The following is a 118,708-nucleotide window of genomic DNA, read 5'->3' on the forward strand; positions in this document are numbered from 1 at the left end:
ATTAATTTTTTGGTTGCCATGACCAAGTACCACAGACGGGGGTGCTTAAACCAGAGAAACGCATTGTCTCACAGTTCGGGACCAAGGTGTCAGCAGTGTTGCCTTCTTCTGAGGCCCCTCTGCTTGCCTTGTGGATGGCTGTCTTCCTCCTGTTTTCACATGTTCTTCCTTCCCTCCTCCTTCCTTCTCTTTTTACACGGACACCAGCCCCAGCTGATTAGGGCCCACCCACATGACCTCATCTTACCGTATCTTTTTAAAGGCGCTGTCTCTGGATACAGTCGCATCGTGAGGTACAGGGGGTTAGGACTTCAACATGTGACTCTGGGCAGGGAAGACACAGTTCAGCCTGCGACATGCAGGCAGCACAGACTGCCTACCACGCTGTGTTACAGGGCCGGGGACTAGGCATGTGCCAGGTACCTACGACACTAAGCGGGGGGAAGGGGAGAGACGAACGTGGCCTTGCAGGACAGGGGGCGCGCTCCATAGAGCCGAAACCAACTTGTCTTTCCTCCTGTTGCCAGGAGGAGAGGGAGGAGGAGTAGCATTTCAGGAAGGGGAGAGGCCTGTGTCAGAGCCTCCGGTGAAGGACTTGGTTTCCTAGGTACCACATTTACCTTGCGCTTTCATAGGGGAGTTTGGGTCCATGGGCTGCAGATGGAACTTTTGAGCATATTTTAAACATAGTTCATTGTCAGTCATGCGGGAGAGACCTCCAATAGCTGCACCAGAGCAGCTAGTATTCTTAGGAAACATTTACGAAGCAGGCTGTGCATGGCAGGCAGGTTCCTAAGCTTTTCACGTGTGCTAACGCATTCACTACTCACAAACACCACTATGAGGGATGTTACTGTTCTCGTCCGTTTTTAGATGAGGAAACTGGGGCGCAGACAGGTTAAGGAACTTAGTCAAGGTCACACAGTTAGCAACTTAGTTGACTGTCTTATTAAACAAGTATCTCCTGAGTCCCCACCCTGTGTCAGGCCTTAGAGGTAGTGAGACAAGTAACACACATTTGATCTGAGCCTTGAAGAAGGAATACACACTTGATTCCCAGGTTGGGGAAGGGAACTGTAGGGAAAAGGGAACAGCACGAGGAAGATTTATGGGCTTCAGGATCTGCATGTAGCTCAGTGTGACTAGAGCATAAGGAGCATGATGGAGAGAGGTGGCGGTGGGGCTGGGAGCAACAGGCTGGTGTCGGAGGGCACCCATGGGTCAGGCCAGGGCCTCTGGACTTGATCTGGGGACTCCAGGGAGCCAGGCAAGGATTTCAAGCTGGGAAGTGACTGGATGGCATTTTTTCACAATTGGGTCTGCTGGGAGGAAGAAGGAGCATGTTCAAATCTCTTGGACCAAAATATGATCCTTGGTAAGACAATGTTCCAACAACCTGTGTCCTAACCCAGGAGGGAGGGCTGCTCCAGCCCAGGGTCCTACCACCACGGATTCCGGTCTCCGGGGCTCGATGAGAATCCCTCATACCTTCAGTGAAAGCTCATGGTCACTATCTCAGGCTAATACTGAGACTACCTGGTTAATATCAGTATGTACCACATGATAATTGCAACACTGACAGAAAACAGGTCTGGTTGTTCCGATTTCAGCATTTCTGAGCCTCACTTTGTCCTATGCTGCTACAGGCAGATGCTAAGTCTAGGGGGAAGTTCTACTGGGGAGAGGGATGGCCATTTAACAGGCACTTCAAGAAGAATGGCAGTCATTCAGGAGTACAACCATTACAGAAGTAGGATTGGGCCTCTTAGGGCTACTGGAGTCCTTTGGAAGAAGGCATTAGCTGTGTGGATGGCCTTCTACTGACTGGGGAGATGGGTGGGCTCTGCTGACATGAGGGAGGAGGGCAGAGACAAGAGCTGCCCCAAACATTCCTGCCAGGGCCATGAGAAAGCCTTCTTGGATATTTGCCTTTTGAATTGTTTTGCTTTTTTTTTTGGATGGTGGTTTCTGGATATTGGGATGAGAGTGGGGAGAGATGTTTGGCAATGAAAATTTAGCATGGGTCTGTGTGCCCCAGGAGTGACCAGCCCTCTTGGTTTTCTGCACCTCCACACTCCCTGCCAGACATCCATGACGCTGCAGTGGCACTTGTACGAGATGGCACGCAGCCTGAAAGTGCAGGAGATGCTACGGGAGGAGGTCCTGGCTGCCCGGCGCCAGGCCCAGGGAGACATAAACACGATGCTGCAGTTGGTCCCGCTCCTCAAAGCTAGCATCAAGGAGACACTGAGGCAAGCCCACCCTCACTATGCCTGCCCCTCCCACCTCAAATCCCTGGGCAGGGCCAGGGTGGTGCCTGGACTCAGGGTTACAAGAATGGGCTGGAAGAGGAGATTGGTAGTAGGAAGTGAGAAGTCTGGAGGGGACAGCTGGGAATGGGGAGAAGGGTCCTGCCCCCCAAGGTCTTTCCAGGGTGCTGCAGCTGGGACTGAGGTGCCGTGCTGGGTGCAGAGGCTTTGTCCAGGCATTGGGGCATCAACTTCTGAATGCCTTCCACCGGCAGACTGCACCCCATCTCCGTGACCCTGCAGAGATACCTTGCAAATGACTTGGTTCTTCGAGGTTACATGATTCCTGCCAAGGTAGGTGCAGCAGGAGGGCTGCAGGCTCTGTCAGGCAGACAGACGAGGCCAAGGGTAGACTGTAGTTGTGTACAGATGGTGGGAGTGGGGCTTCTGTCCTGCCTTTCTTCCTGGAGCTGGTGGGGCCCTTGGCAGCAGTGGTCCAAGTGTGAACAAAGGGCAGAGGTGGTGGACACAGTGGGCAATGTCTTTGGAACGTTGCTGGACCCAAGGGTTAGGAGGGAGATCTCACAGGCTGTCTGGATCTCTGGGGGCCCTCTGGGGCTGAGGGAAGGGGCAGGACAATTCTTGGGCCACCCCTGGCTTAGTGTCTTCAGTCATGCCCATTTGATGGATGAGGCTCAGGGAAGGGTTGGGGCCTTGTTCAAGATCACACAGTGGGCAGTGTCCTGTGCTGCGCAGCTGGGTAGCCAGGCTGGGGCCCAGGAGTGGGGATGCTGGGTAATTGTCTGGTCTGTGAGGAGGTGAAGCCTACTTAGACCTTTGCTACTTTGTCCCCAGACATTGGTGCAAGTGGCCATCTACGCCATGGGCCGAGATCCCAACTACTTCTCAAAACCAAGCAAGTTTGACCCAACCCGGTGGCTGGGTAAAGACAGGGACCTCATCCACTTCCGGAACCTGGGCTTTGGCTGGGGTCTGCGGCAGTGCGTGGGCCGGCGGATCGCTGAGCTCGAGATGACCGTCTTCCTTATCCACGTGAGTCTAGCCTGGGGATGTCTGTCTGTCATTACTTGGCCTTCCCTCCCGGACCGTTCCCTGCTGCCTCCTCTTCTGGGCCCTCATCATCTTTAGTGGATACTCATCACCCACTGGTGCTGAGTATCTGTTCCCCTACAGTGGTGATGGGATAGGGGTGGGGTCAGATAAGGTTTTGTAGAACCAAACCGAAAGCCTGAGCCAAGGGTCTGTGCAGGGTTTGATAGCAGCTGGTGATAGGCCCCTTGGAGTGTCTCAAATCCCACTCAGCAGGCACTGCTTACAGGTGAACGAGCCTGGCCTAGGGGAGACAGACCCCCCACCTCTCCTGAGCCCACCATCTCTCTTTCACAGATTCTGGAGAACTTCAAGATTGAAATGCAGTATCTCAATGATGTGGACAGCATCTTCAGCCTCATCCTGATCCCCGACAAGCCCATCTTCCTCATCTTCCGGCCCTTCAACCAGAACTCACCCAAGGCGTGATCTGAGAGGGTGGCCACCGCTCTTCCTGTCATCCAGGCTGGCAGGCATGTGGGAGGGCGGCCCGAGGAGGTGGGGCCCATGGGAGTGTCTGCACCTCCAGTGCTCCATCCCCACCCCTGCTCCCTTCTGGCCAGCTCTGACCAGATGGAGTTGGCACCCAGTGGTCAGCTGCTCCAGCTCAGCTGAGGCACCCCTCTCTCCCCCCACCTCTTCCCCCTCATTGTCCACCCCATGAAGGCAATAAATGGCTGAACTATGTGAAGTGTTTTCATTTCCATCTGACCCCTGAGGTATCCATCACTCCTGTGGAGATGCTCCCTGACACTGGTCAGCAGACAGATCTGAGCATGAATGGGGGACTAAGGCAGCTGCAATCAAAGCCATTTCTGCTGGGACCCACCCACCCACCTACAGCAGCTCATGAGCCAGCAGGATCAACTTCCCTGCTGTCAGGGCTGGGGGCGAGGCAGAGCAGACAGAGGGCTATTGCCCCTGCGCCAGAAGCTACTGGAGCAGCAGGCAGAGGGACGAAGAACTTGGAGGAGTTCTGCTGAGAGAACAGGGTAGCCTGAGCAGTGTGGGCCAATCTTGGCTTCTGGGGCAGGCCTACCTGTTAGGGGTGAGGCTTGTATAGGGCTCTGCTTGGCTGAGCCGGGGGTGGGAATTCCCTGAAGGGTCATGAGGACTTCCAGCCATAGTCCAGAGTCTTGGGCATGGCCAGGGACAGTGTAGTGGAGGGGCTGTGGGTGAGGGGCTGGTGTGAGGTGGCTGACCCTGGAAATGTGAGGCCAGCATGCTTCCTCCACTCCACTGGACTCTTTTCTGGGCTTTCCTAGGCCTTAATTTCTTCTTCCAGTGGACATGCCCACTTGTCCAAGCTCTGGGTATAGGTCAGGGACACTGGGGCAGAGCCTTTGGTGCATTATTTGGATTGCCTGATAGTCGTCCCAGTTTCAGCCTCCTTAACCCCCTCCCAACTTGAACAGGTGCCTGATCCTTCCTGGTTCTCGGTTATCTGAGGCTAAGTCCTGCAGGCAGACAGGGTAGTCCCACTCAGGACAGAGCCCAGCCATCTTGGCCTCTTCTACCAGGACCTGCGGGTTCTGAATCCACTCTTGGAGCCTTTCTGCTTTTCCTATCACAATCTTCTTCCTTGTTGTCTTTCTCTCTCCTTCCTCCTTCCCTTCCCTCCTCTGGGCCTAAGTCATCTTTGATTGAGAAATATTAGAGCTGGAAGGGGCCTTACTGTCAAAGAGGTTAAGCTCTTTGGGGATAGATGGGGAAACTGAAGCCCAGAGAGGTTGCTTGAGTCACCCAAGGTCACACAGTATGCTTGTAACTAGAAGGCAGGCCTCCTAACTCTCAGTAGAGGGCTCCTTCCTCTGGCTCCATCTGCTTTTCTGTCCCTGGCTACATTTGGACACAACACTGACAGCTCAGCCTAGCCCTGGTGAATGGGGTATTTCATACTAACATGTAACTGGTTGTCACAAGTAGGCTTCATTTCAAGTCTTTCCCTTCCCAAGAAACAGATAAACCAAACTTGAAAGAAGGGATTTCAGATATGTAAGATGTTTGGGGGCAGGTAGAAAGTCCCAACGTCCCTCACACCTCCCGACAAAGCTGGCCTCTGGCAGTCTCAGTCCTTCTGGGGACCTTGACAGGGCTGTCTCCCTGGTTCCTGCTTTGGGAGGCCTCTTCTACCCGCCCCACCCTGCCTTTCCTGGATCCACTGTGGCCTTTGGCTCTCCGAAGGCGGTAGCTTCTGAGACAGGCAGGATGCTATTGGGCTACAGCAGAGGGCCCAGGCCCTGTGAGTGGGGTCTGGAAGGAGGAAGCTTGAGCCCCCCAGGTTGTTCTGCTCCAGGAAAGAGGTGAATGCTCACTGACCTACAGCATTTAATAAAGTCATTTTTAGGGGATGGGGTGAGACTCCGCAGCACACAGAGAGGGAGGCCTGCTCCAGGCCTCAGGTCTCCTGGGGCTCAGTCTGCTGGGACTTTGAGAGCCTGTTGAGCTTAGTCTCTGAGCTGGGCATCAAGGGGTCCAGCTTGGAGGGTCGCCTTTGGTCCTTAGAGAGGGTAGAGGGGTTCTGTGGTGGGCAAAGCAAGGTGAAGTGAGTATGCCCCTGTCCCTGGGGGATGACCCATTAAAATGCATCTTGCTTGGCAAACCATGACTCAGAGGATCAAAAACGCAGTAGTTCATGACTTCTCAAGGATTTCCAAACCCATTTAACCACAGCAGGTCATACCCAAATTCCCCCAGAGTCTCCGGGGCTCAGTGGGTGAGTTTGCGAAGGTAGCCCTGTGCTCCTCTCAGTCCCCTGTCCTTTTCAGGCCTTTCCAGGAGCTTGGAAATGAGAAGAGCACTGATCATTCAAGGGCAGGAGCAATCAGGGCTTTCGCTTTGGGGCCTGGGTGGCCCAGTTCTGCGGGGCAGCTGTAAACTGGCCTATTTGTTCTTGGGAAGCCAGCAGTGTTTCTCTCTGGCAGCGTGCTCCCACCCCTGGCAGGGCTGCAGCACTGCAGTTGCCCAAGAAGGGTATGTTCCTGCGAGAATCTCAGGCACTGTGGAGTGGGGCGGGGGCTACAGCTACGCTGCCCATGAGCAGATCCAGCCCTAAAGGACACAGTGCCAGAGCATGGGGCGCCCTGCCGACCACAGCGGTCTCGTCTTTGACTCTCACCACCACCTGAAGGGGAGGTGGTGGTCTTGGCAGGGCTCTCTATTCACCTGAGACAGGTGAGGGGTTGAGACGGGGCAAGGGCTCTGGCTGGTAGCCAAGCAGAAGTGGAGCCCAGGTCTTCTGACTACTAGCCAGGGAGCAGGACCCCCTGGGTACTTTCTCACAAGGCCCAGTGACTCTGGGAGTGGGGTGGCTGCCAGTCCCACCACCCAAACACCAAGGAGCTCCTCCAGAGGGATCGCTCACGGGCAGGTCTGCGGTGATGGTGTTTGAGGGGTGCCTCAAGCCGTACTCTTGCTCCTGCAGCCGTGTGGCCAAGTCCTGCTTCTCTCGTCCCCAGCGCCGAGCTGATTCCTCTAACTACAGACATGGAGAGAGAGAGGTGGAGAACCGCTGGCAGCAGGGCGCATCCCAGAGAGTTGGGACAGCCAGAGCCTGAGCCTGCTCTCCAGGCAAAAACCAAAACCCTGGGCAATATGGGCTTGTTGTCTTTCCAAGAGACTATGGGGGTGGCAGGGGTGGGTGGAGACGGACCAGGTGACAGTTCAACCAAGACTGATGGAACATCTCTGAGTTCCACCAACATCCCAAGCCCCAACACTAGTCAAAAGAGCCCAGAACCTCCTCACACGCTGAGCCCCATCCCTCCTCACATTGAGTCCAACTCTCCTCCAGAAGAGAGCCCCGACTTCCTGACACAGAGAGCCCAGACCCTGGACACAGACTGAGCCCTGACCCGCCTGAAACACAGAGCCCCAACCGTCTTCACATGCTGAGCCTCGGCACTGGTCATACATGGAGCCCTGACTCCCCTCTCACAGGGAGCCCTGATTTTCTGACACAAAAGCCCTGACCCTCCTCACAAACGGAATTGCAGAACTGGTCACACAATGAGCCCAGTCTCTGGTCGTACCAGGAGCCCCAACCTTGGTCACACATGGAGCCCTGACTCCTCACACAGTGAGCCCCAACTTGCTGACACAGGAGCCCTGACCCTGTAAAAATGGAGCCCTGACTTCCTGGCACTAGAGTCCCAACCTTGGTCACACACTGAGCCCTGACCCTGGACACCTATGGCCCCAAAGCTCCTCACACATGGAGCTCCGACCCTCCTCACGTGGGGAGCCCCCAACCTGGTCACAAACAGGTCCCTGACCTTCCTCACAAATGGATCCCCAAGACTGGCTACACACTCAGCCCCGACTGTGGTCACATGTGGAACCCAGACCATGGTCACAGAAGTAGCCTGACCCTCCTCACACACAGATACCCAGCCAGGGTCACATGTGGAGCCCCAACCTTCCTCACACAGGGAGTCCCCACCCTCGTCACACAAGGAGCCCTGACCCTCCTCGGACACTGAGCTCAGATCCTCCTCACAGACGGAGCCCCAAGTCTCGTCACACACTGAGCCCAGACCATTCTCACACTTGGAGCCCCGACCCAGTCACGCGCCAATCCCTGGCGTCCCTCACCCACTGAGCCCCGACGCTCCTCACACGAGCAGCCCCACCCTGGCCAAAAACGGGTTCCTGACTCTCCTCATAATCGTGACGCCAAGACTAGTCACACACGGAGCCCCGACTCTTGTCACACATGAAGCCCAGACTGTGGTCAAAATCAGAGCCCCGGCCCTGGTCATACCGGGAGCCCCAGTCTCCTCACACACTGAGTCCTGATGCTCCTCACACGGGCAGCCCCACCCTGGTCAGAACAGATCCCTGACGCTCCTCACAACTGCAACGCCGAGACTAGTCACACACTGAGCCCCAACTCTTGTTACACATGGAGCCCAGACTGTGGTAAAAATAGGAGCCCCGACCTTGTCACACACACAGCTGTGACCTTCCTCTCACAGGAAGCCACAACCCTGGTTACACGTGGATCCCTGACCCTCCTCACAAACAGATCCCCAATCCTGGTCACACATGGAGCCCAGACCCTCCTTAGACACTGAGCTCAGACTCTCCTCACAGATGGAGCCCCAAATCTCGTCACACACTGAGCCCACGCTCTTCTCACACTTGGAGCCCCGACCCAGTCACACATGAAGCCCTGACGTTCCTCACACACTGAGCCCCTATCCTGGACACACACTGAACCATGACCCTCTTCACCCACTGAGCCCGGCCCCTTCTCACACAGAACGCAACCATGGACTCACCCAGAGCCCAGACATCGGTCACACATGGAACCCGACCCTTGCCACACACACAGTCTTCGCCCTCCTCACACAGGAAGTTCTGGCCCTGGTCACGCAGAAAGCCTCGACCCTAGGCAAACATGGAGTCCCAACCCCGGTCTCAGGCTGAGTGGTGAGGCTATCTGAATCGTGTGACCCCTGTACCTCACCTACCTGGCTTTCCAGGGAAATAATCCGGCTCTGAGCGCGTTCCAGCTTGGCCAGGAGGTTAAACTTGTCTGAATTATTGGCAAGGAGATCCTGTGGACAAAGGAGAAAGTCACACGTGGTCCCAGCTGGGGGCTGACTGTGAGCTCAGGAGGCCAGGTGACAGAGGGAGAAATTACCCAGGTCTGAGTTCCAAATTCAGCTCCTCAGTGCAGAGCCTCAGACCCAGAGCCAAATCCCCTTCCCAGAGTTTCAGGCCTGGTACAGCATGTGCCTTTTTCACAGCTGTTCTCCCCACAGATTCTTAGTGTATGATTTTTTTTTTTTTGCACAATTTTTAAATGCAAAATGCACTAGGGAGCGCTAGGTTAGTGCACAGAAAGGAATCGCGAGCTGAGGGTCTTTTTGTAAAGTGAAGGCTCTGTCTGTAAAGCAGGGCTTCCCCGACCTCCACACTTTCCTGGATGTCCATGCATCAGGTGTGCTTTCAAAAAGAACTCACCTCCTGCAAGTCCTGGGATGAAGAGAAAAGCTCTCCTGTGCCCAGCTCACCCCTCTTTTGTGATTCCTAATGTCCTGTCTTTGGGTTTGCATAAAGCAGGGGGACCTGTAACAGCCTTGGAAGTAGAGGGGGGCCAGGGACACCCACCTGTGCGGGCAGGCTGCCCTTGGAGTGGCCTGGGCCATCTGTCTCTTGCAGCCTCTCTGCCAGGTCTCCTCTTGGTCCCAACTCCCCAGGGTCCACCTGGGATGGGGGAAAAGGGCTCTCCAAGGCTGTATGAATCCCAGGAAATGCTCCAGAACAGAGTTCTGAGAGGCCTGTGTGGAGCCCAGCTGCAGGCCAGCCAGGCGGCACATGGGGCCAGGGGTCAAGGGTCAGCTAGGGGCTTGCTCTCCCTCCCGGGGTACCAGGCGAGGGGAAGGATGACAGTTTCGGACTTGTGTGTGCTCCCCAGGGAAACAGAGTCAAGGCCCGAGAGCTGGAGGCTCTCCAGGAGACTCCAGGCATATTGGAGACCCTGGGAAATCAAGCTCCTGGTCTTGGGCTTCAGCGGATTGTGCCATAGGTGATCTCTGGGCACCTGGCAGGTAACCTGTGCAGACAGGCCCATGCCAAGCTTGTGCTGGTGGCTCTTACCGGCAGGGCCTGCTGCTGCAGAATGATGGGTGCTGACTGGTGGCGGTTCTTGTCCAGCTCTGCCCGCAGCCTCGAGTTTTCCGCCAGCAGCATTGAATAAAGGTCAACAGGCAGATTCTCTCCCGTAGGAGCCGGGGGAAGGCCAGGGGCTGAGAGCATGGGGAAGGCTGTGAATGTGGCCACACGTGTTCATGAGGTGGGCTTTCCTGCCTCCATGTCCCTGGCCCCATCTGCCTCAGCATTTTACTTCATTCTGCCGCCTCTACTCCCAAGCCTTCAATGGCTCCCTACTGCTGATGGAATCAGGCCCACATTCCTTGGGCCATTGTTCTAGGCTCTTCAGGATCTGACCCCAGTGTTCTCCCTAATCACTCTCCCACCATTTGTCCTGGGTCTGCTTCAGCTCTTCACCTCTGTCTTTCCTCCGTTCTCTGCTCCTGGCATCATCAGTCCCTGGGCCAGCGCCTGGCTGTTTCCCCTCCCTAGGTTACCTTCTCATCTCTCACCTCAACCTCAGGGTTCCTGAAAGGCAGGCCCAGCTTTCATGGCTTCCTAAAGGCCTTCAAACTGCCCCCACCCCTGCAATGACACCCTCATGCAATGAAGGCTGACACGGGGCTGGCCTCACAGCAGTCCCCAGTGAGGTGGCACAGATGGGCTGCAGGAAATCCTCTGCTTAGGCTGGCCTGCTGTGCTGTGCCTGCTCACCAGAGCCACCTCTGACTGGCAGTTCTAGGTGGCTTTGTTTAACATCAGTGGAGAAAACAAATCATTGATTTAACCAAAATATTTTTTGTTTGTTTTGTAGAAGCAGACGCTTTGAAGATACAGGGAGGTGAGCAAATAATCTGAAGGGTCCTGAAGTTAAGAAGTTGGGAACTACTGCCCCAGACAGCCCTCCTTTGTGGGGCAGCCCATCTTTGCCTGCTCTAGTCCCAGGGACTCTCCTGGAAGTTCTGAGGCTTTTTCTAGCCTGGTTCATTCACTGCGTCCCCATGTGCCCTGAGGGGCTCCCTGGCAGGAGAAGGGAGCTTAGGAGACCTCTGGAAGCACTCAGTGCCTGAATGAGCATGAGCAGGAAACCAGCACTTTGGGCTACAATTTGAAGGTGCTCCTGAAACGGAGTGGCTCCAGGAAGGTGGGGCCTCCAGGAAAGGGGCAAAAGCCGGGGAGCCGACTCACCCATGTTGGGCTTTCCCTGCAGCCTGTTCTGCAGGGGCTCATTCCTATCCCGCAGCTTGTCCTCCAGCACCCGCTCCATCTTCTCGATCACCTGGAGGGCAGAGCACAGAGGCTGGGCTGGCCAGGGGGCTCCACACCTTCCTGTCTGGGGCTGGGCCCAGACAGCCTGGCCCTTCTGGCACCTGCCTTCTCCTGGTGCCGTACGGTCTCCTCCAGCGCCTTCATCTTCTGCAGCTTGTCCTGGTACCTCTTCAGAAGCGCCGCCTGTGGCTGTTGAGCCTGGTGCAGGAGGAGCAGCTCCTTTTCTCGATCATTCTTCTGATGGTGGGGGAGGAAGGAGGAAGAAGGGAAAGCAGGGGTGCCCTTGGCCCCAAGGGTCAACCCCAGGACCCTCTGTCTAGTCCTCTGCTGCGCTTGCCCCCATCCTCCTATGTCCCTCTTCCTTCTGCCGCCAGACCCTTCTTCAGACTCTCCCTCCAGAGCCCCCTTCCCCTCTGCCCCCCACGCCCCAGCTCACGCGAATCAGCTCATTCTGCAGATGCTGCACCTTGTCCCTCAGCTTCTTCATTTCCAGCTCACTCAGGAGCAGTTTCTGCTTCATGGACGCTGGTGGTGGTGGAGGAGCTGGTTCAGGGAGGAGGCAGCTCCTAACTCAAATTGGCACAGTTAGGGGGTGGTGGGCAGGTGTCTCTCAGCCCTGGGACTTGAGGCAGAACTGAATTTTCCATTTCCCATCCCAGAAGGACAGCCAGGCTCCTACCAGCCTGAGTCCAGCAGCATGCATGTCTGGGAAAGGCTCCCACCACCCTGTCCTGCAATCCAGAGCCTGGGCTCTGGTGGGCACCCAGATGCCCTCAGTGGCCTGTAAGCCCTCACCCAGGTTCCGGGCCCTCTCCGTGTTGTTCGGCTCCTCTTCCACCTCCTCCTGGGTCAACTGACTCCTCAGCATGTGGTTCTCTGCCTCCAGGATGCTGGCCTGTTTCCGCAGCGACAGGATGTCCTCTGCCATCTTCTGCATGGCCCGCCGGTAGTTGTTCATCTCCTGTGGACCCCAGAGCTCAGAGCTGAGCCCCCAGCCCCACTGTAGCCCCCATCTGACACCTGTACCCACATTTGGAAGTCAGTGGGTCACTCCCAAGTCCAAAGGACAGAGTGAACCCCAAGCAGTGCCCTCAGGTCTTAGCAACTTCTTGGTGGGGTGGTCTTATGTCAGGGTCTTCCCCCTCCCTGACCTCATGAGAGCAGCCATGCTAGTGGGCTTTTCCAGGGGACACATCTCTTCCTGGGATGCCAACTAGGGGGGACCCTGCACACAGACACCAGGTGAGGAAGTCCATGAGCCACAGAGATTTGAAATGCTCTGGGCCCAGGTTTCCAGGGCCTGGCTAAATCGGAGCCATTTCTCTGCCTGCTCCTTTCTCCTTTCCTCCTTCTCTAACCCCTCTTCTTCCTCATATCACTGAGAAACCAGGGAAGAATCTCTCAGAAGTCCCACTGAAGGCCACTTGGGAGCTGACCCCTGGCACCAGTCCCTAAGCCAGCCCAGGGGTCTTGAAGAGACACAGGGTAGGCCTGGGAGACTCAGATAAGGACTCAGAGTCAGAGCTGGGATCCAGGTACAGGACCTAGGATGTGAGGTGAGGCCAGGATATGGGGCCATGTCATTAGGATAGGAGTAACAATAATCCTAGTATCTGGTGTTCAGTGAGCGTTTACTGTGGTCCAGGTGAGGCCCGCCTCCCTCGTTCAGCCTACGAGGGTGGGTACTATTAGCCTCACTTGACCGACACGGAAGACAAGGCCCAGAGAGGTGAGTAACTTGCTCTGTCACAAAACTAACCAGCGGCAGAGCCAAGGGCTGAAATCCCGTCCTGCCGGCACTTGAGTCTGTGTTCTTAAGGGCTGTGCGGTCCTGCCACAAAGACCACACGTGGGAACTTCACAAATACGTTGGGACGTAATGAAAGCAGGTTATTGAAAAGAATGAGCAGTGTGATCTCAGTTTGGGGGAAAAAATCATGTCTGCCCTTCTCTGTGCGTAGAATTAATAGGCTATACTTACATGCATTTGTTTTATAAACAGATGTTCCTTTCTGTTATTTTTAAAAGGTTTTGTAAAGGGAGTTTCTTAAATCTAAACAGTGCAAAATATAAAAGAGGGACCCAAAACGCAAAGCCAGAAAAGTCTGTAGGAGGGGAGGAGATGGCAGCTAGGTGGGGTGTGGTAGCAGAGAGGGAGGAGGGAAGCAAGACCAGCAGGAGTTTGGTAAGCCCTGGGGGCTTGTGGCCTTCCTTAGGCTGTGGGGGCCTTGCATGTGGGGTATGGGGACTCCTAGGCCCAGCCAGGAATGGTCTCCCAAATCCTCAGGAAGCAGAGCTCTGTCCCCAGCTCCCACCTGGGCCCCATGCTGACTGGGGATGTGACCTGGCTCCTAGCCACTGCCTCCAACCTGCTGCACGGTGGGCCACTGGCTTCCTGGGGAGGGGTTTCCAGACAGCAGGGGCTCATCAGACACCATTTGTCACCTGCTGCTGTCTACTCTTCTGGCTGAACTCCTTCTAAATGGTGCCAGTGCTGGGCCCGTCTCCCCAGCACCTTCCCCAGTGAAGTTTCAGGTCTTGGCTCCTCCAGATCTGCCCATCTGGTGTCCTCAGACAGCATCGTGTGTGCCCAGAGACTGCACGCACACAGGGCTTTGTGGTCAGGCCCCAGGAAAGGGGCAAAAACCAGGGAGCTGACTCACCCACGGTGGGTGAGAAACCCAGCTGGGCCACTGACTCAGTGAGTGGGCTTGGACAGGCCCCTTCACCTTTCTGAGCCTCAGATTCGTCTTACAGGAGAAGTACGGAACTGCTGAAAGCTCAGTCAGTGTGTGTGCAGCGGCTGGTGCAGGGCCCTGCCCAGGGCAGGCAGGGCTTGGGGGCAGCAGATCTCATGCCACACCGTTTCTGTTCTAGTGGCTGCTTTAATCAACAGGTCCGAGCCCCTCTTCCTCCTTTCTGTCCTCACCCTGGGCTCCCTTGTTTCCACCTCTGCTGTGCTCTTAATCTTTGAATTATAGCAGCCCCACGACAGACAGTGGTCTGCGAGGCCCGGCAGACTGTCAAGAGGAAGTACGTGATATTTTGGAAAAGGAAATTCACCTCTCCTTTCCCTCCCCAGCCTAGTTCTGCCTCTAATCCTGTCTTCTCTGAACAATTACGGCAGTGTCCCAGTGGGTTTCTTTGCTTTAGGGTTCGCTTTTAGAGGAAAACACACTCATCCAAGAAGACATGTGCAGGGATGCTCCCTGTAGTGCAGTCTGCAGTCTCATTCTACAGCACGCTCGGCCTCTGGGTACAAGCAGTGTTTACAAAGAACGGCCTAGATTCAATTGTTCTGACACAGGGATGCCCGCATTCTATTGTCAAGTGAAAAAAAGGTGGCAAATTAATATGAACCCGTCCATAACTGGCATTTGTGCATGCACACGTGCCTGCATACAGATGTATAGTAACTGTGGCTACCGCTCAGTTTGGGAAGAGAAAGGAACACTTGCTTCATCTCTAGTTTTTGCATTTTTACTAAGAATGTATCCATATATTATTCATCCACTTAAAAATAATTTAAACCTAAGTACATTGAGGGCCATACCATGTTCATGAATTGAGAGACACATAATTTAAAGAGTTAGTTGTTCCCTAAATTGATTTATAGATTCAGTGCATTTCCAATTAAAATCATAGTGCTCTGTGTATATGTGCAGACATAGATGGGCTGATTCTATGACAAATAAAAGGAGCAAGTGTAGCCAAAAGATTTTTGACGAGGAACAGGTGGGAAGGCTTGCTCCATCAGCTATCGAGACTTGAGGCCACAGTAATTAGGACAGGGTAAAGACTGATCAGCAGCCCCAAAGAAAACAAGAGGGAGCCCTGAAGCAGAGCCACACACATATGGACCCTTAATTTATGGCAAAGATGGTGTTACAGGGTGGCAGGGAAAGGACTGTCATTTCAACACCTGGTGTTGCATCATTTTGGTATCTATAGGGACAAAAAGGAAATGACTCCTATTACATACCACAATTAAAAATAAATTCCAGATGGATTAAAGATCTAAAAGTAGAAGGTAAGGCAACAGAGCTTCTGGAAGACAAGGATAAGAATATCTTCGTGAACTTGAGGTATGGAAAGGTTTTTCAAAACAAGACACACATATACTAACAAAGTAGAATTGAAAGGATTGATAAGTTAGGTACATTTAAATTAAGAAATTTTATTCATGACAAGACATCATTAAGGGGGTGAAATGGGCAGGAAAAGTGGAGAGGATATTTGCAACAAACACCACAGACGATGGACTTGTGTTCAGATATAAAAGTAACTCCTACAAATCGATAAGAAAAAGATAGTCAATGAATTTTCAACAAAGGAGGCAAGAACATACAATGGAGGAAGACAGCTTCTTCAGCAAGTGGTTGGGAAAGCTGGACAGCTGCGTGTAAATCAGTGAAGTTAGACTACTCACTCACACCATAAACAAAAATAAACTCAAAATGGCTTAAAAGCTTAAACATAAGACAGGACACTATTGACCTCCTAGAAGAAAACTTAGGCAAAACATTCTCTGAGATCAATCTTAGCAATGTTCTCCTAGGGCAGTCTACCCAGGCAGCAGAAATAAAAGCAAAAATAAACACATGGAACCTAAACAAACTTACAGGCTTTTGCACAGCAAAGGAAACTATAAACAAAACAAAAAGACAACCTATCAGATTGGAGAAAATATTTCAAATGATATGACAGACAAGGTCTTAATTTCCAGAATATACAAACAGCTCATACAACTCAATAACAAAACTAAACAAACATTTCTCCAGTGAAGGCATACAAATGGCCAACTAGCATATGAAAACTGATCAATATTGCTAATTATCAGAGAAATGCAAGTCAAAACTACAATGAAGTATCATCTCACACCAGTCAGAATGGCCATCATGAAAAAGTTCACAAGTGATAAATGCTGGAGACAGTGTGGAGAAAAGGAGCCCTCCTACAGTGCTGGTGGGAATGTAATTTGGTGCAGCTATTATGGAAAACAGTATGGAGATTCCTTAAAAAACTAAAAATAGACTTACCATATGATCCAGTAATCCCATTCCTATTCCTGGGCATACATCTTGAAGAAATTCTAATTCCAAAAGACACCTGCACCCCAAAGTTCATAGCAGCACTATAACAGTCAAGACATGGAAGCAACCTAAATGTCCATCGACAGATGATTAGATAAAGAAGTTGTGGTATGCATATATACAATGGACTACTACTCAGCCATAAAAAGAATAAAATAATGCCATTTGCAGCAACATGGATGGACCTGGAGATTGTCATATTAAGTGAAGTAAGCCAGAAAGAGAAAGAAAAATACCCTATGATATCATTTATATGTGGAATCTAAAAAAATGACACAAACGAACTTATTTACAAAACAGAAATAGACTCACAGACATAGAAAACAAACTTATGGTTACCAGGGAGAAAGGAGGAGACAGAGGAATAAATTGAGAGTTTGAGATTTGCAGATACACACTACTATATATAAAATAGGTAAACAACAAGGTCCTATTTTCTAGGACAGGGAACTATATTCAATATCTTGTAATAGCCTATAGCGAAAAAGAATATGAAAAGGAATATATATATATATATACACACATAAAACTGAACCACTGTGCTGTATACCAGAAATTAAAACAACATTATAAACGATACTTCAATTAAAAAAAAAGGAAAAGATTATGCAATAGAATAATGGACAAGATATTTGAACAGGCCTTCAACAAAATAAGCCAATAAGGATCTGAATCGGTGGCCACCCTCATTAGTCATTTAAAACCACAAGCAAATACTACCATGCAGCCACCACAATGACCAAACAAAAACAAAACAAACCTGACCATATCAAACGTTGGTGATGACGCAGAGCAAGGGGGACATTTAATCGCTGCGGGGGGAGCGTGAAGTTTCACCATCCTTTCGGAGAACTGCTTGGACAACTGGGTGCTAAGCCTATGATCTAGCAATTAGACACCTGAGTATATTACCCAGCAAAGAACGCATGTGTGAATGCCTCAAGAAGCTGGTGTAAGAACATTCATAGCAGCATTATTTGCAACAATCCCAAACTGGAAATAACACAGGTGCCCATCACAGTAGGATGGTGTGACAATCATGTGATGAGATGGATACTCACAGCAACACAAATAGATGAATGACAGCCACGTGAAACCACATGGAGCAATCTCTCAAAGTAACTGTGAACAAAATAAACCAGACACACAATACCTACTCTACAATTCCACACAGATTTTCTTCAAAAATAGGCAAACTTAAGAGAGTTAGAAATCGGGGTATTAGATCCCCTGGTGGGGGGTGGAATGAGGGAGCTTCTGGGGTGCTGGCAATGCCGCCCCCCTGGACCTGTGGGCCTTGTGGGGGTTATGTGTGTGTTCACCTTGTGACGATTCATCACTGTGGATGCATTTATGTTTGAGCATTTGTCTGAATGGGTGCTATACTTCACATAAAAAGTTAAAAACATTTATGGAATTAAAAAATAAATGAAATCCTGGCTCAAGTTTGGTTAAGTACAGGAAGCCTCCGCAGTGCCTCTCCTTCGGGGACCCTCCTAGCTCTCAGCAGTAGTAGGTTCCTTCCCAGCCCTGAGCTTTGGAGGCTCCCCGCAGGCCCTGCTCCTGGGCCCTGACCGTAGCCTCTTCATTCACCTTTGAGGTCTCATCCAGTCCTGTCCTGGAGGGCTGGGCAGATCTGCTCCGCCTCCCGGGCAGGGCCCTCTGAAAATGCGCAAACACACACTGATTCTTGTTGAAGGCCTCCATGATGCCTCAGCACACCCTGTGAGACTCAGAGTAGTTCAGGTCACATCACCTGCAAACGTGAAGCTAGCCTTTGAACCCAGACTCCACGCTAAAACCTGTGCTCTTTGCTCCCGCTGGATTGAGGAAGGCTGGGGCTTCGCCCAGAGGAAAGGAGAACAAGATCCTGGCTTGACTTTGACCTGAATCTGTTTACAGAAATTGAGGGGCACTGATGGGGGAGGGGGCCTGCCCTTCCTCCTCAGCTCCACCCACATCCACAGCTGAGCAGTGATTCTAGACTGAAGCCCTGACCTCTCCCCACAGCCTGGGCTGGGCTCCCCGCTCAGGGCCATGCTCTGCGTCACAGCCCAGCCTTGAGAACACGCAGGACACCGTGGCCCAGATCCCTGTTGTGGTGCTGCCCCTCCCCCTGCTCGCCCCTCCCCCTAGCTCCCAGCCTGTTCTGGTGTGGAGTGTGGGTGGGACATCAGCCCCTTCCCTGTCTCCTCTCTGGGCGAGCACATCCTCTAGGGACACTGATTCACCTGTGCCTGACCCTGAGTGCCCACTGCACCCCTCACCCACTGACACCCCCCCCCCAGGACCCCAGTTCTCAGAGCCGGCTGAGGTGAGAAGCATCAGGTGGCCCTGGTTTGCATCACTCCCCTGCTACTGGGCACTGGTGGCCTTTGCTGCACCGACACCTCCTCTCTGGCTCTGGAAGGGTGGTAACTGTGCTTCGAGCCCCAGTGTCCCCATCTGTGGAGTGGGAAAGTAACCCCGCCTCAAGGGGTGGCTGCGGAGTCAGGGAGTATGAGGAGCGCCAGCCCAGCCCTGGCATATAGGGTGCCTGGAGATGCCGCCCCCATCTCCGCATCGGCTTTGGAGTGCTTTACAAAAAATTATTTGTACAATAGCCCTGAGTACCAAGCCCAGAAGGTATGATTATCTGGCTGCTCCCATTGTACAGAAGCTGAGGCCCAGCACCCTCCTCGCCCCTCTGACCTTTAATTAAGGAAGAGGGGTGGTGGTTACTTTTCACAAAAGCCTGAAGAGGGCAATGCTTCCCCCCCCCCCCACAAATAAGAAGTTCTCATAGTGGAATTGGAGGCACCTCATCCAAGTGGGGATGTTCAAATAGACCTGTGGCCCCTACCAACTATGTTGACCAGAAAGGTCTTTATACCTTTGTTGTTCAGATGGGGAAACTGAGGTTAGAAGGCAGCAGTGTGCCCAAGCTCACAGAAACTCAGTTCTAAAGCCTTGACTGGAAGCAGCTCAGCAGATACCCAGTCAACTAACACTAGCTGGGTGCCACATCTGTGCTGGTGGAGGCCACGGAGCCCAGAGAACTTACTGCCCCTGCCTGCGGCGGGCTTCCCTCTACACTGAGGAGGTGGCAGGAAGTACCTGTGACAGAAGGAAACTCAGAGGAGGCTCTTAACCCAGGCAGGGGATGGGAAGGCTTCCTAGAGGAAGTGATCATCTGAGCAGACCCTTGGAAGTGAGTAGGTGTGACCTGGGGTGGGGACAGGGCAGAGGAGATGCTGTGGCAAAGACGAAGGGAGGTGAGAGAGTGATGAGAAACAAAGCAGGCGAGAGCAGGTGCGGGGAGGAGAGGCAGGGGTGTGGATGGAGAGATGGCAGAGCAGACAGAAGACATCCTTGAAGGGTAGTGTCAGGAGCCTGTACTCCATTCTGAAGGCCACTGAAGGGCCTAAGCTGTGGGGCAGGGGGTGCCTGTGACAACATCTCTGGCTGCTGAGCATGGATGATGAATCGGGAGAACGAAGACCCAGAACAGTGAGCCAGGTGAACTCAATGGGACCTGCACCAGGTGGATGCAATGGGCTGGAGATGAGGAGGGAGGAGCCGTGGGAGGGAGGACCTGCAGAGGAGGCCTCTGGGTTTGGCCTCAAGGAGACGGCCCTGGTGACTTTGGCCAGTACTCTGAATGCCAAGAGGAAGACGTGCAGGAAGGGAAGGGTGGAGGGGGACAGCGCGGTTGAGAAGGGACAGAGGTAGCTGAGGACATGGGGAGGAGGAAAGGTGGGGGTTGGAGGGATGGTTTTCTTCAGGAGCCAGTCAGGGAGAGGTATATGGGGGGCGGGGGCTGGAGCAGGGGGCGGGCTGAGGAGCTGGGCAGGAGCCTTGTGCTCTGAGGGGAAGAAAGAATCCTGGGGTGGAGGAAAGGTGGGGGAGTGTCTGGATCAGAGGGACTGCTGGGCGGCAGGGTTCTGCAGTGGGTGGAGTGGGTGAAGAGGGTGGGTGGAGAGGCCCAGCCTGGGTGGCGGGTTTGCTGGGCCAGGAACGCACCCTTCCCTTCCCCACTTTGCCACTCCCTGGTCAGCCACCCAAACTCTGGGTCCCCACACCCCAAGGATCCCTGGCTGGCAGGTCAAAGTTACCTGCCATGTGGTTTGCCTTTGCGGCCAACAGAGGGCACCCGCCTCCCACAGATGCTCTGGCTTCAGGGGCATGAGGCCTGAGCAGGCCCCACAGCTCTTGGGGGCATGCTTAGGGTGCTGTCTTACTGTCCAGCCCTGGGCACACATGTCCCTCCTCCAGGCCAGCCTGCCTTCCAACACCTCCTGCCTCGGAACTCTTATCTTGTAGATACTGCTGGGTGCCCTCTGCTGAGAACCACTCATGGAGGCCAGAGAGGTACAGTGACTCCTTTGGGCCTGGCTAGACCTGCTTCCTAGTGATCCTGGGCCCCTACACAAAGACGGGCCATTTCTACTCCCTCATGACCTCCCTCTGCCCCTGAGAAGCCAGCTAATAATGCAGTGTATCCACCCTCCCCCAGGGCTTTCCTCTGCCCAGAAGGGCACAAGGGTGGGGCAGCCCCTCCCACTGTTCCAGACTGTCTGATCTTTGTAGCCTCCTTCAGGCAGGCCTCCTGGATCTCTGCTTCCCTATGGTTGGACTTTACACAGCCTACCTCTCTGGTAGATGGGAGATGGCTGAAAATGCTGTGCGACTCCTCTCATTGAGAGGTGGGGTCTAATTTCCCTCCTCTTATAACCGGACCAGCCTGAGAGACTTTGCAGAACGCAGCATTGCAAGGTTCCGGGACTTCTTAGGCCAGGTCATCAGAAGACTTGCAGCTTCCGCCCTCTCTCCTGGAGCACTTGCTGTCCTCCCAGGGAAGAAGCCCCACTACCCTGAGACGGCCATGCTGGGAGGAAGCCCAAGGTAAGCATGCGGGAGAGAGTGATGTCCACGCAACCCCAGCTGCCCTGGCCCGCTGCCCTGTACTCATCTCAGCTGGGGAGCCAGATGTCATGGATTGAGACCAGCCCTCCCTGCTATGCCTCCGCCCAGCTCCTGACTCACAGAACTGAGATACAGTAATAAAAGAAAAAGTTATTGCCTTAAGTCACGAAGTTCTGGGGTGGTTTGTTATGCAGCAACATTCTCCCTGGCCTCTGGAGCCATATGTAGGCCTCTGCCCCCATAATAAACTTCCAACTCTGAATTTCAAGGTGGTCTGTCTCAGCACAACTAGACCACCTTTCAGAAATTAGCCCTGGTCACTCTGCCCTTGGACCAGCCTTCCTGGGCTCCTCCCTATCTTCGAAGTCTTACTACTTCCGTCAAGAAACCACCCCTGACCTCCCACCCCAACTCCGGCCTGGCACTCCTTATCCCACCAGGGGATAGGGACGTCTGGAAGGACACGTCCTCCCCTCTGCATCCTCTGGCCGCCGTCCTGAGCTGGGGAAGTAGGGCCAGGCAGACCCCCCGGGAATGGCCAAGGACCATGCCAGACTTGCCATCATGTGATGGACAGAGCTCCTGCAGTTCCCCTCAGGGTGTCTGAGAGGCCACTCTTGGCCAATCTAAGTTCTCCAATACCTTTAAGGGGAATTAACCACATTTCTTTAAAACAAAATGGAAATATTCAGCTTGTACAAATTAGCGCTGGCTTCTGCAGTTCCTGAGATCAGAACTCTGAGCAAGAGCTCGGTTTGGGGAGGCTGTCTCAGGGAGGTGTGGAGAGGACAGACGCACCTGAAGACCCGCTGAAAGGGACAGTGCTTTCCCAGGAGTCAGGGCTCACCATGGCTAAGTAGCCCCTTACACACAGGTGTACCCGGGCCAGTGCCTCTGGACCCATGGCCCCTCTCCCCTTGGCCGCTGCCACTCACCTGAGCTCCCTTTCATCCTGTCTGGGACAGTGTGACAACGGAAGCCTGTGGGCATGTAAACAAGCTGCTTTCTTTCCTCCATTATCTCTTAAACTTCATCACCACCAGAGGGTGGGTCAGGGAGGTCCGTGAGCCCCACTCGGGAGTGAGGATATGAGACCCAGAGCAGGTCCACCTGAGGTCAGGCCGCCAGGGCACGCTTGGATGGGAGAGGCTACACTCCAGGCTGCACTGGGCCAGGCATGGCAGAGGGCAGAGCTGTCTCTGTGGTGAGGCCTTGTCCCTGGGCATGGGGGTCTGGAGGAAGCGTGACCCTGGAAGATCACATCTCCACCTGCCACCAGTCTTGAGGTCAAGCCCAGGAGCTCTGCTTCTGAACAGAGGGCTCTCTGAAGCCACAGAAGGTCTTAGAGCCAGGGCCCTGCTCACCCCAGATCCCTGCTCCTGCTTTCCTTCTGTAAAACAAAGGCTGTTGCTCCCCATCACCCTGAAAGGAATTCAGGGCAAAGATCAGGAATGAGGCCCTCTGTGCTCTGGGAAAACTAGCAGAACAGACCTTCAGATAGATGTTTTCAGGAGAAAATTTTATCAGTCCAGATTCTTGCATCTTCTCATACTTAGAAAAGCACTAAAATCATTACCTGAGATTACTGTTCCTCACGACTAACAGTGACCTTCCACCACGATGTGGACTTGCTTACAAGTCTCCCTTCTCCAAAGTCACATATATACTAACCTCTCCCACCTCATCTTTTCAGAGCAGATCCTGAGAGCTATCTGGGAGGCTGTCTCCTGGGCTATAGTCCTCAGTTAAGTCCCCAAATAAAACTGAAACTCACAGCTCTCACATTGTGGATTTTCTTTTCAGTCAACAGTTTTGGCAACCATGAAGGGACCCAGAGCAGACTTCTGTCCTTCACTGAACTCTATGAGCAACCAGGGTCTTGGTATCAGCAAGGGCCCCTTGTGCCCATCTCCCTCCTCAGCGCATTCAGACAAATTCAGCTGTTTCTCCTGGCCTTGGACATCCCAAATATTGGTTGATGATCTTGAGTTTTATTTGTTGGTGTTTAATATGTACCTGTCCCCTTAGCTGAAAGGCACTGGGTTGGGGGGGGGGCTGCCCCCGAGTTGAAAGAAACTAGAGGTGCCCAGTTGATAGGCACTGGGATTTGCTCAGTTGAAAGACCCTGAGCGATCTGGACTGAGTGATTAGGTAGGAGGTTGTTCTAACATCTTTCCTCACTTAGGCTATCTTAACAGAATTCGCTGGGATAAAAGTCAAGATTCCATATGAGAGCTCTCTGCTCTGAAGGAAAGGGACACAGCTCTTTCCAGCCAGTTAAGGCTTTCTCAGGCAACTGAGAAACTTACGAGAGTGGTGGAGGCAGAGTCCTCATACTGTGCCGCGGTCCCATAGGGAAGCCCATTCATTATTTAAAAACTTGCTTATCTGGAGACACATGAGATAAGGTTTAGCCACCTCTTGTTCCAAGCACCCACGGCAGTTTTAGGCTGCCAGGGGAGAAACTGAGACACAGAGAAGAGCTGAAATGACCCTAGAGTGACACCTAGAGGAGTTAAGCACACAAGCCGTACACAGCCCAGTACACAGCCTCATTAGCAAATTTTATCCTGACAAATTCAACTTCAAAATGGGAAATAAAATTTCTCAAAGAAATGAGGGACATCAGGAAGCCAGTCTACAACTCACACCTCAACCAGATTCAGGTACAATACACAGGGACTTATACTTGCAAGTATTTACTTAATTGGGAACTGAAGGAAACCTTGTCCTGAAAATGGCCAGGATGGGACTCTTTTGATATTCCAAAACTAGTTTTGCAAACTCAGAGGAAGCCAGCTTGATAAAACATCTTTTCAGAATTCTGGCCCTAAGGGAACAAGTCCTTCTAGGAGGAACTTGCATTTTTCTCCCTGTGACTTTGAGACATAAATGTTCCACCAGGGCTCTCAGAAACTCTTGTCTAGACCACCTCTAATTCCTGAGACTGAGGGGAAAAAAAGAGGAAAGAGGCCTTTCTAAACTCGGGAAGAATTAACTTATTCCAACTGTTATTTATAAACTAGTGAGTTTTATACCGTTACACATAATTCATAGTTGTTTTAAAATGAAGCCATGAGATTTCTAACTGTGTCTCTGTATGTCTATGTGTACCTTATAGATATGTCTCTACCTTCGAATGCTATTACCAGTTAATTTGTAAATGATCGCTATTTCATTGGCTTAAAGGACATTAAACACTTATATAAATTCTCAGAAATATAAAAGAAACTAACTCAAATGAATTTCAAATTCATGTGACCTAGGAAATACTCAATATTAAATTAATATTGGGTATCAAAGCTAGTTTGTTTGCTGGTTTAACACATACAGATATCTTTAGAGTCATCAACATCAAATATAATATTTTTATTGTACCTAGGTTTACTAGAAGTCAAATAATATCTCATGATTCCTGTTACAAAATTTGTCAGCAAGAAAAATTACTTGATATGATAAAATTTTTATAAGTAAGTTAAATGTAAATAAGATATGAGTTTTACAGTGAACTCTTTAGAAATAATTACTGTTTTAGGACTGTCTACTTAAAAATAGTTTCTCTAGATTTTTGGTGACTTGAAACTTCAGAGTTTTGCTAAATTAAGTTAAATGATGAAACTTTATTAAATATCTAGCTCATTCCCCTCCAAATAAGATAAATAAATAAAACATTAATTACTGAATATAGGATTCCTTTTACAGAGAAACTAAAGATATTTAGGGCAATGAGTAAATGTTTGATGCCACACTGAGACATTTCCTATAAGAGAGCATGTGTTTGTAGAAATTATAAATAGTACATATAAGTCTGCCAATCTACAGAATGCTAATGTAAAAGACAGTTCCTAATTGCTTACTTCTTAGTGTTTACTAGGAATTAAGGTTTTTAAAGGTTAAAAATTCTAAATAAAATATGTAATTAAAACCACTAAAATTAATAAGGAAAACATCTTTTTATGCAAGGAAAAAGAAGGTATAAAGAATGGAAATGCACTTAAGGGAAGAGAAAGTAATTTTGTTCTAAAGAAAAGTTCAAAATAGAGAGAAAGAGAAAGGGAAAAAATAGAATAAAAACCTGAAGGTAAAAAAGGGAAGTTATAGAAGGTCTGTGGAAAAGAAACCCTGAGGAAAAAATTCTGTATGTGATTAGGACTGAATAAATGTAATTGAGTCGATGAATTTTAATATTAAAGGGAAGGTGGCACGTAACCTAAATTTGGTTTTCTCTCTGTTAAGAGGATAGTTTTCTTAGACTAGTGATCTGCTTTTGATAACAGATTGTAAAATTTATTTACCTTTTAAGTAACCTGTTATAACTTTATTTGCCTTTGAAATCTTTTATTGTCACTTGGTTAAGTGACTAAGTATTATTTTCAGTGACCTATGATCCTGTTTGACCAAATGTTTGAAAATGTTTTTGATAATTTTGACAAGCTTCTCCAAAATCCAGTTCTGAATGGGGTTCTTTTGACCACGAGCTAACTTTGAGGGGTTCCAGACGGCCTCTGGAATACCTCAAGAGATTTGTTTTCTCTCCTGTCAATATTAAGCTAATAATAATAAAGATATTAAGCTAATTAAGCATATTTGGTATGCTAAATCACATGGGAAACATTGTCAAATGAGCAGTGATAAACCTTGGGTTATACTATATGGATAAATGTTATTAATATAGATATTCTAAAAATGATATGGAATTCCTAAAAATCTGGTTTGTCTTGATATACTGTTATCAGTCATAATCGTAGTTATTATCTTGGTATGTTGTATGTTACAGCAGTAACCAAGTTTCTTTGTCAATTGCATTATAATCAGATCTTTAGCCATGCCTTTTTTAAGTCTTTTGTCATTTATAGACAGTTATTGTTGTACTCTAATGCTTTTGTAAAAAAGGCTTCATCTTCAAGGAAAGTCACAGAAAGGACTCTTTGACAAGTACAAGTTTCTGATAACTTTCAGATCAAACTGCTGAACTTTGTGAGAAATTAAAGAATTCTAATGGAAAACCTGATGGCTTTGTAAACTGCTAACAAAAGATGAGTAAGAATTAGTTACCTAGGGCTGTTCAGTCTTCGTTTTCCACACATAAGGAAGCCTCTCCCCTTATGCTAATTACAACTTACAGCAATTGGGTGAATTATGCAATTGTAAGAAGAATTGAACCAATTATATTTTCTCTCTACCTGATCCCTCCAGAAATTGACAACTTTTAGATTCCCAGCAGCTTTATCAGGTGAATAAGAAAGGGTACCTTCTGGCAGGTGCAGGAATCTCAAGACATTTTGGAAACCTCAAGGAAAGAGGAACCACTCAAATTTGTAGACATTGTAGGCAGAATCCTATGCAGAGTTTAAAAATTAATCCAATTTTTGGGTTTATGGTCAATTACTATGACCAGTTCTTCTTGGTGGATTTCTCCTCTCTAAGGCTCTTAGGAAATTTATTCGAGAAGAAAGAAGTTGTAGTTCTGTTACTTATATTTTGTTATTTACAAGGTTATTGTTTCTTGCATTACCCAATGTGTGACTGAGCCTCTGATAGAAATGATGACTAAGTGACTTGAAATGATTGGCCAGATACATAGTTCTATATATGATCAATGGTTCTAAGAGTGTAATTTGAGATACAGGAAGAAGCAACAAGAGGGAATCTTTTCCTGGACTGTAACAGACTAGTAAGACACGGGTCCAGAGACTTTCGGCTACTGTTAACAGAGCCTAGTGGTAACACAGTGAGTGACCTATCAACGAAATCCCCAGCTGACCTAGGAATGAGAATTCCTAGTGCTGCGGAACAAACTGGTCATGAAATGCCTCCCAAATCTTGGTCAAATTTATGACCAAAATGGGGGAACTGTAAAACAAAGAACGTTGCCCCCGTCCAGTTCTATCTACAGTCCACCCTGAAAGAAATTAAGGGCAAAGATCAGGAATGAGTCACTCTGTGCTCTGGGAAAACTGGCAGAACAGGCCTTCAGACATATATTTTCAGGAGAAAATTTTATCAATCCAGATTCTTGCATCTTCCCATACTTAGGAAAGCACTGCAATCATTAACTGAGATACCTGTTCCTCGTGACTAGCAGTAACCTTCTACCAAGATGTGTGCTTGATTGCAAGTCCCCCTTCGCCAAAATCACATATAGACTGACCTCTCCCACTGCCTCTTCGGAGCAGTTCCTCAGAGCTATTTGAGAGGCTGTGTCCTAGGCTATAGTCCTCGGTTAAGTCCCCCCAAAAAGCCAAATCTCACAACTCTCACATTGTGTGTTTTTTTTTCAGTCGAGACCTCGGAAGGGAAGTCAGCTGAGACCCCCAATCACAAGCAAATCTGCAAACTGCTGTTTAAAACGGGTTCCCTGAGAGGAAGGCAGTTGCTCCTTTGTTCAGCCCAACGTTACAGCAAAGAAACAAAAGGAGTGAATTCTCCCTTTCTTCTGTTCTCTCTTTCCTTTCCTGCTGCAGCAGAGGTGGTGCCTGGAAAGCTTTTGTGCTTAGCACACTGAAGCTCGGAGGGTGGTGGAGGGGTGGTGAGGTCTTGGCTGCTGACCCTAGCCCCTGCCTAATTGGCCCCTGCAGGAGCCAGGCGGGCTAATTGAGCAGGGCCAGGACAGTGGGGCTGGGGCTGGGGCTGGCTTGGGGGAGCGGCTTCCTGGAGGATGCTTGGTCTTTCCATTCCCAAATCCCTTTCCAGGCCTCCCAGAAACCTGTTGACCTTCAAAGGCTCCACTCTGGGCCCTCCTTCTCCAAGAAGATCCCCGGGGCCACTTCAGCTTAGCTGTCAGTCACTCCTCCTCAGGTCTGTGGCCCAGAGTCCTGCCTCTCCTGGACTCAGCTTGAGGTTGGCCCTTGATCCCGGCACAGGGAAGTACAGGGCGTGAGGCCAGGGGCTTAGTAAGAGAACAGACCCCAGCCCTGGCCTCACAGGCCCTGCTTACTCTCCCATAAAAGAACCCCTTCCCCAGTGGTCACCTCCTGCTAGAATTCTCCCTGGTTAGAGCTCTGCTGCCTCTGAAAGCCCCACACTGGGTACAAGGAGACCCCTGGCTGGAGTCCAGAATCTTGGGTTTTAATCCTGCCTCTGCCCACATCTGCTGTATGACTTGAAGCAAAGCCTTCGCCTTCTCTGGGCCTCCTCCTCTGCAGGCTGGGGCGATGATCCCTGTGGGGTGTGCTCTGGGTTCTTGCCACAAAGAACAAATACTTTGGCTACTGGGGTCTGAATGAGAAATTTGTTGTTACTAACCCAGGCAACGCAGGCCCCCTGGCCTAAGGCTGACTCACTTCCTCTTGGAAGCCCACATCTGCCTCACCCATCACAGCCCCTGTGAGCTCTGCCCTCCCAACAAGACTTCCTGGCCCAACTGCCCCAGGCTAGCCTAGGCCCCTCCACTTTCTAGGACTGGGGCTGGACTGCCAAGAGGCCAGAGCCAGGGCCCAGATTAGCGGGAAACAATGATCACTTTCAGGGGTTTTTCCAGAAGTCCTTCTCTCTTCCCTTTCTGGGTTCCTGGGTGTGAGCTCAGGTGGCCTGGGCTGGGGCGGGAGCCCCACGGAAGGCTCTTGTGACCACAGGCATCTAGGGGCCAGTGCCTGTAGGCCTGATCCTTTTGTCCTCCCTCCATCAGGCCCTGGGAACACCTTTAATGTTGCCAGACGATACACCTCAAAATGCCTGGCTGCTGGGTGAGCCAACCCGTCCTCCCCGACCTGGCGGGCATGGGGGCAGACTTACAGAGCGGCTATCAAGGAGGTCTGGGGCAGCCTTGGGGGCTGGAAGGGATGGGGACTCTGGCTCCCTCATCTTTCCTGCTAGTAGTTCTGCTCCCCAGGATGGGTCCCCGGGGACTGTTGCCACAACAAGTGCCTGCCTGGTGACTGAGCCCAGCCCTGAGCTGGAAGCAGGCAGGCCCAAGGGGCCACTTCCCCTTAGTTGAATGGTGGGGGCATCTGGGTGGGGTGGCTGGAACCAGGTTAGGCTCATTCCTCGGCCTGGGCACTGCAAGGAGATGGCAGGCCTGGGAGGGCTGTGGGGCCAGGAGGCCAGGAAAGGGACAGGGCCCTGAAGGGCTCCGGCCCTCTGTCTCCTCAACTCTAGTCCCAGCAACCCTCGCCCTGCCCTGCCCTGCCCTGCCCTGCCTTCTAGCTAGACCTCAGTCTCCCCCTTAGTCTCCCCACTCCAACCCTACTGTCTCCACCCTTTGGTTACCCTGTACCCTCAGTCTCCTCCTTCTTCTCCCCCTCAACCTCCTCCTACTTCTGGCCCTCGGTCGCCCCTTTCTCTGGCCCTTGCACCCTCAGCAATCCCTCCACAGCCACCCAGGCCGGGCTCACGCTTCTGCAGCTGCACAGCAAGGCCTGGGGCCCCACGCCTGTCCCTAGAGCCTTCCCACCTCTGCTTTCCTGATAGTCTGGACAAATTCCTTTCCCTTTAGTTCAGTGGAGACAACATGGGTGGATGTTTTTAAAAGGAACTCACTGGGAAGCAAAAGGAAAACAAACCCAAACAAGGCAGCCCACCACCTAGAAACGGCCTTGGTCGCTAAGGCAGAGCCAGCTGCTCTGACTGCCCTTGGCCCGGGTTGCTGAGAGGGGCGTGGAGGGGTCTGTCGGGCTTCTCCCCAGCTGAGCTGGGCTCAGCCTGTCTGTGCCAGGCAAGCTTGGTCTCCAAGCCTTTCCTGATAGCCCCACCCCCACAGCTGCACTAGGAAGGTGCTTGCACAATGCTTGGACTTCATAAATATTTGTTCACCTGTTTAATGAATGGATGAAGGAAAGTCGGGGTCCCTGGGGTTTCGGTGGCGGCACAAGAATCTTCCCTGACCGGACAGTCCAAGACAGCTTGACCTGCTTCAAAAGCCCCAGCCCTGCCTAAGGCACCGCTACCCCTGACTACTGGGTGCTGGCTCAGAGCTCCGCACGGGTGGGGGCCTCTGGCCCTTGTCAGTGTTGTAGAGAAGCTCTTTCTCTTCTCCTGGGCAGGCCTCATTTTTCATTTAATTGACTTTAAGATCCCGGAGAGTTCACTTTTTCTTGGTGGGGTTTTTCTCCTGTGTAATAGGGATGGGGTTGGGGAGCTGAACAGGACAAGCCTCACACAGCATTGGGGCTCATATCTAAGATGGCTGGGGGCAGAGGGAAGTCAGTGAGCTTTGGATTTGCTCAGTGCTGTGTTCAAGTCCCGCTGTGAACCTCAGTCTCCTCCTCTGTGAGATGGAGAGTGTGACTGTGCCCATCTCCTGGAGCCACTGGGGATGTACTGAGGTTGCCGGGGGTAAAGCTCCAAGTAGAATGCCTGGCATGTGAGTAGCTCCTCTGTGGGACTCATGGGGACTCATGAGGCTCTAATACTTCTCTAGGGAAATGAAAATGAGGCTTGTGATGGAAATGGCCATCCTCTCTGGGCGGCACCAGTCACCCAGATGGCATCCCAGATGTGGTACTAGACCTTCCTGGTCCTGCCCGTCAGCCTCCCCACAGGGGAAATGGCTGCTGCCTTCTGCTGTGTGTGCCCCTCCTGTCCCCAGACCCTGGGGCCAGAAGCCTGAGATAAAGGCAAAGGTAGACTGATACCCCTTCCCAGCCCAGCCTTCAGCCGCCCCCCCCCCCCCCCCGAGAGGGGCCCAGGGCTCCCGCACCCGCTGCGCTGCCAATCGATTGAATCTGCTCTGCTCCCATCCTCGGGCGCGCCATGAATTTTTCATCAAAGGCCTGTAGACTTTGGGAAACGCACAATTAGAAGCCCCATCAATAATGCACCACGCGGAGGCATCGCTGCTCAGCCAGGCCCCAGGCCCGGCTGTCTTCCAGCGCTGCGCTGGCGGGAGGCAGGAGGGGCACCGCCCTGTGGAGCCCTCAGGGGTCTGTCACTGGACACAGAGCAAGTGTGGGATGCTGGGAGGGAGGGGAAGCCGTACCCGAAGAGCTGAGCCTGCCCCTTGAAGCCCAGGGGGACCTGCCTGGTCTCAGGCTCTTCATCCATACAATGGGTGCTAAGGAGCACCCTGACTCCTTAAAGTGGTAAGACACAGCAGAGAGCTGCTATGTGAAGGTCAGGGTTCTCTGTGGGGCTGGGGGATGTCCTTCCTCCATGGAGCCCAGGAAGCAGGGTAGACTCGGGGCTAAGGTGGGGAGGAGGCAGGGGGAGAATGGAGAAGCATTGGAGCTTCCGGTGGCATTGGAGCAGGGGTTATTGACTCAGCTTTGCAGTCAAGGTCCAATGTGATCCCAACCCCACCCCTTCTAGCCTCATAGCGCAGCTCCCCTTCCACAAGTGCCCCCCCCCCCCATCCACTTCCTGCAGCCCCAGAACTGCTGGGGGAAGGACAGAGGTTCTGTTCTGTCCTGCCTCTGTGCCTTTGTGGTTCCTTCACCAACAGGATGGAGGCAAACAGGATGGAGGCACCTTCATCCTGTCTCTGCAGATCCATTCTTAAAGAGTCAACCTCCTGACAAAAGCCTTTCTCACTCTCCTTAGCTAGAAGGGATGGCAGCTCTCTTTTCTGAGTTTCTAGAGCCTGAGCCAGATCAGAAGTGCTCACCATGGGCAGGCACTGCTCTGAATACTTACAGATCAATTCAGTTTCATCCCTCCAGTAACCCAGTGAGGCAGCTGCCATCACACCTATTCAACAGAGTGGGGAAGTGAGGCAGGAAGGGGTCAGGAAGCTTGTCCCGCTGGGGGAGCTGGTACTCTTGAACATCTGCCCAGACCCTGGGGCTGGCTCTCTTGTCCTCAGTAGGCCTTCAGGTCCACCAGGGCAAAGTCATGTTCCCTGCCTGCTCCCTCACTCACTAGGGCTGGGATCTCGCCTCTGCAGGGCCCCGGGCATCCCTGCCCCCAGTTCAGGGGAAGTCAGTGCAGGGTATGCAGGCCATTAATACCCACAGGCCCTGGGTCTGGCTCCTACATGCTGAGGCTGTCCTGAATGCCATCCCTCCCTGCAATAAAGCCACCACACTGACATACAGAAGAGACTGGAGCAGAGGTGGTTTGTACCATTGCTTCTGGTATGTTGCTGGACTTCTTTGGACCCTGCCAAGCTGCAGACCTCTGCTCCAGTCTGGAAGGGGACTTGTGGGCACCCAAAGCTCTGTGTCTCTGCACATGGGCTGTGTGGGGCCTCAGACACCAGCACCTGGAAGCTCAGCATACTCCAAGCAAGGGCGGGTCCCCACTTCTAGAGCCCTCTCCTGGCAGAAACGCCACCAGCGGGCCTGAAACACACATGGAAGCCGTGAATCACACGTCCCCACTTCCAGCCCCCAAGGCAGATCCCAGCTTCAGGCTCCTAGGCCCGATACAGCTTGGAGCTGCTTGCGGCAGAGGACTCACCACATTCCGACAGTAGCATTCACACAGGGGCCCTGCACTGGGCCGGGGCGGGGACGGGTTGGGGGAGGGTGGGCAGGGAGCTGGGTAAAGCCCCTTCCTTGGCTGCCTCCCCGGCTGTGCACTGCGTTGGCCCTACTGAATCCACTGCCCACCCCGAGACCTCCATGACTGCTGGTGGGCAGCCAGGGTGGCAGGAGAAGCACCACCCTCCGTCGACGGGGGAGGGTGAGTACTGCCCTTCCCCCAACCCAGGCTCAGGACACCGGAGTCCATCTATTCAACACATACTGCCTGGCAGCCCCATTTGGCCAGACTCAAACTGGTACACACCAGGTGCACAGATGTGACCAAGGCTGGGACCTTGTATTGTCCCTGAGGAGCTTGTCCGGTAGAGGATGTGGCAGCAAGCACGGTGTGATGTGATACATCAGTGTGGTCAGTGCACTAGTGGGGGAGCCCCTCAGCCAGGCCCTTCCCCACCCTGGGGTGCAGGCAGAGGAATAAGGGAGGGCATCCCAGAGCTGGAATGAGTTTTGAAGGGTGCGTAGGAGTGTGTCAGGTGATAAAGGACTAAGGAAGGGGTGGGTTCCTGGCAGAGGGAACAGCAGGAACAAAGGGGTGAGGGTGAGAAGCAGCTGGGCACACGGGATGAAGCGCGCATAGTCAGGATGTGTGGGGAGGAGGGGCGGTGGGAAATGAGGCCGATGTGGCTAGTCATGGGGTCTTGAACGCCAGGCCAAGACCTAAGTGTGGCGCCTGTTAGAGTCGGGCGAGGCGTGCTGGGCTGGAGAGAGAGGCTGGCACCAAGCCTGACTATGAATTTCCCAAGACCTTCCCAGGATAAGACCTGGTTGCCTTATCAACATGCCTTGTGTGCTGCAGAGGGCACCAGAGCCCAGAGAGGGCAAGACGTTGCCCAGCCTCCCGCAGCAGAGGCAGCTAAGCATTCACAGCCCTTCAGGGCCAGGAAAGCCAGGCCATCTCAGGGATCTGTGTGGAGGGCTGGAAGCACAGTCTATCAGAGTCGGAAGAGGCTGAGACCAGGAAGAAAGAGTGGCCCTGAGAGGAGCAGGGTTGAGATGTTGGCCGCCAAGAACCTGGGAATGGGGAACCAGCCCCAGGCAGGCAAACTTAGGATGCTGCCCTTTCTCAGTTCTCCGGGCAGGCCCCCTGCCCTGGCAGACAGGAGCTTCCAGGCCATGTGCCACCTCGCTCTGAGGGCTGTGCAAGCCAAGGCCCTGTGCCGCTCACAGGAGACAGACTCTGCTACAGCTTCTCAGCCCCCTTTCACCCTGTGACTCAGTGATGTCCCTGTTCTTGGAGCAGGGACCTGAAAACCTCGGGCTGTGGGAGCCAGAGCTAGGACCAGGACTGGGGCCCTGCCACTTAGCCCCCAGGGACAGCCAGCCATTTAGGGGATGGCTTCCTTGGGACTAGAGGGCTTCCTCTGAAGGGTCGAGGCCCTGCCTGGCAGAGTCAGGCTCAGAGGTGGCCTGCAAGGGCTTTGGGTCAGGCATGGCTCAGCAGGGGGAGAGGCTAGAGGTGGGGAGGGAGATGAAGGCAGAGGAGGACTTGGCCCCACCTTCAGGAGTCCTAGACTGATGGGGGTGCCGTGTCCCCGCTCTGGAGCACATCTGAGGAGGAGGCAGGACCCACACACTCCTGATCAGGACACATGAAAAGAACAGATGGTGCCAACGAGTGCAAATTAATTGAGCGAAGCCTGTGTACATAAGGCGCTGTGAACAGGCAGGCTGACAGGCCGGGGAGGGGAGGGGGCGGGGGGGGGGGCAGGGCAGGAAGCAGGGAGAAGCTGTAACGAGCACTTATCAATGTCTCGCTGGACCTGCAGTCAGGAGCGCAGTTATTGACAAGGCCTGTCTATAAATCTCCCGGCCATGTCTCCAGAAACCTTAATTACGGGGCCTCATTACCCCTCACACCTTTAGGCACAGGGGACCAGCCTGAGCCAGAGAGACTGCTGACACTATGGCTGGCTTGTGACAGCCAAGCTGAGCCCCTGCAGCAAGAGATGTCCAGCTGGGATGCCTGGGGGACACAGTTTAGGGTCCTGAGTGGGCGGAGGTTCAGCCTCCGGGCCAAGGAAGGAAGTGGAAAAGACTTTGGTGCCAGAGTTCTGTTTTGGTTTTGCCAGTTACTCTTGACTCTGCCAAGCACTTGACCTCTCTGAGCGTCAGTTTCATCATCCGTGTAACAGGGAGAGGGCCGGGGTGAAGACTGAGTGGGCAGTGTCTGTCCAGTGTCGTGGGCAGTGCCTGGCACCGGTGTGTGTGTAATACACGCCCCTTCCCTCTCTCCTCTGTCACTCGGCCTGAAGCCACTGAGAAGGAGAGAGGCGGCCCCGCATGTGCCAGGAACTGGCCTGGTACACACAGCTAGACCTCGGTGTTCTCCTGTTGAGCCTAACTTCACAGGATCATGCAAGGGTGCTCTCTGACCAGCAAGACATAAAGACCACTCCGTAATCATGTCTGAAACAGACGTAACATGAACATTGTCCAAACCACGAAAAAGACAAGACAGCAGTCTTTCCTGGCTAATACCAGTGCCTGCTGATTCTTTACTAAGGACAGTGTAGCCTCGTACATTCCCCTGCCCCTGGAAAAGAACCACTAAAACCCCACTCAGAATTATCCTCCTCCTGAGAGCATCCAACCAGAGCAAAGCCCCATGTCCTTCAACTCTGCCCTGAATCACTTAAGAGGGCCTGGGTCTTTTATTTCCTTTTCCAACGCACCTTCCTGATGTTCCCACCCACCTTCTTGGTGATCTTTGGCCAGAGGGAATTGAGATTATCAGCAGAGCATCATCTTTTTAGATTATCAGGAGCCCTAGGACTAAATTCTAGGCTCTCATTTTCACCCTTCCCCATCTCATCAGTTCTGTGAAGGTGTGTGCCCACTGCTTCCTATTCAATGTCCCCTCCCCAGGCCAGGAGGAAAAAGCTCTGGAGCAGGGCTGTGGTGGGAAGAGGGCCGGGGGGCACCTGCCCAGTCTCTGGTGTGGGGCAAGGAGCCCCAGGCTGGACAGCTGGGTCTCTCGGGGGATCCAAGGGGGCTGCGACAATCTGAAGCTGAAGGAGGGACAGTGAAAGGGGGAGGGACTAGAGTTACAGAGGAGCTAGAGGTGGGGCCTCTTCCTTCTCTCAGGACTCACCTTTGCCCCTGGAATGCCAGCACTGGGAGGGATCCTCTGCTCCACGTGCCGAGGCCTGGTGAGCCAGAAGGGGCAGACTCCCAGGGGCTTTCTTGGGGAGGCTGGCATGGCTGGGCAATGCCTCAGGGTACTTGGGGACGGGTCAGATGTAGGTCCCTATCCCTGGAGCTCACGGACCTTGTCTCTGCCTCTCTGGACCCATCTAGGTTCACCTTAAGAGCCTGTTATGTCCTCTGCCCCCAGCCCGGTGGCTGGACCCTTTCTGACTGGTGCACCCCTCCTGCCTCCATCCCAGCCCTGCGTTGCTGGGAACCGTACTCCACTTCTGCCAGGCTCCAGGCTCACCCCACAGCTTCACAGTGTTTCTACTTTCAAACTCCCTGGTGATGCTTCTGGAAATCCATGTTACACTCTGCCTTTGGAGCCACAAGGCAGTAGGTCCCTTCAGATCCCCTTTTCACCCGGCTGGAGACCGACCGCTTTGCCTTCACTAGTCACCCTTCCCAGCCCTGGAAATCCTCCTGGGCCCTGGCCCTCACAGATGCAGGCAGCAAAGATGGGAGGGTCTTCCCTGGGTTGGGGTGTTCCCATTGCCTGGGGGCTTCCTCTGCACCCAGCCTTTCGAGATCCCGTGCCCCTGTCTACATCAGGCCCAGGGTTCAGTCTCAGAATGCAAATCCTGATTAGCCAGACCTTCTTCCCCAAGCACATCTCCAGTCCTGCTTCAGGACCAGTCCCCTCACACTTTTTATTTGTTTGCCCTCACACTTTTAAGGTCCAGGACCCAAGCCCCTCCTGCTGAGATGGCAGTAATATCACGCACTTTGTAGAGGACTTGGGGAGGCCTGGGATGGGTAGGGCAGAGACCCACACACAGTGCAGGAATGGATTCCCCAAGGGAGTGGCTGATGGTTGTCTGAAATGAGGATCTCAGAGCATCTGAGAGAGATTCAATCTGGTCTCCTCCCTGCTCCCCGCAAACTCTCCTACACTGTCCTCCTCACCTCCTGCTATGAATGATAAGGCACCAGAGGCCCTTGACAGCTCACAGAACCCTTTCCAGGCACCATGGGCTTTTTGCAGTCAGCCTGTGGGGTAAGTGTTACCACTGTCCCCATTTCACAGCTGAAAAGACTGAGTTTCCTATAGGTGCTGGCTGGGAGCTGAGTGGGAAGCAAACTTCCCATCCCTGACCCAGACCTGTCTTCTCCCCTGGGTCATGTGGTGGCTTAGGAAGGGGTATTTTATGCATCTGTGGACCCATTTACTGAACTCCTACTGTGTGCCAGGCCCCAAGAGTGGAGGCGGGGCAGGGGATATAAGGCAGAGAAAGCAGAGGCGCAAAGGCCTGGTGCTCTGGGCAAGTACCATCGGGGTTGGATGTGGGTAGACTATTCTGGGCTGGGGCACAGGCTTCAGAGGTCACAGGGGCCATCAGGCTGAGGGGCTCGTGCTGCAGGTGAGGGAACCATGGAAGGGTTTAGGGCAGGGGCAACACATCTGGTGGCTGTGTCTTAGGGTGGAGGGGTTCACGTGGGCAAGAGGGTTCCATCTGGACTGTAGACTCCCAGATCCTGAGCCAGCTTCCCGAGGGAGCCCCTCTGGCACTCCAAAGGAGTCCCACCTCTTAAAGAAGGTGGGAGGGAGGGGGCCTTCATCTTGGCCTCTACAAGTCTCTCCCCTACTGGCAAAGCAGAGCTCAGAGTGGGCTCCCCACCCAGCCAGAGGAGGGCGTGAGAGATGCCTCCAGCTTCCCAAAGCAGGCCTCTGAGGGGGTCCAGCCGCCAGGCCCTCGCCCTTGCTGGCCCTTCCACGTCCCTGAGCCACTACCCAGTCATCCCCTGGGCCCACCGCACGGAGGCCGATTTGCATATCTGAGAGCAGAAAAAACTGCCGCAGAAGCTAAGAGCCGTCAGGGCTGCCGAGTCCCCTTTTGTCTGTTTGAGTAAGAGCTGGCTAGAGGCTGAAGGATAATTAGTCCCCTGTGGGCAACGCTGTCGCCCCCCCCACCTTGAAGATTTAAAGGCACAGCCCACCTATTCAACCCGCTTCTTACCCACAGTTCCCGCTGGCGTCTCAGCCCTTCTCCCGCGGTCCCTCCCGCCCATCCGCTCAGTCCTGGCTGCGCTGAGGAGGGGGTGTCTGCCGCTGGAGGAGCGATGAATGGGCGTTTTATCTGATTAAACTGGGAGTGAACTGGCCCTTCTCTATTATCTCTGGACCTGATTGGATATTTAACACCAAATGTGTGTGTGTGTGTGTGTGTGTGTGTGTGTGTGTGCATGTGCATGCACGCACGTAAGCACATGGACTGAGCTTTTCTCGTCCACATCAGGAGGAAACTGGATTGTACTCAAAAGCATTTACTCTAAGCTCAGGAGTCCACCCGAATAGAGTCACTGAGCTGGGGGAGGGACAATTCTGCCCTTGGCCCTGAACAAGAAGGGCCCCATCCTGGGCCCTATGTGTAGAGGGCTGCCACCCTCCCCTTGGGGTGAGGAGTTGGTGGGGCCAGGGGATGTGCCCATTCAGAGCCTGAGCACCCTTCTAGACCACACCCTGGTGCCGGGGGTCCCGGAGTCCCCTCCTGCTTCCAGGGCCTGTCCTCCTGAAGGTAATGGTGTACCCTTACACAGGCAAAAGGTTTCATGTGGTCACTGGGTCATTAGGTTGTGGTAGTGAAACTGAGCTGGGTAAGAAGGAAAGGGGACATCTCCTGGGGGAGATGGGGGTACCAAGGGCAGAGGGGTGGGAGCTCCTCTCCCCATGTCACCAGAATCCATTGTGGAATCTGAGAATTCTCAGGTTGTTTCTAAGATGTATTTGTCAAGGTAGAAGAGTAAAATGTATTTTGGGCTACACATTGATTTAGAACTTTTCATTATTTGGGGCGTAGGTAATATGGTGTGTAGGCCTCCACAAGTACCCTCAAAGATTTGGGGGCCCTGCTGCCACAGAGCTCTGTTTGGGTGTTTACTGGAAATTGAGGCAGCCCCCTCACCCAGACAGGCTGGGGAGATGGTGAGTCACAGTCTCCGGGCTCTTGACTTCTGTCACAATGCTTGGCCAAGGCGGCTGCGGGAGCAGGCACCGGGCTGAGGCCTCAGACCTGTGGTGGACCAGTGAATGCTCTCCCTCAGTCTTGCCCGGGGCCCTGGGAGGGTTACTGAGCTACCAGCAGTTTCCCCAACTGCAAAATGGGGATGATCATTGTACGTCCATCAGATTGGTGTAAGGATGAAACAAGATTATGACAAAGTTCTGGGAGAAGAGTAAGAGCTCATCAAAGCTATAATCAGTACTGTTAAAAGGAGGGCTGAGCCAGCAGTTTGCAGAAGGGATGGGCCCCATTTCCCAGGTTAGCAAATCTCTCCCAGCCACCCCTGGTTCTGTAGTCCTCTCCCACCCTCACCAAACGATGATCTGAGCCCTCAGCAATTTATGGCCTCATCATGGCTTTATTTACAGAGAGAGATGCACTCCTGCCCCACCCACCCACCGTTTAAACAAGGAACTGAGCTGGACAGTGGCCCAGGGCGCCACCAGCCACCTGGCGAAAGACCAGAGTCAGGAGGCTGTCCTCCCTCCGCTTGCCTTGTTTGCCAGGACGAAAGAGGAAATCATGCAGACCAGGCCCTCACTCCACAGAGGGGGAGGCTGAGACCCAGAGACGGAAGGGGGTCAGCCAGGGTGAGTCCCCAAGTTAGTGGCGGAATAGAAGCTAAAAGCCTGGTCTCTGGATGCCCCTCCCATCCAGTGGTCTCCCCCAGCAGTGAATTTTCTCTCCTCCTGAGCAGGGGGCTCTGCCTCAGTGGGCCTCTCATCCACACCTTCTTGGAGCCCAATCTTTGGCTGCTTGGGGCTAGACCCTAACTTGGATAATCCAATATTCCATCCACCCCCTCAGTCCTCTCCTCCTCACCCCTAAGACCTTCTCATCCCTCAGAGGAGGAAGGTATTCTCCCATTTTACAGGCAAGGAAACTGAAGTCCAGAGAGCGAAGGGACTAGCCTGAGGGCCCCAAAGTGCCTCTTGGTGAGACTGCAGGCCAGAGTCCCGCCTGGGAGACACAGAGATACACACAAACACACAGGTAATCTCCACTCAGGAGATGCCTCCTGCAGGAACAAGTTCACCCACCTACACTTGTACCAGCAAATGAAGGATCTAGCACGGTTTTCACACTAACAACCATTGACAACAGTGCCATCTGTGGACCCCACTTGACATTCTGTATACGTGTGTCCTGACGGGGGTGGGGCGGGCTTAGGTACACTCCCCTCTGTGCTCCCACACTCCCCCGAGCAGGCGCACCTCAGTCTGGGCCACAGCCTCCTGCTGTGTGAGTGTGTCTCTCCCGCTGAACGGGGGTGGGGTGGGGTGGGGGTGGGGTGGGGGGTGGCTCCCGAGGACAGGGACGTTTGTAGGGAGTTATCTTCATGTTGCTGTAGCTAAGCCTGGAGACAAGCTTCTGGAGAGGAATCAGAGAGAAGGCCGGGGGGAGCTGTGCCGCCCACTACGTCCTACCTCCTTCTCCAAAGGCCCCACGAATGCATTGACTACTAAGAAGCCTCCTGCAAAGCAGACAGCCCTTCACAGTTTCCAGGGCACTGCCATCCGCTCTTGTGTTAATCCTCTCAAAAACCTCAAAAGAGTATTCCCTCTTCTTAACTGAGGAAGAGGTCCAGAGAGGTGGAGTGATTCATCCAAGGTCACAAAGCTCCTGAGTGGTGGAGACAGGACTCAAACCTCCTATGGCTGCACAGATAAGCAGATGGGTCTGCAGGGGGAGATAACAGGGCTTGGCACGTAGTAGATGCTCAAAAAGCTGCTCGAATGAATGAATGAATGAATGAACAAGTGAGTACATGTGCCTGACTACAGAGTCAACAGGGAAGGGGACAGGATCAGGGTGTGTGGGGGTGGGGGAGCACTTGGCATTTTTGCTCCCTGTGCTCGCAGGCCCCCTTCTTGGCTCCTCAAGCACTGCCCAGACTTGGGGCGCAGCTCTCTCCCCTTCCCAGTCCCGGGGGCCGCGCCCCTTTCGCACCCGCCTCCCCAGGCTGGCTCACTTCCTTTGGCCTCTGCAGGCCCCTCCCCAGTTAGCCTGGGGGATTTCGCCCTGGAAGTGTGCCTCCCATCTCCAGATCTGCCCCTGACATCTGTGAGGACCAGGACAAGGGCATAAATGGAGGCTCTCAGCAGGTGACCACCCTCCCCGCTAAACAGCCATCCTTTGGGCCTAGGAGCATCCCTTTCAGATCCCTGAAAGCATCCAACCCGCGGGAGGATGGACTTTGGGAAGAGGCCTGCTCAGTCCTCAGAAGCAGGTCCAATTCCATTTGAGCAGGGAATTCTGGGGTCTTGGATACCCAAACAGCGGTCTAGATTGGGCTCTAGGGAGCATTTACCTGGCCCCATGGATCCCTTGCTCTGGGGAGAGATGAGGCTGGAGGAGGCCCAGAAAGGGCCCTCTAAATCATCTGAGGATGGTATTCCTCGCTCATCCTGTCCAACACCCTGTTCCATGGGCCCTGGGCCCTCTCCCAGGGCCAGGCCACTTGCCCCTCTGGCCAAATTGGTCAGAAAAACAAGCCCACTTCGGTGGCTAGTGGCTTTCCTGGCTGGTCAGCACCAGGCTCGCCACCGACTCCAAGGACCCAGAGGGGTGGGAGATGGTGGGGTGGCAAGTGAGCCCACAAGTGAGAGTATGTGGAGTCGGGGAGGGGGAGCTGGCCTGCAGGGGGCCGCGCGCACGCACACACACCAAGACAATAAATCGACAAACACTTAATCTCTCTGCAAATTGAAACGGAGCTGTAAATATCTGCTGCATCCCGGCAGCTGAGTTATGAGCCTCGTTTATTAATCTCTTTAGTCCCAGGTGATGGATGGAGGAGAATGGCCCACCGGGGAGATTCCAGGGATGAGGGGAAGGAGAAGTGGGTCAGGGGTCTGGGAACGGCCCTTCTGGAGAAGGGGTCAGAGCAGGGAGGCCTGAGGGATTTGTGCTCCCCCACCTCCTTTTATTCTCCATCTCAAAAAGCCTCGTCAACACAGTGACTATTAATAAGCCTCCTGCAAAGTGGACAGCCCTTTACAGTTTCCAATGCACTGTCATGCACTGTTTTGTTAATCCTCCCCACAGCCTCAAGAGGTGGGGGTGGGGGTATTTCCTCTACTTAATAATGAGGAGACAGCCCAGAGAGGTGGAGTGATTTATCCAAGGTCACACAGCTCTTTGAGTGGCTGCACAGATGAAAGGAGGGGGGAAGGGGTCTGCAGGGGGAGATAACAGAGATTTGCATAGAATGGGATCTTTATTTCTTCCTTTCCATCTTTCTCCCCACCCTCCCTTCCTCAAATCCTTGGCGCTGTGTTTGTGTGTGTGTGTGTGTGTGTGTGTGTGTGTGTGTGTGTGTGTGTTTGTCTATCTCTCTCTCCCTCTCTCTCTCTCTCTCTCTGTCTGTGTCTCTCTCTGTAGGAACTGGAGGAGGAAGAGAAGGACCGAGCTGGGAGAGGAAGAGGAGGGGAGCTGGTGAGGGCTCTCAGCCAAGCCCAGGAGCTGTGACTGTTGCACCCTCACAAGATTTATTTTTAGAACGCCCCGGAACGCCAGCACACAGGGCTCACCACTTGGGGGCTGCACGAGTGCAGGGGAAGAGCTAAGGAGGCTGGAGCCCCGGAGGACACTTCCTGCCTGCAGTAGTGGGGCTTGGGACCTGGTGCCTGTATGTCTTTAGATGGGCCTGGAGGCCAGGTGGACAGAACAGGGATGCTTATGGCGTGACAGAGACAGAAGACTGAGCTGGCACATGGGGCCACAAGCACTGGGCAGTGGAGTCGGGACTACTGAGAAGCAGGTGTTGGAGCAGGAGGGACAGTGGGGTGACAGTGATGTTTCGAGAATGCACCTGGTGGCCTGTAGGGGGCACTGAGTCAGGGGCATCTGATACGAGGCTGTCGAAGTGGGCACTAGAGGGCTGTGCTTTCTTTGTCTCCGTCTCTGTTTCTCCTGTATTTTCTCTGCCCCTTGTGGTCCATAAGATCTGGGTGGGGCGCAGACTCTCATGTCCCGGGAAATCTGCCTCCCAGGCTGGGTTCGGTGTCACTCTAGCTTATGGGGGCCAACTCCAGGCTCCTGGGCTTTGTGATGCCATCACCCTGGGCTGGTGTTTCTGCTATTAGGTGCCACTGCCATAAGTAGTGTCCATACCCCAGAGACCATGCTGGCAGCTGCCTCCTGCTCAGGACCTATCACTGGCCGCCAGGGGGTGCCTGGGGAGCCGAGGCTGGGCCCCCGGCCTCTCAGCTTCACTAGTCTGCAGACCTCATCCTGGGCGGGGGCCTGGGGGCAGGACCAAGGCTCCAGTCACAGCCCAGGAGCCCAGGGGACTTTGGAACATCTGTTCCAACCTCCTTTGCTGACAGAGGAGGGACTGGGGCCCAGAAAAGGGGAGTTCAAGGTCACTTCAAGGAGGTGGTAAGAGCGCTGTGAGTGCAGGGGACAGTGCGGAGCTGGGCTGACAGGCAGAGGGTGTGTGCCCGGTGGCTGTGGGGTGCGGAGGGGGTGGAGGGTGCAGCCACCTTGAAAGGAGCAGGGCTGGGGCAGGGGAGGGCCCATGTCAGTACCCCAGCCCAACTTGTCTGGGACTATCTCAAGTTTAGCACTGCAAGTCCCAAGCCCTGGAACCCCTTGGTCTGGGGCAAAAAGGGATGGTTGGTCACTGTAGGGCCATGCCAGGCAGACTCTCAGGACCAGGCTCATAGGTGTCTCTGCCACACTGCCAGCCCTTTCTGAAGGCCCCTCGCCTGTTCCATTTGACCCTGAGAGGCAGGTGAGGCACGGTAAGCAGCTCTCCTGTATTACAGATGGAAAAATCAAGGCTCAGGGACACACAGTGCTCCACACCACCCTGGGAAGGCACGGCAGAGCCGGCACCCCTCTGCCTGGCTGGGAGGGAAGCAGCCCTTGGGCTGAGGGGACTGCCTTCCTGTCACCTGCGTCCCCACCTCTGCTACTGTGTGACTAGGGAGGAGCCACAGCTTCTCTGGCCTTCCTTCCTCTCCTCACCTTTGAAATGGGTCCCTTTTCCTTGAGGAAATGGTGTCCAGGGGAACTGAAGTCAACCTACTAGGTTAAATGGGGTGGGAGTTGCTGGGGAAGGGGACACAAAGAAACGGAGGGATCAAGGGATTATTCTTGAGTTCAACAGACTCAAGAGGGGGCGAGAAACAAAAGTGTTGTGCTCAGAGCAGGGTGGGCATGTGGGGACCAGGAAGGGTAGAGATGAAGGGAGGGGGTCAGGCTTTCAAACAGAGAATGAAAGAAATGAGTTATTCCAGTGTGGTGAGGTTGGAAAAACTCCACTGAATCTTTAAACAACCCTTGTCAATTATTCATCTGCTGGTACGAGAGCCCTCTGGTCTGCCACAAATCTCCTCTGAGCAGTGAAGGAAAGGGGGAGGGAGGAAATGGGGTGGTGGGGGGGGCACGGGAGGGAGAGAGAGGAGGACATACATTACGGTGCACCTACTCTGTCTCCCCCTGCCTGCCGGGGGACTCCCAGAGCGCAAGGCCTTGGCCTTGGCCTTGTCCCACCCCCTAGCCTCCACCCCCTGCACAGCTGGGCACAGAGCTGGGTACTGGCAGGGGTGGGGAGTTCTGGTTCCTGGTTGTTGGAGGAACTGCAGATGGAGCTGCTGGGGAACAAGAATTCCATCAATGGCAGGGGCTTTATAAGCCCCTGTGAAGGAGCCGGGCCCGTCTGGAGGCTGCACAGAGCCTCTCATCTCACTGGCTCTCTGGTGTCAGAAGACATTGCCTGGTTCAGCATGAGGTGGGTTCAGGGCATCTAGAGGGTGAACGGGGAACACCCACAAGTGCTGAGTGTTTGGAGAGTTACTATGTTTGGGAAGGCTCTTAACATCTCACTCTTCACCCTCACTTAAAAGCCCACTTCTTCCAGAAAAGACTCTCTGGGCTACGCAGAAGGCGGGCGGAGGCTTCCTCTAGCTCTGCCCGGGTCCTACACTTGACCCAAGATCACACCCACGGGACGCTGACCCCGCCGGGCCCACTCAGGACTGGAGTTTTACACCGCATTGACAGAGTGGCGCTTCAAAGGCCTGTGTCAAAGCCAGGTGCCCCAGATGAAGGGAGCCCGAGATGGCACTCCAGGAAGGAGGCGGATCCAAGGGCGCACTATGCGGAAGGCGCCCCCAGGGGAAGCTGTGGGGGTGGGGCGGGCAGGCCCCAGGGCAGCAGGGAGCAGCCGTGGCATCCTCTCCGCAGAGAGGGGACAGATCCTGCCTCCCCTCCACTCCCTTCTCTGTTCCCAGGGTGCTCCTTTCTCCAGAAGATGTTCAATCTCCTCTTAAGCCACAGTAGGCTCTGGAGGGAAGCAGCAGCAGACTTTTTCCCAGGGCTCTGGGGGGAGTGCTACCAGACCAGGTACAGACCGCGTGCTCCGGAATCAGGTGACACCGAGAGGCTCACAGCCTGATATAGCCGCTGAGAGCTGAGGGACGCACTTAATCGCCTGCTCACTGCACAACCACTGCCATGTCCTCGGGCCCACTGCCACACCCCTAGGCTCTGCTGCTCATGACCACTGCTTGGCTGCATGTCCAGGAGTCACACGCCTTGTGACGGTGCCACTGCTGCCCAGATGTGTTCCAGTGCCAGTCACATACCTTTCGCTGTTCTGAGACTCTATGTGAACGCCCCGTGCCCTGTGGCTGCCTCTTCCTGTGACGCAGTGCTGTGTGAGACGGTTTGAGCCTACTGCTATGCGACGGCATCCCACGGCCCCCTGACCGTGTCCTACAGCTCATCCCGGTGTCTCTCGGTCGTGGGAGCTTGCCCATTGCTATGTAATTTTGTTTGGTTGCTATGGAACAGTGACCCACTGCTACATGCTACCTGTGACTGTCATGGAGCTGTACGCCGTTGCTACCCACCCACACTCTATTGCTTGTGACTGGGCTCTACTGGCTGCATGAATGCTTGCCTGGGACCCACCCTGGTCCTTCCGAGCTCTCATTAGGGAGTAGGAGCTGGAGCTGAGGCTTGGGTCTCCAAGGACTCAACTTGGGCAAAGTGTCAGAGGTGGGAATAACCAGCATGGTAATTCTGAGGACAGAGAGAGGAATGATGACTGGCTGGCCCCATCCCTGGGAGGGCCCCTGGAGCTGGAGGGGTGGAGGAAGTAGAGTGCCCCAAGCTCTCTGCAGGGCTGTGACCAAGGAGGGAACGCCTTTGCCTCTCTCTTTCCTTCCAGTCTTCTCTTCCCCTTCTTGGCACCTTCCTTTTTCCTCTCTTCCCTGGCCTTTCCAGCTCCTCCTGTCTCCCCTGCACCACCTCTGCTCAGAGGCACAGGAAGGGGCTGTCATGAGGCCAGGCTGTGGGAGCAGCAGGCATTGGTTTATTCATGATGCCTGAAGTCTCCAAAATCAGGTCTGAATCTTTATTTTTAACCCAACTGATGGCTGAGCCAGCAGGTCAGGCCTGAGAGCCGCTTTCCCAAAGGGAAGAGGTGTAGACAAAGACAGCTCGTGAGTACTCGGGCACCGGCCAGGGAGGGCCCTGCTCAGGGTGGGCAGGGGTGCTCCACATGGGAGCACCCTGGGCACACCCAGCAGAGAGCACCCCTTCCTATTCGCCTGATAGGATATGTTCCAGGAAGGTGCAGAAGTGCCAGGGGAAGACACGAAGGCTGTCAGTGGAAAGAGGCAGGTCCTGGGAGGAGGAGGCCCAGGGCTTCCCTATGGGCTGGTGGCTTTGGCTTGGGCCTTTTTTCAGGATCTTCCTGAGCAGCGTTCCCCATGGGATCCGCTGTGGAAGAAGGGAGGAAGCCACACATGAATTCACCCGTGGTTACTGGGGCAAGACCTCACCTGGGGGCTTGGATCAGACTGTCTTTCTGGTGGCTTGTCCCGGAGCTTTCTGCATCAAGGGGCTAGGACTCGGCACTGAGCCCTCACCAAGTTAAGGCACTACCTCAGCCGCCTTCACCATCCCTTTACCAGCATCCGGTCAACTGGCTTCAGGAAGCCATACCAACTCCCACGATCAAGGGCACAGACTCTGTGACCAAAGACAGTGTCCTCTTTACTTTGAGCCCCAATTTCCTCTTTTGCAAGTTGAAACTAATCTCTCAGGGGGCATCCCATCACCTAGAGGACACGCTCCCACGGAAGTTCTGAGCTGACAACTACTTGAGTCAGAGGAATCTGGTCTTACAAGTGTTGCAGGGGTTTGTTTTGAAAGAAATCACATGGGAGTTCATTCAAAAAGTGAAGAAACTCTGTAAAACGAAGAATCCACACTTTCCTCCAGTTTAGGGTGACTCACATAAGAGTGTGCCTAAAGGGAGAGTTTACTCGCCAGCCAAGGAATGAACCGGCCCACAGGTGGCAGGCAAGCCCCCTCCCCATGCCCCATCCCTGTCCCGGGCGGCAGGGTGGGGAGACGCTCACCGTTTCATGGGACATCTTGGGCAGCTGAGGCTCTTCCTCTGCTTCCTGAGAGGTGGGTGTGCTGGAGCCAATCGTGGAGCTCACCGCGGCCTTGGACCAGGACTCACGGATGGTGCCCAGCTTCTCATCTAAGATCTTGGGGTCCAGGATGGGCAGAGCCTTGCTGCTGTTTGGTGTCAAGAAGTTTTCCGGCCTCTGGGAAGAGAAAGTGCAGAGAAATTGCTCTGTGCTCTTCTACCATCAGCGTGCCTTCTACACCCCCAAGCCTCTCCCCCTCGTGGCTTAGGAGGTCCAGCATGCCTGACCTCCCTCCCACCTGCCCCCCTTGCTCACTGCACCCTAACCACACTGTCCTTGCCTTTCTTCCAACAAGCCAAGCTCTTTCCTGCCTCAGGACCTTTGCGACTTCTGTTCTCTCTGCCCAGAGAGCCTCAGGGCAGTCCCCTTCTCATCAGTCAGGTCTCAGCCCAGATGTGATTGTCTCAGAGAGGCCCATACATCTAAAGTAATCCTTCCTCCAATATACTCTAGTCACATGATCTCATTTTATTGTGTTCACAGTAATTACCAGAAAATTCATTTTCAAAAAATGGGTTTACTTGTTTACTGCCTGCCTCCCTCCTCCAATCCCCACACTAGAATATAAGTTACCTGTAAGCAGGGACCTTGTTTACCCCAGAGTCTGCCTCATAGTAGGTGCTCAAGACATGTTTGTTTAAAAAGTAAGTTAACTATGCCATTCACGACTCCCAAACTGGGTGCAGTAACAATGGGTGTGATCATCTCCAGTGCCTTTGGCACCCTTGGCTGTGCAGGCTTGCTTTCCATTCCATCTCCTTCATCACCTTCTCACCCATCAAACAGAGTCTCTTCTCTCTCTACCCTGATGGGCCTCTTTCTCCTTCCTTCTTCTTCTTCCTGCTCTCTTCTTCCACGCCTAACTTGACTGCTGCGCTCATCTCTGCTTGTTCAGAATTCAACCCTCCTTAGACACCAGCCCCTCCAGGAAGCCTTGATGGCCTCCACCCACACTTGCTTAAAGTTTTTCTGGGTTCTTCCGTTCTAGCAGCTGACTCTCTCTGCTCTCACACTGTCCTCCAATTGCAGGTTTATTTTGCCAGTTTTTCTGACAAAACGTCAGTTCCTCAGGCTTAGGGACATGTTGTATACTCCTTTTAGGGAGAGGTTTCTTGAAAGCTCTGTTGGAAATCCGTAGTTAGCCCCCAAAGGCTAACTTCATTGTTCAAAGAATCATGCAGTCTCAAGTTTGTAGGAACCTCAAAGGTGACCTGCTTCCGCCCAACATCGGCTGTTGGAATCCTGTCTTGGCCACACAGCAGACAAATACTCCGCTGTCTAGAGTGTTGTTCCAGAAGCAAGTGGAACAAGGGGCACAGCGCCAACCAGGATAGATGCCTGAATGTCTGACCCTGAACAAACAGAGTGAGAATGAGTGCAGGTGGCCCTCTCTTTAAGTGGCTGCTCTATACGAAAATCCACACATATGAACCAGATGAACCGGACCAAGACCTTTTGCTTTACCTCTAGGACCTTTTAAATAACTGCCCTCTAAAAATAAAACCTGGTGTGCAGAAATTCAGTAACATTCATTACGTCTTTTCAGGCTTGCATCGACAGATTAAGGGACAGTCATACAAGTACAGAAGTATCCAGTCCAGTCTGGGCATCGTCCCCCCGCCCCCCACCAACAAATGGGTGCTAGGAGACAGCAGCTATGTAAGGACTCTTGGAGTGGGCAGAGTAAAGCATTGGGTGACCCTGAAGTGGACTCTGGCACTGACTGCACCCCAAAACCAAGACTTCTGGGGCTGTTGTGTCCCTGGGCATTAGGCCTAGCTGTCTCTCTCACCTGCTCCTCTCAGTAACTTTGGTTCAGGGAGGGTAAAATTCATTCAGAGACCCCCCTACTGAACATAACCTCTGTGCAGCATCTGAGTCAGATGGTTTGGGGTTTCCTGGTTTTTGTGTGTTTTAGATGGGAAACAGCACCACAGCTGTCTCCTCCTCAGAGCAGCTGAGCGCCAGGTTGGCTGTAGCAGGAAACCTGCAGAATGCACACTGGATGGACGAGTGGGTAGACGGATGCAGGAGAGAGGGGAGGAAAGAAAAACCGCAGGGCAAAGACCAATGTCCCATTGACTAGGTGGCCCCTGGGGCTGGGGTGAGATGCTGATTCAGGACCTATAATGACATTTCTCATTTCCAGGCAGAAAGCCAATCGTGATGCCCTGGATTTCATAGACTGCCATCTAATCCAGTTAGGGGAGGAAGTAGACGTAATGAAATCAAGGGAGAGGTCTCAAGAGATGCCCCCATCAGTCTTGAAAGCAAGGACACTCTGCTGAGGGAGTCCCTTCCCCCACAGCCTGTCTCCCTGACATCCACCCTGTGTGGCCCCAGCATGAGCCAGGTCAGCTCAGTGACCCAGAGCTGACATTTAGTGGATCCCTGATCAGAGCTGGGCACACACCAGGTTCTACTTTTACATTGATTTTGAAATTTATTATGTATAATTCATTTAATTTCATCACAAAGATGTAAGAAAAATGAGACAGACCCCTTAGTCCAGACCAGCACTTTTACCCTATCAGTCTCAGGTGGGCAGGGGTGGTGTTCCAAGGAGGGAAGGAAAGGTGGAAGACCTGTGGACTTCAGTCTATTCTGCCCATCCCACCCCCTCCTGACCCCCAGCTGCTCTTCCTGTAGCCCCTGCCAGACTCAGTGGTTCTGCTTTGCTCTGCCCTCTCCACGATTGGCCCTGGCCTATATTTGCCTCCACAGCTGCTTCATGCCAGTACTCCCCCCGCCCCACCCCTGCAGGTCTCCTGTCTACATTTCCAATTCCTGCCGCAATCAACTTTGCCTGGCCTGGGGGTTGGAGGTTAAGGCAGGTGAGTGACTTTTATAGAAAAATCCTTAAACTTTCACATAATACAGGCCCCTCATGGAAAGCCAGAGGCAATTTTTCTTGCCATGTGAGGTAAGGGGCCCCAGGAGGACCACAGTGCCTCATATGTGCTTAAATTCTCCCAAATAGTTCCCTTTCTCTAGGGTCAACATTGCCTGTCCAGACTCCTAAGCTTCAGTCTGCCCACCTTTTCAGGAAGGATTGTGCCCTTCCCTCCTTGCTCCTCATGGGAGGGGGAGCTTGTTGAAACTATAGGGAGGAACCAGGCTTCAGGTAGGGGTGGGTCAGGGTGGAGGATGGGAAAGGAGCACTGCTAAAATTCAGGTCCAGCGTTGCCTTGCTCTCCAAAACCCCCTCCCCACTTTCCTCCAGGTTGGGGTGGAGGCTTCTGGTGGAGCCTACTTATTTGCTTTTCTATTTGGCAGGCTCAGCCCTGCTTGCAGAGGCAGCTTGGGGCTGACAAGTGGCCCTGGCTCTGTGGCTCCGTGGCTGCAGCACGTCCTGCTTCATTAGCGCTGTAATTGGAGACCTACTTTGAAAGCTCAAAGAGATGCACGGCAGTGCACTGACTCAGACTCGGTGCCCAGCCCACCACTCCTTGTGCTTCCGCAGCTGCGCCACACTACGTGAATGCATGATGCATCCTTCTCTGCCCTCGCTGTTGCCTGCAGAGGAGGGTCTGTTGAGACAGACCAGGCCAATAGCAAAACAGGCTTGAGGCTTCTTGGGTCACTTGGTTCCCCCTCCTTCCCTAACATCTTCTGCCTCCCTTCTACCCACTCCATCCCCTAGATCCCCGATCATGCAAAATGCAACAGTTCCAGCCTGCCCTGGCAATTACAGACTAGCCTGGTTGCAGCCGCTGTCCTCGGTGCTGAAAGTGCCCGCCTTGTGGACTGCCAGCCGCTCGCCCCTCCCAGAGCCTTCTTGCTGGAGCACACAGGCTCTTAATTCAATTAGCTGGCCCTGAACCCTCCCCAGGGAGCCTGGAGCGGAAACTGACAAATTCTGTTTAACAAAGACATTTGTCCCCCGCCCCGCTGGCTTTGGGCTCTGCCCGCCTGTATCCTGCTCATTAGGTATCTAACAAAGTGCGTCCCAAGAAATCTGCTTCCAATCGCTAGTAATTCAGGAGGCCTGATGCAATTTTCTCCCTGATAAGGGTGTCTCGCCCGCTGGCAAGCGCTGTAATGAGCCCTGTGCTGTGGATCTCCGATCAGTCGCTGCTTTGTCATTTCCTGTGGCTGCAGTTGTAGGTTCTTATCTCTTCAGCTGAAGGCGAGGCTCAGACAAGGGGCCCCTCCAAGAGGACTTGCTGCCTCCCCTGCATATTGCAAGCCTCATTTATGAAATCCCGCGTGGTCTTGCAGCTGCAGTGAGGTCTGAAGCTCTGAGTCTGTCTGCTAGTCAAGAAGGGCCCAGGTGTTAATCCTCACTGGGGCCATGACTCATTCTCCAGAAAATGGTGTCAGAGGGTTAATCTAAAAGCAAGTTGTGAGGTCAAAGGAAGGGAGCCAGTGACAAAGAATTTTTAAAATTCTGGCAGGGATTTTAGTATTAAATAGAGCCCTGCCTATGGCTCAGTGGCTAGGCTATGGGCTCACTCTTGTTAGCCTGAAATTTGGTCTTTCTGCACTAATCTTTCCCTGTGGGTTCCCCTATTCACATCTAGAGAGACCTTTCCAAGGTATAGGTCAGATCACACCCTACTCCTGCTCAAAGACCTTCCTTAGCTTCTCATTACTCTATGACAAAGTATAAACCCTGTGTCCAGGCATCCAGGCCCTCCACAATCTATGCCCCATCTAACCCTTTAGTCTCACTGTCCACAACAGCCTCCTCATGTCTTGCGCTCTCCAGACACTGTCATGTCTCTGTGGCTTTGCATCTGTGGTTCCCTCTGCCAGAAGCACCCTTGCCTTGCAGATTTCCAAGCAGAGTGTAAACCATGCTTCTCTATGACTCTTCTGACTTTTGTACACTCACTGCACCCACGTCAACTAGAACTCTTGGCAGGATAGGTGGTGATGGTCTGTTGGGGTGCTTTACTACTTGGCACAGGTTAGGGATTTAATGAGTGGTTGATGCATTTGTGCTTGAATGACCTTGGCTGGACCAAGAGTGCACATGATTTGGCTGACAGGAGGTCTAGGCTGTGGTAGTCTGGCTCTGAGATGGGGAAGAACCCAAGAGCAGCCCCCACTGTCTGAGAAGTCTGGTCTGGAAGCTGCTGCCCTGTCTCACTTCCTCTCCCCCTCCACTTTCTTCAACCCACTAGCTATGCATTGGGCTCATGCAGAAAGCAGAGCAGGCCAGGGGAAGGCCCGAACGCCCAGCTCCTTAGTCATCCTTACATCTGGACTCAATCCACTCCATCCATGGCCAGGAGTCACAGGCTCACATCACATCACAGGACCACCCCGTGGTGGTCGGTGAGGCATTTGGGATGCGCCTGCAGTATAATTCTGGGTCTGGATCTGCCCACACTGGCAGCACTCCGTCTGTGGCCTGGGAGCTCATGGGCCAAGAAACAGGTCTTCATGTTCCCTACCTCTGCCACAGCCTCCAGCTCAGGGCTCTGGCCTCTGGAGAGATGATTGTCTGTCTCTTCTCCATTTCTTCATTCCCTGGAAAATTGCTGTGAGACTAAATGTGGTGCTGGCGATGTTTATCTTCAGCACTTGACAAGGCCTCCTGACGTCCTTATGGATGTGAATCTGGTGGAGCAGCTGTCGTGAGGGGCGGGTGCCGAGTGATGGATTAGCAGGGCTCTGTCGATCCCCTCCCCCAGGAGCCCTGTCCTCATCTCTGACGAGTTCAGCATGTCTGTCAGCAACTTGGGTGAACAATAGTAAGTGCTGCCTTTACTGAGTGTCTACGAGGCTGTGCTGGGCACTGACACACGCCCCCTCATTCAATTTCCACTACATTCCTGGCTGCTTGGGATCACAACCATCTCCTATGGATGAGAAAAGTAAAACTCAGGGTGGCTAAGATCGAGTGGAAGATCCAGAGTTCAAACCCAGATCTAAGGATGCACACTTTTTAGTGCAAACTGCAGCACTCACAGCGGCAAGACCACATCCACAGATGACCCAGAGCTTGAGGCGGGGGTGGAGGTGGGGCTGTGAATGTGACACATGATGAAATCATGCCCCAGAATGATCTCAAGCCCAAACAATAGGCTGAGATGAAGACAGTGAAATATCACAGGGAAGATAAGCCCTGCTTAAGTTCAAAATAGAGCAGCAGTGAAAAAACAAAACAAAACAAAACAAAATAGAGCAGCAGAGGTTCAAGGTGAAGACGAGCTGTCACACATGCTGCCTGACAGCAGCTCACATGCCAGGCTGGACTCCCAGGCTCTAAATGGACCCTCACAGCCTTGGTTAGTAATAAAATACAGCCAATGATAGACTTTGGCTGCATCAAAAGGGAGAATATGTTTGGAGAACAGGGTGACAGTCCTGCTCCACCCACTAGTGCTAATCTAGCTTCACAGTTTTGGGGAACACTTCGAGAGGAGACAACCAGGAGGATGAGAAGCCGAAACCCAGGGCAACAAAGAGCACACAGAGGAAGGAGAGCTGGTCAGGCTGGAGATGACATAGTGAGTTTGTAAACAACAACAGGGCTGGCACGGGCATGGGAGCTGACTTTTCTGGAGCCAGCCTCAGGAAGGAGAAGACAGGACTAGGGGAGGAAACTAGAGAGAGGCAAGAGGAAGGGCTTTACAAGCAAGCTGTACAGAGGCTACATAGGGCTTTCTGAGAGCTAACGAGCCCCTGTCATGAGAGGTGAGCAAGTAGAGTCTGTAAAATCTTGTGTATTGGACGGAGTGTCACATTCCCTCCCTGAGGTAGGCAGTATCAGAGGGAGTTGCATGATAGCCAAGAGACTACAGAGGGAGCAATATTTGTCCCCAAGGCATGCAACACTACTGGGAAAGGTTCAGGCACTGCGACTCAGGCATTGTGAAAAGCAGGCAGGAGCCTCTTATCGTGGGATGGTGAGCCCTGTCCCAATACTGAGCATCTGTGAGCCAAGGGCCAGGCTGGTCCTGGAAGAGCACAGGTTACCACTTCTCACCCACCTGTGCCCAGCTTCCTCTGGTTGTACGGGAAGATCTCTGAATTGGGCCTAGAATCTTAGCAGGTGGGGAAAGGAGTACCTGTGAGCTAGGGAGGGAGAGGCCTGTTCCTCTGCCTACTGCCATGTGGCCTGGGAGAATGAAGGTAGGGAAGGTAGAGGGCGTAGGGTGGGCTTGGGGGCCTGGGGTAGGGTAGGGAAGACAGGTAGGGATGTTGTGAGGTTGAAGGAGAGGAGAGGGTCTTTTTCTCTGGATTCATCATTGTCCATACAGTAGTGTTTCCAGAGCTGGAGTCTTGGGGTAGAACAGAACCCCTGGGAGGGTAGGAGCAGCAAGGAAGATGCTGGGCTTCCCTGGATGCGGGCCTTCTGGGCAGTTGGGCTTGGTGAGGAAATGGAGGCTAGCATGTGTTGAGGCTTCTCTGAGGACCAGCCCAGGGTTGTCATGTGTGGCTTTCCAAAAAATCCATAAAAATTCATCAAAAGCCAGCATGATCATCTGCCTGTCCCCTACTCTGCATTCCACACTTGCTGAACAGCCACTTGTACCCACTCTGGGCCGGTCTCCAGAGAGAGCTTTGTAAGTGGTTTGAATAAAAACACCAGGGCAGCCCTCTGTCATCAAAGACCCACCCACCTTCCCTGCGAGGGAAACAGGGAGGGGGAAGATGGGACTTCAGATGGGACTGTGGGAGCTTCCCCTTCCTTCAGTGGAGAGTAGCAGGTGTCACCTCCATTCCTCCAATGCCCCCTCCCAGTGCCAAATCCAAGAGAGCAGTGGGTTTTCAACCCTCTGGCATCTCTCAGGGCTGTGAATTAAGGAGGGGTGGCCACCAATCTGAGAGGCCCTACCTCTGCCTGGTGACCTGGAGCCCTGCCTAGGCAAGACTCTGGATCCCAAATTCCAGCCCCAAGAGGGGACCTTTTGCCAAACACCCAGATGGCAACATGGACTTGTCTCACCTCATGGAGAAGTACATTTCCAGACAAGGAGGCGGCAGCTGACACAGTGAGGACCTACTGTGTGTGTGCCAGGGTCCAGTCCACACAGTCAGCCTGGGAAACCTGGTCAGCTGCGAGCCTCACTTCAAAGAGGCTGTCTGCAAGCTGGAGGGCACCCAGGATGCTGTGGGATCTTGAAACCTGTTCATTAAAAGAGACAGACGGCTTAGCCTGGAGAAGCACTGACTCCCAGGGGACCAGATCGCACTCTTCAAAGAGAAGAGGCCAAGATCAGAGAGGGGATGGAGGAGACCAAAGGTTTATTCGTGCATGTACATGTGGAGTACCGCAGGCTCATGGACTCTCAGAGCCCAGTGGACCTCCAAGGTGAACCCCCACTGATCAAGCACTAAAGGGAAGTTTTCTAAGTATATGCAGGCGTCCATGCTTTTCTAGTTTTTGTGTATCTGTGTGTAGTTATACATGTACTCTACACAACAACTCCAACTTAAGGCAGATCACTCTAAGCACCATGTGTCCACAGAGAAGTCCCTTCAGAGGGAAAAAACTTAACCCATCACCAGCAGAACCTGCTTTAAGCACAACATCCCAAACCGGAGACCATTCCCTCTTGCCATTCACTGAGACCGCAGGCTTGGCGGGCTTCGTTGGCTAGTCTGGCTGCGGCACTGGATGGCTTGGGAGGAGGCTCGCTGGGGTTGCACCACAGCCCCAGAGGGCAGAGCCAGGAGCCTGGGGCAGCGGGAGGGCCCCTGGAGGCAGGGTGGGCTCAACGTGGGGTGAGGGTTTCTCTCAGCTGTAGCCACTGAGCCATGGGATGGGCTGCTTCTGGAGGTAGTGAGCCCCCTGACATGGCAGGGCAAAAGGAGGGGCTGGGATGACCACCCGTGGTGAATGTCAAGGAGATTCCTATCCAGGGTGGGCTGTTGAGAGACACCTCTGTGGTCTCTGCCTATATGGAAACTCCACAGTATTCTTGTTCCTAGAGCTCTGAGAATGGGTGACTGGAAGCAGTGGGTGTGGGGAGACTGTGCTCACCAAAATGTCAGCTAACCAGGATGGTCTGTGCCCAAACCTCCAAGACATGGCAGCTCTCAGGAAAGAGGCTGTGTCCTCAGGTGGTTGGTACCCAAATAGGACACGCATATTCGTTTGTCCTGAAGCATTGCCTCTCCGCAGCACAGCTGACCATGCACAAGGAGTTGCCCCTAAGATGGAGTTGTTAGCCAGGTGGATGAGGGCCCCTGAGAGGCATCATCATAAGACCCCCTGCAGATAGAGTGTCCTCAGGACTCTCCAGGCTTCAGGAGGCAGCTCATGGAGCTTTGAGCAGTGTTTGATTCAAACAGTGGAAGACTCAGCGGTTCTTGTCCCAGGTCTGCCATGCCTTCCCACAGGCTGTAATGCAGAGATGAAGGCCAGGTACTTTCCACCAGAAATTGGTGGACAACACCTTAGGTGGAACAATGAGATGGACGGAACCCGGTCTCTTTGTTGCAGCAGCTTGACTGGTAACCCTACTCAGATGGCACATCAAATCCGGAGAGCCTGTCGGAGCAGTCCCCATCACACCACCCCACCTGGGTTTCATCAGGCCTTGTATCATGAGCTGTTATTTGCTCATGAATTGATGTGCTCATTGTCCGGTCCACACTCCCTGCTCTCTAAGAATGCAAGCTTTATGAAGACAGGGCCCTTTTCTCTTCGTCAGCGTAAGACCCTAAACCCCAGCGAAGACCTGCAGTTGCTCGGAGAACAGTGGTGGTATTACAGTGATGGCAACGGCGAGGAAAGGGGCCAGGGACACGCCCTTTAGACTTAGCTGCAGCATCATCTGATCTGCTCATCAACACTCTCCCACCGTCCCTTAGGGAGGAGGATGCCAAAGGGGCTCAGACACTGGCAGAGAGCCCCGTCTGCGCCAAAGGAGGGTGATTTCAAGGCAGATGGGCTCCACGGCTGCTGGCCCCTCCCTCTGCTCACTGCAATCTGCAAGGGCAGCCGAATTCTAGTCCTCATCAAATACACGTGGATAAAAGAATGAAAGAACGGGTACCATGGCTGCAAGAACCTTATACCAAGTCCATCCACATTAGCTCTTCATACTCAGACCCCCAAACTGGACTTCAAGATTCTAGAATCAAAGCGAGTCAGTTATTGGCCAATTCTCAAATAGTTTCACCAAGAAACAGTTTAACCACAAAAAGATTTTGCTTCCGTGAGTGCCAGCGGGAGTGTGAAAACGTGTGTGTGTCAGTTTGCACGTGTGTGTGAGAATGTATATATGCATTAAATGTGTGCACTCTTGCAGACGGGGTTGAGCGTGTGTGTGTGGCTGTCGGTGCATATGTGCTTGTCCATGTGTGGGTACACGCAATCGTGTGAGAGTGTGGACGTGAAGAACTAACTGTGTGCATGAATCCTTGGCTGCAGAATTTGAATTTCCTCTAGTACTATTTTCCTGGCACACACCCAATCTTGATCCCCTTTCTTTTCCTTTCTTCTCAGAAATCCATTACTGAAAGGTTTTTTTAACGGCCTCCAGGGGGAGGGGACTGGGGGAAGGGGAAGCTAAAATCGCAAGGCCCAGATCAAAACACTCTGCAGCTAAATGAATTCGGCAGCATTTTCCCGCATGACTTGGAGGGATAATTTAGTGAGGCCGCCAGCTGGAAGGAAAGGGATTAATTCTGCACTTAGCACAGCTCCAGTGAATAATTCATCATTGAGACCTTTGTGCCCAGCCCCTGGGCAACTGGGGAAGTGTCCTGCCCACCTGCCTGTTGCCTGCCTGGGTCCCTCAGCGCCCTGACCAGTGACACTTGACGCTTTCAGTTCTCAGGACACACGTGCCCCAGTGAAGGGGCAGGGGGAGGTGAGGGAGTGGCCACTGGCAGACTCTAGACCCTGAGAAGATTTGTGGAGGGTTGAGCTCCAATCTGGAACATCTGGGACATTTTTCTCCAAGGACTCTGCTTCCCCTTTCTTGGGGTCTTTTGCTGCTTCTGTGTCCTCCTCTCTCAGTAACTTCTCCATCCTGTGCCTGGTTTGGTGGTGATGGTGGCGGGGTGGGAGGTGTCGACATCAGGTTATACCTAGCAAACTCTCACCAAGAATCAGACAACTCCCTAGAGGGCAATGCAGAACATTCCACACCAGGGGGTGCTAATGGAAGGTTTTAAGTATTCACCAGAGGCCTTGTGGGGAGACACTTGTGGGCTGGTACCTTCCCAGATAGACCCTCTCAGACCCTCCATCAAGGAACTCCCTGTGTTCTTCATGGGTAAGGTCACAAAGCCAAGGGCAAGTATTAACCCCAGAGCTGGTGACTATTTTTCCTGGCATGAGAAGCTAGCAGGATTGGGCTGATCCAGACATCAGCCCCTGCAAGCATTTCCAGAGTTCACGGTCCTAAAGCACCCAAATCCCAGATTTATGCCTGTCTCAGCACCACAGAGAAAAAAGTCAGGTGCACTAGAGCCAAATGAGCCGGGTGCACGCCAGACGCAGAGTCCAGGTACAGCTGCTAAAGGAAGACATACCCCCCTCAGGCAGGGCTCAGCCCCTGGGGTCTTTCTACGTGGGTCAACTCAGCTGTGGAGGGGAGGATTCCAAAAATGAGCTTCTAAGATTCCACACCCTAATTCCTGAAACCTATGAATATGATGAGCTATCACTCTTGTGATGATGTTACCTGGCACAGCTGACCTTAAGATAGGGACATTATCAGAGCGGGCCTGACCTAATCACAAGAGCCACTTCAAAAGCAGAGAGTTTTCTCTGGCTGCTGACAGAGGAGAAAGTCAGAGATCTTTGAAGTGTGAGGGGGATGTGACTTGCCTTCTGGCTTATAGATGGAGGAGGCACTGTGAGAAGGAATGTGGGCGCCCTTCAGGAGCTGAGAGGCCCTCCGGCTGACAGCCAGCAAGGAAAGAGGAACCTCAGTCCTACAACTGCAGGGGACTGGATTCTGATGACAACCTAAGTAGCCTGGAAGCACACTCTTCCCCAGGGCCTCCAGGTAGGAACAGGAACCTGCCCGTGTCCTGACTTCAGCCTTGCTGTGTTGGATTGCCTACCTACAGAAGTGTGAGCTCATAAATCAGGGCAGTTTTAAGCCACTAAGTTTGTGGTGGTCTGTTATGCAGCAACAGAAGCTGAGACGCTAGTTCACCCCTGGAGAACCTTGACCCCAGCGAGCCAGGCTTGGTCTGGGTTGAGTTAGAGGCAACTCCCAGGGCTGAGCGGCCCTCTGCTCTTCCCGGTCTCAGCTTCCCCTCTGGTTTTCTGGAGCCTTAAATCACCCTCAGACATTTCCATCCAAAACAGCACCCCCTCCTTCCAAAAGCCCCTGGCCTGGGCCCCTGAACAAGGCCAACAATTGTGAAAGAGTTCGGAACCCACTGAGGGGCTACAAGAGCTGGCACACGGCTGCCAGGCCCTGACCTTCCCCTGACCTTCCCCTGACCCGCGGCCTTACCTCGGAGGAAAGCAGCTGGAAGGAGAGGTCTACCGTGGGGGCCTCACCGTTTATGGTTTTCAGCTTGGTGTCCTGGGGAGGAGAAGGGGGCAGTCAGCCACACTGGCCAAGGCAGCTTCTGCCTCTGCTGTGCCCACCGTTTCAGATTCCCCAGGAAGGGGGAATGCTAGAGGCGCCTGCTAGAGGCTGCGCCTGCGGAGGGGGAGGGAGGCGGCAGCTGGTCTCCTGCCTCTGCTCGCCCTCACTGCCTCTGCACTACCCTTCCCACCCCCACTGGAGACCTGGCTGGCTCCTCCAGACCTGCCTCCGAGCAGACGGGGGAAACTCCAATCTGTTGAGGTCTGTTATGTCAGCATGGCCAGATGTGTTTTAGGGAAAAAGGTGGCATAGAAATAGACAATGCTGATAATAATGTATTAATTCTTACTGAGAACTGATTCTGCTCTAAGTGCTTTCTAGGTATTCCCCCCCTCCAAGTCTCATAGCAGCCCTATGAGAAAAGTACTATTGCTATGAACCCATTTTATAGACAGGGAAACTAAGGCACTGAGACCAAGTAATTTTTAGGGATCTTACACTGACGAAGAAGAGAAAAAGGCCCTGTCTTCATAAAGCTTGCATTCTTAGAGAGCAGGGAGTGTGGACCAGACAATGAGCACATCAAAGTGGCAGAAACAGACAGTCTGACTCTAGACTCTCTTGCTATACAGAGAGACCGTGTACAGCATGTTGTCTGTTCCCATTTTAGAGAGGTTCAGAGAGGTTAAGTATCTTGCCCCAGGTTCTACTGTGAGGACTAGGGCAAGTCAGGACTCGGACCCAGGTCTGGCTGGTTACACGTCTGGACTCTTGCTGCTATCCTACAGGGCCCCCTTTGCTCCTCCCCCAGTTGCTTGGGGGCAATTTCATCACAAGCCCAGGGGCAAGACTGATGTTTGGTGTTAGGGGTACTCCTCACACCTGACAGTGGTCAGATACCCTGGTGGGGGCCCTGGTGGAAGCTGCTGGAGAAGCCAGATTCTCCTCTGTTGGTGAAGCAGGTTGGAGACAGGTGGAACCAGGTGGACCTGCCATGGGCCTTGTCTGGGGGTATGGGGGACTCACGGTGATGGGGAGCTTCTCCACGCGCAGCCCATTCAGGCCTTTCCCTGTGAGGATCTTGCGGTACAGACGGCTCTTTAGTGGCAACACGGAGATGCCCAGGGGCTTGTTGAGGGTCCATGGCTCACTGCCTTTCACTGTAGGGGGAGGACCAGCTGGGGCTCCCACCAAAGCCTCCAGCCCAGGCTTCTTGGATCCCAGCATCTGAAGCCCCACCAGGGCCTATCCTTTGGTACCTGACATCTAATTCTCCCATCCCTCACCTCCCACCTGTTTCCTGCCTCCTGGCGTTTCCTTGCACAAATCTCCTCCTCCTCCTCTGCTCTTCAGGGCTTCCTGAGTTCAAGCCCAACTTTAAACAGATTCTGTGTCTCTGGGTATTTATATAGATCTCCCTCGTCTCTGCCCTTCGGGGGCTTCACTCTTATGGTATGGAATTAAGACTGTGGATCAGCTGGCCTCTGAATCCTGGTTCCCCCCAAGACTGTGAGCTCTGAGCTCATCCCCTCCCTCCTCACTGATAGGTTCATGGGGAGGGGGCGGTGGTGCAATAAATGCACGGGTCTCGTGTGGGAATACGGCCCACGTGTCCTGACCAGTGCCTTAGTGTTGCCATTTGGACAAGAAAGCCCGCCAGGCCCTCCCCAACCTGTCTACATGCACTGGGAGGCTGCCTTGGAACAAGGACCCCTTCACCCATCCCCACAGGAGGCAGAGGCAGAGGCAGGATGGTCTTAACACCCTTTCATACACATGTCCTGGTACGTGGCTGCCCTGGCGGGGCAACAGGGGTCACTTACTTGAAGATGAGGAATAGTACTCCAGCACCAGGGCTGTGTCCTCTGAGAAGCTGGTGGCTCCATCTCGGCCTTGGAAGAGGAAGGACTGATTCCACAGGGGCAGCTCTGGGGGCCCCCCAGGCTCGGACAGCTGAAGGAGGAAGATGGGAACAGGTGGTGAGGCCACAGCTTCTCCCAAACGAAGGGATGTCGGATATTTGGTCGTGTGCATGTCGATCTATGTCACAGATGTTTGTCCCAATTACAAAAGCAGCACATGTTTAATGAATAAATTTTGGAAAAATACAGAAAAGTAGAAAGATGAAAAAAAAAAAGACCCACCTAAATTCCTAAACTGAAGACAATCGTTCCTAAGACTGTGTGTTTCTTTCCAGTTTTTTCCTTACACCTATTTTGTATATAATTGTCATCCTAACATCCTGCTTTTTCCATTTACCATTAAAACCTAAGCATATCCAGAGCCCTAAGTAACATAATTCCCCAGTTTTAGTAGCTGCTGCAGTATGTTCTGTCATGTCCAAGTGCCCTGGTTTCTCCCCTCCCATTTGCTTCTATGATAATATTGCACTGAATGTTCCTTGACACGTATCTTTGTATCTCAAATTATTTCTTTGATACAAGTACCCAAAATGGAACTGCTGAGTTAAAGGATGTGCATATTTTAAGGCACCTGATTCATCATCGGTAAACTGTTTTCTTCAAGAGCTGCACCAGTGTTTACATCCATGGCTGGTGGTGACACGGATACCAAATTAGACATGACCTCTACCCTTGTCACCAGCCCCTCTCCCCTCTGAACCCCTCATAGAGGCCACGGCAGGTCTCCCATAGGGCATCTGGGGGACTTGATAGTCTGCTAAGCCAGCAGCTGGGGCACACTTGCAGGTAATACTTAAACAATGAAACAAGACAGCGTTAACTATAGCCCCCACACAAGGGGCTGTACGAGACATTCCAGACTTTCCCACGGGTGATCAGAAAGTCATCTTGAAGGAAACAGGACCAGAGGAAGCCTCTGAGGGAAGATCTGGCAGGCTGAAGGGAGGGAAGATGTTACTCTGGGTGGGAAAACAGCCTAACTAAACATGTGGAGGTGGCATGGAGCCTGGCATGTGTGGACACCTGGAATGAGGAGGGATCCCAGGGGGAGGAGGCCCAGCGTCTGTGAAGCTGGAAGGTGGCAAGTGAGGGATGGGACGCAGCGGCGTCAGCCTGTCACATCCAGCAGGCAGCCCTGCATGGCCCCAACACAGGGAGGGGTAAGGGTCACTGGCGCAGACTCTCCAAGTGGCTGCTTGCCTCTGCCCCCAGCCAGGGGCTGTCAGCAGCAGTAGCAGCCACTCCCACCTCCTGCTCCCCTGCGGGAATCAGTCATCACTCGAAAAGGTCAGCACAAATGCACCGCCGGCTCCAGAAGTTATTGATGCAGGAGCGCAAAGTATCAGTGTGGGTCCGCTCCCCCAGCCGTGGGGCCCTGACGCCTGCCACACTAATGTGTCTGCTCCTGGTCTCCCAGGCCCAGTCTGAGGCTCAGCTGTGTCTGCCTCTGCCCCTGGGGAGACGAACTGCAGTCACTTTGGGGCCTGGGGCCAGGGGCCCTGAACACAGGGACAGGGACTGGAATGATGAGAGTGTTCCTGAGAGCAGGCACTGGTGGCAGCTCAGGGACGGCCATTTGGCCACCAGGCCAGGCCAGAGAAGCTGCTCTGGGTTCTGTGGTGCCTGGGAGTGGCCTTACAGGATTTATCCCCAAGCCATGCCCATCCCACAGCCACCTCACTCTCCTGAGTCCCGAAGGGGCATTCGCATGGCCTAGACCATCTGCCAAACACCAGGGCGGAGCTGTGACGGCCCCCTCTGCCCCACCCCTTGCTCCCACCCAGGAAAAGGGGTGTTTAATGGAAGCTAGCTGTCCTCTCGAGGGCCTATTAATGTGTCTAAATGGAGCCTATAAAGCAAGAAGTGGTGTCTGCCTGCTGAGGAAGGACAGCTCCTTCCCTGAATGGCTTCCCAGATGAGTCCCCCAGGAAAGGTCCCTTCAGACCTAGAACTGGAGAAGGAGGGTCACCCTCTCTCATGTGTGGGTGGGGTGAGGCCAGAAATCAAGGTTAAGCCACCTTCAGAGTCTGATGCCAGGAACCTGGTGAAGGTGCCGGTGGCATGTGGGGGTTGGGGTGGGGAGGGGCACGGTGAGTGGGGAAGCCATTCCCCACAGATGCTAATGGGAGAGCCCTGGCAGGCTGTAGAATTAAGGAATGTGATTAACCTTCAGCTGTGATCTTCAGCAAAGCCATTAACCCCCAGCCACTGAGGTAGACCTGCCTTCCCTGGGGACAGGGCCTTCATTAAAGGGGCCTCTGGTCCCTCCTCTCATTTCCCAGGGGCCCACCACACCCACACCCACAGCTGCAGCTGCCTGCTCTGCCCGGACGCAGTCCGGACGCAGTGGTGGCCATCCTGGGAAGAGTAGCTGCAGGGCCAGATGATGCTGGGTGGCTAGAACACCTTGGCTCTGGGCCCAGGTCTGCCTCTTCTTTGCTGTGTGACCTTCAGCAAGTCCATTTCTCTCTCTGGGACCTGGTTTTGTCATTGCCCAGTGAGAAAACATCTTAGGCTCCATTCTTTGAAAGGCTGATGTGAGGGTTGAAGAAGACAGTGGCTATTTTGCTGTGAAGGTAAAAGTTCAATTAAACTGAGCTGAACAAATACTGACTGGAGGCTTCTCCATGCTAGTGGCCTTGGGGTGCAGCAGGGCACATGGGGAGAGCTTAAGTTAGAACTTGCCCCCCTCTGGAGGGCATCGTCTCCCACGGGGATAGGACATACAGACACCCTATGTTGGGTCCCACAGGCTGGGCCAGGTCAAGCCCAGCGGCCCAGCTGTCCCTTAAGTCATCAGAGCTCAGGTTTCGCCATCATCACCTGGCTCCAAGAGGAGTTAAACAGATACAAAGGGCCATCTACCCTCAACCACTCCCCTCCCTTCCTCCTGGCCAGGAATCTGCTTTGGTCCAGGTGACTGTTCTCTACACCTGTTTGCACTTGCTACTGGCAGGGTGATATGCCACATCCCTTCTCAGTGATTGGCTGAGAGAGTGGATGTGACCCAACTCCAGCCAATAAGATGGAGGGGGCGGTCTGCTGAGGGGCCACTGGAGGGAGGGTTTCCAGTTCTTCATAAAAATCAGTTGTGGAAAGGGGAGGTTCTTTTTCCCTCTGGTCTTGGTCATGTCTGGACGGGATGCAGGGAACATTTTGTCCCCATGAGCTGTGAGTCAGCTGAAGATAGCAATCCAGGGGTGCTGGAAAGATCCTGAGTCCTTGAGGATGCTGCTGAGCCCATGAATCAACCAATTCTGGCAGCATCCTACATGGGGTCCACTTGTGATGAGCAACAGTAAATAGCCTTAAGTTTAAGTGGATGTGAGTTGGGGTTTATTGCTTGTAGCCAAATGTAACAAGAGCATGGAGAGGCTGGCCTCAGAGGGGACAATGGCACTGGGGGAGGGGCAGCTCTGAAAGGGTCTGAATCCATGTAGCTTCCACTCTGGTCTTGGATGCTTTGCACAGGTTATCCCAGTAAGTTCTCCTAACAGCCTGATAAGGTAGGAGTCAGGAATTGGAGAAATTAAGATACTTGCCAAAGGTCATACAGCCAATAAGTCACAGAAGAGGGGTCAGATCCAGGTCTGTCAGGCACTCAAATCCTTGCCCATGGTGTTTTGGCATGGTGGGCAATTGGTGGGACATCACAGTACCCCAAGATGTCAGAGAGGCAAGTCCTAGAAATTGCCTAAGTCCAACGCCCATCCCCTCAACTGAGATGAGGGGACTGATGCTCAGAGAGGGGACAGGGCGGGGGTCTGTGTGAGCTGCAGACTGGTGCCCCTTCCAGGTAGGGCTCTGCTTACTCCTCCCATCCCCCCACTGTGCCACAGAAGCCTGTCCGTGTCCTCTCGCTGCTGGCACCTGGTTACCTCTGGCCCAGTTCTCAACCTGGCCTGATTCCCAGGGTGTTGGGTGACCTTCAACAAGTGTCCTGCCATCCTGGGACCTCTAGCCTTGAGTCCCGCACATGCAGTAGGCACTGGGGGCACCTCCCCTACCCAGACTAGTTAGGCAGCAAAGGCAGCCAGAGAGGCCCCCGGGTTGGGAGGGAACTCACTCATTAAATCAGCCAGCGTCTCCTTCCCCTCGGGACAGCCTGCTGATTGGTTCATAATTTTCCAGGCAAATGCAGGGCCATGTGTGAGATGGCTCTGGGGAAATCAGGCCGAGGATTGGTTTGGGTTTGAAGCCTCTGTCCCCAGAGTCCCCCTTTGTCCCACCCCTCTTCACCACCATCACTCTTGTTCGTGTCTAGGCCTTCTTCAAACGTCTTTGCCTTTAAATGAAGGCTGGGGCTCTGAAGGGGTACCTCATTCTATATTTGCCATGCCAGACATGAACACTGGCTGGCAAACAACAGAAGGAACTTCCCAGGCACTCCTCCCTTCTTCAAGACCCCTAGGAATGTTGGGACCATCCTGTGGGGCAAGCTCCCGTTGAAGTGTAGACTATGGGGAGAGATCAGTGAGGCCATTTCCCTGGACCCAGCCACGCTCTGCATACCCTTCCCCAACATAACTCAACCCACACCCTCTTCCCCAACCCTGACACGTCTCACGTCCCGTGCACCCCCATCTCCATGCCTGTGCTCTTGTTCTCAATCGCCCTGCACCAACCCTCCCCTATTGAAAACTCAAGAGTCCTGTGTCTGGATGGCTGCCCTAATCATCCAGGTTTCCCATCCCTGTCACCTCTGATTAAAAAAATTATTTTATTGTAGTAAAATATACATAAAATTTTTTTTATCATTTTAGCCATTTTTAAGTGTATAATTTATTGGCATTAAGTACATTCACAATGTTGTGTAGCCATCACTACCATCTATTTCCAGAACTTTTCATTATCCCAAACAGAAACTCCGTACCCATTAAATAATACTAACTCCCCATTCTCTCCTCACCTCCAGTCCCTGGCAACTACCATTCTACTTTCTGTCTCTATGAATCTGCCTACTCTATGTACCACATGTTAAGTGGAATCATACAATATTTGTCCTTTTGTGCTTTCTCTCCTCTGATTTTCACGACTCTGACCATCCCTCTGGTTTATTATTCATTATACATTATCTTGTGTTGATAGTTAACCTTTTCTACGTGTGACTCCTGTCTTCACCAGACCGAGAGCTCTCTGAGGGTAGCTTCTCTCTCCACAGCACAGACAAGGCTTGGCCCCGGGTACAGGGTGGGATTCAGCCCACTCTTTCTCAATAGTCAGGTGAACGGCTGATTGGCTGGCTGAGTGAGTGAGTGAGTGAGTGAGTGAGTGAACAGTGGGTGAGTTACTAGAGGTATGAGCCAGTGAGAGGGCGAAGGAGGGAAGCGCATACCTGAGGGAACCCATTCTGGCTGACCCGAGGAACATTGAAGTTCATCACAGACGGGCTAGGGAAGGAGAGTGGGGTGATGGGCAGCCCCAGGGAGGCCGGGTCCTGCTTTACCCAGTTGACTCTGAGGAGGCAAGGAGACAGGGGTCAGCACAGGGTTGCAATGGGGGCCCAGCACTGCTGGCATTGTGCCCAAGCCTGGCGGCCAAGGGCTCCCACGTGGGCTTTGGATTGATGTGAGAGAGGAAGGCTGCAGTGGCTCACTGAGTCAGGTCTGGACACCTGGACAGGTGGAGGACCCTGGTCCTTCGTTGAGAAAACTCATCTTGGTTGGGAGATGGGCTGCAGCTCCCAGGTTCCCTTCCCCATGACTCACTGTGGCCTTGGCCACACCTGAGTGCCTCAGCTGTCCTATCTTTTCCTTTAATTTTTTTTTTTTTATGTTGAGGGGAAGTAATTAGGTTTATTTATTTATTTCTTAATGGAGGTACTGGGGATTGAACCCAGGACCTTGTACATGTGCTTTACCACTGAGCTACACCCTCCCAAGCTGTCATAGTTTTAAAATGGGCTTTGCATCCCTGCTTCATCTTTGGAGAACTTAACACAATGATCCACTCCCATGGTGGGAATCCTGGTTTAGGCTTGGGGAGCATGGAGGCTGCAGAGGCAGGATTCAGGGTGTGGGGCGGGTGTGTGTGTGCATGCAGGCATGAGCTCAAAGGAGGGCTGGGGGTGTGTCTGCCATCTTCATTTCCCCAACCAGCTAGGAGGGGTTACAGGTCATCAGAATTCAACAGGTGGTACAGATGAGCTAGGGAGCCCTCTCGGGCCATCAGAGACAGTGGAAGTGACAGAGGCAGACAGCTGACCACCAGGAGATGGTACTGTCAACAGAGGGCACATGTTCACTGCAGAACTCCCTGCATTGGGTGGCATACAGCCTGCATCCTCTCCTGAGGACTGTGAATCCACCAAACCCCAAATGAGGTCAGGGAGGAAGGGGATGAGTTGGGGCCAGGGCCAGGGAGACCTCCAGGAGGGTGAGGGAGCAGACTCCCAGGCAGAGCTAAAGGTCATGAAGTTCTGAGGTGATCCTAAGGCTGCCTCCTTTAGGGACAAACATCAGATGGTGCCTTGGCCCTGAACTAGAGTGGGAGGGGGTCCTGTGCATGTGGCGGTCATGAGATGGGGAAGCAGGTTTGGAAAGGCTGAGGACCCCCTCTCCTCTACATGCTGGCCAGCCCTTCAATCTACTCTTGGGAAGGGTCTGAGCTGCCCCTTTCCAGAGCTATGGCAGCTTCCTGGGACCTCAGTCCTAGTAGGGAAGTCTGAAGTGCCTTGTAGGGAGGGAAGGTTTCTATCCCTGCTTCCCTGTCCTCCACCCCCACCCGCTACCCACACCCGCCTGAGCTCCACTCACTGAAACTCCTTGTAGTTGGGAACCACTCGGGCAATGACCACCAAGGGGCCACGGTTGTTGACCAGGGGCTCGTTGACACCCCGGAGAAAGACCTGGGGAAGAGAGGAAGCAGGTGAGGCCAGGTGGCCTTGGGTCTTCTCAGGGACACGGCCAACCCCCGCCATCTTTTTCCCCAACACGAGATCATCCCTGCATCCACACTTCTGCACCTGCTCTCGCCTGCTTTTGCCTCACTTGGTTCTTGAACAGAAGCTCAGGGCTGCCCTCCTTGGGGCCCTGGGCCAGAAATTGGACAGGCAGCAGGAGAAGACATTGATTCTGTCCCCACATACCTTCACTGCCATCCCAGCAGCTCCTGACCTGGCTCCTGGTCCTCACATCTGTCCACCAATGGACTCAGTCTCCTCCCAGCCCTCACCCCGGCCCCACCCACCCCAGCAGTGACTCCTATGGTTCCTTTTACTTCTCTGACCCTTACCGGCCTCTGCTTCTACGCTTGCCCCAAGTCCATTCCCTTCCCAGGTAATCTGATACACAGTGGCAAAAGCTGCCTTCTCAAAAATGAATTGGGTATTGTTACTCCCCTGCCCACCCCGACTGTTCTTGGAATGTATTCCATAATTCTTACCATGATAGCCAAAGCCTGCATGTGTTGGCCTGCCTTCCCCCAGTCCACATCTCCTGCCACACTTCCCACCCCATCCCGCCCCTGAGGGTCCCAGCCCCAGCACCTCCAGAGCTGTGTGGTTGTGGCCAATGTAGCGGGGGATGAAGCTGCCCTTCCGAATGACTGTTGCGTAGAGCTGGGTCTTGCCAGTGGCTTCATCAGCTTTCTCAGACTCTGTGGGCTGGGGCAGGGTCGAGGAAGAAGACACACAAGGAGGAGAGTGACTAAGGGGCAGACCCCAGCCATAAATCCAGCCCTCTGCAGACAATCATTTGGCATTGCTCCGCTGGGGCTCTGAACTGATAATTAAAGCTCATGGTCCCTGCGAGCCCTTCCAAGGAGATCAATATAATAAATCTTCCCTTTTCTATTTGAGTATTTCATCACCCTCACAAGGACCACTGCCTGTCTGTTCTCTTTGTAAAGATGTGATAACAAGGTCTGGGTTGTAAGTGGACAGAGAGCCAGGAGGTCTGGCTGATGCTCCCAGAATTACAGCTGAAGTGCTGGGTCTCCCAGGTGAGTCACTAAGCTCTCTGGGCCTTCACTTCCCTGCCTGCCGCTGGTGCCTCATCCTGAGGCCCTGGGCTTGGGGCTTTTCTCAGAGCCTAGGGAAGGTAAAGGTCCCTGAGGCCACGGTTGAGGAGTTACTTGGAAAGAAAGTCAGTGCCAGGGCCTGGGAGAGGGAGGGAGGAGGGGAACTCTTCTGAAATGAGCACCTACTATGTGCCAGGCATCTTGCTAGGTGCTTTATGCCTATCATTGCACTTGACCCTCCAAATGGCCATGCTAGGAGGGATATTGTCTCAATATTGCTGATGAGGAATGGAGGCCTGGGGGATTAAGTGGCTTCCTTTGGATACACAGTTAGCAAGCAGCAGACCTGGGTTAGGAACCCACACAAACTAACTTCACATCGTTCTTTACTCTAAACAACCACAGGGGTCTGGAATGCACATAGAAGGAGGGAAAAGGGATGGAATGCCCAGGGTTGCTCTGAGGGAACAGTGGGGGACATCAAGGTGGTCCCACCCACTCGCCCCTACTTGTCCCAGGCCCCCATAGGCCCGGAGCCCAGGGCTCTGACTCACTGTCACCAGCTCAAAATGGTAGGGGTGGAAGACACGCAAGTACTTGATGGGGATTTGGTAGGACAACAGCTCCTCTTTCTTTTTATTATCTACCACTTTGAGGATCACATCTAGAGAGAGAGAAAATGAACACTGGGTCAAGACAGGCCTTAGCTGACCACTGTCCCTCCAGTCCCACCAGTGAGGTTAGACAGTGAGAGGTGAGAGACATTGCTGAGAGCAAGGGAGCAGGACCCACATTGAAGAATCAACATGCACGCACATGTGTGGAACACATACATGCACACAACTTCACAAGCACTGTCTGAGCCCCTGCATAGGACAAGGCTCCATGCTAGGTGCTGTTAGGACACAAAGATGCAAAAAAACACAGAACTGAGCCCAGCCCCCTTAGCAACAAACACACACAAAGACACAGAGACACACACATAAGCAGGAACAGTACCCTTTCTCGTGGCCACAGACCCTCTCACTACCTCCTCAGGCAGGAAGGGGAGGGCTTATCTGCCATACGTTGTAGGGGGGAAACTGAGTCTCAGTAAGGAAAAGTGATCTGCTCAAGAAATCTTTCTATGCAAACATCAATAAAAGTCAACTCCAAGTAATTAAAAACCAGTCTGGACACTAAGAATAATGCACCACTTAGGAAACTCCTTCCAGAGAGACTACATTTTGTCATAAAATACATGAATTCTGGGATATACTCTGAGGATAACACCAATGACCTGAAAATAATCATGGTGGTCCTACTTTATGAGCAGCTACTGTGTACCAGGCATGGGGAAGGGCTCTCTGGAGCCATTATTCCAGCAAATCCCCACCAAAGCCCAGGTAGGAATGACTATCTCTGTTTTGTAAATGTGGGCAATGGAGCTCAGAGAGGTTATAGTAACTTGATAAACATCACACAGCTAGTAAATGGCTGATGGGAAAGGCTGGATTTAGCGACCCTGAAGGCATCTTCCCACTCTGGAAGTTTAGGATTTGAGGAAGATGAGGAGATTGGGAAGGAGGAAATGAAGACCTGGATGGAGGAGAGAGGAAGGAAGAATGAGGGAGATGGAGAGGGGAAGGAGATAAAAGAGTGCTCTAGAGAAGAATGGGAAAGGGAGGATAGGGCAGACGGGTGTACCTGAGGGAAACTCTTGGGTAGCCCCTTGCCCTCTGCCTCCCTTCTTAAGACAAGGACATTTCAGCACCAGGGACAGCTGCCGGCTCTGCAGGCTCACTGGGAGCACAGTGCTGCTGGGTCGCTTGGAGCTGGGTGGGTCATTTGGATGAGGGGTTGGAGGAGGAATCTGAGTCTTTGCTGATTACTCTTCCTTTCCTCCTTCCCTTCCCCCCACCTCCTCAGCTACCCTGGATGCATAGAGAGGGAAAGACACTTGCCAAAGTCCCTCAAGTACTGGCCATATGGGATTTATGCTCAAAGAGGAAAATGGGCACCAGAAGGACTTGAGGCTGCCTTGAAGAAACTAGAGGAAGGCAAGAGACTTGAAGTCTGAGAAGACCTGGTTTCTAGTACCAACACACCAACTTGCTTTGTGATCTTTAGCCAGTCACTTAACCTCTCTGAGCATCATGTTCCAGTTCTGCAAAATGTTAATACTTGAAAGAAGAAAAACTCTGTCCATCTCCTAATAGTTGCTGTAGGGAGGGGAATATGCTTTTCAACCTATAGAATTCTAAACAAATGCTCCTCGTAGCTGTCACCATTTTCCTTCTCATTAACCATCTGTAGTGCTTCATTCACTCACCCAGCCCTGAGCACACTGAAAACACTCAGCTGGGGGATGCCAGTGCTTCCAGCCAAAGCTACAGCAGTAGCTGTGGAGGCTGCAGTCCCTCATGGCCACTACCCAAGGGCCCTGAGTCCCCAAATCCAGTTGGAATTTGCTGAGGGGAAATGCAAGAGGTGAGTGCCCTGCATTTCTCCCCTACCGCAATCTCTGGAGCCCTGTGTGGGCTCCAGCAGATGAGCTGTAACTGGGGGAGTGGACAGCTATCCCTCCCTGTTCCTGTCTCCTTGCTACAAACACGCTTCATCAGCTTCTTCTCTGGGCACTGTGCCCCTCCGGCCTCCCACAGCTCCCTTTGTGTGGCCAACGAACCATTTCTGCCGCCAGCCTGCTTTGGCCCTGACACAGGACCCAAAACTCCCCTTTGCTTTTCATTAACACATCCTTGAGCTACCTCCCGCCCTTCCCCCACCTCTTGGCCTGGTCCTCATCTCCCCACCCCCACCGCAGACATCACCACAGCAACCGGTTCCAACCAGGTTCCAACCAGCATCCAGCTACTTCAATCTGCAAAGAGGCACCTGCCAATATTCCCTGCCTACCCATGAGGCCTCCCCACCCTCCTGTCCCGCCTGCAGTGAGTCCTGCTCCCCTCTCTGCTGCACAGATGGGCCCCAAGGCCACTGACTCATCACACCCTTTCCTGTAATCACTCCAGATGTGTAGAACCCAGGGCAGGATCACAGCCCGGGTCCACTTACCACAATCCCTAACTTCCTGTCAGCCACATAAATGTATACACACACACACACATTCATGCATCGCCAGGCACACACCAGCTTCCAGATTAATCTGGATGCGCACATAACACAGTGTTGCAGCAAGACATGTGCCTGCACACACACGCGCGCATACATGCGCACACACACACACGCACACACACATGCACACACAAACATGTATGCCTATAGGCAGTCACAAGCATGTACTCACACACACAATGTTCACACACGTACATGAACCAGCACGCAGGTATTCACGAAGACATGCACACACAGGCGCACGCGTGCATTTGCATGAAGTCCGAGGTCAATTTCTCCTCCTCTTTCATAGTTTCTCAACAGCTCCACCTATCCTTTTACAGGGGGAAGAAATGAATCCTTGGGCTTGACCTAGAACTAGCCTCTCCTTTTACTGATGCTCCTCTTCACCCTTCGGTCTCTCCCCTTCCACTGTCTTTATCAGCTGGCTTTCTGCTCTTAAATTGCCTTCAGTGTCAGAATTTGCCGAAACAGGATGACTGGAAAGGCTTTTCATGGGTGGAGGAGTAAGAGCTGTAAGGCAGTTCCTATGAGAGTGGCCCCCACCTCGGAAGCACGGAGACACTGCCGTCTGACAGTGGGCTGTGCCTGGGGGGACTAGGCAGGATAAGAAGCCGTTCCAGGGAAGCAGCTAGGGCTCAGGGGCTAAGGAATGAGAGCGTGGAATGCTGACCCTAGGTCCTCCACTTACAGATCACTTGAGTTTGAGCCTGTGGTTTAAGTTCCCCGAGCCTCAGTTTTCTCATTTAAGCAGTGGGAGTAGCATTGTTCCTCCTGGCAGGGGTGATCCAATGAGCAATGTGTGGGGATGTGCCAGAAAGCTATGATGTGCCGTTTCCGTGGGAGACGGTGGTAATAACAACCATGAAAATAATAACAACGGCCATAAAAGCGATAAGATTTCATCGTCTGGAAAATTCGTTTATGTGGAACAACCATTTTTTGAGCAGGCTGGGGAGATGAGGCGTGACGGCATTGCAATATTTTCTTTGAAAGTGCTTTTAACTGAGCCCAAGGAGGCTCTCAGGTGGCTCCCAGCTGTGTCGAGAGGGCGCCTGGCTCCGCCCTGCACCCCACCCATGCATGCCAGCCCCATCTGCACCCCCTCACCTTCATGCCCCGAATCCTCAGCCTGGATCTCCACTTCGACCTTGTCCCCCCAGATGGGGGCTCTGGTGGGCTCTGAGGGCACAGATGTGACCGCCTTGGAGCTCTGGTTCTTCGCTTCCTCAGATGTGGTTTTCCTGGGAGGGGGAGGGGCAGGCTGAGTCAGCAGGAGGGTGCCCGGCCTGCTGCTCCTCCACCTCGGACTCCATTGTCCATAAATCTGAGCAAAGGGTGGACAAAGCGTGAAAAGCTGTCTCCCAGGCAGAGACAGGCAGGCCGTCCCACACCCAGAGGACACCAGGACTCTCTCCTCAGCTGCCCTGCCTGCCCGGGTGGCCACACTGTCTTGCTGGCCGCCGCTGAGGCCTTTGTGTGGGCTCAGGCCCCAGAGGCTGAGGTCGGGGGTAGGAGTGGATGTGGATGCCTTGCCTGTCTGACTTCCTGCCCCCGCCAGGTCAGGGCTCCCCAGCAGGCCGCCCGAGTGCAGAGACTCCCTGTCCTGACCCCCTTCTTGAGGTTTCGTTCGGTGGGAGGAAACCTCTGGGCAGGGAGCTGTGTGGGGCCCATCTGGCTGGTCTCTCCTGTAACCTTCATTTCCCTAAGCTTCTGGCCCAGCTCCCCTGGCTCTGAACCTTTTCAGTGGTGCACACATGTGCCACTGCCTTCTGCAGCACCCGCTGTGTGCAGGCCCCAGGCTGGGCACTGGGAGCTGCGCAGGGGCAGGGCAGGGGGTAGTGAGGGGTTTCCCGCCTGCGAGCCCTCAAGGTCGTGCCAGGCCAGGCTGTCTGAGGTGAGGTGGGAGCTTGGACCTTTTGCATCCCAGCACATCCCACAGGTATCTGGAATTAGTGTCCCTGAGATCCTAAGCCATCAAAAAGTTCAGTGAGAGAGTATTTCTTCTGCTGAGAAGATTATTATCTCGGGGCTGTAAATGTTGCTGCTACATTGACTGCAGCAATCACAGGTGGGAATCAGCTCGGAGAGCCTTTGTTGGGGGAGCCACGCCACACACTCGGTAGGGAGGCATTGTGCACAAATGGTACCCCAGGGTGGGAAGCATAGATGGCACTGTCACCAGCCCTTGGGCCCCACGACCAGATGTGCCCGAAGGGAGTGTGGGGCAGGCCGGCTGGCCCGGAAGCTCAGAGCCAGTGTGCTCCCTGTGTCAGGAGCCCCAGCCTGTGGTCCTTCCCAGCCTGGCCTCTCCCTCTTCTCCAGGAAGCCCTCTGGGACTCCCTGGCCTTCCCCGCTCCCGGTGTCCTCTCAATGTGAGTGACACAGTGGCCTGGATCTTTGCTTCCTAATCGTTACAGCCTGTGGACACCCGTTCTTGTAGGAGTCCTGCATGCAAGCTCCAGGAGTCGACTAAAGACTCCCCCTCTGCTTCAGCAGAGAGGTTGGGTGGCGTGGGGGTGACAACAGGGTCCCTGGAGTCAGGAACCCTGAGTTCCAAACCCCAGCTCTGCCCGGTGAGTAGCTGAAAGATTCTGGGCAAGGTACCTACCCTCACTGTGCTTTACCTCCTTCGTCTGTGAAACAGGGATCGTGATGCAGGGTGTTGTGGGCATGAAACGAATTAATGCGTAAATACTTGACACATTGTCAAGTACAATGAAAGTATTAATAATAGTAGTAGTAGTAGTAGTAGTGATAATAATAACTTTAATTGCCCCTGGCCTGGTGTCTCCCTATCTTGACCTCAACTCTGGTCTGCAGCGGTGCGGGGAGGGGGTGCCTCTGGCACCTGTGACCAAAGCACGGAATGAGTGTAGGCTTTGGGGCCATGCCGAACGGGTTTTGCACCCACAGTTCTCTCCTGGCCAGGTCACTGCCCCTCTCAGAGCCTCAGTTTCCTCTTCTCTAAGTCGTACCTCCTTCTGAGGGTGGTTATAAAAACTGGGAAGAAAGTATGTCCAGCTCTGGCACACTGAAGGCCCCCATTCACGTTATTCCCTCATTTTTGATACAAAACAACCTGGGTGTCTCTCAGCATGAAGGGGAAAGGGGCACACAGAGGGAGGGCTGAGATGAGAAAGGGTGGGTCACCTGGAGAGATGAAGCCCCCCAGACTTGGTACCCACCCAGACAGCCGCTGCCTCCCCATGCCTGTGAAGTGGGCCCCTCTGGTCCAGGGGTGCGTGGGAGGTGGCCAGGCTGGAGAGAAGGCAGCAAAGCTGGCGGGGTAGTGGAGCCCAGCCTGCCCGCGCCTCCTCCGGTCCCTTCCTCCAGGCTCTGTGACCTCTGCTAACTGAGGGGTGCAACCTGGGTCCCTCCTCCTACCACTCTGTGCTGTGGTTCCCCCTCCAACAGCGGCTCCTAAGGTCAGAGTCCTCAGAGCTCTCAGCAGCCTCCCACCAGCTCCTACCCTGCCTGCTCTGTTTGCTCCCCTCGCCTCCCTTCCTCTGGGGGTGTCAGGCTCCACAGAGCACCAGGGCAGGGCGGAGCGCAGCAGAGAGGCAGGCGGATGAATCACGTGGGGAGTGTTGCAGGGATGCATGTAAGGAGGAAGGAAGGCCTGCTACACCCAGACAGCAAACCTGCTCCTACAGGGCACACGGTGTTTGCATCCCTGGTGCACGGAGAGGACAGAACCAAGCTGTGAGCAATGGGCTTCAGTTACAGCAGTGCAGGGACACAATTCAGGCTGGAACTCATGGCCCAAGTTTGCCAGCCTCTCTTCCACCCTCCTGACGTCTTTGGCCTCTTGTCCCCTCCCCTTCTCTACACAAGCTCCTGGGCACCTGGCAGGAGGAATTCCAAGCAGAAAGAGATGGGAAGGGCGGCGGACAAGGCCAAGGGAGCCTGCTGGTGCTCACTGCGCTAGAGCACAGTAAGAGTTAAGCAAGCACCTTTCTATCTCCCTCTCTCTCCACCCACCACCCGCCCTCCTCCCCTCAGCACTCACCACAGAGGTTGGGCTGGGCTAGGTGACCGGAGAAGAAATAATTCCAGAGGGGTGAGGCCCCAGGGGAAGGAGGAAGGCTTTTAGCAGGTGGAGGGAGGCTGTCAGGGTAATGGGTTTTCCTGGCACGGCTGACTCCTCCGGGCCTTGACGCTGTTCTAAAAAAATGAGAGCTAGAAGGGCCCCTGATTCCTCACAGAACTGGAGAAGGGGACCAGCTCACTCCCTGTTCTCAGCCCTCCTTCTTTGCCCCTAGCTGGCACAGGAGAAGCTGAGTTCCGGGACCCTCTCAGGACTGATGGAGCTTAGGTCTCCCAGTGCAGTCTCGGAGCCCAGGGGGCCTCTCCAAATCTGCCTCCTTACAGCCTCCTGAAAGCCTGAGATCCTGCCTCCCTGCCCCTAAAGCTCTGGCCTGGCTCTAGCAGTTGGTGCCTGTGGGGAGCTGCCTGCTGTCCTGGGGCTCAGACTTAATCCAGCCATGGGGGCAGGGCAGCCCCCCCTCCCGCCGGAGGGAGCCGTGGCTGGGCTCAGGGGCCCAGTGCAGTAGTCCTGGGTCCCACATGCAGGAAAGGCAAACGCCTCAATCTGGCCCGCCCCCCAGGGCGTCGAAGGGATGTGTGTGTTTGACAGGCTCCCGCCGGCCCAGCACAGCTGCGAGTGGGAGGGAAGAAGGACATAGCTTTCCTTCTGTGAGGTCAGAACTAAGGGGAATGAGTTGTCTGGTTCCCAGAGGCCGCAGCTGTGAGTGGAGGTGAGCAGGGGAAAAGCACAGAACGTGGACGGAGGGAGAGAACAAGCTCCCGAGGTTCTCCCCGCCCGCCACCGTCCTCCGAATGCCCTCTAGGGCACACGCTTCCAGGGTGGAACCTGTGTGCCACTGTCCCTGTGTCCAGAAGTCTCCCTGACCAGCCCCTCTCCTCTGGTTCCCCTCTCCCAGCACAAGGATGTGCACGCACGCGTGGGCACCTGCGCATGTGTGCGCACGCGCGCGCACACACACACGCACACGCTGTCCCAGAGAGGCTTGTGTGCCACACTATACCCGGTCTCTGTACTCACCCCCAAGTCTACCAGCCCTCAAGCTGCCTCCATGGTCCCTAACCCCACCTCCTACACCTGCCTGCCCTCTCGGTCTTCCACATTCCTCAAAGCCGCAGCGCATGAACAACTGTCAAGGTCTGGTCTCCACCTGGGCAGGGCTTTGGAAGGATGCAGGCCACCTGATTTGTCCTGAGTACCGATCCTAGGCCAGCCCCTGGGAGGGGAAAGGGGAGCACCCAAATTTGGGTCTATTCTGGCTGGGCAGACTTCTGAATCCTGAAAGACCAGAGGGATGTTCCAGGAAGCCCTGGGGGAGGAGGTGGCTGGGTAAATGGAGGGGGACATGACAGAGGGCAGAACCTTTAGGTGGACGGGTGGCGGAACAAGGTCTTATGACCTTTGGACGTGTCTCCCATAGCCCTGCTGCTCTCTCACAGGGAGTCGGGGAAACAGGTTTAGATTAAGATTCCTGTGGGCAGATGCCAGGTATGTCGTGACTGAGCCTTATTCTGTCCCGAGAAAGCAGGGCAATTCCCCTCTGCCTGCACCCCTGTGGTGGTCTCTGAGCCGGGAAGGCCAGCCATCCCCATCCTCCAGGCTTCCTGCTGCCCCGAAGGCCCAGCCCTGTGCCACAGGGACAGGAGAGGTAGCCTTTGCAGGCACGATTGTCTGAACGGGCTGGTCAAAGGCTGGATTCTTGTTTCTGACACTGCCTGGGCTGGACCAGGGAGGGAATGTTTCCTGGAGGAGTCAGGGCTTAAGTAGATGAAAAGGAGGCCCCTCCCAGCTGGAGGACAGGGCTTGAGGCTCTGAGGGGCCAGGAGCTCCTAGGAAGGTCTGGGGAGGGGCTGGCTGGCCTACCCGGGGTTGGGAGGAGGGGCTGGGGTAGTGAGGGAGGAGAGCACAGCTTGTGCTCCTTGACCTCGTTCCCTCTCCAGTCCTCTTCTCTCCACACCCATGTGATCGTCCTCTGAGGCCAGACGGGCAGGAGGGAAAAGCCCTTGTCCTCACATCTCTGGCCTTGCCCAAGCTCCCCTGGGATAGTTGGGCAAGAAGATGGGACCAGAGGCTCCACGAAGGAGCTGATATCCAAGGCGGGAAGCGTCTGGTCTGCAGCACCCTTCTCGCGCCTCTCCCCCCTCACCAGGCAGCGGCCCATCCACAACACCCCCTACTCCACACTTGCCTCTCCCGCAGCCCCCGGTGCATCTGGTCCTTGTGGGTTCTGAGCTCTTGGGAGGCTGCCACTTGCATGAGCAGGGCTGTTATTCTCAGCAGAGTGATAGGCTCTCATCCTGAATTTCGTTTATTAATGGGATTCTAATGAACTATCACTAATTGCTGATGGTGCTACACCACCACAGGTGGGCCTCGATTTAGAGAACTGAGGGTATAAGGCGGGTGTAAACTGGAGGCCAGCCATCTCCCCATCCACATGGGCATGGCTCCTCCCCTGCACTTTCCTGCAGGGAGTAGGGACCACTTTGGAAACCAGATATGGCACATTCCATGGAACTCTGAGATGAGCTCTCTGGCAAAGGAAAAAAATCTTCCCGTAAAACAAGAATGCTGCTCCCCACATCCCCACCCACACTTCACCTGAGATAGCCCCACTGTTCTCAGGGGAGCCCCTCATGGTCAACATGCACCCCCCCACCCAAGGAAGCTCAGGGAGGTGGCAGAGCAGGAGTAGCCTTTCCATATGGCCCAGGGGAAAACCACAGCCCACAGAGCTTTGTGACTGTGCAAAGTCAGACTCAAGCCCCAGTCTTTCAGCCACTGTCACACCTTCTGTCCTCTCCTTGGGGAAATGTCCTTGTTTTCAGAGAACACTTTTTTCTCTGTGGAGGAAGATGATGGTACAGGACCAAGAAGTAGCCCCATCCCGTGCCGTCTGCCAGGCTTTGAAGGGTCCAGCCAAGGCCTACCCTGTGGCCTAGCTAGGAGCCACCTTCTTAGGCAGAGGAGAGAGGGCCCAGCTGTCAGTCAACACCATGGCTGTAGCAGATGGAATGACAGTCTCTATGGCAAGGGACAGGCCTGGGTGAGATAAATTTCACCCTGACTTGGGATCCTTCTCAGTGAGTTGCTCTGAACATCCCCTCTTCTGAGTACCCCGTTTCTCACAGATGCAGCCTTAGAGCAGGAGGAATGCGGGCAGACATACAGGTGAACTTCCCAACCTCAGAAGAACGATCTGAATCCTCTGACTCTGGTTCCTAGCCTAACTTGCAGGGCATTCAGTCCAAGTTCCGAGGTCTGGGGCATCTCAGGCACAGAGCCCTACCTCTTGCCCACTTCCCAAGACACAGCCTCCCTGAAGGGGCCTGGTACCCAGATGCTCAGCCGCCTTCTGCCTTGGGAGACTGTGGGCACAGGACGAGTGAGTGAGTAGTGTGTATTCTCACCACTCCCCCTCCCCAGACTGTGAGCTCCTGGAGGACAGGGATCTATCTGCCTGTCACTGCTGCAGCTGCTCCCAGTTCCCAGCTCCCAGCTCCCAGCCTGGGCACAGTGGGGCCCAGCAAATGTTTGCTGAGTGAAGGAAGGACTGACAGATCCTTGGAAAATCATTTGGAGACAGAGCAGCCCTCCTCCCCAGCTCTGCTAGGCCAGCCCCCAGCCCGGACTGCTGGGACTCCGCTTTAAACTGGCAGCTCCTCTGCACTGCCCTGGAAACAGCCCTCGGGCTGGGAGGAGGGTGCAGATTCCAAGTTCTAGCCCCAAAGCATGTCCTCAGTGGGAATGGGCCCCCTTGAGGCTCTGGGGACGTGGGGCCTTGAGAGCCTTGGTCCAGCCTGAATCCTGGCCTCTCTGCCCAGCCTGGGGCCCTGTGGCTGGATCCTAGGTCTCCGTCTTCTGGCCACACTGACTGCCCCCAGCTGTAGTCATGGTCTGGCCCCCTCCAGGTCCTGCTTTTCTGACAACCACAGAACACCCTAGCATGCTCACGCCACCTCCCACAGGCCCTGGAACTGCCTGGGCAGTCAGAAAATGAGAGCTGGGGAGGGAGAGGGAGAGGACCACCAGCCCCTCCCCTACTCAGGGCCTGCTGCCCCTCTGTCCCCTTTGTTTGGGAGCAGGGAAGGGGGAGGCCAGAGCCTGTCCTCCCCATGGATAAAACCCCTCGGCCTTCTGAGCTTTCCCACGCCAGTCCCACTGAAGGCCAGAGAGACTGAATCAGCTTTCGGGCTCACGGGCTGTGGGTTTGAGTCCGGGCTCCACTGCCTACTGACTGTGTAGGCTAGTCCTTTGAACAACTCTGAGTTCGGCTCCTCCTGATAATGGCTCTCTGTAACTCACAGGTTCCTGGGTGGACATAAGCCCCAGAGGAGGGGATAAGGCCAGTTGAGGAAAGGCTGAGTCTGGGGTGGAGTGTACACTGACTGGTGGGTCCAGGGGCTGGAGCTCAGGAGAAAGGCCTGAGCTGGATCCAGACATTCTGTGGCTTTCAGGTTGGGGGTGGAGTCGGGTAACCTGGGGTGAGGGAGATCTCCCGGGAGAGCAGAGAGGCAGGGGGCAGTAGAGGACTGAGCAGGGAGCATGGACATTCCCAGGGCACAGGGAGGAAGGATCCCACAGAGGAGCGGGCAGAGAGAGACGAGGGAATCAGGGGAGGGGGTCCTGGAAGTGAAGAAAGGAGGGGCTTCAGGAAGGGGGGATGCCTCTAAGATTCGTACAAAGGATGCGCGGCTTTGGGGAAGTCACTGGCCCCTGGGGGACGAGCGCAGTCAGCAAAGCTGGACGCAGAGGTTGAGTCTGAGTGGGCTGAGGGTTCGGGAGGGGAAGACAACGAGGTGAGACCCAGACATCCACCTGGTCAGAGGTGCTTGTTCTGCCTGCACAAGCTGATTTTTTGAGATTTCACACAGCAATCTGGATTTCTGACTTCTCTTGAAAAATCGAGAGAGCCGTCAACCTAAGTGTGCATTCCTCCCTCCGTGGCAGAATCAGCGGGAGGCTGGGGGCTGGTCTCGACGAGCCAGGGCCCTTGATTTTGCCGCAGTCCCTTCTGCTCTCTATTGCCTCAATGCCCACTGACTTCAGCATTTATGTAACTGGCTTGGGCGCTGAAGGCACTGACTGTGCCGTCCGTGGTGCCGTCCCTTCCGGAGGCTGTGTGTGTGTGTAGGAATGGCAGAGGATAGACACGGGACAGAGCACAGAGGCAGTAGGAGCTGAATTGGAACCCAAGCCTCGGCTCCTTGCCCAGTGGCCTCCCTCCCTCTTTGACAGCTGCTTGACCATGGGGTCTGTGACTCTGAAGCTGGTGGGGGCCAGGCAAGGGGAGAGGGAAATCAGACCACGCCTGGAGCGGGTACCAAGCCTCCTGGCTGCTCATGATATCCTGGGAGGGATGAACAGCCCCATCAGCAGCTTTGTCCGTGCTCAGAAATGGGCAGACCCGACAGCCTTTGTCTAATGCAGCGAGGACATTAGGAAGGCTTCCGCGGCCCGCCTCACTGCCTGAAATCTTCCCAATCACATGTGCTTCTCCTGGTTAGCGCTGCCCTCCTGGGCTGCTCTTCCAAGATTCCAGCACTCCTTGGGGAGAGCTCAGACTTTCGGAATCTGAGTAAGTGTTCCAGGCAGGAGAAGTCCTCAGGGGCCCTGGGGTGGTGGTGATGGGGGAACATCTGGAAAGAATCCTGTGGCTTCAGTCTGCCTGGGGCTCTCAGGCCAACCTCCTTTTAAGCACTGAGGGCAGCTGTGTTTACAGCCCTGGGATATAGCTTTTGTTTTCACTGAACAAAAATTCTGAGGTTCTGAGCCTCGAGAGACTGACGTCATTTGGAGCAGGTGCGGGTAGGTCAGGCCACGCCGTAGGCTGGGGACCCTGCAGGGAAGATAAGACCCAGGATTCCCAGGGCCTTCTCCTCTACCACATCCCTCTCCCACAGGCTGGGAAGCAAGGACCCATGAGCTCTGCTACAGCAAGTGGCCAGTGGCCAGATGGGGACAGTCATCTTCATCTGCTCCACTCCCACTGGCCAGCCATGTGATCTCAGTCAAGTCCCCTCACTGCCCTGGGCCTTGGCTTCCTTGGCTAGCAGGTGGGGCTGAAAGCTGCTTCCCACGGCTGCTGTATGAGAGCCAGAGAGTGTGGAGGGCCGAGCTCTGAGTGAGCACAGCCTGGGCCCTCATCAGGAAACAGGGGCTGCTTTGCTCCTGGGGCTGTCCCTCGACCACTGTCACTGTGAGTGTCTATGTTCTTTCGGCTGAGTCCAGCCCTCTGGCTGCTGAGACAAGCTCACAGGTCACCTGTGAGTCATGCGGGGCATCTACCCACTCCACCCAAATTCCTGCCTTCTGGGTCCCTTGGCCAAGGCCCACAGCCAGGCAGGGAAGGGGTGGGCAGTCGGGTCCCAGGATGGGTATTCAGATTGGTCTCTGGATCTTCTCTGCAAGTCTGGGTTAGGACCCTGATGCCAACTTCTCCTTCCAAGGGCAACAGCTGCATGAAGACTGAGGCAGGGAGTGAGGTGGAAAGAGCTTTTGGGTTCTGGAATCCTCGATCCTGGCTTAGGTACCCACTAGCTCTGTGACTTTGGGCAAGCCACAGAAATGCTCTGAGCCTCAGTAGCCTCATGTGTAAAATGGGCACAGAATGTTACCTAGCTCACAGGACCAAGGGATGAGTAAGTGATGTGAAACACACAAACACTCATATATTCCTAGCACATTTGACAGGTATATGGTAGACACTTGAAAAACATAGCCTTCTTTAATCTTCCTCTCTGACTAGAATCTTAGACAATTGTCCTATTTTCAGTACCTTTAGTTACTCACCAGGGTCAGTCTGAGACTACAGTCAGGGTCGGGGATCAGTGTGTGACCAGGGTCAGTCTCAGTCTGGGGCCAGGGTAAGGGCTCTCAGGCTCATCCAAGAAAACCAAAGATCCCCTGAGTATGACTTAACTGGCCTGATATGTGCCCTGCCCCCTTCCCCCACCTGGGCCAAGCCTGCCCCATGTGCAGAGGAAGCAGCCCTTCCCCTCCCAGCACTGACTCTGTCCCTGCTCATTAGCTCTGGGCAGCAGGCGGTCAGAGAAGCAGCTGCCAACTGGCAGCCCAGCCACCCAGCCTTGGCCAAGGGTCAGAACCTCACAGGCCACCTCCTGGCTGGCCCCTTCCCCACGCTCACCTGCTGGGGTACTCCCCACCTGTCAGGGCCACTGCCTTCCTGGTCCCCGCTGTGCTCTGACTGGCAGGTCTCTCTGTGCCAAGCTGGGAGGCAGATGCTGGGCAGTGCTCAGGCCCCAGAGCCTTGAGCCAGGCCCAGACTGGCAGGAAAGACCTTACGCTTGGCCACCGGCCCAGCAGACCTCGGTGTGGGATCTGTTAGGCAGTACAACTGGGGTTCTCAATGCCTCTAAAGACTAAGACTTTCCCAGGCCAGAGCACAAACCAGCCCAGCAAGCCTGAAACAGCATGGAGGTCAAGCCTTACATCTTGGCCATGGGAAAGCCAGGACTCAGAAAGGGGGCAGAGACTGGCCTGAGGTCACACAGGGAATCAGGGACCACGGGCTAGCTCTGGGTCTTTCCCTGGTCCCATATTGGCTGCTCTCCACTGCCCCGCGGCTTTCTTCTGCTAGATGGACTCACGTGCCCGCTGTGACCGCTTCTCAGGATCCCCCCTCTCCTCCTGTCATGCCTGAGGCCTGCCAGCACCTCCCACTGCCTTGGCGCCACCATGTCTTCAGCCTTGTGGGGCAGGTTCCCAGGTGAGGTATTCAGGCATTGAGAGGCAAAGTAACTTTCCTAAAGTCAGAGCACACTCAAAGCAGGACCAGATTCATTCATTCATCTGTTTATTCATTCATTCAACTATTATTTATGGAGAGCTTCGTATGTTTCAGAGACTGTGTTGGAAGTAGGGATAGAATGGTGAGGGAACTGGACCCAGTGATTGCTTGCACAACTAGTGGGGCACGATGGGGAGAGGCACTGATGAGGAATAAGCCAAGAGTCACATAAAAGCCCATAAAACACATGAAACTGCAGCTGCAACACTGGAGAAGGACACTGGGGGCATAGAATGGGGGAAGATTTGGTCTGGTCTGGGAGGTCAGGGAGGGCTTCCTTGAGGAGGTGATGGCTGAGCTGAGATCCAAAGTGGGAGGGAAGAGGGTCTGCTCAGAGAATTGAGAAATGTTTGTCCATCTGGTGTGGCTGGAACAGAGAGAGAGGTGGGGGGTCTTGCTGCTGGGGAGTGGGAGGGGGCGACAAAGACCCAACCATGTTGAGCCTAGAATCCTCTACTCTGGGAGCAATTAGAAGCCATTGGAGGGTTCAAAGAACATGCTCCTTTAGTACTATGGCACCAAGGTATCAAATGGTAATCTGCCTTTGAAGGGGGCTTGAAGGGGGGCAATATTAGATGCACCAAGAGCAGAATAGCACAGGAACTTAAGGCAGCAGAGCTGGCAGACAGAAGCAGCCAAATTCAAGACAGAGGAATTGGTACAACTTGGCAACGGACTGGACTGGGGCAAAAGAGTGTGATTACTGACATCAGGATGGTAATGAGATCACATGAAGAGAGAATACAGAGAAACAAGAGGGACCTAGGGTTGACACCTGGGACTGGCCAACATGCAATGCCAGGTAGAGGAGATAAACAGGTGCACATGAAAGAAAGTAAGAGTAGGGCATCCTGGAAGCCAAGAAACGAAAAGGTTTCCAATAGAACGAGCGGTCACGAGGGGCTGATGCCACTGAGGGATCACAAAAGATGAGATGTGCATCGGACAGAGAGCTAGCCATGGTGATCACTGGTGACTTTAAAGAAAGCTATTTCAGTGAAGAAGTGGGGTCAGATTGGAAGCAAGTCAATGCCTCAGATGGAAAAAGGCAGAACCAACCACAAGATGAGCCAAGCAGACCTGCTGGTCTGGTACAGTAGCCACTGAAGGACACACTCTACAGCTAGACTGGCTCAAGGCTAATGGTGGAGGGAAGTGGATACGCCCCAAACTAGGGAGGCCCCGTCTTTGGACCTGACCATCTTCTGCTTTTCCCTAATGGGTTGAGTGAGTGAATGGATTTGGGGCACTCTCAGGCCTAGTCAACCCCCACCCCTCCCCATGGGCCTGTCTTCTGGGGGTGAAACAACCCAGAGAGGAGGGTGGAGCTAGGCAGAGACTGGAATCTCCGGGATCCCACCCCAATCCTAGGTGAAACAATGAGGATGGCAGAGAGTCGGACACTGCACCAGGGGACCGAGCTGAGGGCACCAGAAAACAGAGGCAACAGAAAGATGAGAAGACATGTTTTGAAAGAATATGAAATTATCCATATATATGTTCTTTAATATAAGAGTTAATATTATTTAATATATATTAAATATATAATATACTTTTTAAGCATTGAAGTAGCCGCGGTGAGAAAAGCGAGGAAGGGGGCAGGCTTGCTGACGCCTGCTGTGTGCTTTGCTGCCCTGTATTTGGAATCAGACATGGGGGTGGGTATCGTGTCATATTCTTTCCAGGGTTTAGGGCTTCTGAGGGTCTCGGTCCTCCCTCTGGGGTTCCTGCCTGGGGCTGGGGGCTCGCACTGAAAGCCCCTTTCAGGTCCCGACAGCTGGGCCTTCTTTCTCAGAAGCCCTCCCTTCTGCTTTCATTTGCATCTCATTAGCACCTCCAAGAGCTGGTGGCATTCAGCCGCCTGGAGCCCCAGAACACAGGCTGCAGGCTCGCTCAGGCCCTGCTCCCTGCCCCCTCCCTGGGTGGAGATGGGTGCAGTGATGTGCTCCCCCCACCACCTCGCACCTCCCACACCCCTCACCCTGGCTCAGCAGCTTGGCTCCTGCTGTGCGTTTCCATGGCAACCGGGTGATGGCGCAGGTCGCGGTGCCTGTTGAGGAGCCACGCCGCCCAACTCCCCGCCCCACGGCCCAGGCTGGATTGGTGATAGGCAGGGCCTCAATCTCCCGAGATGATCGGCGATAATTGGTTTATGGAAATAAGTGAGGGGAGAAGGCGAACTCCCTACCAAGCCTGCTCTCTGCCACCTGTCCTTCCTCACCATGGAAATGGAGCTGGGGGAGGGTAGGGCCGGGAAGCTGGGCACTGGAAATGGGGCAAGTGTTTCACCTGTTGGGCTCCAGCACACCATCTATCCCCCTTTCACTGTGTGGGTATGCATTTGGGGGGGGTGTTATCATGGTAACCCGGGGTGTTTGCCTCAGTGCTCCTTGATCCCTAAGCCTGTACTCAGGCCTATATTGGGCACATTGCTGAGGAAATGGAGGAGACATGGGATCTGTCCTCAGGACCCCTAGTCTGGGGGACAGAGGAGCAGCACATACTTGATTTATATTAAGTATGTCAGACCAGTGTTGCCACTGCTGTGAGGCTCAACTCGGGTGGCTGCCTGGAGGAGGAGGCTCATGAGCAAGGCCTTCAAGGTGGGATTTCAGTAGATATTGGTGCAGGCACTCCCCAAAAGGAAATGCGGGCAAAGCCTGCAAGGAGGCACTGAATGTTGCTGGTATTGGTGAAGAAGGGGAGGTGCAAGTAGCTTGGGGTGAGGCCCTAATGGCTCCTGATGCCTACAGGAGGGGCTAAGGGATGGCAAACTTGTGCACAGTGCTTTATAATCAAGACTGAGCAGATGTCCAACATCCATACAGAAGGTTGGCTGGATGGAGACTCTGTCACTCCTTGATGCTCTTCCAGGAGAAGAAGTGGGCAGAGGACACGGCTTGGCAGTCCTGGCTTGGACACTCGGCTGTGAGAAGTGTATACACTGACTACAGCTGGCTGGAGGGCGGTGTGCGTTAAAGGATCAGAACTAGGGAAGCCCCCATGGTGGAAGTGACTGGAGAAGTGGTGGGGGCCAAGGAGGAGGATGGTTGTGAGGATCCTGCCCCAGGATTGGGCATGATAAGATGGGGCACCCAGAGGCTAGGAGAGGCCTTCTCCTTTCTTTGACCATCACCCCCCACTGAGCCCAGCCCAGGCCTCTGCATCCGGGGGCCCTGCCCCACTGAGGTCCGTTCATGGCCAAGCCCGGTCAGCTAGCTGTGGGACAGAGTGGCTCTTCTCTCCTTCCCCAGCGCTTGCAGCAGGGAGGATGACAGGCCTCACATCCGCAGGGCCCACAGCCCCCGTGTGGTTCCCATTTGGCTTTCCCCTCTGGGTATCACAGTCCCAGCCCCGAACCTCTGGGTACTCATATTCCAAATGTCCATACTCTGGTTTCTGCTCCATCCTGGACACCAACCCTGCCTCCACTCCCAGCCAGCTACTTACACTATCACACAGGGCCACGGCTCAGAGCCATCCTTGCAGGCAGGCAGATTGGTGGCCCCATGGAGAGTAACCGTGATGACCTCCTTATTAGAGGGAGCCAGGTGGCTGACAACAGAGTCCACATTCTGGGAGGTATTCTGGGCTTCCTCTGGGCCCTCGGTGACCTGTGGAGAAAATCAGGGCTGAGTGGCCTCTTACGGCATGGTCACCTCTCTTTGCAGCCTTCCTGTAACTCTAGCCCCATCACACTCCCCTCCAAGTGGCTGTCTCCCCCTGTCATCCCATACCTAGTCTGGAACTACAGGGGCAGTCGCCTTTGACCCCATTTTCTCCCCACCTGGGCCCCATACTCCACATCTCACCATCTTCCTCTTGCCTCCCCCAGCCCTGGGTCATCACTTCCTGCGGAACAAGACAGGCCACCTCACCTTTCAAGTCCTGTCCCGTCTCTAAGCCTTGCCTTTGCTGGGTAGCCTTGCCTGTAATTTCTGTAATGCCTGCTTCTGAGGTTCTAGCAATCGGCCCTCTTTGCTCTCTCCTGTAACCGTACCAGTCTATCTGTCACATCAGGTTCCTCCTGTGCACAGCACTTTCTGGTTTACAAAGCTTATATCCACATCCATGGAGTCACCCAAAGCATTAATTGAGATGAATGAATGTCTCTGTCCCAAATGCTTCATCCATCTTCAACCCAGAGAACCCTGTGGACCAGGGAGGAGGAGGAGGAGGAGAGGTGCCTGCCTGCGCACGGGCCTCCTACACTGGTTGCCCCAAGCAGACACGTGCAGGGGCTCAACAGCTCAGCAGCTTCTGGATTCACAAGCCAAGCCGGGAAGCAGAAGCCTGAGCCCACGCAGCAAAGTGGAAGGGGATGGAGCGAGCTCCCCGAGGCCTGGGACAGGCTGACTCCAGAGGCAGTGGAGAGTCAGGGAGGGTGGCAGAATCCGGCCATTGGTGGTGAGGCAGGGAGGGGTGTGGCCAGGGGGCTGCTGTGGTTGGGGTGTCCTGTCTCCCTCCTGCACTGGCTAGCTGGCTCTCACTCACTCTCAGAGCCTGGAACTGACACAGTTGACCCAGATTAAGCCTCAACTGGCAGAAGGCCACCCCCACCTTTTGTTCCTCCTGCTGATTAATCAGGACCATGTGAGAGGCCATAGAGGGGCTCTCCTGGCCCTGGGAGAGGAGCAGTGGGCCTCCTCCCTGAGGGGGCCACTGGGGGCTCACCCTCTTATCCGGAAGCTTGGCCTGTCAGATCCTGCATTCCAGGGCAGGCCCCGGAAGAGGTGAGACAGTCCTCAGAGGCCCAGAGAAGAGTGAGGGCCTGGTCCTCGGCAGGCTTTGTGCTGGTGGCAGCCCAAGCGGGTTGGGTCCCCTAGATCTGTGCTGATGAGCACTGAGTGTCAGGAGGGCTGGGTTTAAACCAGCTCTGCCTTTCACCACGCGGGACCCAAAGCCAGCTGTGTTCTGAGAGTCAGTGTCCCCAGTGGGACGATGGGTGCTTGGGCCAGCCTGTCTGGAACTTGCCCTGCTTCCTGTGTGAGGGCCCAGATTCCCAGGACATTGCTCGCCCTGTAAGTCGGGGGGGTCCTGGCTCCTAGAAGCCTCTGAGCAGGGGGAAAGGGAAGGGCTTTTTATGGCTATTACTTTATTTAGTTCTCATGACAGAAGTGTGGGGTGACCATGAGTATGAGCCCCATGCTACTCCAACCTGTCAGCGTTACCTTCAAACCACATCTAGACACCTTATCACCATCTCCACTCGGGTCCAAGACACGAGATTTCTGGACTTGCTCCTCATTGCTTTCTTGTTTCCACCTTGGCCCTCCCCCCGCCCTGCCCCATCTCACAGAACAGCCAGAGTGATCCTCTACAGATTTCAGTCAGACCAGATCCCTTCCTGCAGTAGCTCCCCGTTTCGCTCAGAGCGTCACCGTGGCCTGTAAGGACGACACGCTCTGACCCAGCAAACCGACCTCGTTTCATCCCTGGGCCCCTGGTCCACTAGCGGGCCTTCTCGTGGTTTCTCATGCCCACCAGGCTGGCTCTTGCCCCCAGGCTCTGCCCCGGCTCTCTGCCCTGGCTGTCCCTTCTGCCTGGACTGCTCTTCCCTCCACACCCACCTCTGGGGCTCCCTCACTTCCTGCACATCCGCTCTATCAGAAAGGCCCTCCTGGTACGGGTTGTGGTCTTTGCCTAACAAGATGACTACCTAGGGGGTGAGAGAGAACATCACCCCCTTCCCCAGCCCCAGAAGTGCCAGCCCTACAGAGACACTCCTTCCTCTGAATGAGGAGCCCCTTCCTGCAGGACCCAGCAGGAGCTGCCACCATCTGCAGTGGTGTTGAGAGTTACCCTTCCCCCCTCCCCTATTCCTCTGCCAGGCCAGGCAGGGTGGGAGGAGGCGGAGGGAGGTCAGTACTCAGAAGGAACCCCTGTAAGTAGAGGAGGGAAGGAAGAAAAATAGCCGCAGAGCCACCCCTACCCTCACAGATCAGAGATGCTGCCTTCCCAATGTTCCACCCTCACTGTACACCCCGTAACCCACTCATTCCCCAGCAGGTCTGATCTCCTGGTTTGGTGATACAGGAGCAAGACCAACAGCCTAGGGGTCGAGAGATCTAGGTTTCAGCCCAGCTCTGCCCCCCAACTCTCTGAGCCTTAATTTTCCCACCTGGTCAATGAGGATATTTGGAACAGTTTGTAATTCAATCTTCCCAATAATTGGCCTGAGTTTCCTGCAGTGAGGTCAGGAGAGGTGACTAATGTTCCTCCCACTCCCAGATTCCCAAAAGCCACCTAAGATGGTAGCCCCAACCCCCTGACTGCTGTCACGAACTCCCTAGAGCCCCAGGAGTGAGGAGCCAGCAGCATGGCAGTTGCCCAAAGACTCCCACTGACTCCCTGGCAGCCCCAGAGTCTAACCAGGCACCTCTCAGGCCAGGCCATGAGTGTGCCTCCTCTAGGTCCTCGACATCCTCTGTATCCTTCCTGTCCTCTGGGCCTCCCCTCCGGGACAGCCTTCCGGGAAACAAAGCTTGCAGAGAGGTTGGCAGGAACTGCTCGTGCTTCACTTTTGGGCGTGAGGCCAGCTGCCAGGCTGGTGCCTCCTGGCGAGGCCTGCAGGCATGTGCCTGCTGGGCAGGCTGGGCCCAGGGCCAGGGAGGCCTGAGGCCAAGTAGGAGGCCTGGAGAGGGGACAGCGGGCCAACCTTTCTGCCTTTCCCTCTTTTCTGTCTATGTCTTGAAGGGAATCTGCAGGCTTTTCTCAGACATGTGCCTGCATCAGGACCAATGTCCTCCCAACTGCCAGCCCTTCCTGGGTCTACACTGGAGACTCTATCAGGGAATAGAAAATGCACATGCTGGGTTCTGTGTGGGGAAGCGAACTGTGAGTGATGACGAAACTAAGTCTCAGGTCCTGCAAACCCATCTGTGGGGATGAGATGAGTCCTAGGGAGGGAATTCACTTCCCCTCAGTACACTGCCTGCAGGCCAGGAGCAGAGCTGGATTCTTACTCACCATGGGCTTGCTCCCTGCTAACTCACTCAACGCTGCCAGGGTGCAGAAACCAGGGGGCAGCACTTCCAGGGAGGGGTTTGGCTGGTTGACTACTGCCAAAGGCCACGCTGCCGGTGCTGGGGGCCTGGTTGTGAGAACCCAAGCTTGCCTGATTCCACAGCACAGCTCTCAGCTGCTCCACTGGGGCCTGGCATGTGGGCAGGCTCAGAAGTGGCTAATTCCAATGTCTTACCGTCCAGACAGTCTGCCTCCCCTCAGTAAGCCAGGATTAGTTGGCAGATGTCCCGAGGGACCCGTGACTGCCCATCACTCAGGGCATTTGGGGATGTGTTTGGTGGGGGGAGGGGACAGGGCAGGGGTAGGAAGATTGCACCGCAGTGAAGGAGTTAATGGCCTATTCCATTCAGCTCCCAGGGCAGGGGCTTAACTTGGTTCCCGTGGGGAAAGAGACAGAAGGAGAGGACTGCTCTGCGTGCCCTGGCCACTCTGCCCCAGCAATCTGGGAGGCCATGGGAAGCAAGGAAGCCCAGTTCCACCCTCCAGAATGTCCCTGGATCTGAAAGCGATGCCAGCCGGAGAGGCTCTGCTGGGGCCAGAGGAGGGGGCACTGGGCTGGGAGGAATGGGGTCTGGCTGCCCCACATCAGTCATTTGTGCTGATTCGCTCCAGGGGCCTCTGTTTCCCCAGCTGTAGCACTCTGAGTTTTAACTAGTCCCTCATGTTCCTTCTCGTTTCAGCATCTAAACTTACCTGGGAGCTACGACGGCCATGGCGAGGCCCTCTTCTAGGTGAGGAAACAGGCTCAGGGACACAAAGCCCTCGCACCAAAGCACACAGCTGAGCTGGCGGGGCCTGGGCCCGAAACGGAGCCAGGGCCCACCCGCCTCCAGTTCCTGCTGAGTCTGCTCTGCTCTCACCAGCCGTTCTCTGGGTGTGACATGCTTTCTCTAGGTCACAACGTATACACCCCTGGGCTCATAACCCGAGGGGCCGGGACCAGAAGATGGTACCAGTAACAGGAGTTGTGGTGTTTGGAGCAGAAGAGGTTTCTCAGAAGGACACAGAAATCAAAAATCATGAAGGAAAGGACTGATAGATTTGATTACATCAAAATCCATACCAACTTCTATAATGGTCCAAAATTCACCACAACATGCAGAAAAGACAAACGGGAGGAAATATTTGCAGTATACAGAAAAGGACAGATATCCCTAATACACAAAGAGCACTAAAGCCGATGAACATTACCATAACACAAAAGGATGTGACTGGAGGATTCACAAATGAAAATATACTATGTAATATTAATATGTAATACGTAATTATGTACATTATGAGCATCCTTATAGGAGATACTCCCCAGCTACCAAAAATGTTTCCCAAAGCTATGAATCAAATAAAACAAATCTAGCTCCTCAGGGAGTCCATGCACACTCCTTGGATCCCCAAATCCAGCTAGGGTGGGCACGTGGGAAGGAGCTTTGGGGATCAGTTGACAGCTTAAGGCCCCCAAGTCTGGTCCCTGCTCACCCTGTGTGTGACAGAGTGTCTGGCATTCCAGGAGGCTTAAAGGGGGACGGTGGAGTCAGGAGGAGGAGCCAGCTGTGGGTAGACACACCAAAGTCAAAGGTAATCAAGTAGAAACCACACTGGGGCCCGGGTACCCTTAGCTGTTGGGTTTGTTTGACCTCAGAATGTAACCACAAAGAGGGTGTTCCCAAGGCAGCAAGTACCTGTACAACTTCGGTAAGTGCCACAGGAGGGCGTGAGCTCAGCCTTGTCAGTCGGCGGAAGGGGGGTCGTGCTGCTCTGTCACAGCTATGTATTAGGCACGTGCTACAGAACAGTGCTAGGCAGCATTCTGAGCACTGGGGATACAGCAGTGATCGAAACAGACAAAACCCCCTTCTCTCTGGGCATTGGAGCATCTGTGGCCTGAGGCAGAGGGATGGGCCAGGGCTGGGAGAGGGTGGAACAGCGGGGTGTGGGCACTGCCAGGGCGGCAGCCTGGGAATCTCCTGGCAGATCTTGGAGGAGGATGGTAGGCCATCGCGGTGGGCTCTCTGAGCCTCATGACCCCCAGCAACAAGAAGGCAAAAACTCCTTTCCAGTCTGGGTGGTGGTGCTATCCCCAGATCAAGCTTCATTTCTCTCTGGGTCACAGGGATATGGGCAGAAATCACCAGGTTGAGTTGATCACACCTGCGAGCATGCTGCATCTCAGACCCTACGTGGCCCAGGAGTGTAGGACACCTCACTAGGAAGAGCCACAGAGACCACCTTCTTCCCCATTTCACAGCTGTGAAAACTGAGGCCCAGAGAAAGGAAGCTTCTGTCATGATTCAGGAACAAACAAAACAAGGGACTTTGAAGGAGAGATGAGCTCACGCAAGTGCATGGCCCATGCCCCCAGGCCTCACCTTTTTCTTTTTCCGTCCCATCCTCTTGGAGGCAGGAATGTTTGGCCTTGTTTAACAATCTTGGGGGCCAGTACCTGGTACTATGGATGATCAGTCCTGCCCAAACAGCTGGCCTGGGTGCCTTGGAGTCCTTGGGGGTGACTGGCAGTATGGAGTGTCAATGTGGTCTCAGAGGTGCCAGACACTGGCTCTGGGACCTGGACAGGGGAAACTGGAGGGGCAGGGGGTGTGCAGGGGTCTGGAGCTTTCTCAGCAGGGAGACATTCTGTGAGAGGAGGTGCCTTGGGGTCTCTGGGCCATGGCCAGCTGGGCAGGAGTCAGCAGCTGGGCAATTGGCTCTTGGCGCCCCTGGAAGGTAAAGATAGGGGTAGCCGTCTCTCTGCCCAGACCTGGAAAAGCAGTGAGCTTTTCCACCCAGTTGGGTCACCTGGGAAACACTGTGTGACATCACAGGGCAGGACAGAAGCCACAGATACAGTGTCAGGTGCAGCATGGGGGGTCAGAAGCCCTTCCCCCATTCCTGGAGTTCTCCAGCATTCAGTCCTCATCCTTCCTGCTCTTGGTACCCCAAACTGGTGAAAAGATTCACCAGCTGCCCTCTGTGTTCAGCCACATGCTGACCACTGCAGGAAAGGAGGAGACCCAGAGGCTGCCTGCAAGGAAGTTGCAACTTGGTTGGTAAAACAGCTATTTCTATTAATGACTCTGCAAGCATCCTGCCTCTTTGGATGTCAGCAGTCTTTTGTTCGTTTAATAATAATAAACACAAAGTTCAGGAGAATGGTTTCCTCTTTGAGGGTGGGTAGGAAGATGGAAGAGAATGGGGAGTAGGTAGGTGTGTTATTGTAATGTTGTATCTTAGATTGGGTGGTCAGTTAATGGCTGTTCATTATATTATTGAAAATAATGTTGATAAATAACTAAAGAGGGCAACAATGTATGGGTCAACAATGGTCCCAGGGTATGGACCAAAGATTATGACTAATCCAGTTCTGAGCACCATAAGAAATTATTATAGAGATAGCAATTCTTTTTATTGAGCACTTATTACATGCCAGGCATGGTTCTAAGTGCTTTTATGTGTGGTGAGACGGCAGAATGGGGAGCGACTGGCCCCTGGCCTGGGGTGTGGTCTGCTTCATGGGGAGTTGAGGTCTAAACTGGCCTCAAAGGTTGGATAGGAATCCTGAGCTAGCAAAGGTAAGATGTGGGGTACTGGGCGGAGCTGAGAGGTGTCTGGAAGACCCTTGCAGTCTGCCTCATTCCTCTCCCAGCTGTTTTAGACCCCATTCTGAGGGTTCTCCCCAATTCCCTTGGTTCGGGGACCAAGAGGAGAGCCATCCTAGCAACAGGGGACAGGAGTCTATTGCTCTGCCGAGGCCTCCCCGTCCCGTGAGTCCAGAGAGAGAGGGGCAGGGACGACGTGCTTCTCCCCAGTTTCAAGACAGAAAAAGTGAGGACTCACTTGTGATTAGAACTGAAAGGACCAGCCAAGGTCACCCAGATGGTTGGAGGTGGAAGCCGTGAGTCTCAATGTCAGTTTTCTCCCCTCCCCGGCCTGGGCTAGCACTGTCACAATCCAGCACGCGTGGAGGAGGTCCCAGTGGATGGCTCCCAGTCTCCCTCGGGCACCACTCCTTCCACTCAGTCCCAAAGGCTTCAAGGCAAGTTGTGATGGGGGGAGGGGACCAGCACTACTCCAGTGCCCACAGGGGCCATTTGTGGCTCAGGTCAGGGACCTGCAGCAGGGCTGGGAGAGGACAGAAGGGCTCTTAGAGAGCAAACATTTGGGAGACACTGGCTCTCATGGCTATGCTCTTGCCACGACACCTTCTCAAATTCTGCACTCAAGCCACTTTTCCTGCCTCACTCTGGCCCCTGCCCTTCCCTGCAGCCGCTCCCAGTGCCCACGCAGCCTCCCGAGGGCTGCCCCTGGTCTCTGGGCTCTCACCTAGCTGCCCTACTAGCAGCTGAGCTTTCTGCTGCTGCAGCCCCCAGCCCGTTGGCCTTCCGGCCTGGGAAGAAGATAATGCAATTGGACGCTGGTTCCAGGCCGTCTGGCTCCAGAGCGCTAGTGAACCCTGAGCCCTGCACGCTCAGCAGCCCCCAGAAGGAGGGCCTTCCCACCGCCTCACTAGCTGGCTGCCCAGCCCCCTGGACCGAGGGCCCCTGGGACACGCACTCCTGGGCTACACTAACCCCCGCCCCAACAGCTTACTCCTCAGCAGCCTGGGAATGGGTGTGGCCTTCCGACTTAACAGCACCAAGAGCCGCCCCCAAGTCCCCAGCCCAGCTACTCTCCCTGCCTCCCAGCTGCTCTACCTGCCTCATTCTCCTTTCCCAGTAAGGGGAGCTCCGAGCCCCCAGCCAAGGGAAATGAGCCTACTCCCCGACTGTCCAGAGGACCTTCTGCCCCCCTGCCCAGGGGCCAGCCCCAAGCTTTGATGACTCAGGGAGATTCCACTGTGAGGGGAAGCAGGTAATGACTGATCTCACAGCTAATAGGTAACCTTACCCCGCCCGCTCCCCCCAGGAGAGAACACTTAGAGCTGCATCATTTGGTGGGGCCAGGGGTTAAACACAGCCATTAAGGGAGCCCACAACCGCTGAGCTGGATCTGAGGCTGACTCTTGGGGAAGGAGGGCTCTGATTCCTCCCCTGGCTTTGCGCTGGGCTTGATGGGCAGCAGGAAGAGTCTGGACAGACATGTGGTTCCTACCGGCCATACTTCACGCAGTGCCCTAGGCAGCCCTTTAGGCTTAACTATCCCTGCAGCAAGTCTCAGGGAAGTGAGTCTCCCAGAGCCCTCAAACTTGGCCTTCCTTCCTGCCTAGCCCTGTCTCACACCTCTTAGCCCCCAATACCCGCCCCCACCGTCTCCCTCACTCTCCCATCACCACTATCCACCACCCCATCACTTTCTCTCCATTTCCTTTGGGCAGCTGAGTTGGGCTTCTGGGAAAGGGAAGCAATGGATGAGGTGAGAAACTTAGTGTGGTGTTTGTAGCAAATGGCAGCTGATAGCTGTGTGATCTTGGTTCAAATACTAACCCTCTCTGAGCTTTTGGTTTCTCTCCTTATGCAGTGGGGAAATGAGGACTGACTGAGACAATGCAGGTAAAGCACTTAGCGCCGACATTCAGCTAAGTGTTCCAAAAATGCTTGCTCTCTTCTCTATGAAACAACCTTGCACTTGGCAGGAAGAACTGGGCCAGAGAAGTGAAAAATATCTGCAGGGTGCAGGCTGCATGTTCCTCCCCAGCACTTGAGCCTTCACCCCCGCCCCACATATTCCAGCCCCTCTCTCTTCTTCCCCAGACCCACTCTGGCCCTGGCTTCCAGGCCTACGTCCACAGCCACCTCTCCCCAGGCAGCCCCCACGCCAGAAATCTAGCCTCCCCTCCCACCTAAATCCAATTGATTCCTCAGGGTCCAGCCCTAGACAATTCATCCAGGAAACCTTCCCAACCCCCTTCACCTCCTGCTCTCAACAGTCGTCTGTCCACGGTAACACCTGCCTGTGTCTGTGCTGCTGAGTTCCTTCCCCATAGGAAATACGCTTAAGGTCAAGCTCCTGCCCCTCCCTGAGTTGTTGACAGTTGTCAACCGAGCCAGTTCCCTTAGAGGGTCTCTATGCTCCGAATGCCACTTTTCCTCAGCCCCAGCAGTGTATACAGCGGGTGCTCACTTGTTGGCCAAAGGATAACAGAGTCCACTAGGGCCCCCTCCTCTGATTCCAGTGGTGAATCCACAGTCTGTAGGTCAGGACCTTCGGGGACTGCTCTGACCTCACATTAGCTGAGGCTCAACCTGGAAGTTTCTGCAGAGAGCCCTGGGGGCCAGTGTGGCAGGGGGGACCAGCTCTGCCTCGCGCCTCATCTACAGCACCCACTGAGGCCCCTGGGGGCCAGTTCACACCCCACCCCTTAAGATGCTGGGCTCAGTTTGAGCATAAGTCACTGCAGCCAGAGCTCTGCTGGGGGCACCCAGAAGCCCCTCTCTCTGCGGTTCTGCCCCTCCAGCTGTCCTCCTTCCTGTCCCTCCCACAGCAAAGAAGCAGCCCAAGGACAGGGCCACCTGCTTCCTCTGAGAGTTAAAATTGGAAGAGCAGGTGAGCGTGGCTGGAGGTACAGCTAAGTCTCCTGTCACGCACGGGGCAGGGTGTATCCCATTTGCACCACAGATCCATACTCCCTCTTCTCCACCCTGTGCTGTGCCCCCGGGGGCTGACCCATGTGGCCACATCGATGGATCTGGTTGTCTTGGGTTTATGGGAGGGCCATCAGGGAGCTAGGAAGCTCCCTCCTGGCTGGTTCTCTGGGTTGGCTGGTCCCTCTCCCCAGGGCCACCCTGCGCGGCGGGCAGCACTCTCCACATAGCTGGTCATCATTCCTCCTCTTGCCTGTTCAGGCCTAAGGGGCAGAAGGCTCCTCTCACTAGACCCCCGGGGACTACACTGTCTCTCTTGTGTATTCTAAACATCACCTTCAACTTCGCATATAGTCCTTCTATTAAACTCTCCTCAAATGACCAAATTTGAATGCCTTCTTTTTCCTACCAGGCCCCTGACTGGTGCACCTCCGTGTGAGCCCCTCTTTGTGGGCCTGAGCGCTCATCGGATACCCCGGTGCTGCCGCCATCACCTGCACGGTGAGCTCTTACTATGTGTCAGGCGTGGTGCCTGGCGGCGTTTACCTCACTGTCGCATTTAATCCTCACATTCACACCCCCTAGGAGGTACTGTTGTTACTCCATTTTTAAGAAGAGGAAACAGATGCTCTGAGAAATGAAGGGACTTGTCCAAACTTTGAAGCAGCAGAGCTGGGGTTTGAATGCAGATCTGCCGGCTCCAAAGCCTGTGATCACGGACACCACAGCATACTGCTTTTTCCTTTATTCCCACGGAAAGAGGTCACATCTCTCTGTCCTTCACTCCTGAAACTGGGACAACATGAAAAAGTCAAGTTCAGAGATGAAAACACCTGGCCTTTTGAATGGGGCCAGAGAGTCGCTCTGTGACAGTGCTGCCCACAAAGTCAAGGGAGGGAGAGGTGGAGCACCCTGGAGGCTCGGCTGGGCGCAGCTGGGCCAGGCCTCCACAAGCCAGGGCAGAAGTTGGGGTGTCCAGAGGAGACCATTCTATCCAGCATAAATGGGTGGCAGGGTCCCCCCGTGCCCGGGGCTACGCCTGGGCTCACTAACGGGAGCTTGCTCTCAGTTCCAGCTACGGCCCTTGGAGGCAGCCTGTCTGCTGGCTGAGTGGGACCCTTCTGACCTTCCTCTAGGGCCTTACCGTGCAGAGATGACTTGGATCAGCTCAGTCACATGGCTGCTGTGCCTAACACACGTGCCTCCACATTTTGTCACAGCATACTTGATAGTCCCAACCCTGTTACTGCTTGTTCTTGTCCACCAGGACTGATCAGCCTGGCCCAGCACCACCGCCACCACACCAGGCAGCAAAAAACACGACCAAGCGGCCTGGAACCTGCCAGTCCCGGCTTTTTACCCCTGGCTCCTCCAGGCCCTGCAGTGAGCATGTGGGCAGGTCCTTTGACCCCCCTGGGCCTCAATTTCTCATCTGCAAAGCAGTGAGGATAATCTGACCTTGCAGGGGTGCAGTGAGGATCAGGTGGGAGAACGGACACCTGGCGCTTGGCAGGCGGCTAGAAACGAGCTCCCCCCACGTTTACACCAGTCGTTGCCAGTCTGGAGCCCTGCGGCCCCGGCTCTGCAGCGGGAGACTTGGGGTGGTTGCTACGGTGTGCTGTTCTCCTTGCTGGCTGACATCGCGCCCCTGAGCTCAGCAGGCACGTTTATTGATGGCTGCACCGAAGGAGTCCTCTCAGTGTCTGGTAACCAGAGCTCTCATTCGGGGCAGCCCAGGTCTCAACGTCATGCCATGAATCACTTTGCCAAAGATGCAACGTGGCTTTTGGGCATTTTTCTTTTGAAAAATCAATAACTCGTTAACAAGGGATTGAATAAAGGGGGAAGCAGTAAAGGCCACCTGCCATTGCATTCATCAGGAAGGGGCGGAAGAAGGACCCCGCCAAGGTGGAGTTGGGGTCCACTCAGGGCAGAGAGGCCTGGGGGGGCAGCAGGCCCAATCTAGGTTCCTTCACCCCGGGTCTCCCAACCCACAAGTCCGACCAAGTCCCTCTTCTGCCTCGATAACCCCTTCAGCAGAGCCCACTACTCTCAGGAGGCCCCTGCAGCGTCATGGTCGGCTTGCCCCAGCCCCTCTCGTCTCACGGCAGCCTCACACACTCTCCAGCCACACTACACACCTGCGGTTCCCTGAATGGGCTCTGGCCCCTCCAGCCTTCTGGCCTTCACACAAGCTGTTCCACCTGCCTAGACTGTCCTTCCCCCTCTACCAGACTGAATAACTCACAGTGTTTCTTCAAGACACAAACAGAACAACCTCTAGCAAATCTTCCCTGAAATCTTCTCCCATGGTCCCCACCCCCACCCAGGGGCATCACATCCACAGCCCCTGGGCTGCCCCCTGCCCTGGCTCATGACCCACTATTGACTCTTCTGGGAGAGAGTGTCTCTCCTCTGAGGGCAGGTGCTGTGCCTGGCGATGATGCCCCATGCCCAGGCCCAGGCTGCTGCCTAGTACAGAGCTGGTGCCAGGTGGGTGCTTACTGAATGAGTGAGGGATGGTGTAGGCATCAGATGCTTTCGTCCTCCCTGCTAGTTCCCCAGATGCATCCCCAGCTTCAGCAGGGCACAGTGAGGTCTGCTCCCCAAATAGCACTCCCTCTTCCAGAGTCCAGGCCCTCTACTGGGCATGAATATTTGGTGTGTGATCCTCATAAGAAGAGCTAACAATTAACAAGCACTTGTTATGTGCCAGGTACTATTCCATGCATTTTACATATGTTAATTCATCCTCACAACTGGGTATGAATGAGGCAGGTACTACTGTAGCCCCCATTTTGCAGATGAGAAAACAGAGGCAGAACCAAGAGCCGAGAGTTAAGCTCAGACCCAGGCCATCTGGCTGCAGAACCTGCGTTTGTCATCACAGCCCTCCCCCTTACTGAGGTGCCGTGGGGAGTGGGGGTGGAGGAGACAGCAGGGAGCACCCCAGCCCCAGGACAGGACGTGGGCCCACTCAGTCCACAGCTAGGATGAGCCAGCAGGTCCAAGGAGCTCCAGTTACAAGAAACTGCTTATTCAGGCCTCATCCGCTGGGGTCCCTCGATTCCCTCCCTCTCAGATACCCTGCTCAGCGCCGGCCCCTCACCGCCCACTGTCTCTACCGGAGAGCAGAGCCTCTGGCCCTAATCTCATTTGCGGCCATGAAATCGCATTTGCAGTGTATTAATGCGGCACGGAGCTGGCTGGGCCCTGCCTATCTCCTGCAGGAGAGGAGCCTGGAAAGCAATCTTGTGGGGAGTCGCCCCCCGGAACACCCGCCGACAAAAAGCAATTACGCTTTAAGAGGAAGATTAAAATAATATCTCCTGCCCCCAGTGCCCACCCAAGAGCCTCAGCTTCACTCGGGCCCCACCGCCTCCCGACAGCTATTCAAGCACAGGCTTCCTGCTGGGGTGCAGGGCGGGGCAGACGCAGCTCTCCCTCCCACGTGTGCCCCCGAGGCCTGGCCCCTCACCTGCCCCCACACTCACCAACCGTTACCTCCCAGACTTCCCCAAAGGAACCATGCCCTCTCAAGCCTCTGCACCTTTGCCTGGACTGTTGCCTTCGCCTCGAGTGCAGCCCCCCAACCCCTGTCTGTCTGGCAAGCTGCCAGTCACCCAGCTTAATAATCACAGGTTACATTTTCTGAGCATTTAGTATATTCTTTAAATGTATTACATATTCAATCCAACAATTCTGTCGGGGGACTCCTGTCATTAGCCCCATTTTATAAAGAAAGGAGGACACAGAGAAGCTAAGCCCCATAGCTGGAAGGTGGCAGCGCAGGGATTTAAAGGAGAACTTACCCCCTTTCACCCAGGGGGGGTCCAGCTGCTTCCCCTCCCACATCCATGACTGCGGTGGTCTCACTGCGGTGTCTTGTCTCCCTGAGAGCTCTGAGAGGCCAGGCCTGGAGAAGAATCAGGGGGTAACAAATACTTCTTGTATAGAAGAATCAGAAAAATCGATATACCTCCTCGTAGGGAGAGTAGGGGTGCATATGTGCGTCCCACTCCCGCCTCTGAGGCTGAATCCTTCCAGTGGTGCCTTCCAGTCTATCTGTACACTGGAAATATTTGGAATTCCCTCTCCTCCAGGAAGGGCTCCTGGACTACACTCAGGGTAGCATATTATGTAATCCTCACAATCATGCTGCACAGTAGGCATCATTATCCCCATAATACAGAGGAGAAACAGAGGGTCAGAGAAGTAAAGTGACTGGACTAGGAACACTCAGTACAAGGCAGGGCAGGGGTCTGAATTCACGCCTGAGTCTAAATCCGATGTCTAAATCCTTTTTGGCTGTAACTCACTCTCATGCCTCAGGAAGGGTGGGTGAGGGCTTAATTCTGTGCTGGGGTTATTTAACACTTTTTTCTAAACGTCATCAGCCAACTCCAGTAGGCCAGGGGGTCTGCCTAGGGATTCTGAGCCATTGACAGCCCCAGCCCCATTCCTAGTCCTTCTCCCAAACCACCCAGCACAATGAGCACTCACTGTTGGGGCCAGCTTAGCACAGAGTAATCTGTCTTGGCTGGATTTGATGTGATTTGGGGCCACCACGGAGAAATCTGTTCCCCCAAATGCCTGCCCATGATCCTCTCACATTGCCTCAAAAACCCACTGCAGTATGACTCTCCCTGAAGTCATTCCCACCTCTGTGCTGATTACTGCATCAGAAAAAAAAAAAACCCAAAATACATAGACAAGACCCAGATTCCTTGCTACTGACTCAATGGGAAACCTTGGGCAAGCTGTTTACTTCCCAAGGGCTCAGTTTCTTGCTCCAGAAAATGGACATCATTAAGGCTGCACTGCCCACTTCCCAAGATCCATGCAATGCTGCAGTGGGCTCTGTAGCTTTCCCCCCTTGCCAGCCTGGCTCTGAGAAGCCTGGGCAATCAGGGGATAGCAGAGGGCTCAGAACCTCGGAGCTGGCACCGACCCTCCATTCCCTTGGCATCGCTGCAACTCCCATCCCACAAACATCCCTCTCCACTTCATCCTTTCTTTCTGCCTGCTGTTTCTTCACACACCTCCACATTCTGGATCCCACACCTTTGCTCACCCTGTCCTCTACACTTTAACGTGGCTCTCTTCAATCCCTTCTGGAATCCTACCCCGTCTTTGAGGCAGGGATAAGATGTCCCTCTGACATCTATGAGGTGGGTTTAATGAGCCAAGCAATTTCCCACCCTCTTCTTCACCTGAGCCTCACAACCTCCCTGCCAGTGGGCACTGCTCTACCCATTGCACAGATGAGGAACTTGAGGCCCAGGGAGGTAAGTGATTTGCTCCAAGTCCTACAGCTCTTACGAACTGCAAAATGGGGTCCTAAAACAAGGTTTTTTGATTGCTGGTCAGAACCAGTTTTCCTACAGCAGACTGAGTCCCTGATGACCACCCAACTCACGCTCATCACTTCCTCCCCAAGCCCCAGAAGTCCTCACAGTCCAGCTTGGAAAAGTCATTGTCTTCCAACTCCTCCTGTTTCCTCTCCCCACCTAGCGCGGCAGCTCCCCAAGGGCTGGGAGATACAGTGCATGGATGGATGGATGGACAGATGACTACTGTGGGCCAAAGGAGGTTGGATCATTAGACCCAAGGGCAAGCTGTCAGATCCAGATGGAGAAAGGGTATCCCCGACTCATCTTCCAACCATCCTGGAAAAAGGCTGGTCCCTGCTGGCTTCTGCTGCTCCTGAGCCCAGGGACTCTGCAGAACCAGCCCAGGACCCAGACTGGAGTGTCTCAGCTGACTCTTGATGAGCCAAACACTCACCAGGGCCAGGGCAGGCCGACTGGGCGCTATCAGCTTTCTTTCCATGCTGCCCTCCCCCATCCACTGTGTTATTAAAGATTGCTTTCGTATGGGGTTTTAATTTCACCTCCTATATCACACGTCATGTCCCAAAGCCTCTTTCTCCTCTGGTAGAGGCTGCACTTGTGGGGTTTGTACAGCGATAAAGCCAGGAGGGTCCCAAGGAGGTGTGGGTCTGTGTGTGGGAGGCTGTGTGCCCCATGTGTGTCCATCAGTGAGTTGATGTGAATCTGTCCTTGTGGAGGTGCGGGGGGTCTCTGCGTGTCCAGGATGTGGTGGGTTTGTGTATATCCAACATGTGTGTCTGCATTGTGTGTCCAGAGTGTCTGCTGGGGGCACATCCACTTTCCAAGGGTGTGAGCGAGGGAGAAAAGAGGAAGACGGCCCTCGAAGCACGGTAAGCAGGCCCCCCCGCCCACCCTCCCTCCTCCTCTCACGTGAAGGTAATTTCTGCTGATGCGGTGACTTCGGTTGCCTCCCCTGGAGCGCCTCCGCTGCTGGGCCTGGGCCGGCTGGGAGGACATCAGAGCCGGGCACCCCTCCCATCTCCACACACACGTCACACACGCACACCCGCGCCCTCTAGGAGGTGAGAGTCAGTGGCAGCTCCTGGCTGGGGTGGGGGAGGGCGGCGACGGGGGAGGGGCCGCAGGGCCACCTGGTGAGCCCAGACACAGCGGTCTGCTAACGGCGCTTCTTCCCAGACCAGCACCCAGGCTGAGCTGGCCTTCTCCACTCTACAGCCTGGTACCCGGGTCCCAGGGACGGTGGGGTTCACAGGTTCCCAACACCCTTCTCGTGGGAAGCCAGCTAGGCAAGAAGGAGCTACCCTGTTTTCTAGGCGTAGAAACTGAGGCCCAGACCCAGCTGCTTTGCCCAATACAGACATCCCAAGTCATTACTTAGAAGAGGAAGCATTTATTAAACCCTTCCTGCAGGGCAGGGTTAACGGTATACCAGCTCATTTAATTTTCCCAGCAGTAGAGTGCACAGGAATTGGCCTCTCCCATTTTACAGATGTGAAAATGGAGACTGAGGGAAATTATGTAACCTGCACAAGGTCACACAGCTATTAAATAAATGCCAGAGACTGATCTGAACCCAGAACCACCTGACCCCAGTGCACCTGTCTCTCACTGCTCATTGGCTGATCCCCCAAACCTCTCCTGAACCCTACCCCACTGAGCTCCAGGCACCGACTCCAAAGGCGTATATACAGACTTGGAAATCAGGCAGGGTGGGGTGAAGATACTGGCTTGGGCAAGGGCATAAATATGGGACCTCCCCCAACTTACATGTTTTCAGGTCTTATCAACTATCTCTGGGAACTCTGAGGCTTTTCAGAGGTTCCTATGGGCAGAAAGTCTTTCAGTGCCACCCAGGAGGAAGAGGGGACAGCAGGTGGCCTGCAGGGTCATTGTGGTACAAATGGTAGTCGAAAGCCTTTCTCTTCCTGAGAGGGGCTGGCCTTGTCCCTTATCCCAGCCCTCCCTGGGGGCCAGCCCAGCCAGCCCCACCTCTCCTGCCAGCCTCAGCCTTCCCTCACAGCGGCAGGTCTGCACCCCTCCCTGTGTGGTTGACAGCACTCTCTGGGAACGCCTTGACAGCGCCTTTGTTCCCCAGAAATAAAAGAAAATCGAGCTACAAAGGGAAACCTCAGGTAGCTTTTAATGGAGCTCAGCTGCCTGGGGCAGAGTGTGTTTAAGCTGGAGGCAGTTGTCACAGGAGCAGAACGGGGAGCCACCCGCAGTCCCCTCCTGTCCCCCTCACCCCCGAGATCCAGTTTACACAAGGAAAAGCTTCTTCCAAATAGCAGCAAAGAAGAAAATCAATGAGAATTGATAGAGAAATGTAAAGCAGCCGTGTGTGTGTGTGTGTGTGTGTGTGTGTGTGTGTGTGTGTGTGTGTGTGTGTGTGTGTGTGTGTGTGTGTGTGTGTGTGTGTGTTCGGCACAGCAGAAGTATGCTGCCTGGACCCAGGCTGACCTGCTCGGGAGCCCCAGACCAGGGAAGCGTGGGGTGGGGGGGCGGGGGGGCAGCTGGGAGTCACTCCCCAGGCTGGCACGTGCCTGCTGTAGAGGGATTCTGGTGACTGGGGGAGGGGCGGCAGCCAAGTCTCAAGTTAAGAGAGAGATTAATACATTCAATCTGCTCGGGGTAATTGAGGGAACAATTGGAGTGTTTTTCTAAAGCCCATAAAACTGCCTCATTTGCAAGGAGGAGCTGACCTACTCGCATCCTCTGTACGTGATGGAACACAGGAATGGAGGAGGAAGGGCGACACTGGGGTCGCCCTACAGAGGGACTGGGGCATTAGCTTGGAAGGGGGCTAGCGGTCTCGACCTAACCCGTTCTCACCTTTCCCACCTTGTTAGTGGCATTCTAAGCACTGCACTCCAGCACCTCTGTTCCCCCACCAGGGAAATGGGCTATGGACACCCTCTTCCACCAGGAGATCGGATACAGGAGGGAAGCCACCACCGACCCTGAAAATCTGGCACTGAGGTGGAGGGGTGAGCAAAGAAGTGCCTGGCTCCCCCTGCCCGGCCAGCTTCTCGCTCCCACCCCAGACGAACCCGGGCAGTACTGTTAAAACCGTTAACAAAATCCGCAGTGTGGGCCTTTTCTCTTCTTGAACCAATCCCATCTCCAGGGCACTAGAAATAGGGCAATGACAAGCAAAAAAAGGGCAGAATGAATTGAAAAGTGGGGCAGAAAGGGAAAGAAAGGGAGGACCTGGAGTGCACTGGCCGGAAGGCAGAAAGCTGCCTGGGGCTGGAAGAGTGCTGGCCTGGAGCTCCAGCCAGAACTGGGACCCAAGGAGGATGGAGAGAATCGGAGAGGGGCGTGGGGGAGGAGAGGATGTAAGGGGGAAGGAGGGAGAGGGGCTGGGGGAGGGGAGGGGAGGGAACAAAGGGAGACGGATGCAGAGCCGAGTTTCGGGACAGCGGGACTCTGGGCAAGCCTGTGACTGTTCCCCTCCAGTTCTCCTTAATGAAGGCCTCCCCAGCCTGTTGGTGCCAAAGCCACAATCAGAATCCACAGGCTTAGAGCCAGGTGCTCAGCGTTTGGTGATTGCTTTATTAGCTTTTTCTCTTTTTTTGCCTCCAGGGCAAAAAAAAAATGTTTTAAATGGAAAGAAAAGAAAACACCCTTGAAAGCGTCATTTAAAAGGCTCCACAGGAACAGAATCGTTTCCATGAAACAAAACTGCGATTGTTTGCAAGAGGTAAATGTCGGGGAAGGAGGGAGTTGGGGGTGGAGGAGGCAGCCCCCCCCCACTGCTCCCATTCCTGCTCCCGCCCTGCTCCCAATCCCGTGTGGAAGGAAGCTCCGGGGTCTACAGTGAAGCAGCCCCCAGGATGGCTGGCAGAGCTACAAGCAAGGAATTTTTCAGCTGATGTTTCCTGAAATGTCATCACTGGGAATTTCCAGCCCATGGTTTCCCTCTTAAATTCCAGCTCTGCCCTGCAGGGGAGGTTGCCCTTATACCTTCAGGATCTCTTAGAGAGGTGAGTGAGGTATAAGGAGGGGTTGTGGCCCCTGAGGGCCCGGCTCCAAGCCCGAGGCTTTTGTGGCCTCCCCCTGCCCTGCAGTTCTCCAGGAGGTCTCCTTTGCCTTTAAAAAGAGTTGAGCTGGGAGTCATTCCCACAGCCTGAACAGCCAGATTTGGCCTGCACCCTGCTGCTTCCTGCATCCTGGGGACCTACTGCCGGGCACTGGACAGGCCACCCTCGTTCTGCTCAGATAAACTCCCTCTCACTCTGGGGAAGGAGGGCATTGTGGGTGCTGGGGTGGTGCAGCCACGTGGTCTCAAACCTGCAGTGTCAAGGGACAGGATGAGTCTGGTGGAGTTCTGCCCGGAAAGGAAGCTGCCAGAGCACCTTGTGCAGCTGGCAGGAAACCTGGAGCTGGTTCCCTCCCACTCACGGTAAACTTCCCTCTGCAGCCACTGCCTGCACCCCACTTCCCCCCACCACCACACACAAGCAGAGGCGGGGGAAGGGAAGATGTCAGTTCAGGGGAATTGATTGTCCCACTAGAGTCTCCAGGATTTCTGGAATGCTGTGACCAGCACTGTGGGTCAGGCCGAGAAGCAAAGTGATTCAGATTCAAAATCAGTCACTAAAGCTTCCACTGAGCCCTGCCTCCTGCTCCCTACTCATTCTCTTTCTCTTTTTTTTTTTTTGTTTTATATAGATATATATTGTTTATTGAAGTACAGTCAGTTTACAATGTTGTGTCAATTTCTGGTGTGCAGTGTATTGCTTCAGTCATACATGAACACAGATATATTCATTTTCACATTCTTTTTCACCGTAAGTTACTACAAGATATTGAATATAATTCCCTGTGCTGTACAGTATGAACTTGTTCATTTATCTTATATATAGTAGTTAGTATCTGCAGATCTGGAACTCCTGATTTATCCCTTCCTACTCATTCCTGATTGCTACATTCCTAATCCTCCTGCCTTCTGCCCCCTGTTCCACCCTTACCCCACCTCCCCGTCCCTCAGCCCATGACCATCATCAGTTCTGGCTTAAAAAACAGACACACAAGTTGGAGAACAACCTGTGAGCTTACAATAAAGTTCTAAATTGAATAGATTCAATGGTGAAATGCTTGACGCTGACAGGACTGAGGATGGTTTGGAAGGGACAAAAACAATGCAGGGAAGGCTTCCAGGAGGAGGTGGCCCTGAGTCAATCTATCCATTAGCATCTGGAACCCAGAAATCCATTCCTGACCTTGAACTGAATATTGCTGAAGTTGGGCTGCACTTAAAAATGCAACTCCTTCCTCTCCTCTCCATCTCTCCTGCTCACCGCCTTTTCTCCTCACCGCCTTCCCCCTCACCGCCTTCCCCCTCCAAAATTGCTTTCTCCTATTCAGTTGAGAATCAAAGAAACCTGGGTTAAGTCCTTCCCTCCTGGGCTTCATTTTCTCTATCTGCAAGGAGGGAAGGGAGGATGGTTTCCGGGGTCCCTGTGATTCTAGGCCACATCAGCTTCCCTACCCAGGGAGCTGGCCACAGGCCCAGAGGGCAGCCTGCGGGCAGCCCCACCCCTTGCTGAGAGCCCTGTCATGGTGCCATCCTTCCCACTGTGGCTTTGAGCCTCCAAAGACATCAGAAAAGAGCCCCCCCCCCCTTCCTCAGGCTGAACTGCTAGATGACTTTGCCTGAGCTGAAAGAAACGGCCCCTCTATTCTCTGAAGGACCCCTCTCCGTTGTCTGTTCCCCTACTGGCTTCCTGGCCCTGTTGTCAGGGTTGTGATGGCTGACCCCCACCCCCACCCCCTGCCCCAGGAGGGAAGCAATTTTCCTCTCCCTTGAAAGCCATTTTCTTGTCTTGGTAGAACAGACATCTGACACTTTAAGAGGGAGAATGGCAGGGAGATGATGGCATTAAATGACAGAAATTAGAGCTGCTGCGGATGGCTCAGCCACCTCCAAGCCCCCCTTCCCTGCAGCAGTCCCACCTCCCTCACAGGCACTCAGAGCTGCAGCCTGCAGAGAACTGTCCACGTGGCCCCCTGGCTCAGGTGGCCAGGGCATGCTGGGACCTAGACAGCCAGGGATCCCTTCTCCCTGAGCTTCTTGTGTATCTATTCCTGTAACAAACTGTAGAACAAGGAGCCAGGCCCTGAAATCAGGGAGCCTGCAGCCTGAGGGGACAGCATGTCATTGAGGAACCCAGGTAGCATCCATCTTACTCACAAGCTCACCACTATATCCTCAGCACCCAGCACAGAGCTGAGCATACAGTAGGTGGTCAAAAGTATCTGTTGGTTAATGACTAATGAATGAATAAACATAGGCCAAAGTGGTCCATGTGACAGACTGAGACTTAGGCAAGAGAAGTTGGCCTCTGGGTCCCTGGCATATTCTGACAGATCACTCTGTTTAAACCACAGGTCTAATTGTGTCTTTATCCTGCATAAACCCCTGTGGTGGTTTCCCCCATTGTCTCCTGAATTGAATATCCACCTAGTTCTTTTGTCTCCGTTTCCCTAATTCCTTCCACTTTCTCCCATCCTTCGTCCCTCTCCCAGCTGGACTCAGCCCACCACCCTGGGCTCCACTTCAGCCCAGACCAATGTTCTGTGGGATGGAGGCACTGCAGGAGAGCCAGGAGCCTCTGGATGTAAACTTTTGGTTTCAACCTCCATTCATTTTGCTGCCAGCCAAACCCTTTCCATCTCCTCAGCCAGCTTATTCTGGTCTCTTCCTCCTGGAATTCTCAGGAATCCTCCTGGAATTCTGGGCTCCTCATAGACCAGAATTGCTGTTCTTAAATCTTACCCACCTAGCATGGGGTCTGACACAGCCAACACTTTACAAATGTTTGATGGATGAACAAATTAATGAATGAATGAAAGATTCATCTTAAATGACATCTCTTCTGAAAAGCCTTTCCTAGGCTCCCAAATCAGACCCACATACTTCCTCACCAGAGCTTTCCTTCCAACACATGACTTACTGGACTGTATGATGCCTACACTGTTCAAGCCAGGTGGCACCTTGAGCCCAGGGTTTGACTTAGCTTTGAATTCTATGCACTAGTGTGCACTAAGGTCCCCAGGAACTGTCGTTGGCATTAAATGTGATCAAGTATCCTTGGGGATGACCCTCAGTTTCTCCATCTGTGAAATGGGCTGCTTGCTCTCCTAGCTTCTACCTATGCTGGTTGTGAGGCCCACCAGACATACAGCCTGGCTGCAGAACACTACCACTTTGGGGAGCCCTCCTGTTGCGGAAAAATGTGTTACAGCTCAGTTGTGACAGCAACCTGGATCCGGGTGAGAGACCAAGCAGCACTTGGAGAGTTGGAGAACGCAGATTTACTACACGAGCAGGCCCATAGAAGTTAACACTCCAAGCTCTGGACCCTGCCTGTAGGTTTACACAGGCCTTTATAGGCTGCCAGTTTTACACTGCAACATCATATGCAAGTAAGATGTTGACCAACCAGGAACAAGATTTGTAGAACTAGACCAATCAGGAGTGAGAGAAATAATCAATCAGGAGTGAGGGGAATGGACCAATCAGGAGTGAGAGAAATAACCAATCAGGAGTGATGGAAGTGGACCAATCAGAAGTGAGAGTAATAACCAATCAGGAGTGAGCGAAGTGGACCAATCAGAAGTGAGAGTAATAACCAATCAGGAGTGGAGGAAATAACCAATCAGAAGTGAGCTCAGCAAACCAATAGAATTTTAGGGCTAAGTAAGCCGTGTCAGAGGCAAAAAGTGAGATAGAGGCTCTGGGCCAGGGAACTGGATGGTGCCTGCATGGGAGTAGTGGCCCTGCTTGTGGGCCCTGCCGGTTTTTTATGGGGCTTCCCGCCTCACTCCTACAGCTTAGACAAGGACTAGACCTGCTCACCTGGGCCTGAGGCTGCCAGCGTCCCGGTTCAGGGCTAAGTCCCTCCTGGCTGTGTTGAGAGCTAGATGCACTTGAGGGTGGGCATGCAGAGCCTTCTATTTCCTGGTTACACCAGGCCTCTCTTGAAACCTGGGGAGAATGTGTGAGAGTGAGTTTGAGGACTGAAGGGTCTCCGGGGACACTTAACCACTGGGCAGAGAAACCCCGGCCAGTGATGTCCTTACTTTGTGTGGCCTTTGCTCCATTTTCTGCCGCCCCCTTCAAACTGGGGCTCCCTGTCTCCACCCTCAGACTGCTTGTTCTCCAGAACTGAATGAGTCAACCTTGGGAAGTTCTGCTGCTCTGCTCAGTGAAGGACTGTGGGGACAGCCAGGCTTATTAGAGACACAAGGTCTTCTAACTGGGCAAGCAGTGATGCCAGAGCCCGACGGGGTCCCGGGAACACCCACCAGCAGCCTGGGCGTCTGTGGCTCTGGGCGCGGTGACATTGGTTCTGGCCGGCTGGTGCCGGGAGGGCAGTTGGAGGCAGGAGGCTGAGGGGCCCGGTGCACGTGGAAGGCCACCCTGTAGGCCAGGCCCCCGCACTGGCGGGCCGTGGGGTCTGCTCTGGCCCGGAGCAGAGCCAGGCTGCCGCAGCAGCGATACCGCTCCCCGCGCTCCCGCGCGCAGAAGTTCACGCGGGGTCGGTCCAGGCGCGGGTAGACGGGGAAGATGGCCTAGCCGGCCCGCTGCACCACCCTCCCCGAGGCCCCGCCCAGCCTCAGCGCCTCCACGCGCAGTCGCGTCGTGCTGTCCATCATTCTTGCAGAACCCTGGGTGGGGAATATGGGTCTCAGAGACCGTCTCTGGGGTCTCTCTCTGCCTTCCCCAGGGCGTGAGGAGGACAGGCAGAGCCCTTGGGAAACACGGGCTGCCTGGCCTTTGAGTTGAAGCCAGGCTTGGCTAAGATTTCCCTGTGAATGACCCTCCTCTCAGACTCACCCATGGCCCCCTCCCTGTACTGGTGTGGAGAGGCCAGGGCTCTTAGCTTGCGAGATGGTCCTGGGTCCTACCACCCAGAGGGAAGAGTTCAACCCGACTCCGATCTCTGACCACCTGAAGGCCTGGGACTTAGTTTCACCACTCCTTCAAATACTTTCTCCTCCAGGAAGCCTGCCTGGATGGTCTCACAGTCTAGGCATGGATCTTCTGCTCCTTCCAGATCACTTAACTATTCTCTATTTGGGATTTCTGCTGCTCTACCTGATTGCTGGAATCTTCCTGAAGGCAGAGCCCAAGTCTCAACTTCTCTACCTCACATACCCACAGTCCAGTGCCTTTAAGGCCAATCAATGTGATGCCCAGTGGGACTGGCCCCAAACCTGCTGTGTTCTCAGCTTTTAGAAATTCACAAAGCCATTCCTCACCTGTCCTTTCACTTCCTCCTCACCCCACCCTACTGACCAGCATCAGCATCCCCATGTCACACTGAAGGAGGCAGGGGCTCACAGAGGGTCAGCATGGGCAGAGTCACACAGGCAGAGCTTTGGGATTCAGTCTAGAGCTTTGCCCCTACCCCTCCCAGTTCCCCAGAAGCTCCCTGGATTCCCTATCTCTCCCCAGCCCCTCTAACTTCGTACCTTTGGGCAGAGTAAAGACAAACTTGTTCCTGGTAAGGGTGAGGCTCTGGCCAGGGTCCTGCTGCTCAACGACATCAGTGACAGCAGAGCAGGCAGGGAGGAGGTCCCCATCATCCACCTGCAGCTGCACCCCGGCTCCAGAGCCAGCCTGCGTGGGGGGGGGGGGAGTTTCTCAGCTGACAGCCGCAGGGCGTATCTGCCCTCCTCATTAAATCCCACACTCAAGACCTCGAACTCCAAATCCAGTGTCTTCTCCTCGACCTTCAGCCTCTGGCTCAGCAGGGATGCAGGGGCCCAGGGTTCAGGACCCCTGAAGGTCCTGGCCACGTCAGGGACTGGCCCAAGGCTGAGTACTGCTCTCCCCACCCACCCACAGTCCCTGTCTGGCCCAGTCTGAAAGCCTACACGCTGGGCGCTGAGGGCCGCACCCCACCTTTCTCTGTTTGTTTGAGGAGAACCCAGGTAACAAGCCAGGAGGCTGGGCGTGTCCCAGGGAACAAAGGCAGCAATAGATTCCTCCCTTTTAGCTTTTGTTCATTCAACAAATATTTATTGAGTGTCTACTGTGTGCCAGGCACTATTTTAGGCATCTCGAATATAGCAGTGAACAAAACAAAGATTCCTGCCTTCCTGAAGCCTATCTTCTAGTGGGGGAGGGAGGTGGGGACAGAGAAATATAGACACGCTAAATATAGAAAAAGAGTAAACTAATGTCTGCTAGAAGATGGTAAATTCTGTGGAAAACTTAGAGCAGGGTCAGGGCTGAGAAGTACTGGTGTGGAAAGCACAAAGGCCTGGGGCAGTTGGGACTTCCCATTTCCAGGAAAGCCGGTCTCCACACGCCTGTTTATTCCCAGGAGTTCTTGAGTTGGGTTGGGGGAAGGTCTCAAGGACAGGACAGAATCTGTTCCCTGGGAGCATGCCCTTAGCACCTGCTTCTGGAACCTTCTTAATCAAAACCCACATTATGGGGCACAGCTTTACTTTACAGAGAGCCCAGATCTTCTCACACCAAAGAACTGTCGAACTGGGATCTCTAATTCGAAAAGACATATGTATCCCAATGTTCATAGCAGCACTATGTACGATAGCCAAGACGTGGAAGCGACCTAAATGTCCATCGACAGATGTCTGGATAAAGAAGCTGTGGTATATGTATACAATGGAATACTGCTCAGTCATAAAAAGAATAAAATAATGCCATTTGCAGCAACATGGATGGACATAGAGATTGTCATTCTAAGTGAAGCAAGCCAGAAAGAGAAAGTGAAGTACCGTATGGTATCACTCATATGTGGAATCTGAAAAAAAAGAAAAAAAAAAAAAAAGACACTGAACTAATCTACAAAACAGAAACAGACTCGCAGACCTAGTAAACAATCTCATGGTTACTGAGGAAAGGAGGTGGGAAGGGATAAATTTGGGAGTTTGAGATTTGCAAATATTAACCACTATATATAAAAATAGGTTAAAAAAAACAAGTTTCTTCTGTATAGTACAGGGAACTATATTCAATATCTTATATTAACCTTTAATGAAAAAGAATATGAAAATGAGTATATATATGTACCTGCATGACTAGAACATTGTGCTATGCACCAGAAATTGACACATTGTAACTGACTGTACTTCAATTAAATATTTAAAGTGTAAAAAAATAAAGAAAGAAAGAATGCTAGAACCCATCCTTCTTGATCCTGGGGTCTTGCTGATACCCAATGAGAGAGGAGAAATTCTGGACACTCTTCAGTAAGAACCATCACCACCATCATCATCATCATTTATGATATTCTTCATTGAGCAGCTACTGGGTACCAGGCACTCTGTATGGCTCTGTGAGGTAGGTATAATAATCCTCATTTTACAGATGAAGACTCTTGAGACTGAGAGAAACTCAGATAACATGCTAGTAAGAAGCAGAGCTGAGATCTGAACCTAGAAATTCTAAATATGTCTACACTTTCCTCTACTAAATGTGTCCTGGGATTGGCTCAAAGATTTAAATTCAGCCTACTGGAGACCTCGGTACCTTAAAATTATAGAAGTACAATTCTGAGCCTAAGAGTAGATTTATAGACAGCATAGATTTCATTCAGAAGAGTTCATTTGAAGTCACCTTGACTGGAAGGCATCATTTTCAAAAAGGAAAAGATAACCAGTCTAAAGATGGGATTGGCCAGCCTCGCTATGGATCCCAGCGATGTGGTAAGCTTCCTCTGCAATGATTAAAATTCAGTTTCTTCAGGTCCCCCAAGGAGAAACTGAGGCCGAGAGGGTTTAGAAGACCAGAGTTCTCATCACGTGACTTGCAGGTGAACTTGGGCAGTCCTTCCCCTCTCTGGGTATGTCAGCGGCCCCATCAGTGTGATGGGTGGGAGTTGGGTGAGTAAGTCTTCCCAGATAAGCTCTAGCAGTCTAAAACTCTGTACATCGTATTGGGGAAGGCCACTGTCTGGTCATTTGGGGAAGAAGGGGGGTGGCGGTGGCTCCCTAGAAACCTTTGCCTCCACAGCTGGGCCTGGCCAGCCAGCCTGTGTCTGGAGGCTGTGGTTTGCATCTGCCAGGTCTAAGGTCTTGGAGGGTCAGTGATTCAGTAGAAGTGGCTGTTTTCCCTTTTGGGTTTGAAGTGACCCTCAAAGATGTTAGAAAAAGTGAGTCAGTCCCTCCTGCCCTAGGGCAAACCTCCGTGCACTGCACCCAGCACCAGGCCCCTGCAAGCAGGCCCCAGGCACACCACCGTTTCTTCCCAGTCCTTTATCCTGAGCCCCTTCCTCAGCACTCCCTGCTACCCTCCTTTCCTCCAGTTTCTCCCTTCCTCCAACTTTCTGGAAAGGATCTGAGGTGGCTGTTGGCCATAACGTGGTTTGAGGGCCCTCTGCATTTGACACCCCACCCTTCCCCTTTCTGGGCTCCCCTCCCCACTCAGTCTCTGGGGGAGACTTTTTTGGTGTGCGTGTGTGTGTATATAGCTACTCTTTTTTTCATTGTGGTAAAATATACATACGATAAAACCAGTCATCTTAACCGTCTTTAAGTGTGCGAGTTCAGTGACATTCAGTATATTTACGTTGTTGTGCAACTGAGCTCCAGGACTCTTCTCATCTAGTAAAACTGAAACTCTATACCGCTACACAACATCTCCCCAGGCCCCAGCCCTAGCCTCTGGCAACCACCATTCTCCTTTCTGTCTCTATGAATGTGACTACTCTAGGCACCTCCTGTAAGTGGAATCACATGGTCTTTGTCCCCTGGCGACTGGTTTGTTTCACTCAGCCGAATGTCCTGGGGAGTCTTGCTTTTGCCCCAGGCCAGGCCTGCCCTGTCTCCCTGCTCTGCCTTTGCTGGCAGTGTATCCTCTGCCTAAACTACCCAGCCTCACCTGAGGTCACCCTACTCGTCCACCAGTCTGGCTAAAAGCCTCCTCTGGAACCGGGTTGGTGACTCCCTCCTCTGCCGTGCTCTGCACATTCCGCCCCCGTCTCAGGGATGACTTGCTCACACTTGGCTGAACGTCCCCTCAGGAATCTTGTGTGCCCAGGACAGGGCTAGGCAAGGGATAGGTGCCTGGGGGACCATTAAAGCCTTCTAGAATGAGTGAGTGAGTGAGTGAGTGAGTGAGTGAGTGAGTGAGTGAGTGAGTGAGTGAAGTGTGAATGAATTGATGCACAAACCCAACCCAGCTTTTGCTTGTGCATCTGGATTTCATCTGTGAGAACTGAAGACTATTCAGGGCTTTTGACCCACACTTGGGCTCAGAGATGTATCTTGGTCCCTGAGTGGGCAGGCTGGTGCCCAGGAGTGAGGGCAGCAGTGTGGTGGGGTAGGCGGCACAGCAGGAGGCTGTGTTCCTAATGCTCAGGTTTCTCTGGGCCTGGCCTCAGTTCCATGGAGAAAGTCTAGATGCCTCAGTGAGTTTTAGCAGGTCAGGACAGGATAGTAGTCCTGTTTTACAGATGGAGACACTGAGGAGCAAAGGAGGACCAGGTCCTAGCTCCCTTCCCAGGATACTCTTCCCTCCTAGCTTCTTCCCTGATTCAGCTTCCTGCAGTTTCCAAAGTGTTTGAACCCCAGGCAGAGGCCTGGCTCCCACAGAAAGAGTCAAGAAGGGGCAGAGTGTGGGTTGAGGAGGGGAGGGGAAGTGCTGACTTCCAGGCCGCCTCGGGCAGTCCCAGCATGAAAGGCCTTAATGGGGCCCTTAAGTCTTCTTTCTTCCCTGGGAGAATGGCCACTTAGAGGCCGCTGGCTTTGTCTGCAAGAGCTTGGGCCTGTAATTAGTCTACCCTGAGAGCCCCCTTCCTGCTTCCTATAATGGCTCCTTTCAGAATCCCCTGCTGACACCCCCCATGGCTCCTGTGGGCCCTCAGACCCCCATCCCCAAAGGCCTACCTCCAACTTCCCCCCAAAACCCCCACCTCCGCTTGGAGCTGAGTCCTCCAGTCAGGGATGTCTGTGAGCTCACTGATTCTCCCCAGGGCTGGGGGCTGGGACTATCCCCCTTCTACAGACGGGGAGACAGGCGCAGAGAGAGCAGCTGGGGGAGTGAAGGGACAGACCTGGACCTCAAGCCTCCTGAGTCCCAGGCCAGTGAGATCATGTGATCGTCACCGCTCCACATTGGGACTTCAGCCCCCAGCCCCACTCCAGTAGCCTCCCCTCCCCAACAGTGGAACCGGAACCGTCTGAGGCCCAAACCCCACTGCTTTCAAATCCATAGTGCTAGAGGCTCATGGGGTGATGGAATCACAGACTCAGACTGGCAAAGTGAAATAGCAGTCAGCCTCTCTCCATTGCACAGATGGGGCAACTGAGGCCCAGAGCTGGAAAGGGCTTCATTTGTGGTCACTCAGCTAGTAAGTGGTAAAGGCTAAATTAGAAGCCTGATTTCTTCCATCTGTTAATTGTGGTGGTTAGGACTGAGGCCTGGCTACCTTGACACTCTCCCCTCTGAGTGGTCACTGATCCAGTCCCCACACCTCTGGCCCCATCAGGCTGCATACCCTGCCGCTCCTGGCCTTTTGCTCCAGGCTTCAGCATGGAGCACTGGGGCCAGAGTCTTGGGTCATCCCTGCAGCCCTCTGGCCCTTGCCTTCAGTCGACCAGGAGCAAGGGCTGCACCCGTGATCCCTGGGCTCGCCCTGACAGCTGCCTCAGCCAGCCTTGGCTCAGAAGGGATAAAGTTCCTGGGGTTGCAGCAGGGAGAGGGTGCTGGCCTCTGCCAGCATCGGCGGCCTTGACCTTCACCTTCTCTGTGCCCAGCTGCCCAGATGCTCCACTGGCTCAAAGGACTTGAACCCCTGAGAGGGCCTCCAACCTACCTGGGGGTCCTACAGACTCTGGGGGTTCTGGGGGCAGCGCCAGCCCTCCTGCAGACAGAGGCAGAGTCGATGAGTCGGGGAGAGTGGAGGCAGGGGCTGGCAGGGGCAGCACAAGTCAGCACACAACGTGACTCAAGAAAAAGTACTCCTTTAGAAGGAGAGATGGACTTCACAGTTAGGCTCAGAGGGAGGGAGATAGAAAGAGAAACAACACAAAGAGCAGGAGAGAGAAACAGAAAGAGAAAGACAAGGACAGTAGAGAGACAGAGATCAACAGGGAAAGAAAGAAGCAGAGACAGAGAGCTTGAAGGGAAGACAGAAAGGCAGCAGACAGGCAGACTGAGTCTGACAGAGGGTGGGACAGAGAGAGACAATAGTAGGGATGAAAGAGACACGGAGGGACTGGGACAG

General features: G+C 53.9%; 2 protein-coding genes across 3 annotated transcripts in view; one reads left to right on the forward strand and one right to left on the reverse strand.

The window, feature by feature from the left end:
• The window catches only part of LOC105087270 (cholesterol side-chain cleavage enzyme, mitochondrial), a 12,263-nt gene extending 8,217 nt beyond the window's left edge, over positions 1-4,046 (forward strand). The window contains exons 6-9 of one of the 2 annotated variants that reach the window (XM_010977895.3): positions 2,086-2,252; positions 2,525-2,603; positions 3,105-3,302; positions 3,657-4,046. In XM_010977895.3, the coding sequence (XP_010976197.2) occupies positions 2,086-2,252; positions 2,525-2,603; positions 3,105-3,302; positions 3,657-3,788 (576 nt within the window). In that variant the 3' untranslated portion in view covers positions 3,789-4,046. The remainder of the gene's footprint in view (positions 1-2,085; positions 2,253-2,524; positions 2,604-3,104; positions 3,303-3,656) is intronic. The other variant, XM_010977896.3, reaches the window with a different exon arrangement.
• A 1,673-nt stretch (positions 4,047-5,719) lies between these two features.
• CCDC33 (coiled-coil domain containing 33) lies at positions 5,720-114,558 on the reverse strand. Its single transcript, XM_064480482.1, is given in 23 exon segments — positions 5,720-5,880; positions 6,724-6,837; positions 8,834-8,920; positions 9,966-10,132; positions 11,148-11,238; positions 11,334-11,465; positions 11,665-11,753; positions 12,024-12,189; positions 47,219-47,413; positions 59,680-59,751; positions 60,784-60,917; positions 61,581-61,710; positions 67,015-67,135; positions 68,435-68,526; positions 69,166-69,282; positions 70,193-70,302; positions 73,863-73,996; positions 88,061-88,208; positions 111,842-112,143; positions 112,145-112,175; positions 112,983-113,139; positions 113,142-113,375; positions 114,553-114,558. Coding segments are annotated over 23 exon segments (2,952 nt in total). The 3' UTR covers positions 5,720-5,757.
• Positions 114,559-118,708: the final 4,150 nt, after the last annotated feature.

Source organism: Camelus dromedarius, chromosome 29, assembly GCF_036321535.1.
Source record: "Camelus dromedarius isolate mCamDro1 chromosome 29, mCamDro1.pat, whole genome shotgun sequence".
Taxonomy (NCBI): Eukaryota; Metazoa; Chordata; class Mammalia; order Artiodactyla; family Camelidae; genus Camelus; species Camelus dromedarius.